The sequence below is a fragment of the Rhinoderma darwinii genome, chromosome 2, assembly GCF_050947455.1.
Source record: "Rhinoderma darwinii isolate aRhiDar2 chromosome 2, aRhiDar2.hap1, whole genome shotgun sequence".
Lineage (NCBI taxonomy): Eukaryota > Metazoa > Chordata > Amphibia > Anura > Rhinodermatidae > Rhinoderma > Rhinoderma darwinii.
In genome coordinates, this window is record NC_134688.1 from 293,613,002 (window position 1) to 293,757,180 (window position 144,179).

At 45.0% G+C, this 144,179-nt stretch overlaps 2 protein-coding genes across 3 annotated transcripts; both read left to right on the forward strand.

Moving 5' to 3' along the window:
- Window positions 1-12,550: 12,550 nt before the first annotated feature.
- TRIM63 (tripartite motif containing 63) lies at window positions 12,551-60,665 on the forward strand. 2 transcript variants are annotated; one of them, XM_075853465.1, is made up of 9 exons: window positions 12,551-12,702; window positions 47,241-47,404; window positions 47,575-47,746; window positions 54,339-54,434; window positions 55,361-55,594; window positions 56,574-56,596; window positions 59,361-59,485; window positions 59,564-59,632; window positions 59,898-60,665. In XM_075853465.1, the coding sequence occupies exons 1-9, from the start codon at window positions 12,622-12,624 to the stop codon at window positions 59,912-59,914; spliced, it is 981 nt and encodes a 326-aa protein (XP_075709580.1). In that variant the 5' UTR covers window positions 12,551-12,621; the 3' UTR covers window positions 59,915-60,665. The 2 variants fall into 2 exon arrangements, with proteins under 2 accessions (XP_075709580.1, XP_075709579.1); XM_075853464.1 differs by lacking the exon at window positions 12,551-12,702 and adding an exon at window positions 44,610-46,831.
- Window positions 60,666-82,860: 22,195 nt separating this feature from the next.
- Window positions 82,861-106,550, forward strand: SLC30A2 (solute carrier family 30 member 2). The gene is made up of 8 exons (XM_075853466.1): window positions 82,861-83,323; window positions 88,237-88,451; window positions 89,247-89,393; window positions 91,597-91,750; window positions 93,238-93,421; window positions 93,549-93,654; window positions 93,779-93,913; window positions 105,837-106,550. Exons 1-8 carry the CDS (start codon window positions 83,280-83,282, stop codon window positions 105,980-105,982), a joined length of 1,131 nt encoding a protein of 376 aa, XP_075709581.1. The 5' UTR covers window positions 82,861-83,279; the 3' UTR covers window positions 105,983-106,550.
- Window positions 106,551-144,179: the final 37,629 nt, after the last annotated feature.

Genomic DNA, 144,179 nt, shown 5'->3' on the forward strand with positions numbered 1-144,179 from the left:
GCGATTTGGGGAACCCCCTCCCACTATCTAATTGCTTAGATGCCTTGGTCGGTATTGACCTCGCGGGTGTCAGCTTTTTCCAACAGCCGGCGCCTGACGCATATGGTGCGGGCTCAGCTCCTGAGCCCATGCTATCTTGGAATAGTGCACTTTACCGTGCAATGGCATCTGTCAAGGGGAGGGATATATTAGGGCACATTCACACGTGGCGGAATAGCTGTGGAATTCCAATGTGGACAGTCCGCAGTGGAATTCTCCAGCGGACGTTTTTTACATTTGTTTCTATACATTTTTTGGAAAGTTAGCTCAGGCGTTGCGGAAAACTCCGCTGCGGACCATAGGCTGCAGTGCGGAATTTTCAGTCCGCAGCATGCACTGTCTGTTGCGGAGAAGAAGCGGAATTTTACTGCGTATTTCATCCTTTGCAATGCAAAAACTGAAATCTGTGGCAAGTCCGCTGTGTTTTCTGCAACGTCTGAATTACATGTCAAATATGCAAATGTTGGTGCAGATTCGTTGCGTAATTGCCCAAAATCTGCACCAACATTTGCAGCGGAAAAACTCTGCCACGTCTAAACGCGCCCTTAGGCAGCAAGTAAACAATCAGTTCTGGAAGTTGATGTGTTGAATGCAGGAAACATGGGCAAACATAAGGATCTTGATGACTTTGACAATGGCAACATTGTGATGGCTAGATACCTGGGTCAGAGCATCTCCAAAGGCTAGGTTAGTGGGTGTTCCTGATATGCAATGGCTAGTACCTACCTAACAGACCAAAAGTGATCCAAGGAAGGACAAGGTCATAAGCACTCAAGCCTCATTACTGCGAGTGGGGAGTGAAGGTTCACTCGTCTGGTCCAATCTCACAGAAGAGCTACTGTAGCACAAATTGCTGAAAAAGTTACGGCTGGCTGTGATAGAAAGGTGTCAGAAAACACAGTGTATCGCAGCTTGTTGCATTTGGGGCGGTGTAGACACAGACTAGTCAGAGTGCCCATGTGCAAACCCTTTTTAGCTATTATTTAGAGATATTGTAATAAAGAAGATTAATAGAATAATACACTGGAGAGAAAGAGGAAGTTATGTATAAAATAAATTAGGAAAGAAGAATGCCGCCTTTCTGAAATGAAAAAAAAAAAATGGTTATAAAAAAGAAGACAGAGAGCAGTACTAAGATTACTTACATGTGTCCAAGGAGTGATGAACTGGTTGTTTAGATAAAGATATATATTTATTTCCTGTTCATCCTACGGCAGCACATACATAGGGGTTAAAGTCAATTGACTGCCGGATAGAAGAGACAGGGTTATTTAGCAGTACATGCAAACAATTAAAATTACTAGCAGCCCATATTAAGGCTCCAGCATGAGTATCAAGTTGAATTTTTTTGCCTATAAAACCTCTATACTTGCCTTTTATACAGAGAGAGGTCTCTGTCCCTATGGCAAAACTTTGTCAGGGTGGATTGAGGTATCTCTCCCACTAGTGCTGTATACGGGTTGTACCTGTTCCTCAGCCACCGGATGGTCAGCCTCCATTATTTTATCGGTTCTGTCCATTATTGGAATCACTGCCTACCCCCGTGAACGTCATCTTGTTGTGGTATGTATTATAACATTTTACATAAAGTATTAGCCAGTGTGACCACAAGCTCTAGCCTAATTAGAGCGCCATAATCGCTGCCGCCTTTCCCTAGCTTATGTTACTATGGCCTCCGGATGTTCGGCACATGTACATTGCTTACATAGTTCTTTCAGATATGGCCACCGTTGTGTCCGCACAGTAACATAGGGAGGTGTGATCTGGCGTGACTGCACATGCATACAATTGTTATCGCGGGTGTTTGGGGGTTTAAAGGTTCAGTGTGTACAGAGGGTTCCAGCGCTCAACCGGGCAACGGTACCCTCTGCAGGTAAAGGTACTTTTCCATGGGCTGCACGCTCTGTTTTTCTGTACATGGCGATATTCTAAAGTAATATTTGCTATCTTTCAGGTGGCCTCTCCTGCACCTTCCCATGGGAAAAAAGTCCAGGAAAACTAAACACAACTGTTGCGTTAATTGCCAGCAGCCAGTTCCTGAGAATTGGCAGCACACTATGTGTTCTCTCTGTTTGTCTGAATCTCCTCACTGTCAGGCTGAAACATCCAGCTTTATCTCATGGTTTAAAGATCAACTTACTGAAACCTTTAATGATATGAGGTCAGCCTTAGCTCCCTCTGCTGCTAAAAACAAAAGAGCAAGAGCCCCATCTCCTGAAGTGCAAGTGTCATCTGACGAGAATGATTTATCTGATGGAGTGTTGTTATCTGTGGATTCAGACAGTGATGTCCCTGAAGATCTGTATTTATTAAATAAAGTTCCAGATTAGATAAAAGCAGTCAAAAAGATTGTGGAATCTAAAAGGGATGGCAAGGAGAAATCCAAAAGAAAGCAACCCTTTTATTTTCCCATTCTCAAGTAGAAATTATTACCTTCTCACCCAGTTGTTTCTGAATGGCTTCAAAAAGACTGGGATAAACCTGATAAAAAGTCTGACTCTGGTGCCAGATTTAAGTTGACGTACAGGTTGAAACCTAAGGCCTCAGAGAGTTGGGATGGCCCCGAAAGTTGATTTGCCAGTGGCCCTATTATCAAAAAATAAATCTGTTTTCCCATCGGAAGAGTCCTAATTACTCAGGGATCCGATGGATCGCAAGGCAGACTCTCTGTTGAAGAAAGCCCACTCCTCTTCTGCGGCAGCCTGCAAAGTGGCAACCTCTTCAGTCCCAGTAGCCAGAGCTCTCAGGGTATGGCTAAGTGACCTCTCACTTGACTTGGAAGATGGAGTGACCATGGAGCAAATCCTGCAGAGCATCCCTGTGTTAAAAAATGCAGCATAATTTCTCTTTGACCAACCTCTAGATGTACTAAAGTACTCGTCTAGATCCATGGCCGTATGTAATACAGCCATAAGACTATTGTGGCTAAAATTGTGGTCATAGGTGATGTACCAGTGACGCCATTCCGCCAGTTCCTCCTGTTGGAGGCAGATTGAAGACCTTTGCCTCTCAGTGGTTAAAAACATCATCAGACGCCTGGGTCTGCACAACTATTCAACACGGCTATGCACTGGAGTTAAGAACCTTTCCTCCAGACTGCTTCTTAATCAAGAGAGGCAAGAATCCAGTGATTCTACAACTACTGGAAGAGTTTATCCAGAAAAAAGCTCTGGAAGAAGTGCCCTTGAAAGAAATAGGCTCAGGGGGTCTACTCCCCTATATTTGCAGTGCCCAAACCAGGGGGAAACTGGCGACTGGTGATAAACATCACTTACCTCAACACATTTTTTTGTAGAAAGAAAGTTCAAGATGGAGAACATTCAATCTGTGATAAATATGGTTCAACAAGGCGACTTCCTTGCAACCATAGATTTGAAGGACGCCTATCTCGACATACCAATCCTCAAGTCCCACAGGAAGTATCTTCGTCTAGCCTGTCCAGTCCTGGGGGGAGTGCTTCACCTCCAATTTACATGCCTACCCTTCGGGATAACATCTGCTCCCCGCGTCTTTACCAAGGTAGCGGTAATTCGAACAGCGGCTCTGAGGTTGAAGGGCATATTTGTAACACCTTATCTGGAAGACTAGCTAATTCGGGCTCCATCCAAGAAACTTCTCCTAGACCATCTCAGCACTACACTTCGAGTTCTGAGAGATCATGGCTTCATTGTGAAGCAAGCCGGAGAGATCTAATCTCCTCCCCTCAACCAGAATAAAATATCTGGGTTCCATTATAGATACCAAACAGATGAAGCTATTCCTTTACAGAAGACAGAATTCTGAATATGCTTCAAGCTATCAGAAATATTCTACACCTTCAATACTGCTCCATACACTTCTCAATGAAGATCTTGGGGTTCCTCACTTCCTGGATAGAAGCAGTGCCTTGGGCGAAAGCCCATATTCAGGTCCTCCAGGAGAGTATTCCCAGATCATGTAACAAAAATCCCTGGGCCTTAGATTTGCAAATGCCAGAATTTACAGGATTAAAACGGCAGCTGACGCCCTGTCGCCTTCAACAAGGTTGGTCCCTCATGGCACCCCACCCAAGAGTCCTCACTACGGATGCATCCACCTTGGGTTGGGGTGCTCATGTAGGGACACATTGGATGCAGAAGAAGTGGTCATCAAGAGTAGATAATCTCTCATCGAATATGAAAGAAATCAGAGCTATAAAACTAGCTTTATTGCATTTTCATTATCTCCTACAACTTCAAGATGTACAAATACAGTCAGACAATCTTCCATCTGTCATTTACCTCACCAAACAGGGCAGCACCAAGAGTTCTCAGTTAGCCAAGGAGTGCAAGCAGGTCATGACATGAGCAGAAAACAACCTAACATCTATTTCAGCTTTCCACATCAGAGGCAGTCTCAATACCAATAGCGGATTGGTTCAGCCGGAATTTCCTACACCCGGGCGATTGGAGTCTCAAACAGGAAATATTTCTCCAGATTGCAAACAAGATGGGCATGCCACAGCTAGATGTCATGGCTACAAAGTACAACTCTAAGACGCAGGAATTTTGCTCCCTTTACAGAAAGGACCATCCTGTAGCTATAGACGGTCTGTCCATATCATGATAGAAGGTCTTCATATATGTCTTCCCTCCAATCCCTCTCATTTCCCGGGTACTGAGGAAAATCCACGATGAGAGAGCAGAAGCCATTGCCATCCTTCCACATTGGCCCAGGAGGGCCTGGTTTCCACTCACATTAGAATTATCGAGAGGCAGATTGTGGGAACTTCCTCTGAGAGAGGACTTGCTACTTCAGAAGGGATTCTATCACCCAGATCCAGCGTACATACATCTGGCGACATGCAGAATGAGCGGGTTTCCCTAAAAGCTAAGGGTCTCTCTGATGAGGTTGTAGATACCGTTCTGGCATCCAGGAAACCCAGCACCTCCAGAGTCTACTTCAGAATTTTTTTCTATATTCTCCTCCTGGTGTATCACAAATTCAAAATCTCCAAAGGAGGTGTCTTCACTTCTACAGTTCCTTCAAGAAGGTCATGAAAGGGGACTGAAGCCAAATACTCTGAAAGTACACATAACCGCGATTGATGCCCTTTCAGAAGGTATCTTCTCTCATCAACCTTTAGTAACTAGGTTCAATTAATAAGTTAAGACCAAATTTTAACAATACTTTGCCATCTTGGGACTTGCCTATAGTATAGTTCTGAAACATTTGTGCTCAGCCCCTTTTGAGCCTCTACAAGAAGCTTCTCTGAGAAATATGTCTTAAAAAACCTTCTTCCTGGTAGCAATCACTTCTGCCCGAAGAATAAGTGAACTACAAGCTCTTTCCTCTAAAGAACCATACTTGAGATTTTTTACCTGAGGCCATCGTTCTTAGGACCATGCCAGGGTTCCTACCCAATGTACCCTTAGCTTCCTATATAAATCAGGAGATCGTCCTTCCAGTCCTTTCTCAACAAGAAACATTCTAGATGTAAAGAGGGCCATTCTGATCAGGGCCGGCCTTAGGGGTGTGCGACCTGTGCCTTTGATACAGGGCGCATCTCTCCAGCAGGTGGAAGGGGAGCGCTGCGCTGGCTCCCTTCCCCTGCTTGTTTCAGAAGCGCCCGGCGACTCAGCAGTCGCCTTTCCACCTGGGCTGCTTCTTCACTCAGTGGCGTCTCTACCGCTGTAGCAGCCATAGCGGTTTCTAGTGGCGACACCGGGCATGAGGGCTCCCATGCCGGGCCCCCCCATGGGCGGCGGCACCGCTAGCAGCCGCTGCGGCTGCTACAGCAGTAGCGACGGCACTATAGCAGAGAGGGAGGTATCACCCTGCTCTGCTATCTACTAGCGCCACAGTAGCTCCCTGAAGGAGCCCGGGGATAACGGTTCTGGAACGCTCCGCTTGATGTGCTTGTCCATATATGGACAGTGACATCAGGGAAAACTCCTGAAGCGGAATCCCCGTCCACAGCGTTGCAGACGCTGCGACCAGGGATTCCACGCCAGGAGAAGCCAATGACGTCACTCTCCATAAATGAACACATACCACAGGAGCTTCTCCTGGAGTAGTATCCCCGGTCACAGCGTCTGCAATGCTGTGGACGGGGATTCCACTTCAGGAGTTTCCCCTTATGTCAATGTCCATATATGGACAGAGACATCAAGCGGAACGCTCCAGAACCAGAATCCCTGGCCACACGGGGATTCCGTTCCTTCAGAGAGCTACAGTGGCGCTATCTACAGGAAGGGGGGAGGTTGCTATCTACAAGGGGGCTGTGAGGCACTACCTACAAGGGGGCTGTGTGGCACTACCAACACGGGGGCTGTGGGGCACTGCCTACAAGGGGGCTGTGTGGCACTACCTACAAGTGGGCTGTGTTGCACTACCTAACAGGAGACTGTGTGGCACTACCTACAAGGGGGCTGTGTGGCACTCCCTACCAGGTGTAATGTCCGTGGCTGCGGGCTGTCAGCTCCAATCTCCTCCTTACAGCCGCAGCCACGAGTCGGCAAGCGCTGGCCCCAGCCTCCTCCTCAGGAGACGCCAGCGCCTGCTTCCACTCACCTCAGCCGGATACAGTAGGGTGCGCGCGCACGCTCATGTCCGCTCTTAAAGGGGCAGCATGCGTACCAGACTTTTTTATGAACTTTGACCCGTGAGTACCCTGGACTATAAGAGGGGTCCAGCCCCCTGCTTCTATGCCTGAGCGTTGTTGATGTTTCCTATTTTGTCTATGTGATGGCCTCCTAGTGTGTTTCCTGTTTCCTGTATCTGTTCCTTGCATTCCATACCAATCCTGGTTGAGCACTTTGCTGTGCCAAAGTCGTGTCATGCTGTATTCCACATCTGACCTGCTTCACCTTGCCTGACGTCAACCTGCTGCCTAGTCCTAGCAGAGCCTGCCCTGCTGCTGTCTGAGCTGCCACAGGTAACTATACGAACTATAGACATTCACCTGCGCCCTGTTGGCCAGCTGCCTTACTGCCAAGGCGGTACGGCCCAGTGGGTCCACAGACTCTTCGTGACAGTACGCTCAGGCCATGGACCCCGCTGGTCGATTCAAGACTATGACAACATCTCAAGAGATGAGAGCGGATATGCTCCCAACAGGACCAACTCCTCCAGGCCTTGAACATTCTTGCACGGCGGCAGGAGGCACAAGCTGTTGTTCCTCCTACTACACCTCCTGGCAATGTTGATCCCCAGACTACACCTCTTGGTAGTGTTGAGCCGCGTGTTTCTTTGCCACTTCCTGACCGCTATGATGGAAAAGCAAGTACCTGTTGTGGATTTCTGAATCAGTGCCAGATCCACTTCAGCCTGTATGCTAGGACATTTTCATCTAATGGCGCAAGGGTCGCTTTTATCATCTCTCTCCTCACCGGCAAGGCTCTTGCATGGGCGAACCCTATCTGGTAGAGACAAGGACCAGAGACCCGTGACTTCCCAGCATTCCTCTGGACTTTTCGCATGGTGTTTGAGGATACTGGACGGGTCTCATCTGCAGCGGCCTCTTTGATTAAAGTACGCCAAGGAGATACCTCCGTGAGTGAGTATGCCATCCACTTCCGCACCCTGGCGGGAGAGCTGTTATGGAACAATGAGACTCTGGTGGCTGCATTCTGGCATGGACTGTCTCTTAAAATTAAGGACGAACTTGCTGCTCTGGGTCTGCCATCTACCCTGGATGACCTCATCCTTCTGTCTGCCCGGATTGATATACGGATCCGAGCATGCCTCCAAGAAGTTAGACGGGAGGGAGTCTGTCCCAGTCTGGCTCCTAGTTTGCAGCAACCCCTGCTGTCCTCAGATGTCGATCCTCCTAAGGAGTCGGTAACAATGGACCAGTGTAAGTTATCCACCCAGGAGAGACAACGCAGACGTCTGTGTTTATTGCGGTCTCGGTGGCCATCTCGTGCGCCTATGTCCCCAAAGATCCCAAAACCTAGGGTTGCTAGGAGTGACAACCTTGGGTAAGAATCAGGGGCATAGCTAAAGGCTCATGGGCCCGGGTGCAAAAATTCAGCTTGGGCCCCCCTACCACTCCCCAACACCACCATCATCAAACCCCTGTGTGCGCCTATGCCCAGACGCCTTGCCCAACAGCCCCCATAGTATAATGCCCCCACACAGTATAATTCCCCATAATGTATAATGCCCCCCCATATCAGCCCCCATGCAGTATAATGCCCCCCATCTTATCAGCCCCCATGCAGTATAATGCCCCCCCCCCCGCAATATCAGCCCCCATATATGCATAATAGAAAAATAACATAATTACTTACCTATCGCCGTTCCCACGTCGGGTGTAGGATCCTTCGCCTCCTCCATTGTGTGTTATGAGTGACTCAGCTCAGACAGGCGCGATGATGTCGCTGCATCCCGCATGCCTGCGTCGAGCCGCTCAGGGCACAGTAAATGCAGGATCAAGGAGATGCTCCAGCATTGAATGGAACCGGGACCTCGGTGAGTGACTCGCGACCCCCCCCCCGGAGGTCTTCACACGAACCCCCAAGGGCGACGCGACCCACAGTGTAGGGATGTCACGATAACAAAATTTGCACTACGATACCGATACTTCGTTTACTTTGCCAGCAGTAATAATAAAAAAAAGGTTCTTTCGTTTTCTGACGTGAGGCGCGAGGTGTGATGATGAATTTTGAATGTACCTCACATTAATAGTAATTAACCCCATCATGTTTCTCAGTCATAATGGGTTAATGTGTATGGTACATCATGGGGTTAATTACTGTTAGGGCTCGTTTACACAAGCGTGATATACGTGCGTGCGACACGCGTGCTTTTCACGAGTGTCGTACGCAGCTATATTAGTCTATGGGGCAGTGCAGACAGTCCGTGAGCTTTGCTCAGCGTGAGTCCGCTGAAAAAAACTCACGACATGTCCTATCTTTGTGCGCTGTTCACGCATCACGCACCCATTGAAGTCAATAGCTGCGTGAAAATCACGCGCACCACACGGAAGCACTTCTGTGGGACGTGCGTGATTCGCGCAACAGCAATCAAAATTATGTTTGCAAACAGAAAAGCACCACGTGCTTTTCTGTTGACAAACATTCAAACGGAGTGTCATAAATCACGCAGCCACGCATCATACAGGGCTGACACACGGAGCTGTTAAGTGCCTTTTGCGCACGCAAAACCCCGCGGTTTTTGCGTGCGCAAAACGCACACGCTTTGTGTAAATGAGCCCTTAATGTGAGGCACATGGAGGTTAAATTCATAATCACACCTCGTACCCCACAATAAGTGATAGAAAGCAGTTTTTATTTTATTTTTTACAGCGTACACATCATAAATGATGCAAAAAAATTGTTGTGAAGGTTATTACGGCCGCACCAATACCGATTATATGTATATTTTATGTATTGAGACTTATTTTAATGTTTATTGTAAAAAAGGCGTATGTGTATTTTTTTTAAATTTAACATTACTTTGTTTTTACTTTCTTTTTTAAACTTTAATGTACTGGCATAGATCTATATCCTAGTACATTAGCCTGTGTACTGATAGTACATAGGCTGTTGTTAGGACATACCTCAGTATGCCCTAACAATAGGAAATATGGTCAGACAGCACTGATTTAAGCACTATGGTCAGGCAGTGATTTAACGCCCCCCTCTCCACCGCAAACAGCACAATACAACACAATACATTACAAGGCATCACAACACATTACATTACAACACATTACATTACATTACAACACCACACAATACATTAGACTGCAGCTTACCTGGAGTCCTCCGAACCGACTCTTCCACTCCACTGTCTGGAACACGTGTCACGTGAGAACACGGTCACATGGTACACTAAGTGTACCATGTGACCGTAGTAACCAGGAAGTGCGGGCTTTACGGCACAGAAGATTTATTTAAGATGCTTGCTGTATGGCAACGGGTGCCCGTGGGCCCCCCAGGCTTAGGGGCCCGGTCGCAACTGCGACCGATGCGACCCCTATAGCTACGCCACTGGTAAGAATGCACTTCCGCCTAGATGTCCATACCAGTGACCATATTGTCCGGTGAAAGAATGCATCAGTTCTCTGCGTATCTGGACTCTAGATCCGCTGCTAATTTCATCCATAGGGACCTGGTGGACTTTCTGCAATTACTCACCACCCCTCTGGAAAACCCGTTGACAGTTCCTTCAGTAAATGGACTACCTCTGCCAGACCCAGTTATAGCAGTGACCAAGCCGCTGAGGCTCCAAGTGGGAGCCCTTCACACCGAACTTCTGCCTTTCTATGTGCTATCCAAAGCTCTTAACCCTGTTTTGCTGGGCCTGCCTTTTGCTCCGACTGCATGCCCCAGTCCTGTACTGGAATTCTGGAGAGGTTCTCCAGTGGGGACTTGAGTGTCAAGGCCGTTGCCTGGTGCAGATTCGTTCGGCTCAGCCTTCACTGCCTCGGTCATTGGCAGGATTGCCGACTCATTATGCTGCATTTTCGGACATCTTCAGCAAGAGGGAGGCGCAGACCTTGCCTCCACATCAGTGCGTATGACTGCCCTATCGAGCTGATTCCTGGTGCATCCCTTCCCCGTGGTAATGTATATTCTCTCTCATTGCCAGAGACTATGTCCATGTCTGCCTATGTGAAAGAGAACTTGGAGAGGGGCTTCATACGAAAGTCTTCCTCCCTGGCAGGAGCCGGGTTCTTCTTTGTCAAAAAGAAAGATGGCTCTCTTTGTCCTTATATCGACTACCGAGGTCTCAACCAGATCACGTTGAAGAATAACTATCCGTTGCCACTGATCTCTGAATTGTTTAATCGTATACGTGGTGCCAAGATTTTTTCTAAACTACACCGTGTTCCAAATTAGAATGCACATTGGATTTAAGTGTCATAAACATTTAATTATTCGTTTTTCAATTAAACTCATGGAAGGTATTGTGTCTTAAGGCTCTTTGGATCATTGTAATCAATCTCAGACACCTGTGATAATTAGTTTTCCAGGTGTGCCCAATCAAAGGAAAACTACTTAAGAAGGACGTTCCACATTATTAAGCAGTCCACAGGTTTCAAGCAATATGGGAAAGAAAAAGGATCTCTCTGCTGCCGAAAAGCGTGAAATAGTGCAATACCTTGGACAAGGTATGAAAACATTGGATATTTCAAGAAAACTTAGGCGTGATCATCGTACTGTGAAAAGATTTGTGGCTGATTCAGTGCACAGATGGGTTCGTTCAGATAAAGGCATAATGCGGAAGGTTTCTGCCAGACAAATTAATAGGATTAGGAGAGCAGCTGCTAAAATGCCATTGCAAAGCAGCAAACAGGTATTTGAAGCCGCTGGTGCCTCTGGAGTCCCACGAACCTCAAGGTGTGGGATCCTCCAGAGGTTTGCAAGTGTGCATAAAGCTATTATTCGGCCACCCCTAAACAATGCTCACAGTGTTGCTTACTGATGAGTGCTGTGCAACCCCGGATGGTCTAGATGGATGGAGTAGTGGATGGTTGGTGAATGGCCACCATGTCCCAACAAGGCTGCGACGTCAGCAAGGAGGTGGCGGAGTCATGTTTTGGGCTGGAATCATGGGGCGAGAGCTGGTAGGCCCCTTTAGGGTCCCTGACGGTGTGAAAATGACCTCTACAAAGTACATAGAGTTTGACTGACCACTTTCTTCCGTGGTACAAAAAGAAGAACCGTGCCTTCCATAGCAAAATTATCTTCGTGCATGACAATGCACCATCTCATGCTGCAAAGAATACCTATGTGTCACTGGCTGCTATGGGCATAAAAGGAGAGAAACTCATGGTGTGGCCCCCATGTTCCCCTGACCTCAACCCTATTGAGAACCTTTGGAGCATCCTCAAGCAAAATATCTATGAGGGTGGGAGGCAGTTCACATCAAAACAGAAGCTCTGAGAGGCTATTCTGACATCCTGCAAAGATATTCAAGCAGAAACAGTCCAAATACTCACAAATTCAATGGATGCAAGAATTGTGAAGGTGATATCAAAGAAGGGGTCCTATGTTAACATGTAACTTGGCCTGTTAAGTTTTTTTTGCTTGAAAGAGCTTTTGATTTCTGTAAATATGACCTCCTGATGCTGCAAATTCAACAAATTACTATTTTAGTTCTCTTTACAACCTTTAAAATATTTTGATCTCTGTTGTGCATAATAATTTGAAACAGTGCATTTTGAGTTTTTTACTTCTAAGAAAAATCTGTTATCATTAGGAGATTTGTTCAATAAAATTTGCATTATACTCCAACGGTTGATGGCTTGAAGATTATACTGACTGTCATTTGCATCGACTATTTAGGAAAATCAGCGAAAAATAACATTTGCATAATAATTTGGAACGCGGTGTAGACCTGCATGGGGCTTACAACCTAGTCCGGATTCGCCAGGGTGATGAATGGAAGACTGCATTTAACACCCGTGATGGACACTATGAGTATCTAGTAATGCCCTTCGGCCTGTGTAATGGAGTTTGTTAATGACATTTTCCGTGACCTCCTCTATGTTTGTGTAATAGTCTACCTTGATGACATCTTGATTTTTTTCTCCAGATCCTATGACGCACCAGACATATCCGTCAAGTTCTGCTACAGTTAAAGGAGAATCGTCTGTATGCCAAGTTGGAGATGTGCGTGTTTGACAGAGATGCTCTACCCTTCCTTGGCTACATCGTCTCGAATCGAGGTCTCGAGATGGATCTTGAGAAGGTAAAGTCTGTTCTGGAATTGCCACATCCTCAAGGCTTGAGGGCAATACAGCGCTTTTTGGGATTCACTAATTTTTACAGGCAGTTTATTCCAAACTTCTCCTTACTGACTTCTCCCATCTATAACCTCACTAAGAAGGGTATGAACGCCAAGGTGTGGACTCCCGAGGCAGAGTCCGCATTCAATAGCCTGAAGAGTGCCTTCACGTCAGCCTTTATCCTCCATCATCCGGATGTCTCTCTGCAGTTCTCGTTGGAGGTGGACACATCCTCTGTCGGTGCTGGTGCACTCCTGTTCCAGAGAGGTCCCAAGGGCAAGTCAAGGGTATGTGGATATTTCTCTAAGCTCTTCTCTTCCGCAGAACGCAACTACTCGATTGGGGATCGGGAGTTACTAGAGGGTGCAGCTCATCCGATCCTAATTCTTACAGAACACAAGAATCTGACCTACCTCCAGACGGCCCAACGGCTGAACCCTCGTCAGGCCAGGTGGTCACTGTTCTTTACAAGGTTCCAGTTTGAGCTCCATTATCGCCCGGCCGACAAGAATGTGAGGGCCGATGCCTTGTCCAGGTCTTTCGAGACGGAAGACACCTTGGAGAGTCCACAGAATATTATTGATCCGTCTTGCATTATCTCTGTCAATCTCCTGTAAGTTGGCGACATTCCTCCAGGGAGGACTTTTCTGCGCCTGGCTGATCGTGGAAGAATCCTCCTCTGGGGACACTCCTCTAGACTGGCAGGTCACACGGGGGTCCGTAAGACCCGGGATCTGATTGCTCATCATTTCTGGTGGCCCACGCTGCCCAAGGACATTATGGACTTAGTTTCTTCCTGTTCTGTATGTGCAGCCAACAAGGCCACTCACTCCAGACCTGCTGGTCTGCTCCAGCCATTGCCAGTGCCCAATGCTCTCTGGCAGCATATAGCTATGGACTTTATTACGGACCCGCCTCTCTCTGCTGGATGCAGTGCTGTCTGTGTGGTTGTGGATCGATTTTCGAAGATGGCCCACTTTGTTCCTCTGACCGGTCTTCCTTCCGCTCCTCAGCTGGCCAAGCTGTTGATCCAATACACCTTTCGCCTGCACGGCTTGCCGAAGCATATTGTGACTGATCGAGGGGTTCAGTTTACCTCAAAGTTCTGGAGAGCCCTCTGCGGACTCCTCGGTGTGAAGTTGGGCTTTTCATCAGGCTACCATCCTCAGTCCAATGGTCAGGTCGAGAGGATCAATCAGATCTTGGAGAACTACCTACGCCACTTTACTTCCAAGCAGCATGATGACTGGGTGCAGTTGCTCTAATGGGCTGAATTCTCCTACAATAATCACACCAGCGAGTCCACAAGGAATACACCGTTCTTCATTGTTTACGGCCAACACCCACGTATTCCTCTCTCTGTGCCCGATACTTCCAAGGTTCCAGTAGATGACTCTGGTTTTAGAGACTTCCTACAGATCTGGCAGCAGACTCGATCCTCCATCCTAATGGCAGTCGACCGCATGAAACGGAAGGCTGACACAAGGAGAAGAGAACCACCTCCGTTTCTTCCTGGCACAAGGGTCTGGCTGTCTTCCAGGAATATCCGACTAAGGGTGCCATCATGCAAATTTGCTCCCAGGTTCCTCGGACCCTTCGAGATCCTACAGCAGATCAACCCTGTCGCCTATAAGCTTCGGCTACCTCTTACCCTCAAGATCCCCAACTCCTTCTAAGTCTCCCTCCTGAAGCCGGGGGTTCTGAACCGCTACACTAAGACTCCTAGCCCTGTGGTTGCCTCCAGCGGCCCTTCAGACACCTTTGAGGTTCAGGAGATCCTGGACACCAAAAGAGTGAGAGGAAGGACCTTTTATTTGGTGGATTGGAGGGGTTTTGATCCTGAAGAAAGGTCTTGGGAGCCAGGGGAGAACCTCAATGCTCCTACTCTTCTGAAGAAGTTTCTCTCTCGCTCTGGTCCCAAGAAGAGGGTGCGTAAGAGGGGGGATACTGTAATATCCGTAGCTGCAGGCTGTCTGCTCCAATCCCCTCCTGACATGAGTCGGCAAGCGATGGCCCCAGCCTCTACCTCAGGAGAAGCCAGCGCCTGCTTCCACTCACCTTAGCCGGATCCCGTCCGGGAGTTTGATAAACTTTGACCCGTGAGTACCCTGGACTATAAGAGGGGTCCAGCCCCCTGCTTCTATGTCTGAGCGTTGTTGATGTTTCCTATTTTGTCTATGTGATGGCCTCCTAGTGTGTTTCCTGTTCTTGTACCTGTTTCAGTTCCTGTTCCTTGCATTCCATACCATCCTGGTCGACCACTGTGCTGTGCCAAAGTCGTGTCGTGCTGTATTCCACGTCTGACCTGCTTCACCTCGCCTGACGTCTACCTGCTGCCTAGTCCTAGCCGAGCCTGTCCTGCTGTTGTCTGAGCTGCCACAGGTACCTATACGAACTATAGACATTCACCTGCGCCCTCTTGGCCAGCTGCCTTACCGCCAAGGCGGTACAGCCCAGTGGGTCCACAGACCCTTCGTGACACCAGGGGGCTGTGTGGCACTCCCTTCCAGGGGGCTGTGTGGCACTCCTACCAGGTAGCTGTTTGGCACTCCCTACCTGGGGGCTTTGTGGCATTCCCTACCAGGGTGCTGTGTGGCACTATCTACAAGAGGGCTGTGTGGCACTATCTACAAGGAGACTGTGTGGCACTATCGACAAGGGGCTGTGTGGCACTATCTACAGTGGGAATCTGTGAGTGGTGGTCTGATGATCATTTTACTGTGAGTGGTGGGCTGATGGACATTTTACTGTGAGTGGGGTGCTGATGGTTATTTTACTGTGAGTGGGGGGGGCTAATGGTTATTTTACTGTGAGTGGGGGGGCTTATGTTTATTTTACTGTGAGTGGGGGCTGATGGTTATTTTACTGTGAGTGGGGAGCTGATGGTTATTTTACTTTGAGTGGGGGGCTGATGTTTATTTTACTGTGAGTGGGGGGCTAATGGTTATTTTACTGTGAGTGGGGGGCAGAAGGTTATTTTACTGTGAGTGGGGGGCAGAAGGTTATTTTACTGTGAGTGGGGGGCTGATGGTTATTTTACTGTGAGTGGGGGGCAGAAGGTTATTTTACTGTGAGTGGGGGCTGATGGTTATTTTACTGTGAGTGGGGGCTGATGGTTATTTTACTGTGAGTGGGGCCTGATCGTTATTTTACTGTGAGTGGGGGGGCTGATGGTCATTACTGAGTGGGCGGCTGATAGTCTTCAAGTGGTTTCCACCTCTGAGCTCCAATTGAAATTAATAGGAGCCAGAAAATGCAGGCGTCGCTCGTTTGGTGCTTTTTTCCCTGCGTCTTTTGCATTAGCTTCAATGGCTTAAGAAAGGACACAAAATAAAAAAGGTCAAACAACGCTGTCAATTCCTGAAGGAATTTTGAGGTAGATTTTTTTTGCCTTACAAAAAACGCTGTGTGACCATAGTGCTGGTCTTTAGCCGTTTTCTGTATTTCTCGAAACAATTTTGGTAGGGGTGCCCTGTGAAAATTTTTCCAGTGCTGCCTAGGGTCCAAAAAGGTTGGGAAACTCTGTACTAGGATAAAGGATCATGCCGGCCTAAGCAAGGATCCCTTCGTGGGAACGGGGCCTAGGTGTTAAGGATCTGCCAGGCACAGCTTCTGTATCCACGCCCTTAGGTAATCAGTCTGCACCTGCTTCTATGTCTGTGGGACTGACTCCATCTTCCACCACTCAGGATGGTAGGAGTGGGAGAGCCTATCACAGCCTGGCCAGACGGAGCTAGCTCCCGCCCTCTGTCTATTTATACCTGCCTTTCCTGTTCCTCCTTGCTTGTGATTCTTCTCTCTTGGTTTCCTGGCCCTTCTGCAGCTTCTTGAACCATTTGACCCTGCTTCGTATTGACCCTGGCTTACTGACTACTCTTCTGCTCTGCGTTTGGTACCTCGTACACTCCTGGTTTGACTCGGCTTGTTCACTACTCTCCTTCTCTACGTTTGGCACCTCGTACTCTCCAGGTTTGACCCGGCTCGTTTACTACTCTTGTTGCTCACGGTGTTGCCGTGGGCAACTGCCCCGTTTCCCTTTGTTCTGTGTTTCCTTGTCTGTTGTCTGTCGTGCACTTCTTGAGTGTAGGGACCGTCGCCCAGTTGCACCCCGTCGCCTAGGGCGGGTCGTTGCAAGTAGGCAGGGACTGAGTGGCGGGTAGATTAGGGCTCACTTGTCTGTTTCCCAATCCCTGTCATTACATAATCACAAGCCCATATACCTACTCTACCCTGGTCCCTCACACCACTATGGACCCCCTTGAGATCCTGGTTCAGCAAATGCAGGGTCTCTCCCTACAGGTCCAGTCCCTGGCTCAGAGGGTCAACCAGCCTGATGCTACCATGGTAGTACCCCTCACCTCACCTCTTGAACCCCACCTCAAGTTGCCTGACCGGTTCTCAGGGGACCGAAAGACTTTTCTCTCCTTTCGGGAGAGTTTTAGGCTCTATTTTCGTTTAAAGCCCCACTCCTCAGGTTCTGAGAGCCAGCGGGTGGGTATAATTATGTCCCGGCTCCAGGAAGGGCCCCAAGAATGGGCCTTCTCCTTGGCTCCTGACGCCCCTGAACTTTCCTCCGTTGATCTTTTCTTTTCTGCTCTCGGACTCATTTATGACGAGACTGACAGGACTGCCTTTGCCGAGAGTCAGCTGGTGACCTTACGTCAGGGTAAGAGACCTGTTGAGGAGTATTGGTCCGACTTTAGGAAGTGGTGCGTAGCTTCTCGGTGGAATGACCCTGCCTTAAGGTGCCAGTTTAGGTTGGGTCTGTCGAACGCCCTGAAAGACCTGCTAGTTAGCTATCCCTCTTCTGACTCCCTAGACCAAGTTATGGCTTTAGCGGTACGACTTGACCGACGTCTCAGGGAACGACAACGTGATCGTTTATGTGTTTTCTACTCTGACTCCCCCATGATGCCTCCCTAGGTTCCGTTGCTTCGTTCTTCCACGGAAGACTCGGAGGTACCTATGCAACTCGGGGCCTCCGTGTCCCCCCAACAACGTAGAGAGTTCCGCAGGAAGAATGGTCTCTGCTTCTATTGTGGGGATGACAAGCATCAAGTGAACACCTGTCCTAGGCGTAAGAATAAGCAGCCGGAAAACTTCTGCGCCTAAGTGATCATCGGGGAGGTCACTTGGGCGCACAGGTATTTCCCGTAAATATGAAACGTAATAAAATCTTGCTTCCCTTTCAGGTCTCTTTTGGTGGTAGGTCTGCTACCGGCAGTGCCTTCGTGGATTCAGGGTCGTCTGCTAATATCATGTCTGTGGAATTTGCTATGTCTCTAGCTATGCCTTTGATTGATTTGCCTAAACCTGTCCCGGTAGTGGGTATCGACTCCACTCCTCTTGCTAATGGTTATTTTACACAGCATACCCCTGTTTTTGAACTTCTTTTTGGCTCCATGCATTTGGAGCAGTGCTCTGTACTGTTGATGCAGGGATTATCGTCCGATTTGGTTTTAGGCCTTCCCTGGTTGCAGTTGCATAATCCCACGTTTGACTGGAATACTGGGGATCTTACCAAATGGGGTAATGAATGCTTGACGTCATGTTTTTCTGTTAATTCTATTTCTCCCCCGGAGGAGGTGAACACGCTACCTGAGTTTGTTGAGGACTTCGCTGATGTTTTCTCTAAGGAGGCCTCCGAAGTGTTACCTCCTCATAGAGAATACGATTGCGCTATTGATTTGGTACCAGGAGCTAAGCTCCCTAAGGGTAGGATATTTAATCTCTCTTGTCCCGAACGTGAAGCCATGAGAGAGTATATCCAGGAATGCCTGGCCAAGGGTTACATTCGCCCCTCTACTTCTCCGGTAGGTGCTGGCTTCTACTTCGTAGGGAAGAAGGATGGTGGTCTTAGGCCATGCATTGACTACCGTAACTTGAATAAGGTCACTGTAAGGAACCAGGTTCCCCTTCCTTTGATTCCTGATCTCTTTAATCAGGTTCAGGGGGCCCAATGGTTCTCTAAGTTTGATCTATGGGGGGCGTATAACATTATCCGCATCAAAGAGGGGGATGAGTGGAAGACTGCGTTTAACACGCCCGAAGGTCATTTCGAATACCTCGTCATGCCCTTTGGGTTGTGTAATGCTCCCGCGGTCTTCCAGAATTTCATGAATTAGATTTTAAGTGGTTACCTCGGGGTATTTCTTGTAGTGTACCTTGATGACATACTTGTGTTTTCCAAGGACTGGTCCTCCCACATTGAGCATGTCAGGAAGGTGCTCCAGGTCCTTCGGGAAAACAAACTGTTTGCGAAGACCGAAAAATGTGTGTTTGGGGTGCAGGAGATACCATTTTTGGGTCAAATCCTCACTCCTCATGAATTCCACATGGACCCCGCCAAGGTCCAGGCTGTGGCGGAATGGGTCCAACCTGCCTCCCTGAAGGCGTTACAGTGTTTCTTGGGGTTCGCTAATTATTACAGGAGATTTATTGCTAACTTCTCGGTCATCGCTAAGCCTCTTACGGACCTCACTCGCAAGGGTACTGATCTCCTCCGCTGGTCTCCTGAGGCTGTCCAGGCTTTTGAGGTCCTTGAGAAGTGCTTTATCTCGGCCCCGGTGTTGGTTCAGCCCAACCAAATGGAGCCATTTATCGTGGAGGTTGACGCGTCCGAGGTGGGAGTGGGGGCTGTCTTGTCCCAGGGTACCAGGTCCCTCACCCATCTCCGTCCCTGTGCCTACTACTCCAGGAAGTTTTCGCCCACTGAGAGTAACTATGATATTGGCAACCGCAAACTCTTAGCCATTAAATGGGCATTTGAAGAGTGGCGCCACTTCCTGGAGGGGGCTAGGCACCAGGTAACGGTCCTTACCGACCACAAGAATCTACTTTTCCTAGAATCGGCCCGGAAGCTAAACCCGAGACAAGCTCGATGGGCGTTATTTTTTACCAGATTGAATTTTTTGGTTACCTATAGGGCTGGGTCTAAAAATATTAAGGCTGATGCACTGTCGCGTAGCTTCATGGCCAGCCCTCCTTCGGAGGAAGATCCTGCTTGTATTTTGCCTCCAGGTATAATCATTTCCTCTATTGCGTCTGATTTAGTCTCTGAAATTGCTGCTGATCAAGGTTCAGCTCCCGGGAACCTTCCTGAGAAGAAGCTGTTTGTTCCCCTGCAATTCCGGCTAAGGGTACTTAGGGAAAATCATGACTCCGCACTATCTGGTCATCCAGGCATCCTGGGTACCAAGCACCTCATTGCCAGAAACTATTGGTGGCCTGGGTTGCCTAAAGACGTTAAAGAGGCTCTGTCACCAGATTTTGCAACCCCTATCTGCTTTTGCAGCAGATAGGCGCTGCAATGTAGATTACAGTAACGTTTTTATTTTTAAAAAACGAGCATTTTTGGCCAAGTTATGACCATTTTTGTATTTATGCAAATGAGGCGTACAAAAGTCCAAGTGGGCGCGTTTAAAGTAAAAGTCCAACTGGGCGTGTATTATGTGCGTACATCGGGGCGTTTTTACTACTTTTACTAGCTGGGCGTTCTGACGAGAAGTATCATCCACTTCTCTTCAGAACGCCCAGCTTCTGGCAGTGCAGATCTGTGACGTCACTCACTTCCTGCCCCAGGTCCTGCATCGCATCGGCCACATCGGCACCAGAGGCTACAGTTGATTCTGCAGCAGAATCAGCGCTTGCAGGTAAGTAGCTACATCGACTTACCTGCAAACGCTGATGCTGCTGCAGAATCAACTGTAGCCTCTGGTGCCGATGTGTCCTCGCTCGTCCGACACGATGCAGGACCTGTGAGTGACGTCACAGCGTGATCTCTCGAGAACACGCTGTGTGTCTGCACTGCCAGAAGCTGGGCGTTCTGAAGAGAAGTGGATGATACTTCTCGTCAGAACGCCCAGCTAGTAAAAGTAGTAAAAACGCCCCGATCTGCGCACATAATACACGCCCAGTTGGACTTTTACTTTAAACACGCCCACTTGGACTTTTGCAAGCCTCATTTGCATAAATACAAAAATGGTCATAACTTGGCCAAAAATGCTCGTTTTTTAAAAATAAAAACGTTACTGTAATCTACATTGCAGCGCCTATCTGCTGCAATAGCAGATAGGGGTTGCAAAATCTGGTGACAGAGCCTCTTTAAGGCCTACGTGGCTGCTTGTGAGGTTTGTGCTAGGTCCAAGACTCCCAGGTCCCGACCAGCGGGCTTACTACGTTCTTTGCCCATTCCCCAGAGACCTTGGACCCATATCTCCATGGATTTTATCACCGATTTTCCTCCATCTCAAGGCAAGTCGGTGGTGTGGGTTGTAGTAGACCGCTTCAGTAAGATGTGCCACTTTGTGCCCCTCAAAAAACTACCCAATGCTAAGACGTTAGCTACCTTGTTTGTCAAACACATCCTGCGTCTCCATGGGGTCCCTGTCAATATTGTTTCTGACAGAGGGGTACAATTTGTTTCTTTGTTTTGGAGAGCCTTCTGTAAAAAGTTGGAGATTGATCTGTCCTTCTCCTCTGCCTTCCATCCTGAAACTAATGGCCAAACTGAGAGGACTAATCAGTCTCTAGAACAATATTTAAGGTGTTTTATCTCTGACTGTCAATATGATTGGGTCTCATTCATTCCCCTCGCCGAATTTCCCCTTAATAACCGGGTCAGTAACTCATCAGGGGTCTCCCCCTTTTTCTGTAATTTTGGGTTTAATCCACGGTTCTCCTCCGTTTCACCTGGTAGTTCCAACAATCCCGAGGTAGAGGTCGTTCATCGGGAACTGTGCACAGTCTGGGCCCAGGTTCAGAAGAACCTAGAGTCGTCCCAGAGCATACAAAAAACTCAGGCAGATAGAAGACGTTCTGCTAACCCCTTGTTTATGGTCGGGGATCTGGTGTGGCTATCGTCAAAGAACTTGCGCCTTAAAGTCCCGTCCAAGAAGTTTGCTCCCCGGTTTATAGGGCCGTATAAGGTCATTGAAGTCCTCAATCCTGTCTCCTTCCGACTGGAGTTGCCCCCATCTTTTCGAGTACACGACGTGTTTCATGCCTCCCTCCTTAAACGCTGCTCCCCGTCCTTGGCTCCCTCGAGGAAACCTCCTGTCCCCGTTCTCACCCCTGAGGGGGTAGAATTCGAGGTGGCCAAGATTGTGGACAGCAAGATGGTCCAAGGCTCCCTCCAGTACCTGGTCCATTGGAGAGTATACGGGCCTGAGGAGAGGACTTGGGTACCCGCCCGGGATGTTCACGCTGGGGTATTGGTCAGAGGTTCCACCTTCGTTTCCCCAGTAGACCAGGTCCATCTAGAAGGGGTCCGGTGGCCCCTCATAAAAGGGGGGGGTACTGTTAAGGATCTGCCAGGCACAGCTTCTGTATCCACGCCCATAGGTAATCAGTCTGCACCTGCTTCTATGTCTGTGAGACTGACTCCATCTTCCACCACTCAGGATGGCAGGCTTAGGAGTGGGAGAGCCTATCACAGCCTGGCCAGACGGAGCTAGCTCCCACCCTCTGTCTATTTATACCTGCGTTTCCTGTTCCTCCTTGCTTGTGATTCTTCTCTCTTGGTTTCCTGGCCCTTCTGCAGCTTCTTGAACCATTTGACCCTGCTTCGTATTGACCCTGGCTTACTGACTACTCTTCTGCTCTGCGTTTGGTACCTCGTACACTCCTGGTTTGACTCGGCTTGTTCACTACTCTCCTGCTCTACGTTTGGCACCTCGTACTCTCCTGGTTTGACTCGGCTCGTTTACTACACTTGTTGCTCACGGTGTTGCCGTGGGCAACTGCCCCGTTTCCCTTTGTTCTGTGTTTCCTTGTCTGTTGTCTGTCGTGCACTTATTGAGTGTAGGGACCGTCTCCCAGTTGTACCCCGTCGCCTAGGGCGGGTCGTTGCAAGTAGGGACTGAGTTTCGGGTAGATTAGGGCTCACTTGTCTGTTTCCCTATCCCTGTCATTACACTAGGTGAGTATAATTTTTGTTTTTGTTTGTGGGCACGGTCTACAAGGGGGAGGTGGGTGGGCTGTATTTCACGATTTACGAGGAGGTGGGAGATTATGGCACTGTCTACAGGGAGGCTCTATGGCAAAATTTATAGGGGGAACTATCTACAGGGGGGCACTATATTGTGTGGAGGCCACTAAGCGGACATTATACTGTGTAGGGTTACTACAGGGGGCATAATACTGTGGGCACAATTAGAGGACAAACTACTGTGTCCTTGAAGGGGTTGTAATATATTATATTATTAAATATTATTATTATACCGTATGGGGGCACTAAAGGGGGATTATAATTTTTTATAGCACTTTTTTAATGATGGGGGTGGGGCTCCGAAAGATCATTTCGCACAGTGGCGCCATCTATCCTAAGGCTGACCCTGATTCTGATTTACCTTCAGATGCCTCAAACCTTCGGACAGTCAGAAGGCTTATTTTTGCAATTTCAAGGTCAAAATAAGGGGAAAAGGGAAAGTAAGTCCACTCTAGCAAGGTGGCTTAAAACTATTATTAAAGAATGCTATTTCCTAGAAGGCCAAGATTCGCCATTAAATGTGAAAGCCCATTCTAAAACATCGACAGCAGCCTCATGGGCAGAAAGATCCTACATGTCTCTGGATCAAATATGCAAAGCTGCAATGTGACACTCACCCTCAACCTTTGTGAAACATTACCGTCTAGATTTACTATCTGCAGAGTGTTCAGCCATTGGCGAGTCAGTTCTGAAAATGGCAACTACATCTTCCCACCCCTGAAAATTGCTTTGTAAGTCCCCTATGTATGTGCTGCCGTAGGACGAACAGGAAGTAGGCAGCACAATATTCCCTCCCAAAAGTGTTTGAAGAAACTCGGCAGGGAGGTTGTTCCAAACATCTTGCAGAACAAACCACAGACCTTCTGTGGATGTAGACTTCCCCAAATCCTTCTGTCCCTTCATGTAATCCCAGACAGACTCGATTATGTTGAGCTTCGTGGGGGCCATATCATCACTTCCAGGGCTCCTGGTTCTTCTTTACGCTGAAGATAGTTCTTAATGACATAAGAAATTAGTGTAGAGGCTTTCCATGGTAAAAAAAATTGTGAATCACTAAAAAACCTTTACATCTATTTTGAAAAATGTAAACAACTGTATACATTTTTTTTTTCAATGAATGCATTTGACAAACTATACAGTTTTTTCCCGCAGTATACATTAAATGGCGGGCTCAAACGTGGTACTGTATGAACATAGCCTATGAGCTTTCTGTTAAATATAAATAAAACAATGGTTGAGACAATAGGAAAGGAGGTGAATGTTAGTTAGCAGAAAGAAGCAGTAGACAGTGTTTTGCTACTGGGATCAATTATTAACAATCATAAGTCTGGTATTCAAGAAATTTAGCACAGTTTGACTGGTGCCAGAGCAAGGATGAAAGTCCTAGGAAAGAACTAAAGATATGTTTCTATATGTCTATAAAAACAAAGTTCAAAATTGTCCAGTTAATGTTATTTTCTGCAGACCTATGGCTGTGCAAGCTGGACAATGTGTGGTATAATAAAAGTATTGACATCTTTGTCAAAGGTGTTTGAGAATATTTGTTTATTTGCCATAATTTATATACCATCAACATATACTTAAGTGCTGTATGGAGAATGCATTTACAACGGCCCCTGACCTACTAGGGCTCAAAATATAGTTTCCATATTTGATACATTGGTATACTGCTTACCAGTAAGCTAAGCAGCAGCTTCAAAAATAATTCAAATTTTAGGCTGTATTCATACGACCGTGTGACGATCGTTTTTTGAACAATGATGGTCTATGGGTTTATTCACACTGCCATTTTTTTAAAGGCCCATGAACATTGGCCGTCAAAAAATAGGACATGTCCAATTTTTGGCTGTTTTCACGGCCAGATGGCCCCGATAGAAGTCAATGGATACAATTTTAACGGCCGTCAATACATGTAACAACTGTTAAAAATGGATCGGTGACATGGGGATTCAAGAAGATTGCTGGCTATCAGCAACGCAATGACGCTGAATGTCCTACACACTTACCAATGCAGCGATGTCTTCTTCAGATGTAGCCTCTAGTTTTTACGGGTTCTGCGAAGGTGACGCGATGACGTCATCACGCCACCTTCGCAGAACACGTGAAGACTAGAGACAACACGACGACGGCGCTGCATCGTTGAGTGTGTAGGGCATTCAGCCAGAAGTTTATTAATAAATGTCGGGTATTGTTCCGCTCACTACAAGGGTAGTGTGGCGCTAGTACAGGGGGCATTGTACATAGTTATCAACTGTAGCCAATTTTCCGGGACTGTCCAGAATTTACAGAGACAGTCCAAGAAAAGTACTACAGGGAGGGGGGGTGCTTACTCTGGAGAGGTGTGTGTGGCATCATCTACATGGAGGCTGTTTGGCATCATATACAGGGGGGCTGTGTGGCATCATCTACAGGGAGGCTGTGTGGCATCATCTACAGGGGGCTGTAAATAGTGTCTAGGTGAACATGTGACCTTCCTTTGGGTGTTTTTAGGGTTTGGGACAAAAAAAGCCTGACAAATGAAATTCATCAGTTTTTTTAATGGCCATGAAAAACTGATGCAAAATGGATGACAAACGGCCATTAAAAACGGACAGACGGACTGGAAATGGATGAAAATTTGGAGACACAATGATGCAAAATTGCCATGAAAAACTGAGAGTTGATCAGTTTTTAATGGCCATTTTTTTTCACTGTCGTGTGAATGTAAAAGTCTCTTGTAAGAGCCTCATCTTGAATATGGGGTACCGATTTGGGCTCCACACTGTAAAAAGGATAAAGAGAGGGTTCAAATGCATGCAACTAAATTAATTAATGGGATGCAAACAGGGGCGTAACTAGGAAAGACTGGGCCCCATAGCAAACTTTTGACTGGGGCCCCCCCTCCCCTGGGTGTCACACAACCCCCCCCTTGTAGATAGTGCCTTTTTTACAAACCCCCCCTTTTGATAACGCAATACAGCCCACCTGTAGATAACGCCATACAGCCACCTTTGTAGATATCTACAGAGGGGGCTTTATGGCGCTATCTACAGAGGGGGCTGTATGGCGTTATCTACGGGGGGGCTGTATGGCGTTATCTACGGGGGGCTGTATGGCGTTATCTACGGGGGGCTGTATGGCGTTATCTACGGGGGGACTGTAGGGCGTTCCCTACAGGGGGGGTATATGGCGTTCCCTACAGGGGGGGTATATGGCGTTCCCTACAGGGGGGGTATATGTTGTTCCCTACATAGGGGGACTGTATGGCGTTCCCTACAGGGGGGCTGTATGGCACTATCTACAGGGGGCTGTATGGCGCTATCTACAGGAGGACTGTATGGCGCTATCTACAGGGGGAACTGTATGGCGCTATCTACAGGGGGGGCTGTATGGCGTTATCTAGAGGGGGGACTGTATGGCGTTATCTACGGGGAGTCTGTATGGCGTTCCCTACAGAGGGGTCTGGCGTTATCTACAGGGGGGACTGTATGGCGTTACCTACAGGTATCATACAGCCCCCCCTGTAGGGAACGCCATACAGCGTCCCCCCCTGTAGGGAACGCCATACAGCGTCCCCCCCTGTAGGGAACGCCATACAGCGTCCCCCCCCTGTAGGGCACGCCATACAGCGTCCCCCCCTGTAGGGCACGCCATACAGCGTCCCCCCCTGTAGGGAACGCCATACAGCGTCCCCCCCCTGTAGGGAACGCCATACAGAGTCCCCCCCTGTAGGGAACGCCATACAGCATCCGTCCCCCTGTAGGGAACGCCATACAGCGTGTCCCCCCCTGTAGGGAACGCCATACAGCATGTCCCCCCCTGTAGGGAATGCCATACAGCGTCGTCCCCCTGTAGGGAACGCCATACAGCGTCCCCCCCCTTAGGGAACGCCATACAGCGTTCCCCACCCTGTAGGGAATGCCATACAGCGTCCCCCCTCCCAAAAAAATGTGACCTACAGTGTGTCCTAATAAAAGACATGTATCCCCTATCCACAGGATAGGGGAGACATGTGTGATCGCTGGCAGCGATAGGGAGAACGGGGGACTGAAAGTCCCCCCAAGTTCTGCATGACTAACCTCTGACTTCCGGCGTCTGCGCAGCTCTGTAGAAATGAATGGAGCGCTGGTCACGCATGCGCACAAGCGGGACCGGCGCTCCATTCATTTCTACGGAGCTGCCGACACAGACCCCGGAAGTCCGAGGTTTGTGATGGAGAACTTCAGGGGACTTTCAGTCCCCCGTTCTCCCTATCGCTGCCAGCGATCACACATGTATCCCCTGTCCTGTGGATAGGGGATACATGTCTTTTGCTTAATGGCAGAGCGGGGAGATACCTCCCCGCTCTGCCGTACTGTTCAGTGGCGTCGCGCTGTAGCAGCCATAGCGGCTGCTAGCGGAGCCTCCGGCCATGGTGGGGGCCCGTGCCGGCGGGCGACACGGGCCCCCTCATGCCGCGGGCCCAATAGCAGCCGCTACTGCTGCTACGGCGGTAGTTACGCCACTGGATGCAAAGTATAATGACAGGCTGGAAAAATTGGGTAGGTAAAATATTGAAAAAAATAAGACCAAGATTTTGAGGTGAGAGTATTAACATGTGTAGATATATACAAGGTCAATATCAAGAATTGGCACATGAATAATTCATTAAAGCCTACCTAACTTTTCAGGTGACTTTTCAGAATAAGCTGTCATATGTGAGTACTTGGGGAATAGCACTATTTCTGGCCATTATATGACTTGTATTCTGCATTTTTTAGCAGTTTCCCCCTCTGCATGATCTATCTCAGATTCTCTGTTGTCCCTGAGCTAGTGGATGTAGCCTAACTGCTATCATGTCTTCTATACACTGCACAGATAGAAGAGGAGAATCCTGCTCTTCTATCTCTATCTATCACATATACATAATCTGCAGCAGCATGGAGGACATTAGAAAGCAGTAATAAGCAGTGTAGCTGAGAATCCAGCTCTGGGGTGACATAGAAATCTTACCAGCAGCCTGTGTCTTTCTCACTCAGCTCCTGCTCCCCCTACCCTCTGCGTACACTTTGTATGCAGTGTGTCTGTTGCTGACTCGCTCTCTCTGCTCCCTCTCCATAGACTAGGATTGACAGGCAGTAAAGTGAGACACCCCCACTTTCTGCAGCCCGTCAATTCTGTTCTGTAACCAGGAACAGACTTTGCTGGACAACAGGTGGTGGACAGCAGATCACAGGAAAAGAGACACCTACAATTAACTGAAAAATAACCATATATATATATATATATAATTTAAAATCACTGAACAGGCCGATACTTACTCATGAAGGCAGATACACACACAACCTCCAGCAGGACGCAGACAGACCAAAATGCTATATAGAGGGAGATAGCCCAGGTGCAATATATACTAATGAACAGACGCCAACACACTTCATTCATGAGGGGGTGGCTGCTTAGAATCAATACCGCACACAAATAAAGCTTTTACAAGTGTGCCAGTCACATGGTACATGTAGTGCACCACGCTGTAATACAGCCTACTATTTAAGGGAGACACCTAGTGGCAGTAATTTTGTACAGAATTTGCATGGATAAAACTAAATTATAACAGTAAGCAAACAACATAGTTGATCTATATAAGGTATACTATTAGATTAGCATAAGTTGTTTGAAAAATTATTGTTCATTTAAAAAAACTGAACATAGGATTTGGGGATATATTATTTTTACATGCGGACTAAAGGAGGTTAAATCATCAACATACCAACCCACTCTTGCTCTTTGCTAAGCCAATAGTCTACAACTCTCATCCTCCCACTCCCGTTTTCAGGACTTTTCCTGTGCTACACCCATTTTGAGAAACTCACTGCCCTGGACCATTAGACTTGCTAGCGTTCCCAGTCTTAAGATTGCCTTGAAAACTCATTTTTAAGAGGCCTATGTCCACAACCACAGTTAATGGCTTATACTGAACCTGGTCTTAGATATCTTCACTCTGCTATGTCCTTAACTAGCTACCCTTGTCGCATCACTCTGCACTTTATATCTGGCTCAGATACTGGCTTGGCTGAGTGATTGGCTCACGCAGCTTTATTTATATTCCTGTTACCAACACAAGGGACTGACCCACTGGACAAAAATAGCACAATGTACCTATTGTTTCACCCCTTGGGACCTTTCTCATTTTTGGCTCATTATTTGTTCATATGTTTTTATTACAATTTTACTTGTTTGTTGCCTCCCCAGTTGTAAACACTGCAGAATATTTTGGCGTTATATAAATATTATTAATAGTATAAGAAAGGGTTCTTTACTGTTAGTAGTCAAACTTTGAAATGCTTCACTACAAGAGGTCATCATGGTAAATACAGTGACAGCATTTTAAACATGGCTAGACATTTATCTACTAATGGCATTGAGTTCTTGTCAATAAGACCGTTTCCTTATCTTACTATCCTGTGGGGTAAGGAAAGATGTTGTAATGGCTGCAGACACGGACCGCCGTCATTCCTCACCTTAGACGGCCGCGACCATATAAACCTGGCCTCTTGCCAGCGTTCCCCTCCTCAGAGACGCCAGCCCGTGTGGCCGTCCTGCTCTGGACTGTTTCTTAAGGTGCGTGCTCATCTCCGACCTTGAAGGTCCAGCGTGCGTGCATACTAAAAGTTCCCTATCCAATCCCTAGATCATCCTGGACTATAAAAAAGGGCTCCACCTTTCCACTCCCGTCCTGAGCATTGTTGTTGTCTACACATGTTTATATTGCAAACTGTCCCTTAGTTGTTTCCTGCTCCCAGTGTTCCCGTATTCCGCTTCCTGTATCCTGTTGCCGTGCTTTTTTTCCTGAGCCTATGCCTTTAGTTGTAGTCGAGTGTGTCATCTGTCATGTCTGGTATCATCCACCATGTCTGGTGTCATCTGCCACGTCTGCCAAAGCCTCTGCTACACCTCATGTCTGTCTGGACTCTCACAGGTTCCCTTGACCTTGCATAGACTTTATATAGACTGTTGTTTGGCCAGCTGCCACTATGTTACGGCGGAGCAGCCTAGTGGGTCCACATACCTTAGCATCGTGACAGTCCGCTCAGGCCCTGGAACCCGCTGGCCAACCTAAGACGGCATTTCAGGTGATGAAAACGGACATGCATGATCTGCGTGCATGCTAGGATCAGCTCCTACTGCCAGTTTACCACAAACTGCTCATCCCTGGGTGAACACCAAGGTTTGGTCAGCATTTACCAACCTCAAGAGCACTTTTACCTCAGCCTCAGTTCTTCATCATCCTGATGCATCTTAGCAGTTCTATCTGGAGGTGGATGCGTCTTCTGTTGGTGCTGGAGCACTGCGGTGTCAAATAATCTCCAAAAGGCAAGACGGTGGCTTGTGGCTTCTTTTCAAAATTATTCTCTCCTGCAGAGCGCAACTATTCCATCGGAGATCGGGTGTTGCTGGCTGTCAAGTTGGCCTTGGAGGAGTGGACAAACTTGCTGGACGGCGCTATTCATCGTATCATCATTTATACGGATCACAAGAACCTCACGTACATACTGTCTGCACGACGACTAAATGCTCGCCAAACCAGATGGTCGCTGTTTTCCGCCCGATTCCAATTCTAGCTTCACTTCCATCCTGCAGACAAGATTGTGAGGGCTGATGCCCTGTCTCGATCATTTGAAACCAATGACTCTGAGCAAATTCCTCAATATATCATAGATACTTCTAGGATTATTGCAGCTAATTTGCCTCTTCAAATTAAAAACATTCCTCCCGGAAATACTTTTTTCGTCTTGCAGACAGGAGGAGAATTCTCCACTGGGGATACTACTCCAAATTGGCTGGGCATTCTGGTGTCCGTAAGACACAGGTCTTGATATGTCGTCATTACTGGTGGCCCACGCTGCCTAGAGATGTGGTGGACTATGTTTTCTCATGAACAAACAGTGCCTTGAACAAGTCTTCCCATTCCAAACCTGCTGGTCTGCTCCTACCCTTGCCTGTCCCTGATGCCCCTTGGCAACATATTTCTGTGGACATTATTACAGACCTTCCTCCTTCAGCTGGATATGCTACGGTCTGAGTAGTGGTGGACCATTTCTCTAAAATGGCAGATTTTATACCTTTCACTGCTCTTCCGTCTGCTCCTCGCCAGGCAAATCTATTCATATTGCACATCTTTCATCTGCATGGACTGCCTCTGCATATTTTCTCGGATCGGGGTGTACAGTTTACGTGCAAATTCTGGAGAGCCCTGTGCAACCTGCTAGATGTGAAGCTGTATTTCTCTTCTGCATATCATCCACAGTCTAATGGTTAAGTGGAGAGGACCAATCAAATTTTAGAGAATTACCTTTATCATTTTGTTTCCGCCCAACATGACAATTGGGTACAACTTCTGCCTTGGGCGGGATTCTCTTACAATAATCATACAAGTGAGTCTACTGCCTCTTCTCCTTTCTACATTGTGTAAAGCCAACATTCACAAGTTCCTCTTCCTGTGCCTGCCAGCAATGACTCAAGTACCGGCAGCTAATACTTCATTTTCGACTTTCATTCACATCTGGCAACAAACCAAGTCCACGATCCTTCCGGCAGTGGACTGCATGAAAAAGCATGCCGATAGAAAAAGAAAGATTCCTCCTCAATTCTCTCTTGGAGTCAAGGTCTGGCTATCCTCCAGAGACGTCAGTATCAAGGTGCCCACTCACAAATTCGCTCCCAGATTCCTCGGTCCTTCGAAGTTTTGCAACAAATAAATCCTGTGTCCTATAAACTTCGGCTGCGTCCTACTCTCAGGATACCAAACTCGTTCCACGGGTCCCTCCTTAAGAATGTGGTTCTGAACCGCTACAGTAAATCTGCTAGTTCTGCAGTTGCTCCCAGCGGTTCTTCTGATGTCTTCGAGGTGAACGAGATTCTGGACTACAAGAGAGTAGGAGGAAGGACTTTTTATTTAGTGGACTGGAAAGGGTTCGGTCCTCAGGAGAGGTGTTGGGAGCCAGAAGAGAACCTGAATGCCCCTACCCTCATTAAAAATTTCCTCTTATGCTCTGGACCCAAGAAAAGGAGGCGTAAGGGGGGTTACTGTAATGGCTGCAGTCGCGGACTGCCACTGTTCCTCACCTTTGGACAGCCGCGACTGCAGACCCCTGGCTTCTTGCCAGCATCTCCCTCCTCTGAGACGCCAGCTCGCGCAGCTGTCCTGCTCTGGACTGTTTCCTAAGGTCCGCACGCGCTCGACCCTGGCCTTAAAGGGCCAGCGCGTGCATAATAAAAGTTTCCTATCCAATCCACAGATCATCTTGGACAATAAAAAGGGCTCCGCCCTTCCACTCCTTGCCTGAGCATTGTTGTTGTTTGGAAAAAGGAGAAAAAGTAACAAAAAAAGCCACAGTGTGTTTACCCAATATGTTCGTTCTGGGATCTGTAGTTCCTCAATGGAGTGCAGCGAGGAGGGGGCTTGCAGGCTGGCAAAAGATTCATACAACGTAGGAAAGAAGGAAGTTCCTCAGCACATCCATATAATATAAAAAGAGCTTTATTTGTTAATTTAAAAAATCCAAGGAGGGCACAGGTTAACACGCTTGACCTGTGCCCTCCTTGGATTTTTAAGATGAACAAATAAAGCTCTTTTTATATTATATGGATGTGCTGAGGAATTTCCTTCTTTCCTACGTTGTTGTTGTTGTTGTCTACCCATGTTTGTATTACAAACGGTCCGTTAGTTGTTCTCGGGTCCCAGTGTTCCCGTATCCTTCTTCCTGTATCCTGTTGCCGTGTTTGTTTCCTGAGCCTAAGCCTTTAGTTGGAGTAGAGTGTGTCATCTGCCACGTCTGTTTTCATCTACCACGTCTGGTGTCACCCGCCACGTCTGGTATCATCCGCCACGTCTGGTGTCATCTGCCACGTCAAGCTACATCCGTGCCAAAGCCTCTGCTACACCTCGTGTCTGTCTGGACTCTTACAGGTACTCTTGTGCTAAAGACTTTTGCATAGACTTTATATAGCCTGTTGTTTGGCAAGCTGCCACTCCGCTATGGCGGAGCGGCCTCATGGGCATAAACCCCAGGATGGTGACAGTTGGCATTTCCCCTGTAAAACAAAATTGGCTACAATTTCCCAGAGGGCTTTTTAAAAAAAAACAAAAAAAAAACAGGGACATCATTTGCGATCACTTGTCTGAAGATTCAATATTGGATATGAAGTCTTGAAGAAGATACACTATACGTACAAAAGTATTGGGCCACACCTTTAATCATTGAATTCAGGTGTTTAATTTAGTCCCATTGCCACAGGTGTATAAAATCAAGCACCTAGCAATGCAGTCTGCCTTTACAAATATTTGTGGAAGAATGGGTCTTTCTAAAGAACTCACTAAACTCACTGTAATAACTGTAATAATATGCCACCGTTGCAGCAAGTCAGTTTATGAAATGTCTTCCCTCCTAGATATTCCATGACCAACTGTGAGTGGTATCATTGCAAAGTGGAAGCATTTAGGAACCACAGCAAATCAGCCATATAGTGGCAGACCATGTAAAGTTACAGAGCGGGCTCGCTAATTGCTGCGGCGCATAGTGCATAAAAGTCACCAATGCTCTGCTGAGTCAAAACCTCCTCTGGCATTAACATCCACACAAAAACTGTGCGCCGGGGGCTTCATATTATGGGTTTCCATGACCGAGCACCTTACATCACCAAGCACAATGGCTAGATATATTGCAAGAATTGAAGTATCACAAGCCATCCATATTATGGATCAAACTAATAACAATAGCATGCTAGCCCATCAATTTAAAGGGAATCAGGGTGATAGGTCTGATTTATAGTCAAAAACATTTGAGATTTGTTAGGGCCTGTTCACATCTGTGTTGGAGGCTCTGTTAGGAGCCTCTGTCGCAGATCCGGCAGATACTACCGGAAAAAATAGAACAGCATGCTGCGCTATTGTTTCAATAAAACCACGGACACCTCTACGGAGAGCCGACGGAAACCCATTAAAGTAAATGAATTCTGTCAGCCGCCGGTGGTGTCTGTGTTGCAATGGAACCGTTGCATCCATCATTCCCTTGTTCTGCTCCTCTGACGGAGCAGAACAACGAAAATGCCCAGACCCAGATGTGAACAGGGCCTTACTTAGCAGCCATTTTGTAATGATGGGGGTAGGGAAACAGACAAGTGAGCCCTAATCTACCCGCCACTCAGTCCCTGCCTACTTGCAACGACCCGCCCTAGACGACGGGGTACAACTGGGCGACGGTCCCTACGCTCAATAAGTGCACGACAGACAAACAGACAAGGGTACACAGAAGCAAGGGAAAAGGGGCAGTTGCCCACGGCAACACCATGAGAAACAAGAGTGGTGAACGAGCCGAGTCAAACCAGGAGTGTACGAGGTACCAAACGCAGAGCAGGAGAGTAGTCAGTAAGCCTGGGTCAATATGAAGCAGGGTCAAATAGTTCAAGAAGCTGCAGCAGGGCCAGGAAACCAAACGAGAAGAATCACAAGCAAGGAGGAACAGGAAAGGCAGGTATAAATAGACAGAGGGCGGGAGCTAGCTCCGTCTGGCCAGGCTGTGATAGGCTCTCCCACTCCTAAGCCTGCCATCCTGAGTGGTGGAAGATGTAGTCAGTCTCACAGACATGGAAGCAGGTGCAGACTGATTACCTATGGGCGTTGACACAGAAGCTGTGCCTGGCAGATCCTTTACACATTTATTTATTTTTTCTTTTGTTTATACGGTATGTGTAGGCAGTGCAGAAAATACGAGGAGAATTCCAGGTCTCCAAATTTATCCATTTGCCGATATTATATGACATTTTCCGTGACTGAAAATCAGTTCTATTTATCTGAATATAACTTTCAGAAATCCATACACATGCAGAAATAACCTCATTCAGATAAAAGTTCTGCAACAAAATCTGCCGCATGACTATACCCTTATAAAAATGCATTTTTAATATATATATATATATATATATATATATATATATATACATATACATGCATTAAATGAAAAATGTATTTCTTGTTCCATAAGAGAAAGAAATTCATAGGTGCTATAAATCAGGCCTCAGTACTCTGTAGAGCCTGCTCTGTGGCTTGAAACAACAAGTGGTTTGTAGATCAAGTGGAGTTCCAAAAACCGGAGTTGAAAAGAGGAGTTAAAGTCCCAGTAAGTACTCTTCTACTTCTTTTTCTTTTTGATTAACACCTGTTCGCTGTTTTTTTTGTAACTTGGATAATGGATAGCAAGATTGGAGGTTTTCTTCAGTGCACAGTTTGCCATATGTATGCACGACTGGAGCCGGAGTTCCAGGGTGAATATCTCTGTGGCAGATGTGAGCATGTTGTTCACCTGGAAGCTCGTATTAGAGATCTGGAGGAGCAGAATGCAACACTGAGGAGGATAGACAATCTTGAGCTGAGCTTGCTGCTCACGGAGCATGCAGTTAGTGGGTTACAACTGGAGGGTGAAGACATGGGTGAGCAGGATCAGGTAAGTAGCTGGGTTAATGTAGTTAGGGGCAGTAGAAAGGGGTCAAAGAAAAGGAAGGCCGATCCGGTTTCTGACATTCCAGGCAAAATTGCCAAGTTGGGTGATGATGCGAGGGTGTCAGTCTCAGAAATGGCAGCTCTAGTGGATACTGATCTCCCTAACAGCCGGGAGAACAGCCCAGCTAGTAGTCGGCGGGATGGTAATGCAGGTAAGCCAAGACAATTGATAGTCGTAGGGGATTCTATAATCAGGAAGACGGATAGAATAATTTGTCGCCAAGACCACCTCAACCGAATGGTTTGCTGTCTCCCTGGTGCCAGGGTTCGGCATGTGGTGGAACGGGTGGACAAATTGCTGGGAGGGGCTGGTGATGATCCAGCTGTCGTGGTCCATGTCGGTACCAACGACAGAATAAATGGTAGGTGGAGGAGCCTTAAGAATAATTTTAAAGAACTAGGCTACAAGCTGAAGGGAAGGACCTCCAAAGTAGTATTCTCAGGAATACTGCCTGTGCCATGCGCATCACAGGAAAGACAGCGGGAGCTCAGGGAGTTAAATGCATGGCTGAAGTCTTGGTGTAGAGGAGAAGGATTTGGGTTCCTAGAGCACTGGGCTGACTTTTCATTGGGGTACAAACTGTATTCTGCAGATGATTTGCACCTAAATGGAAGGGGGTCCGCTGTGCTGGGGGAGAGAATTCTAGCTGGGGTGGCGGAGTATTTAAACTAGGGCTGAGGAGGGAGGTCAATGTAGAAAAAAAAGAGATATTCCAAGGAGTAACAGTGAAAAGGTATACGTTTAAATTACTAAGGTGTGAAATTACTGCCTGTATAAACGTTTAAAATGATTCTTTATTATCAAATTGATTAAAATTGGTAGGGCACAAAGTGCCAAAAGATCCAGGTACAGGCGTTGGCAACCAGATCAAAAGCGCAGACTGAATTGTATGTGAAACAAAGGAGACAGTCAGCACGCACCCATTCATGGATGCCTGATTGTATCAAGGTGAATTATCACAAAAACCAATTCAGAGTGCTTAGCAAATATTGATGAAATCTGATTGCCACAGATTAGTTAGCAGGCACACTCCCAACGCGTTTCTGCACCATGTAGGGGAGCGTCCTCAGGGGTACGAGTTGCCTGATTTATTAACGTAGAGTTAAGAAAGAGCCTGTCAGCTGATATTCAGCTGTTCGTTAGGTGTAACGGCGCATATGAGACATCTGATGGTGGTCTAATGCGCGCCGAGGAAACTAGGAAGTTTTATCAACACAAGCCCCACCCATAGAGGCGTAGCGTAGTGTCGGGCTGTCCAATGAGGGAGTACGGCGTGTAGAAACCCACGCCCCCACACACAGGGCAGCCCATGGTAACCACGCAGCCAATGAGAGAGATGCATTAAGCATCGCTGGTAACAAGGGGGAGCTCAAGGTGGCCAAAACATACAGCGCCGATATCACGGCTGGAGTAGGCGCCATGTATGCGACACAGGAAATCTAGTGAGCACATCACTGCACACAAATCAGCACAAAAGCGTATCAACGGCAGAAGCCAAACAAGAAAAGGATCATCAGATCCATTATTAGAAAAACCGTACAAGGATGAAATCAGGAAACAGATCTCATGGCACACAGATGTCAAAGAGAAGTCAGCGCCAGTATATTACTAGATGGGCAGAGCATATTATAGGAAAGGAAGATAGGATATAGACTCGTTGAGGCCCAGTGGCTTGATGGTTTGCATCCTGAAGATCCACTGTGCCTCCTTCTGTAAGATACGTCTATCCCAATTGCCTCCTCTAGCAGGAGCATTGACATGTTCCATACCTTGGAACCTAATAGAGGATGGATCTCCCTTGTGATTGTCCCATATATGTCGAGAAACAGGAGTATCAGCTTTCTTCTGAATGTCACAGATATGGTCCCGAATTCTGCGTCTGAACTCCCTTATTGTTTTGCCAACATATTGCATACCACATTGGCACGTAATCAAGTACACCACCCCCCTAGTAAGGCAGTTAATAAATGACCTGTTGGAAAACATGACTCCTGTTACAGTGCTCTTGAATGTTTTGCTTTTCCAAACAGAGCTACATGCTTTGCATCTACCACACTGGAAGGACCCAGTAGCTGTGGTAGAAAGCCAAGTGGTGGCAGCAGGCATCTTCAGATGACTGTGCACCAATCTATCCTTAAGATTGCGGCCCCTCCGAAAAGTGATCAGAGGACGGTCCCCAACTAAGCCACCAACATCCATGAGATCTGTTTCCTGATTTCATCCTTGTACGGTTTTTCTAATAATGGATCTGATGATCCTTTTCTTGTTTGGCTTCTGCCGTTGATACGCTTTTGTGCTGATTTGTGTGCAGTGATGTGCTCACTAGATTTCCTGTGTCGCATACATGGCGCCTACTCCAGCCGTGATATCGGCGCTGTATGTTTTGGCCACCTTGAGCTCCCCCTTGTTACCAGCGATGCTTAATGCATCTCTCTCATTGGCTGCGTGGTTACCATGGGCTGCCCTGTGTGTGGGGGCGTGGGTTTCTACACGCCGTACTCCCTCATTGGACAGCCCGACACTACGCTACGCCTCTATGGGTGGGGCTTGTGTTGATAAAACTTCCTAGTTTCCTCGGCGCGCATTAGACCACCATCAGATGTCTCATATGCGCCGTTACACCTAACGAACAGCTGAATATCAGCTGACAGGCTCTTTCTTAACTCTACGTTAATAAATCAGGCAACTCGTACCCCTGAGGACGCTCCCCTACATGGTGCAGAAACGCGTTGGGAGTGTGCCTGCTAACTAATCTGTGGCAATCAGATTTCATCAATATTTGCTAAGCACTCTGAATTGGTTTTTGTGATAATTCACCTTGATACAATCAGGCATCCATGAATGGGTGCGTGCTGACTGTCTCCTTTGTTTCACATACAATTCAGTCTGCGCTTTTGATCTGGTTGCCAACGCCTGTACCTGGATCTTTTGGCACTTTGTGCCCTACCAATTTTAATCAATTTGATAATAAAGAATCATTTTAAACGTTTATACAGGCAGTAATTTCACACCTTAGTAATTTAAACGTATACCTTTTCACTGTTACTCCTTGGAATATCTCTTTAATCCTTATCTGTTTGGGGGATGGCAGGCTTTCTCACAGCCGATATTAATGTGGAGAGATGGATGTGTGATGCGAGGGAGGTATTCTCTGAGAGTGAATTATTGCCACAGTCACACAATTTAAGTATCAATAGTGCATTCAAACATCTAACGAAATCATACAAGGATCACATTAGGTCATGGTGGGAGGTCCAGACCATTGAGACATATCTGAAGAATAACATCGTCCCTAGAGGGCTTAGAATTTCACTTACTCCTGCGGTTAGGTTACGTTCAGTGGATCTACTCAAGAGATGGGAGAAAGAATCGATTGATTCATCTCTCAGATTCATGGGTATACTACTGGATGAGGAAAAGAGCTTGCTGCTACGTAGCTCTAAGGATCTTAGGGACGGTATTGAGCTGGCCCAGAAGTTCTCTGGTACTGCAGAATTTGAAAGAAGAGAAACCACTCTTCAGCAAACTATAGAAAAATTTACTGCACATATCAAGGAACGCAAGCATTTCCAATACGTTCGTGATACGAATGACTTTAAGGAGGGTAGAATTTTTGAGTTTGGCCTGAAACAACCGGGGCATCAGGAGTTAGAGACTGAGTTATCTTCTTCTGAACTAGATCTATCAGATACGGATACTCAGAGGTATCCTCTTAGGACAGCCCGTAACAACAGAACCCAGGGTAAAACCTTCTCACGTGGTACCCCAAGAGCGAGAACTAGGGGAAGAGCCCCCACTAGGGACGGTTTTTTAGGCAAGAGCCATCCCATTCTCGACTACCTCCACAGGGACCCCAGGGACATCTAATGATGGGTTTCCCAGGTTTGGATGACGAAATGCAAATTATTAATGTATCTGGGAGAACCCTATCGCACTGGGAGACTGTTGTTCTCAAAAAGGGTCTATCGTTTATTCCCACCAATCGATTTGATCTCTTCTCTTGGGTTAAGGATCTCAATTTATTTATTAGAAAATTGAAGTGGAGGAAGTTCTTCTGTACCCATGATAGGAGACAATGTGCTGAACTGGGCATTCAGGAGGAAGATCTTGCAAATGTCAGGGTACTGCAGGAACTCTTGGATGAGGGGCAGCGAGGAGTGGGTGAGGGCCCCTTCACTGATCTGAGGGCTCCCTCAACCACTAATCCTCCAATCAATGACAATACTCTGCTGGATGTTTTTCTCACGGTTGTCACAAATCAACTACAGAAACTAGAGGCAGATAAACATTTACATTACAATCTATCACGGGATGAAACATTGGCACTCAAGGCACTGGAGAATGACACGGAGATCATAATTAAACCCTCTGACAAGGGGGGTAATGTTGTTGTGATGGACCGTGTGCAGTATGTTACCATGTGTCATAACATCTTGAAGGACAGATTGTGCTACAGTATCCTGACTGCTAATCCTACAGTTAAATATATGGCGGAACTCAAAGAGATTGTGGGGGAGGCCAAACAGGCTAAGATCATTGATGCGCGAGAGTTGTCATTCATTGTGGGGCAATGTCCACAGATAGCCACCTTCTATAGTCTTCCCAAGATTCACAAGGGTCTCAATCCAATAAAAGGAAGACCTATTGTCTCTGGGATCGATAGTGTATCTCAGAACGCCAGTATTTATGTGGATAGGATTTTGAGGCCCTTTGTGACGGCACTCCCGTCCTATGTGCGTGACACAATGGAGGTCCTTAGGAAGCTTGAGGGGATTAAAGTTGAATCCAATGTTCGTTTGGCCAGTTTGGATGTAGAGGCCCTTTACAGCTCCATCCCCCATTCTTTGGGTTGTGGTGCTGTTGAATACTTCCTCAATGAAAGAGGGGCTCAGTTTGGTGCGCATAATCAATTTGTGCTTATCTTGTTGCGTTTTGTACTGGAGCACAACTTCTTCATCTTTGAACAAAAGTTCTTTCACCAGCTCAGGGGAGTGGCCATGGGTAGCCCTTGTGCTCCCACCTATGCCAATCTCTATCTGGGCTGGTGGGAGAGAGAATTTGTGTTTTGCGATAAAATGGAGAAATATGTCTCTTCCATTTTACTATGGTTAAGATTCATTGATGACATTTTCATTCTGTGGTCGGGTACTACAGCAGAATTTGGTGAATTTGTCTCAATTCTTAACATCAATGACCTGGGTCTTTACTTTACCTCTGAAATTAAGGATAATCATATTACATTCCTTGACATCCAAATAGAGAAGACTGACCAGGGACATATCCAGACACAAATCTTTAGGAAAAGTACTGCCACCAATAGCCTTCTTAGATGGGATAGTTGTCACCCTAGACCCCTGAAAATGGGCATCCCAAAGGGTCAGTACATTAGAGCTAGGCGTAATTGTACCACATTGTCAGACTTTCAAAGGTCGGCCAATAGTCTTAGAAAGAGATTTGAGCATAAAGGGTATCCCAGTGGCGTTTTAAAAACGGCATATCAACACGCCATTACATCGAATAGGGAATCCCTATTGAACCCTAAAATATCTCCAGAAAAGGATAATGCCATGAGGATAATTGGTACCTACGACGTTGCACACTTTGAGGTTAGAAAGATACTTACCTCATATTGGGATATCCTTAAAGCAGACCCGGATGTTGGTGGCTTAGTTGGGGACCGTCCTCTGATCACTTTTCGGAGGGGCCGCAATCTTAAGGATAGATTGGTGCACAGTCATCTGAAGATGCCTGCTGCCACCACTTGGCTTTCTACCACAGCTACTGGGTCCTTCCAGTGTGGTAGATGCAAAGCATGTAGCTCTGTTTGGAAAAGCAAAACATTCAAGAGCACTGTAACAGGAGTCATGTTTTCCAACAGGTCATTTATTAACTGCCTTACTAGGGGGGTGGTGTACTTGATTACGTGCCAATGTGGTATGCAATATGTTGGCAAAACAATAAGGGAGTTCAGACGCAGAATTCGGGACCATATCTGTGACATTCAGAAGAAAGCTGATACTCCTGTTTCTCGACATATATGGGACAATCACAAGGGAGATCCATCCTCTATTAGGTTCCAAGGTATGGAACATGTCAATGCTCCTGCTAGAGGAGGCAATTGGGATAGACGTATCTTACAGAAGGAGGCACAGTGGATCTTCAGGATGCAAACCATCAAGCCACTGGGCCTCAACGAGTCTATATCCTATCTTCCTTTCCTATAATATGCTCTGCCCATCTAGTAATATACTGGCGCTGACTTCTCTTTGACATCTGTGTGCCATGAGATCTGTTTCCTGATTTCATCCTTGTACGGTTTTTCTAATAATGGATCTGATGATCCTTTTCTTGTTTGGCTTCTGCCGTTGATACGCTTTTGTGCTGATTTGTGTGCAGTGATGTGCTCACTAGATTTCCTGTGTCGCATACATGGCGCCTACTCCAGCCGTGATATCGGCGCTGTATGTTTTGGCCACCTTGAGCTCCCCCTTGTTACCAGCGATGCTTAATGCATCTCTCTCATTGGCTGCGTGGTTACCATGGGCTGCCCTGTGTGTGGGGGCGTGGGTTTCTACACGCCGTACTCCCTCATTGGACAGCCCGACACTACGCTACGCCTCTATGGGTGGGGCTTGTGTTGATAAAACTTCCTAGTTTCCTCGGCGCGCATTAGACCACCATCAGATGTCTCATATGCGCCGTTACACCTAACGAACAGCTGAATATCAGCTGTCAGGCTCTTTCTTAACTCTACGTTAATAAATCAGGCAACTCGTACCCCTGAGGACGCTCCCCTACATGGTGCAGAAACGCGTTGGGAGTGTGCCTGCTAACTAATCTGTGGCAATCAGATTTCATCAATATTTGCTAAGCACTCTGAATTGGTTTTTGTGATAATTCACCTTGATACAATCAGGCATCCATGAATGGGTGCGTGCTGACTGTCTCCTTTGTTTCACATACAATTCAGTCTGCGCTTTTGATCTGGTTGCCAACGCCTGTACCTGGATCTTTTGGCACTTTGTGCCCTACCAATTTTAATCAATTTGATAATAAAGAATCATTTTAAACGTTTATACAGGCAGTAGAAAAAAAAGAGGTAGCCAGGTTAGAGAGGGGTCAGACTATATTGGTGGGGGGAGAAACAGAATGTGGGGAGAGGACTAGACAACAAGATAAGGAGATCCTTTCGTTACAAAACATCAGTGTAAATAAAAAGGCCCGATTAATGTCAAATCACATTTCTGATAATAAAAGTGAAAAACTGACAGGCAAGTTAAAGTGTATGTTCACAAATGCCAGAAGTCTAGCAAGCAAAATGGGGGAGCTGGAGGCCTTGATACTGGAAGAAAATATAGATATAGTTGGTGTTGCTGAAACATGGCTGGACTTTTCACATGACTGGGCTGTAAATCTACAGGGTTTTACACTTTTTCGGAAAGACAGGACAAATAGGAAAGGTGGTGGTGTATGTCTGTATGTGAGAAATGATATGAAGGCGAGTGTGAAAGAGACAATAGTGGGTGAAGACTGTGAGGAGGTTGAAACCTTGTGGGTGGAACTAGAAAGGGAGGTAAACACTGAAAAAATTACTTTTGGTGTAATCTATAGACCCCCCAATATAACTGAGGAGATGGATGTTCAGCTATATAAACAGATGGAGCGGGCTGCACAGGCGGGTACTGTAGTGATAATGGGAGATTTTAATTTCCGGGATATTAATTGGTGTCATGGTTCGGCTTCAACTGCAAAGGGGAGACATTTCCTCAACCTGTTGCAGGAAAATTTTATGGGCCAGTTTGTGGAAGACCCGACTAGAGGTGAAGCTCTGTTGGATCTGGTCATTTCTAATAATGCAGATCTTGTTGGGAATGTCAATGTTCGTGAAAACCTCGGTAACAGTGATCACAATATAGTTACATTTTACCTATACTGTAAAAAACAAACGCAGGCTGGGAGGGCAAAAACATTTAATTTTAAGAAAGCCAATTTCCCCAGGATGAGGGCTGCAATTCAGGATATGGACTGGGAAGAACTAATGTCAAATAATGGAACAAATGATAAATGGGAGATTTTCAAATCTACTTTGAGTTATTATAGTGCAAAATTTATTCCTATAGGTAACAAGTATAAACGACTCAAATTAAACCCCACATGGCTTACACCTTCTGTGAAGGGGGCAATACATGACAAAAAAAGGGCATTTAAAAAATGCAAATCTGAGGGTACAGCTGTAGCCTTTGTAAAATATAAAGAGCTTAATAAAATCTGTAAAAATGTAATAAAATTAGCAAAAATACAAAATGAAAGGCAGGTGGCCAAGGATAGTAAAACAAATCCCAAAAAATTCTTCAAGTATATAAATGCTAAAAAGCCAAGGTCTGAACATGTAGGACCCCTAGATAATGGTAATGGGGAGTTGATCACAGGGGATCAAGAGAAGGCAGAGTTACTAAATGGGTTCTTTAGCTCTGTATATACAACTGAAGAAAGAGCAGCTGATGTAGCCGCTGCCAGTGCTGTTAATATATCAGTTGATATTCTGAATTGGATGAATGTAGAGATGGTCCAAGCTAAATTAAATAAAATAAATGTGCACAAGGCCCCGGGACCAGATGGGTTACACCCTAGAATTCTTAAAGAGCTTAGTTCAGTTATTTCTGTCCCCCTTTTCATAATATTCAGAGAATCTCTAGTGACTGGTATAGTGCCAAGGGACTGGCGCAGCGCAAATGTGGTGCCTATTTTCAAAAAGGGCTCTAGGTCTTCCCCGGGTAATTATAGACCAGTAAGCTTAACATCCATCGTGGGGAAAATGTTTGAGGGGCTATTGAGGGACTATATACAGGATTATGTGACAATAAATAGCATTATAAGTGACAGCCAGCACGGTTTTACTAAGGACAGAAGTTGTCAAACTAACCTAATCTGTTTTTATGAAGAGGTGAGCAGAAGTCTAGACAGAGGGGCCGCTGTGGATTTAGTGTTTTTGGACTTTGCAAAGGCATTTGATACTGTCCCCCATAGACGCCTAATGGGTAAATTAAGGACTATAGGTTTAGAAAATATAGTTTGTAATTGGATTGAGAATTGGCTCAAGGACCGTATCCAGAGAGTTGTGGTCAATGATTCCTTCTCTGAATGGTCACCGGTTATAAGTGGTGTACCCCAGGGTTCAGTGCTGGGACCACTATTATTCAACTTATTTATTAATGATATAGAGGATGGGATTAATAGCACTATTTCTATTTTTGCAGATGACACCAAGCTATGTAATATAGTTCAGTCTATGGAAGATGTTCATGAATTGCAGGCAGATTTAAACAAACTAAGTGTTTGGGCGTCCACTTGGCAGATGAAGTTTAATGTAGATAAATGTAAAGTTATGCATCTGGGTACCAACAACCTGCATGCATCATATGTCCTAGGGGGAGCTACACTGGCGGATTCACTTGTTGAGAAGGATCTTGGTGTACTTGTAAATCATAAACTCAATAACAGCATGCAGTGTCAATCAGCTGCTTCAAAGGCCAGCAGGATATTGTCGTGTATTAAAAGAGGCATGGACTCGCGGGACAGGGATGTAATATTACCACTTTACAAAGTATTAGAATATGCAGTTCAGTTCTGGGCTCCAGTTCATAGAAAGGATGCCCTGGAGTTGGAAAAAATACAAAGAAGAGCAACGAAGCTAATTAGAGGCATGGAGAATTTAAGTTATGAGGAAAGATTGAAAGAATTAAACCTATTTAGCCTTGAAAAAAGACGACTAAGGGGGGACATGATTAACTTATATAAATATATTAATGGCACATACAAAAAATATGGTGAAATCCTGTTCCTTGTAAAACCCCCTCAAAAAACAAGGGGGCACTCCCTCCGTCTGGAGAAAAAAAGGTTCAAACTGCAGAGGCGACAAGGCTTCTTTACAGTGAGAACTGTGAATCTATGGAATAGCCTACCGCAGGAGCTGGTCACAGCAGGGACAGTAGATGGCTTTAAAAAAGGGTTAGATAATTTCCTAGAACAAAAAAATATTAGCTCCTATGTGTAGAAATTTTTCCTTCCCTTTTCCCTTCCCTTGTTTGAACTTGATGGACATGTGTCTTTTTTCAGCCGTACTAACTATGTAACTATGTAACTATATTAGCAGCTTGTAATAACCAGCGGATGGTGGACCCACTGGGCTACTCAATCGGTTTGACTTGGGCCCACCTCTAAGGGCGTTATCTAAGAAGCCTCCCCGGTATTTACCCTTTATCCCCATACGGGTATCTGGAATTCTCTGCAGGGAAACTACCAGGTCGCTACATCCTGAGGTGGTCCAGGTGTGAGTAGCAACTGGCCCAACGGACCAGGAGACACCAGTGAAGTACACCGTAGGGTTCAGGAACACGCAGAAAATACTGTAAGAGGCTGGTACAGGTCAGAGGTCACTAGTTTGTAGCAGGTAGCGGGTCACAGGCTCGCAGCCAAGACACGGGTTGGCAACAGGTAGTAGACCACAGACTGATAGCAAGTAGCTGAATACGGACTGGTAGAAGGTAGCTGGATACGGACTGGAGGCAGGTAGCTGGATGTGGACTGGTAGCAGGTAACAGGTTACAGACTGATACCAGGATACGGATAGGAACCTTTGCAGGAACAAACTAAGTTGCACCAAAGTTGCTCAGGCATCAGGTGGCCAGTGAGGTTGCTTTAAGTAGGCACTAGACATCTGGGATCGGTTGGGGAAGATTGTGAAGGCGTTCGCGCTGACCCTTTAAGAACCGACAAAAACCGGCCCTATGGGTCCTTGTATAGAACATGGAGGAGTAGAGTGGCAGTGAGCAGAGGCACAAAGGCGTCTGAGCTCGCCGGGGGAGGAAGCATGCCGGCGGGCACGGAACACCGACATTCTCACTGAACCAGGATGGCATTACACAGTTACAGCAAGAACTGGAAAGATAATAATGGTGGATACAGTTGCCATGAATCTGGACCTTTCCCAAACTGTGTTTGTTTGCATGTCTGGCGAGGAAAAACACAAGTTTATATAATGCGGAGCTACCCTGTTTACAGAGAGTGCTCCCACAGATCAGTCATTGCTTCATGTGACAGCTCTGAGAACTGTCAGGGACCACAAGAAACCTGAACCTACAGGACAGACAAAGGAATGTGTGACATGTCCGTCCCCGCCATATGCATGTGACCAGCACACAAGTTATATATAGGATGGTCAGAGGGGGAACAGAGAAAACTCAAGCTAATCTTGGAGTAAGAGACTCGGACAAAAGAGACATTCGTAGGTTGGACTTCTGGGACAAAAGTCACATACGAAGAAAGGCAAAGAACGTCTTCACTGGTGTGGAAAGACTTAAATCAGAGTGGGCAAAAGTGGGAGAAAAGTCTTAAGCTCATAGGCCTTAGCAAAAGGGACTGTAAAGGACTATGGATTACAATGCAGATATTATCCGGGACAATAGTCCTATGGATAGCTTGGAGAAGCAGCTAATTTGTCCTATTTGCCTTGAAATGTTCAACAAACCTGTGGTGATCCTGCCATGCCAACACAACCTGTGTCGGAAATGTGCTAATGATGTATTTCAGGTAAGGATATTTATGGTCTGATAACATTAAAATACACATTGACCTGCTACAGAATCTTTACAAGATGCTTTACATTTTTCTAGTTTTATTAGTTTGCATTACATACTATTTGAATTATGGGCTTGGTTGTATGGAAAAATATATATTCTATAAATCATGTCGACCATGTTTTTATTTATTTTTTCCCTTTGGAAGTTGTGTGTGGCTTCAAGACACACTCTGTACATCAGAGGCACATATTGTCACCTTCCTTCAGAATGGTATCTAAAACATACCAAGAGGATTTTATACTGAAGTTCCAGTTAGTATACATATTCCTTGGTATACATATTCCTCTACAATTACATAACTTACGTCATGACATATACAGACTTTAATTTTTAATACTGATTTTGTTCCATCATTGTAGGCTGGAAACCCATATTGGCCCACACGAACTTCTGTGTCTGGTGGGAAATTTCGATGCCCAACATGTCGTCATGAGGTCATTTTAGACCGTCATGGAGTTTATGGGCTTCAAAGGAACCTACTTGTAGAGAACATAATAGACATTTACAAACAGGACTTCAACAGGTGAGCAGCACAAGAATATGATTTCAGTTTCTCCATTGAAGGAAAGAACTGCAGTAAACGAAAAAGGCTAAAGAGTGCCTTCTGTAAGCCCTTAAAACGTTTTCAAAGTTTTCATTATGCTATAAACAGTACCTGCTTTCAATGGCATTTTTTTTTTTACATATGGCTAGCCGACCTGAGAAAAAACCTGAAAATCATCCAATGTGTGAAAAGCATGAAGATGAGAGGATAAACATTTATTGCATAAGCTGCCAAGTACCAACTTGCTCCATGTGTAAAGTGTTTGGAGCTCATAAAGACTGTGAAGTTTCTCCCCTCCAGAACGTATACCAGACTCAGAAGGTGAGTGACATACAATGGCCTAGTAATATCCAACGCAGAATAATGTGACATGCAAATACAAATAAATATGCTGTAAATATAGCTCTCTCAGTGTATCAATAGTGGCCTCTTACAAGTAGAATCCACCCAAGTCACCTGTTATATTTAGAAAGAGTTGAGACTGCAGGCAGGTCTCACAGGGGGCACAGCTGTGTGGGGGTGGGGGGGGGGCTGAACAGGTTGGAGATGGACATTTCAGATTAAATCTATTAATGGTTGTACAGAAATAACATTAATTTAAAGATCTTTTTTTAGTCATGGATGATTTTAAAACAAATACAAATATATACTCTATGACTAGGAGTCATTTACAGACGCATTGAAACTGATGACCTTTGTATTGGTTTGTCTATTTTAAAAAACTTAGAACATGTAGTCCTATTTGCAGAGCAGCATGTCATAGAGTAGGAGGAGCTGAGCAGATTAATATATCGTTTTGTGGGAAAAGATTAATTTAATTTACAGATCTAAATATCTTTTCATTCTAAGCTTAGGAGTCCAGTGGGCGGTCTACTCAGTGATTGACAGTCATCTATGATTTCACACTCATACAGGGAAGGTTGTTAATCATTGAGTAAGACCGCTCCGGGGACTCCTAAGCTTAGAATGAGCCGACATCTAGAACAATAAATTACGTGTTACACTGATTCTTTTCCCACAAAACTGTATATCAATCTGCTTTGCTCCACCTTTTCTGTATCACCCTGCCAGCAGATAGAACACAATGTTCTACGTGACAAACTTGCTTTATTAAAATAAAAAACAAACAGATGCAGTTAAACAAAATACACAATGTGACAAATGATAAATATCAGATAAATACCAATGGCATTCACTGAGAATTTTATGTGAATTGGGCACATGTATGGGGCTGTCCCGCAATATGATTTGAGCATGTAAGTTTATGGGGGAGTCAGAGAAGACAGCTGGTGGCAAGCATTGAACCAACGTTAGTGGCAAGCTGGGCTCTGTCACCAGATTTTGCAACCCCTATCTGCTATTGCAGCAGATAGGCGCTGCAATGTAGATTACAGTAACGTTTTTATTTTTAAAAAACAAGCATTTTTGGCCAAGTTATGACCATTTTTGTATTTATGCAAATGAGGCTTGCAAAAGTACAACTGGTCATGTTTACAGTAAAAGTACAACTGGGCGTGTATTGTGTATGTACATCGGGGCGTTTTTACCTCTTTTACTAGCTGGGCGTTAGGAATGGGAGTGTATGATGCTGATGAATCAGCATCATCCACTTCTGTTCGTTAACACCCAGCTTCTGGCAGTGCAGACACACAGCGGTGTTCTCGAGAGATCACGCTGTGACGTCACTCACTTCCTGCCCCAGGTCCTGCATCGTGTCAGACAAGCGAGGACACATCGGCACCAGAGGCTACAGTTGATTCTGCAGCAGCATCAGCGTTTGCAGGTAAGTAGCTACATCGACTTACCTGCAAACGCCGATGCTGCTGCAGAATCAACTGTAGCCTCTGGTGCCGATGTGTCCTCGCTCGTCTGACACGATGCAGGACCTGGGGCAGGAAGTGACGTCACAGCGTGATCTCTCGAGAACACGCTGTGTCTGCACTGCCAGAAGCTGGGCGTTCTGAAGAGAAGTGGATGATACTTCTCGTCAGAACGCCCAGCTAGTAAAAGAAGTAAACACGCCCAGATGTAACACACACAATACACGCCCAGTTGTACTTTTACTTTAAACACGCCCAGTTGGACTTTAGCAAGCCTCATTTACATAACTATAAAAATGGTCATAACTTGGCCAAAAATGCTCGTTTTTAAAAAATAAAAACTTTGCTCTTATCTACATTGCAGCGCCGATCTGCTGCAATAGGAGATAGGGGTTGCAAAATCTGGTGACAGAGCCTCTTTAAGCTCCTTTTAGGGTATGTTCACATGCACTGTTTTCAGACGTAATTCGGGCGTTTTATGCCTCGAATTACGCCTGAAAAAATGGCTCCTTTACGCCTAAAAACATCTGCCCATTGCTTTCAATGGGTTTTACGATGTTCTGTTCCCACGAGGTGTAATTTTACGCTTCACTGTCAAAAGACAATGCGTAAAAAGACGCCCGCGTCAAAGAAGTGTATGTCACTTCTTGGGACGTTTTTGGAGCCGTTTTTCATTGACTCCATTGAAAAACAGCTCCAATAACGTCCGTAAAATACGCAGCGAAAAACGCGAGTTGTTAAAAAACGTCTGAAAATCAGGAACTGTTTTCGCCTGAAAACAGCTCCGTATTTTCAGACGTATTTTGCTAAGCCGTGTGAACATACACTTACACTGCCGGATTTCCTGGCTAGTCATGAGCGACGATCATGGTCATTAGCCCCGTTACCCGTGAAGATGCCGATACAGCGGTGAAACATATCGGGGGAGGGGGGGGGGGGTTGTAAGGGATCATTTTTAAAATGGTGAATAAATCTTGTATGCACTACTGAATAGTTTGAAATGCAGTCACACTAACATCCCCACCATTCAGTGGCGTAACTACCGCTACAGCAGCCATAGCGGCTGCTACGGGGCCCGCAGCATGAGGGGGCCCATGCTACCCACCAGCACGGGCCCCCCATGGCCGGAGGCTCCGCTAGTAGTTGCTGTGGCTGCTACAGCGCGACGCCACTGAAGGGGTTGTTCCTACAAAAGACATGCATCCCCTATCCACAGGATAGGGGATACATGTGGGATCGCTGGGACGCACAGCGATAAGGAGAACGGGGGACCAAAAGTCCCTTGAAGTTCTCCATGACAGACCTCGGAATTCCGGGGTCTGTCTGCAGCTCCATAGAAATGACTTGCGCACCAGTCGCGCTTGTGCGCATGCGTGACCAGCGCTCTTTTCATTTTTATTGAACTACGCAGACGCCGGAAGTCCGAGGTTTGTCATGGAGAACTTCGGGGGACTTTCGGTCCCCTGTTCTCCTTATCGCTGCCAGTGATCACACATGTATCCCCTATCTTGTGGATATATCTCTTTTGTAGGACAAACTATAGGCCGTTTTTTTTTTTTGGGGGGGGCTATATGGCGTTATCTACAGGGGGATCTGTATGGCGTTATCTACAGGGGGGGGTCTGTATGCCGTTTTCTACAGGGGCGTCTGTATGGCATTATCTACAGGGGGCGTCTGTGTGGCATTATCTACGGGGGGACTCTGTATGGCGTTATCTACAGGGGGGTCTGTATGGCGTTATCTACAGGGGGGTCTGTATGGCGTTATCTACAGGAGGGTCTGTATGGCGTTATCTACAGGAGGGTCTGTATGGCGTTATCTACAGGGGGGTCTGTATGGCGTTATCTACAGGGGGGCTGTATGGCGTTATCTACAGGGGGATTTGGGGCTGTAAGACGTTATCTACAGGGGGGCTGTATGGCGTTATCCACGGGGGGGGGGGTGTATGGCGTTATTTACAGGGGAGGCTGTATGGCGTTATCTACAGGGGGGCTGTATGGCGTTATCTACAGGGGGGATTTGGGGCTGTAAGACGTTATCTACAGGGGGGCTGTAAGGCGTTATCTACAGGGGGCTGTGTATGGCGATATCTACAGGGAGCTGTGTATGGCAATATCTACAGGGGGCTGTGTATGGTGCTATCTATAGGGGGGCGCTGTGTGGTGGAATCTATAGGGAGGCACTATCTACAAGGGGGTGGGGTTGTGTGATACCCAGCGGAGGGGGGCCCCAGTCAAAGGTTTGCTATGGGGCCCAGTCTTTCCTAGTTACGTCCCTGCCACCATTGTATAGCTGACTTGAACTGCTGAGTCTTGGCTGAGATGCCGATCAATATTGTTATAGCATATGTGGATAAATGAATGGCAAAGGATAGATGGTCGCATTTTTAATATTAGGATTTATCTACAATTAATAAAAGTTAGATTTTAAATAGGGTGGATAGCAGTTTTTGATGGCAAATAGTATGTGATGATCGATGAATTCAGCTCGTTAATTTCCATACATTTTGCATCTTGTCGGCAGCACATTCCCTGTTTACCTCCGGCTGACGAGCAACAATTTTTTTAGCCCCTTAAAAGAGGCGATCAGCTGACGATTGAACATTTGTTCGTTGGTCAGTTGTTCATTGTACTGTTTTCACAGGGCATAGATCAGGAATGAGCATTCGTGGGTACGCTCGTTCACCTGATCGTTGGCTTGTGTAAATGTGCCTTTAGATTTGTTTTATACATCAGTACTGAGCTGTTTTTTGTCTTCTTCTTAAACACATGAACTTTTGAAACACTCATTAAACTATCTCTTCCTACCCTCCACTAGTGTTGTTCCGTTTAACTTTGTTGTAAACAAACATGGGGCAACATGGGAAAAAGATTGCAACACACTCCAAAGTTGCCCTTAGGCCTCATGCACATGAACATATTTTTTCCCACCCATAAATACTGGCGTAAATACGGGTCCTTGGTCACACGTATGCGACCCGTATTGCACCAGTATTTATGGACCCGTGCCCGTAAATACGGGTCCTGTGTCACCAGTATTCCACCCGTATTTATGGGCACGTTTTCTCTGCAAAATTGCACTGCACTAATCGGCAGCCCCTTTTCTCTATCAGTGCAGGATAGAGAGAAGGGGCAGCCCTTTCCGAGGTAAAAGTAAAAGAAATTCATACTTACCCGGCCGTTGTCTTGGTGACGCGTCCCTCTTTCGACATCCAGCCTGATCTCCCTGGATGACGCGGCAGTCCATGTGACCGCTGCAGCCTGTGATTGGCCTGTGATTGGCTGCAGCGGTCACATGGGCTGAAACGTCATCCCAGGAGGCTAGACTGGAGGAAGAAGCAGGGAATTCTGGGTAAGTATGAACTTCTATATTTTTTTTACACGTTTATTTATATTGTGATCGGTATTCACTGTCCAGGGTGCTGAAACAGTTACTGCCGATCGTTTAACTCTTTCAGCACCCTGGACAGTGACTATCCACTGACGTCGCCTAGCAACGCTCCCGTAATTACGGGTGCACACACGTAGTCACCCGTAATTACGGGAGCCCCATAGACTTCTATGGGCCTGCCCGTGCCGTAATTACGGCCTAAAATAGGACATGTTCTATATTTTTCAACGGCCAAGGCACCTTCCCGTAAGCATACGGGGAGGTACTCGTGGCCAATAGAAGCCTATGGGCCCGTAATTACGGGCCGTAATTACGGCCCGTGATTACGGGCGTTTTTACATTCGTGTGCATGGGGCCTACACATTATCTTAAAGTCACCTGAAATGATTACACAAACGATCATTCACAGTGGTTGACACCTGACTAATGTCTGCTGAAAAGGTAATTGATCATTTTGGATCTTTGATTTTGATAAAAATGACAAGTGCACAGTATACCATTATCAGACAATCATGATAGATCATTCTCTACATTGCTTATGACCCCATGCACATGACTGTATTATTTTCCTCTATCCCGAAATACTGTCCGTATATACGGATCCCAAAAAAAAGAGGGAGGATGCAAATGATGTCATCAGCATGTTGCATAGCCACGCTTCAGTAAATACGGACGTATACGGATGCACATAGGAGTCCTTGCTGTAATTACTGACAAGAATAGGGCAGGTTCTATAATTTTTTCAGCATGGACACCCATCAGTAAAAATACTGAAAGGTGTCTGTGACCAATAGAAATGAGTGGGTCCATAATTACTGATAATAAATACGGTCGTGTGCATGGAGCCTATGTGCATGATATTTTTCCCCCCTATATTTGTGTAAAAAAAAGGTAGCTACTGATTGGTCAGTTCAGTCTGCCATGCTTTTGAAAGAATTGTTTGCATAAATATTCAGGCACATGAAAACATCCCGAATGAACACATAAAACAAGAAAAAAAATAGCAAAAAAGCCATTGAGGCTTGGTTTACTGGACAAAAATGAAAGGGAAATATTCTGCCATGTCATAAGGGTCCATGATCAGACCCTTTGCTGATTCCAAAATTCAAATGGCTATGGTGCTCTGTGGAACATTAAAAAAAATCTTTGGAAAGTCTTTGACTGCAGGGGCCGAAACAGACAACTAAGAACACAATCAGTTACATCATCTCAAATGTAAAATAAATGTCTGTAAATAAATATTTTTGTCCGATAGTCTTAATTTTCCCTGCACTGATAAGTAACAACCCTGGTGGCCTAGGGAAGTAAAGTGAAAGGTTTACTCCCTGTACTAATGGCTGCAAGACTCCTTCTTGTTGCTCCTCCATCTGTGACAACTCAGACACACAAATACTACATCATCAGCCAATCGCAGAGGAGCACAGTCAATCATAGAGTCTTTGTGTTTGGCTGACTGGGACAATACAGTGTTTATGTAATCTATGAAAGACCTGTAGATTGTGAGCAGGAAGGGGTAAGACAAGCAGGATACTTGTTTAAAACCCCCTGAGGCCAGGATGGGCCCTTACCCCATTTCAACTGGGCAGCAGTGCAAGAATTGTGGCTATTAGTTTTCTCACCATTGCCCTTTTCTTTTTAGCACACATATATGATGACTCTCTCGCATGTAAATTAACTTCGGTCTTACTTTTTTTGGTTTACAGACAGAGCTCAATGGCTGTATATCCATGCTGGTCGCTGGTAACGACAGAATTCAGACTATAATTAGCCAACTGGAGGAGTCCTCTAAAACAATAAAGGTAGAAACAACAAAATATTTGCATGGATTATTAATAGAAAAAATGGACACACAAGCATATACTAGAGAAAAAAACAAAACCCAATGATAATCCTCTTTTATAAGCTTCCAAGATATTCCATCTATACAGCAGATTTATGAGGGAATTACGCCAGTTTTCTAGCATACTTACATTAAGAAGAATTTCCCCATTTATGATGGCCTGCCTGACAATTTCACAACCACAAATGTCAGTTGTCGTATGTGTCAGTAGCAAGGGGTGTGGGTTTCCAGTGTGAACAAGGTGTGCGCCATGCTAGGGAATATACAGTAGTGCCTGCTATATTACACTGCAGTTACAGACAGGCGTACATGATAGATTTGTAAATAGGGCTAGATTCCCTTCTGCCATTGAAAAAAAAAAATATAAATAAATATATATATATATATATATATATGTGTATATATATATATATATATATATATATATGTTCCTTACTGCATACAGCTGTAAACAGTCGGCTATGTTTTTAATATAGTTGAAGCAATAGTATGCCAAAGTATGCCAGCCAAACATATGCTAAAAAGACACTCTTTGGGCATACGAATCAGTAATGATTGTCTATAGGCATGTTACATGTATGTGTCGGGAGATTTTCCCAACGTATATTCCATCCAAAGGGCAGTGCCAACCTACCCTAAGCTTCAAAAAAAAAAAAAAAAAATATATATATATATATATATATATATATATATATATATATATCGTATAGTCCCTTGTGATGGGCATTAAAAGCAAAACTAAGAACTTGATGGTTGTAGCATTTGTAATTTTCCACATGGCAATGGGGGTAAAGGAGTTTTCCTAGGCTGGACAGAAGATCTGCTCAGCGTAGAACTAGTTTGAACTTTCCGGATCTAAAACATTTTTCTTCAACTAATATACAGGAGAGCAGTCAAAGGAAGAGGGAGGCCATCAATGAATTATTTGTGGAACTGAACAGTGTGATTGAGGAGAAAAGGGGAGATCTTGTGGAGAGGATATCTCAAGCAGAGATAGAAAAGCTAAATTTTGCACGTTCCCTCATTGTTAAATACCAGGAACAACTTCAATCCTCTTCTGACCTATTGCAAAGTGCTTTTCAATCAGTGGAACAGACCGGTCATGCTACTTTTCTTCTGGTAAGTCATTACAGACCATGTGGTCATCTGATATGATGGTGATAAAAGTACTAGAACCTAACAGACTAGAAAGGTTTGGACCAAGGTACCATCAAAATCACTAAAACAAAAGGTCACTGTTATATTAACCCCTTAAGGACACGGCCAATTTTGGCCTTGAGGACAGAACAATTTTTTTTATATTTCCCTCTTTGCATCCCGACGCTCATAAGTTTTTATTTCACGTCGTAGTTGTAGGAGACTTTGTTTTTTGCGGGACGAGTTGTACACAGGTTGTTACGTTCGTGGCGATACCAAATATGTCTATATTATTTCATGCTTTTGGGACTTATTTTTTAAAATATTTATTGTAAACTATTTGTATTTTTGTGTATTTTTTTTATTTAACATTATTTTATTTTTTTACATTTATTTAACTTTTTTTCTTTAATCCCATAGTATGATTTTTCATTTTGATTTTTTAACTGTAATGTACTGGCATAAATCAATATCCCAGTAGATTAGCTTGTGTACTGATTCTACACAGGCAGTTGTTAGGGCATACCTCAGTATGGCCTAACAGGAAATATGGTCAGACAGCCCTGGGGTCCTTCAATGGACCCTAGGCTGTCTGGCCATACAAGTTATGGGCTTTGATCGCGTCACAGGGATTTCTGTGATGCGATCAAAGGGCAGTCCCCCTCCTCTTATTTACTTTGAATGCCACAATCTGCTTTGATTGCGGCATTCAAGGGGTTAAAGGCGGAGAGAAGAGGTTTTTCTTCTCTCCGAAATTAAAGCGAGGCCGCGGCTGTGTATTACAGCCGTTGCCCCAATCCTGATCTCGCGCGGACACAGCTGTCACACAGGACGAGAATACTCGTCCTAATCCGCACAGGACGAGCATTCTCGTCCTGTGTCAGCAAGTAGTTAATGTACAGCAAGTCAGTTCCTTTAGCTCGAATTCTAAACTTATCCTAATGTTTTGGTTTTTTTACAGAAATCCAAGCAGCTTATAAAAAGGTGAGTGTCATTTCTAAATTTCATACACAACAATCCCATGATCTTACTAATATTTCTGAATATATTAATATATATGTATTCATGAAAACCTTAAAAGGGTTTTCCACCTTCTGACAACTGATGACCTATCCACCGGTCACGGAATAGCTGCCGAGCTGCAGCTCTGCTCCTATTCAAGTGAATAGGAGCGGACCCGCAGTACTGCAGCACGGCCGCTATGCTGTTTATGGAGCCAACTGCTTCCGGCTCCGTACATAGCATTATATGACATAACATCTGGTGCCTGCAGGCCAGGTGATCATATATACACCGATGCTATACTGATGACCTATCTGATGGATAGGTCATCAGTTGTCAGAAGGTGGACAACCCCTTTAAACATGATTGAGATACCAATTATACATTGCAGTTTTTTTATTTACCGGCTTAAAGAAGCACTCCGGCGAGATATTATTTCCCCTCCCCCAGTTTGAAAACGTGATAAAGTGGAAGGTAGTGAAGTGTATTGCTTAATGGACACTTTATTTTACTGTTAGCCGCTTCATTCTGGGCCGCTGTTTGATCACATGATCCCCACTCTGACTCCCTGAATTGTACAGTGTCTGCTGTAGTGACTGATATTTAGCCTCTCAATTGAAGTCTATTAGACTCACATCGAGGCTCTCATAGACTTGCATTGAGATACTGACCTCCGGTCCCTACAGCAGACGCTGTAGGATTCAGGGAGACTTCTTACTCTCTGTTCACATCTGCATCAGCTGCAGATTCACGTCAAATTTAATGGAAAGAACAGCTCTGCATGCAGCGCTATATTTTAAGTTAAAATAACAGACACTATGCTTGAACAACATTAAGTTGTGGTTTATGTTATGAGTGGAAGTGTGAACTTATAGATGAGTGCTGACACTTCTTGTCTTATTTGTGTATCTTCTAGTGATTTCATTTTTACAATAGTCTTTAATAGTAAATACGTATGACACTATTAGCAAATAACTACCCAACAGCTGAGGTTGAACTTCTATTGCTCTGTCATGTAAAGGGTGTTACTGGCAGGACACCGGCTGTCAGAAGGCGTGGAGTCTTCACAGGTGGCAAGTCTTCACCTTGAACTGGCTTGGCTGTGGGCCACCGATAGATTGCAGTCCGCAGGTTCATCCTATGAGTGAATTCACATGCGGCAGATATTGTTTCTGTGACTGAAAATTCATCTGAGTGGGTTTATTTCTGCAGCAAGCACATGGATTTTTGCAAGTTCCAGTCAGTTGAAATTCAGTACAATTCAGTTGCAGAAATTTCTGCAACAAAATCTGAACTTACCTTATCAGTGAGCATTATTAGACAAGCCAAGGCTGGAATGGATAACTGGACAATAAGTGGTGCAGAACTGGGATAGACTATGCAAAAGATTGGATAAAAATCTATGTTGAAAATAAACGTAGGCATCATGGAAAACAGAATGTAGGATTAATATTTTATTGTGCAAAAGTGTTAAACACGTTAACATGTTATTTGTACTGCACGGTGAAATCTCGCGAGATTACGGTGTAACCTGTCATTTTAAACGAGATTACGTTTGCCTTGCTGGAATCTCACAGAAAAGATTCAGACGTGTCAGGATTCTGAATAAACATCACATCCTGGCTGGAGGTAATGTATATTCATTATCAGGACACTGCAGTAATGTTAGTCTTTGTGTATGTGGCTGCACATAGCGATATAACTATATCGCTAGTGCAGTGTAAATGAATGGAGAGAAGTGTATGACGCTGATTGGTCAGCGTCATGCACTCCTCTGTACAACGCCCACTTGGTCTAAAGTAAAACACGCCCACTTGGGCATTAAGAAATTAATTAGCATAAAGCTAAAAATCACAAATAAAGTGGTTTAAAATAGATTGTTTTTCTAAATAAAAAGCATTACTGTCACCTACATTACAGCGCCCATCTCCTTATGTAGGAGATAGGGCACTTATAATGTGGTGACAGAGTCTCTTTAAAGCGACCCTCCAAGCTCCCCCTTACTAGGGTTCATTTTACGAGACAATTACCTGCTGGTCATCTTTTTTCTCACTGGGGGTTTAGGGTGTATTTAGACGTTTCATTTTTTAGTGCAACCTCGAAAAACGCATGAAAATCATAAGTATTTTAGAATCACGCTGCTCTTGGAGTACAAGAATGCAGCTCTCCAAACACTGACTTCTTTGTAAGACTGTCAGGCTGTGTTCAGACATGTCGGATTTCTGCTGCAAATTTGCAGTTTGATTTAAATAAATGGGAGGCAAATTCAACACATATTCCATGTGAAATCTGAAACGTGTGAATGGGACCTCATAAACTTGTTGTTTATACACAGCAGCCAATCTGAAGAGGCAGAGCTGCAATGGGGAGGGAAAGAGCACCAGAATTAACCAATCAATGATAAGACAGGAGGTGGATTTCAGACTACCTCAGACTCCCTGTAGGCACTGTAGCTAAGCCATAGTTATAGATCACAGCTCTGTCCTAATGGACTGGCGTTAAAAAGCAGCAAGACCTGAGGTAAAAATAGTGGGTAAGCATCACCTGTAGGTACTGACTTATATATCATGTTTATGCTCACTACTGGACAGTCACTTTAAGTTAATTTTGGTGTACATTGTATTATCTTGCACCTTGAGATTGCATAATAACATTTATTATTGAACTAGTTGAATCTAAATTCTATAAGTAACGTATGTTGCAGCTAGACAAACATAATACTGATCATTCATCTTTCCTCTTGTAGAATCATGGAAGCCTCTAAAGGTTCCCAGCTTGAGAAGACAGAACCTGGTTTTGAGACTATGGACCAATTTACTTTGGACATTGAGCATGTTATCGAATGTTTGAGAAGCCTCGATTTTAGTACATGTAAGTATAGCACAAGAGGTAGGGTGGTGCGTATACTGTTGCGTGGTTCTTACTGGTTCATTCATATATCTCATGCAGGCTGTGAATATGAGGAGGAAGAGGAGGATATAGAGGAATATGAGGAGCCAGAAGAAGGGAAACCTGAAGGTAACAAATTGAACGAGTAATAGACATTAGTATAATGCAGAATAGAATGCAACAATTGAGCGGTGTCCTATTTGGTTCTAAACATATTGTATGTATATTTCTAGTAAACCTATAAAAAAAACTTCATGGACTAAATTTATTATTAATGCTTCAAAATAATAGTAGAATTAACAGTAGTTTGTTTTTACTGATCCTACAAACTTTATGCTGGGAGTAGATTTTGTGATTCAAACATTTGTAAAATTCTTTCTATTCTACCGTCTAGTTACAGGGCAGCAATAATTCCAAAGCATGTAATAAAAATCATCAAGAGGACGACGTAAAGAGCATGGCACAATCTTCATGATGAAAATAGGAAATCACGAGTGAGGAGGATGGTGATCCTGCGGGCTACATATCTCAGGACTGCTGCTAGTCATCAGAGGACCTTCTTGTTGGTCAGCTGATCAGGGTGTATATAATTGTTCTGCTGTCATTTTTAAGGATGTTGGGTGCTGTGACTCTGCATGTGGGTTGATCTGCACACGGTCAGGAATCCTGCTATGGGATTTGGGTCACACAATAAATTCTTACAAGTGCGTTTTAAATGTAGTGACTGTTAAACTTGAATAAAAAATTTCTCTTGTTGTGATACATTCCTGAGATGTGGAGTGTAATGCCATGCTATATGTCGGTCACCAGCCTTTATAATAACATGAATGGATTAAACAATATGGAATGAGTCGCAGCACTTCAGTTGAAGAAAACATATCCCTTTATTCACATGAATACAAACAGCAATGTTTCGACACTGTCCTGGGTCTTTTTCAAGCTTCAATACTCAGGATAGGGACGAAACGTGAATAAAGGATTACGTTTTCTTGAACAGAAGTGCTGCAACTTATTCCATATTGTGTATCTGTGGTCTGCTGAACCAGGACATTTTGCTGCTTGGCACTTGACCATCTATATTGAACTATTTGAGGAGAGGCGTGTTGCTGTTTTTGTTGTTTTTGACAACTAGATTAAATAAAATTCAATGTTTTTACAATCATTTATTCTCTACAAAAATAGTAAAGATTTCTAAAAAAAAAAAAAGAATTTTATAGCATGCTTCAGATTATTCACTAAGAAAAGACCAATGTGATTTTGTGCTTACTACAGAAACAACCCCATTTAGATAACTAGGGTAGGGTATACACCTGAAAAATTTACTGCAACATGTGCTTTTATAACTCAGTGTACCCACACAAATAGTGGATTTGTTGTAGAATTTCCGCAGCAAAACCCGCAGTTGTTACGTGTGGATTTTGCCCTTTCTACATTGAAAAGAGTGGCATCCGCAGTGAAAATACAGAACAGAATAAGCCTGCTGTGGATTTGAATATCTGCAGGCATATTGATATTTTATAATAGTCTGATTAGTGTGGGGTTCAAGTGCTAGGAAGCCCACCAATTCCAATAAAGGAGGTGCCCAGTCACAGTTCTGAAACATGCGAGGTAACTCTCCATCCCATTTTGTGGGAGACAAGGAAACAGCTGGTTGAGCATGCTTGACTGTTTCCCCTGCACAAATTAGATCTATCATCTATATGAGGGTTATGCTGTTTTGAAGTCTAAAAAGTACATCAGGGCAGGACTAAAGTCTGCCCAGGAACAACTAGTGAAACACCAGGGCATCTGGAACAATGTTCTACAGACAAGGCAAAGATGGACTTATTTGGCCACAGTACCAATAGGCGACATTTCACTAGAAGAACTTGATACGTAAAGCATGGTGGTGGACATTTTATGGTTTTGGGCTTCTTTGCTGCTTCAGGTTCTGGACGCTTACCATCGTAAAGACCACTAGAAATTCATCCCTGTACCAAATGATAATTGAGGATAATGTGGGACTACAGACGCTTAAAGCTCAGCTCAAAGTAGAGCTTGCAACATGATAATGACCGTAAACATGTCAGCAATCCACCAAAAAATTACTAAAAAAAGAAAGAAATGGAGGGTCAAAGCCTGGATTTAAACGCCATTGAGATGCTATAGGGTAATTTAAAATGGACTGCGCATGCAAGAAACCATCAAATATTGTACAGCTTTAAAGATTACCTTTGAAGGAGTAGGGAAAAAACTCTCCCAATTGATGTAAGAAACTGGTAGAAAGTTATAATAAAACGCCTGTTGCTGCCAAAGGGAATAACACCAGGTATTAGAGCAGGGGTCTCAAACTCAGCCGGGTAAGTGGGCCACATATAGAAAAAATGGGAAGTTGACGGGCCGCATTACTTTCAAATTTGATACAATACAAAATTATTGTTAATCAATTAGTTATTTGAACTACTATAAAACTATATTACTATAATAATAATAATAATAATAATACATTACTATAATAATACCGCTAGGTTTAAAATTTGAGGGAATTCTCCACGTGCTTATTTCAACAACCCAGTTTTCCAGTTTGCGTCGCTAAATGCAGTCCGGCAGCTCAGTTGGCAGCGTTTGGCAGACACACATGTCAAGATTGGGCAGCCCCTTTTTAGATAGTGCCACAGAGTCCTCTGTAAATAGGGCCAGAGTCCTCTGTAGATAATGCCACAGTGCCCTCTGTAGATAATGCCACAGTGCCCTCTGTACAGAATGCCACACACCCACTTGTATATAATGCCACCGTGCCCTCTGTAGATGCTGCCACCGTGCCCTCTGTAGATGCTGCCGCAGTGCCCTCTGTAGATGCTGCCGCAGTGCCCTCTGTAGATGCTGCCGCAGTGCCCTCGGTAGATTCTGCCGCAGTGCCCTCGGTAGATTCTGCCGCAGTGCCCTCGGTAGATGCTGCCGCAGTGCCCTCGGCAGATGCTGCCGCAGTGCCCTCCGCAGATGCTGCCGCAGTGCCCTCCGCAGATGCTGCCGCAGTGCCCTCCGCAGATGCTGCCGCAGTTCCCTCCGCAGATGCTGCCGCAGTGCACTCCGCAGATGCTGCCGCAGTGCCCTCCGCAGATGCTGCCGCAGTGCCCTCCGCAGATGCTGCCGCATTGCCCTCCGCAGATGCTGCCGCATTGCCCTCCGCAGATGCTGCCGCATTGCCCTCCGCAGATGCTGCCGCATTGCCCTCCGCAGATGCTGCCGCATTGCCCTCCGCAGATGCTGCCGCATTGCCCTCCGCAGATGCTGCCGCATTGCCCTCCGCAGATCCTGCCGCATTGCCCTCCGCAGATGCTGCCGCAATGCCCTCTGCAGATGCTGCCACAGTGCCCTTTGCAGATAATGCCACACACACCCCAAGTAGATAGCTCCATTGGGGCTCCCTCTAGGAGTGGAATCCCCAGCCAGAGCATTGCCGACGCTTGGGCTGGGGATTCCTCTGCTGTTGGAGCCCCTGACGTCACTGTCCATACACAGTGATGTCAGGGGATCCTCCTTGACCGGAATGTGATATCAGGGGCAACCCCCGGTGTCCCGGAGCAGAGCACTAGTATAGGCTCTGTGCCGGAACTCTGGGGCAGCCACTGACATCAATGTCCATATATGGACAGTGATGTCAGGGGCTTGCCCAGAGCTGGAGTCCCGGGCAGAGCGCTAGTAGGCTCTTCCTGGGATTCCAGCTGTGCTCCTGACATCACTGGGACTCCTGCTCTGGGGAAGCCCCAGACATCACTGTCGATGTATAGACAGCGATGTCAGAGGCTTCCCCAGAGTCCATGAGCAGAGCCTATACTAGCGCTCTGCCCGGGACTCCAGCTCTGGGGAAGCCCCAGACATAGATGTCCATATGTGTCCCAGAGCAGAGCCTGTTCTAGAGCGGCTCTGTGTCCCGCGGGCCGCAGATGACAGCCCCGCGGGCCGCGTGCTTGAGACCCCTGTATTAGAGACACAAAGGTATGTGAATTTTTTTTTTTTAAAGGACTATTCCCATCTTAGTCATTTAGGGAACCTGACCCCCTTTTCACTTGGAGCGGTGGCCGCAAGCTGCCAATTCCAGACAGGGACTAGTGGAGAGGGGGCATTCTCGACTATTTTCGTAACTCCTTTTGAACGGAATGGAGAGAGCTGCACGAATGCGCAGCCCTCTCTACACTAGTCCCCACCTGTAATCTGGTGCCAGCGAGACCCGTATCTATCAGACATTTATGGAATTATCCAAGCGATCCAGGTCTGACGCTCTGGTGGTCCACCTGAGCCAATCAGAGGGCTCAGCGGTGAAGTGTCATATTCCTGGCATCATGGCGCCCAACGCTAAGTGTTCATTCCAGCAATACATCATAGAGTATATCCATATAATTACCCTCTTCGCTCCTGAGTTGGGTCCTCTTCAGCTCCAGGCACAAAACTTTGTCCTGACACCACCATGTTAGGTGCGCCGTGCATGCAGCATCCTGACAATAAACGGCATCAGTACCAAGGCTAAGTATATGTAGTTGTTACTGTAGTAACAGGGGCTCATGTAGTTTCACCTATTGGTGCAACAATAACTATTGACAAACAAAGTGCGTGGGGCCATGGGTATAGGAGACTTAGCAGCTAGTCTCCTGCTTCTCCCCCCTCCCCTCTCCACAGACTTCTATGGGCAGCTGTAACCTGATCTCTCAGTAAAGCAGTGAATCTGTCTCCTCTCTACTTCACAGATTCTATGGCCCTGTTTACACAGTACATATTTGCTACAGATTTTACATGTATTTTTTAGGCCAAAACCAGAAACAGAACAAACAGAAGGAATATATAAAATAAGGTCTTATTGATCTGCTCTCCTGGTTCCAATTCTGGTTTTGGCTTACACAATAGATGCAAAATCTGGAGCAGATCTTCACTGTGTGAGCAAGGCCTATAAGTGAATTCTGAATGAGTAAATGTTTAGGTATATGCAGACGTTGGTGTTGTGGTGTGGTTAAAACTGCATTAAAAAAAAGGCATCCAAAAACCGCATTTATTTTAAAAATGTGGTTTTTTTTTTTACACGGTTTTAACCGCACCTTAACTGCAACGTCTGAATACAGCCTTAGGGTACGTCCACACACAGCGTAAACCACTACAGATTTTTCAGTCCTTATGTTCAATGCACAACGTCGACAACGTTTACAATAGCAGCAAAGTGAAGCTGGAGGCCTCTCGGACGCCTTCTCTGCTTCTTGCTTTGGATGCGGAGAAGGCGTTTGACAGGGTCCACTGGGGCTATTTGTCACAAATATTAGATAAATTTGGTTTTAGTGGTGGTATTAAATCGGCTATATTGGCTCTTTACTCCTCACCATCGGCTAGGGTTCTGTCCTCAGGCTTTCTTTCTGATACCTTTAACATCACCAACGGGACTCGTAAGGGGTGTCCTTTATCCCCGATAATTTTTGCTATGGTCATGGAGCCTCTGGCCGAATTGTTTAATACAGCCCCCTCTGTAGATAACGCCATACAGAGTCCCCCCTGTAGATGACATGACGCCATACAGCCCCCCTGTAGGTAACGCTATACAGCTCCCCTGTAGGTAACGCTATACAGCACCCCCTGTAGGTAACACTATACAGCCCCCCCTGTGGGTAACGCTATACAGCCCCCCCCCCTGTGGGTAATGCTATACAGCCCCCCTGTAGATAACGCCATACACCCCCCCGTAGAGAATGCCATACAGCCCCCTCTGTAGAGAACTCCATACAGCCCCCTCTGTAGAGAACTCCATACAGCCCCCCTTGTAGGGAACGCCATACAGCCCCCCTTGTAGAGAACGCCATACAGCCCCCTCTGTAGAGAACGCCATACAGCCCCCTCTGTAGAGAACTCCATACAGCCCCCTCTGTAGAGAACTCCATACAGCCCCCTCTGTAGAGAACTCCATACAGCCCCCCTTGTAGAGAACGCCATACAGCCCCCACTGTAGAGAACGCCATACAGCCCTCCTTGTAGAGAACGCCATACAGCCCCCCTTGTAGAGAACGCCATACAGCCCCACTGTAGAGAACGCCATACAGCCCTCCTTGTAGAGAACGCCATACAGACCCCCTGTAGATAACGCCATACAGCCCCCTCTGTAGATATCTACAAAGGGGGCTGTATGGCGTTCTCTACAAGGGGTCTGTATGGCGTTCTCTACAAGGAGGGCTGTATGGCGTTCTCTACAGTGGGGGCTGTATGGAGTTCTCTACAGAGGGGGCTGTATGGAGTTCTCTACAGTGGGGGCTGTATGGCGTTAAAGTTGTATATAAGAAAGTTTGTTACAAGGTATCAGTCAATCATCTGTGAGCTAAACGCAGCAACAGCACAAACCCCTCTCCTGTGCTGGACTCCAGGCAGATGGCTCTTATCTACACTGATACATTGTAACAAGACCATCAGCTGTGAAAGTAATAAGCCAGGACTGGTTTTAATGCTCTCATTCACAGACAGCAGGCAGAGATCTTGAAAATCATGAGGAACTGAAGCAGGAAGACAGAGAGCTGCAGAATGTCATTATACAGTAGGCTGGGGTGCTGCACCACTCGCAGGGAATTTATACGTGTAAGGCTATGTTCACACGGAGTATTTTGCTACGTTTTTTTTACGCGGAAACCGCGTCGCAAAACTCGTCAAAATCGGCCCGAAAATGCCTCCCATTGATTTCAATGGGAGGCGTCGGTGTCTTTTTCCCGCGAGCAGTAAAAGGGGGGCCCAGTAAATTTTGCTGTATGGGGCCCTGAAATTCCTGATGGCGGCCCTGTGCAGCGTATCTGACTAGTGCAAACCCAGCCTAATGCCTCATGCACACGACCGTTGTGCCACTCGGGCCATTTTGGATGGCATCCGAGTGGCACCCGATAGTCTTCACAGACCTATTCACTTTAGCAGATGAATCGGGTCCGTGAAAAATGATCCGAGTCCAGGATCCGACGAAAGATAGGACATGTTCTGTCTTTCCTCGGATCACTGACGGGACTCGGCGGTCGTGTGCATGAGGCGTAACAGTTCATGCTGCCGTACATAAACGCACGCACAAATATGCACACAGGCGTGACCACTTACTACATACATGAATTACACATCATACACATGTTCTCTACATACAGGAATGCACACTGAGGATATGTTCACACGGCTTATTTTCAGACTTATTTTGGAGAGTAAGGGTATGTTCACACGGTTAACAAAATAAGGCTGAAAATACGGAGCTGTTTTCAAGGGAAAACAGTTCCTGATTTTCAGCCGTTTTTTAATCAAACTAGCATTTTTGGAGCTGTTTTTCTATTGAGTCAATGAAAAACGGCTCCAAAAACGGCTCAAGAAGTGACATGCACTTTTTTTTTACGAGGCGATTTTTTACGCGCCCGTTTCTAAAAACAGCCACTTAAAAAACGCCCCGTGGGAATGGAACGCCGTTTTTTCCATTGAAATCAATGGACAAATGTTTGGACACGTTCAGACCCGCATTTTTAGCTGAAAATAGCCCGTGTGAACATACCCTAAAAGGATTGTATTGTGCTCTAAAATACACTTGAAATACACCAACAAACAGTTTTCCATTTATTTCAATACACGAGGCGTATATTTACGCTGAATTCAAAATACGCCTCATAAAATGACGCCTCGTAAAAAGAAGTAGCATGTCATATCTTGAGGTGTTTCTGGAGCTGATTTTCAATTACAAAAAACGCCACAAAATACGCCTGAAATTATGCTTCAAAATACGCTTGCAAACACCAAAATGCTTTGCAAATCAGCTCAAAGAACGCCTGAATTCAGAGGCTGTTTTCCCTTAAAATCAGCCTTGTATTTTTCTGCCTCAAACCTATGCCATGTAAACATACCCTACAACACAGAGGAAGGGCCCATGCACACAACCATTGCTTTCTGCAGTGTCCTATCCATTTTTTTTGCGGATAGCATACTAAACCATTTATTAGTATGGGGACAGTGACGTAACTACCACTGTAGCAGCCATAGCGGCTGCTACGGAGCCCACGGCATGAGGGGGCCAATGCCGCCAGGCCCCCCCCCATTCCCGGAGGCTCCGCTAGCAGCCGCTATGGCTGCTACAGCGGTAGCGAAGCCACATTCAATAGTGGACGCAGATGCTATTGAACACTATTAGGATATGTTCACACGCTAGCTGTCATTTACGGCTGAAATGACAGCCTGTTTTCAGAAGAAAACAGCTGCGTCGTTTCAGCCGTAAATGCTCCTCCTCGTAATATACGAGGCGTCTGTGACGCTCGTATATCTTGAGCTGCTCTTCATAGAGTTCAATGAAGAACGGCTCAAATTACATTGCAAAGAAGTGCCCTGCACTTCTTTGCCGAGGCAGTCAATTTACGCGTCGTCGTTTGACAGCTGTCAAACGACGACGCGTAAATTACAGGTCGTCTGCACAGTACGTCGGCAAACCCATTCAAATGAATGGGCAGATGTTTGCCGACGTATTGTAGCCTTATTTTCAGACGTAAAACGAGGCATAATACGCCTCGTTTATGTCTGAAAATAGGTCGTGTGAACCCAGCCTCACTGTAAGGGTATGTGCACACGCTAGCTGTCATTTACGTGTGAAAAGGCAGACTGTTTTCAGGAGAAAACAGCTTCCTCGTTTCACACGTAAATGCTCCTCCTCGCATTTTGCGAGCCATCTGAGACGCTCGTAAATCTTGAGCTGTGCTTCATTGAGTTCAATGAAGAACAGCTCAAATTACGTGGCAAAGAAGTGTCCTGCACTTCTTTGCCGAGGCAGTCCATTTACGCGTCGTCGTTTGACAGCTGTCAAACGACGACGCGTAAATTACAGGTCGTCTGCACAATACGTCGGCAAACCCATTCAAATGAATGGGCAGATGTTTGCCGACGTATTGGAACCCTATTTTCACACGTAAAACGAGGCATAATACGCCTCGTTTACATCTGAAAATAGGTCGTGTGAACCCAGCCTAAAGGATCTGTCAGACACAGTTTCTGTGTCGACGCCCGTGGGTAATCAGTCTGCACCTGCTCCTATGTCTGTGAGACTGACTCCATCTTCCACCACTCAGGATGGCAGGCTTAGGAGTGGGAGAGACTATCACAGCCTGGCAAGACAAAGCTAGCTCCCGCCCACTGTCTATTTATACCTGCCTTTCCTGTTCCTCCTTTGCCTGTGATTCTGCTCTGCTTGTTTCCTGGCTCTGCTGCTTGAACTACTTATCCTCTGCTTGTTATTGACCTTGGCTTACTGACCACTCTCCTGCTCAGCGTTTTGTACCTCGTGCACTCCTGGTTTGACTCGGCTCGTTCACTACTCTCGTTGCTCACGGTGTCTCCGTGGGCAGCTGCCCCGTTTCCCTAGCTTCTGTGTACCCTTGTCTGTTTGTCTGTCGTGCACTTACTGAGCGTAGGGACCGTCGCCCAGTTGTACCCCGTCGCCTAGGACGGGTCGTTGCAAGTAGGCAGGGACTGAGTGGCGGGTAGATTAGGGCCATGGGGTTCCTGTCAATATGGTTTCTGACAGAGGGGTACAATTTGTTTCATTGTTTTGGAGAGCCTTCTGTAAAAAGTTGGAGATTGATCTGTCCTTCTCCTCGGCTTTCCATCCTGAAACTAATGGCCAAACGGTTCTCTAGAACAATATTTAAGGTGTTTTATCTCTGACTGTCAACATGATTGGGTCTCATTCATTCCCCTCGCCGAATTTTCCCTTAATAACCGGGTCAGCAACTCGTCAGGGGTCTCCCCCTTTTTCTGTAATTTTGGGTTTAATCCACGGTTTTCCTCCGTTTCACCTGGTAGTTCCAACAATCCCGAGGTAGATGTCGTTCATCAGGAACTGTGCACAGTCTGGGCCCAGGTTCAGAAGAACCTAGAGGCGTCCCAGAGCATACAAAAGACTCAGGCAGATAGAAGACGTTCTGCTAACCCCTTGTTTGTGGTCGGGGATCTGGTGTGGCTATCTTCAAAAAATTTGCGCCTTAAAGTCCCGTCCAAGAAGTTTGCTCCCCGGTTTATAGGGCCGTACAAGGTAATTGAAGTCCTTAACCCTGTCTCCTTCCGACTGGAGTTGCCCCCGTCTTTTGGAGTACACAACGTGTTTCATGCCTCCCTCCTTAAACGCTGCTCCCCGTCCTTGGCTCCCTCGAGGAAACCTCCGGTCCCTGTTCTCACCCCTGAGGGGGTAGAATTCGAGGTGGCCAAGATTGTGGACAGCAGGATGGTCCAAGGCTCCCTCCAGTACCTGGTCCATTGGAGAGGATACGGGCCTGAGGAGAGGACTTGGGTACCCGCCCGGGATGTTCACGCTGGGGTATTGCTCAGGAGGTTCCACCTTCGTTTCCCCAATAAACCAGGTCCACCTAGAAAGGGTCCGGTGGCCCCTCAAAGCGGGGGGTACTGTAAAGGATCTGCCAGACACAGTTTCTGTGTCGACGCCCGTGGGTAATCAGTCTGCACCTGCTCCTATGTCTGTGAGACTGACTCCATCTTCCACCACTCAGGATGGCAGGCTTAGGAGTGGGAGAGCCTATCACAGCCTGGCCAGACGGAGCTAGCTCCCGCCCACTGTCTATTTATACCTGCCTTCCCTGTTCCTCCTTTGCCTGTGATGCTGCTCTGCTTGTTTACTGGCTCTGCTGCTTGAACTACTTATCCTCTGCTTGTTATTGACCTTGGCTTACTGACCACTCTCCTGCTCAGCGTTTTGTACCTCGTGCACTCCTGGTTTGACTTGGCTCGTTCACTACTCTCGTTGCTCACGGTGTCTCCGTGGGCAGCTGCTCTGTTTCCCTAGCTTCTGTGTACCCTTGTCTGTCGTGCACTGAGCGTAGGGACCGTCGCCCAGTTGTACCCCGTCGCCTAGGACGGGTCGTTGCAAGTAGGCAGGGACTGAGTGGCGGGTAGATTAGGGTATATTAGGGCTCACCTGTCTGTCTCCCTACTCCGTCATTACAATTACAGAGCAGGGAGGTATCTCCCTGCTCTGCCAGAGGCTACTGTACACAGAGGCGTAGCTCTAGGGGTCGCAACAGTCGCAATTGCAACCGGGCCACTAAGACTGGGGGGCCCATAGGGCCCCCGTAGCCACAAAGCGCTGACAGCACTGGTCCCGCTTCCTCTGCATTCACTCTGCCGTGAGTGGCTTGGCGCATGCAGGCGCGATGTTGTGACGTCATTGCCTGTCTGCGCCGAGTCACTCACAGCACAGACAGGAGGAGAAGGATCCGTCACCCGTCATGGGAACGGGAGGTAAGTAATTATGTTAGAATTTTTCTATTAGGCACTATGGGGCATTATACTGGGTAGGGAAGGGGGGCTGATATGGTGGCTGCTATAGGAGCATTACACTGTATAAGGGCATTATACTGTGGGGACAGCTATGGGGGGCATTATACTGTGGGGGCAGCTATGGGGGGCATTATATTGTGGGGGCAGCTATGGGGGGCATTATACTATGTGGGGTATTATACTGTGGGGATAGCTATGGGTGGCATTATACTGTTGGGGCAGCTATGGGGGGCATTATACTGCGTGGGGCATTATACTATGAGGTCTGCTATGGGGGGCAATATACTGTGGGGGCAGCTATGGGGGGCATTATAAGGTATGGGGCAGCTATGAGGGGGCATTATACTGTGTGGGGTGCAGCTATGGGGAGCATTATACTGTAAGGGGCAACTATGGGGGCATTATACTGCATGGGGCATTATACTGTGGGGGCTGCTATGGGGGGCAATATACTGTTGGGGCAGCTATGGGAAGCATTATACTGTGTGGGGGCAACTATGTAGAGCATTATACTGTGGGGCAGCTATGGGGAGCATTACACTGTGGTGGTCAGCAATGGGTGGCATTATACTGTGGGGGCAGCTATGGGGGCATTATACTGTATGGGGCAGCTATGGGGAAATATGCTGCATGGGGGCAGCTATGGGGCATTATGCTGTATAGGGGAATTTGTTTGGGCATTGTACAGCATGGGGGCATCTGTGTGGGCATTATACTGTATGGGGGCATCTATGGGTCAGTATACTGTATGGGGGAAGCTATGGGGGCATTATACTGTGTGGGGGGCACTATGGGAGCATGATACTGTGTGGGCTGAACCGGGTGTGTATGGGCAGGGATTGGGTGTGATTAGGTGCGTGGCTTAAATGAAAAAAAATTGCTGCTGTGCGCCGCATCAATTGTCCCTCTATGTGATACTTGAAAGTATAGCACTGTCTACAGGGGGGGGCTGTATAGCACTGTGTACGGGCGGGCTGTATAGCGCTGTCTACAGGGGGGGGGCAATATCTACAAGGGCGAGCTGTGTGTGGCACCGAGGGGAGGTGGGCCCAGTCAAAGGTTTGCTATGGGACCCAATGTTTCCTAGTTACGCCCCTGTATGGGGCGATGCACACATAAATTATTATTTTTAGCGACCTGTGTGTCCGTTACGCGAATTATAGCACATGTCCTATTCTTGTCTGGATTTCCGGTCGGTCTCACCTATTCTGGTGTATGGACCTGCAAAAAAAAAAGCAACGGAAGCATCTAGGAACTAGGCAGCATCCGTGTTTTGGGGCTTCATTTTTCCATAAAAAATGGCATTATTTTGTCAATGTGTAAAAAAAATACACATACATAGTATCGCCCTAATCTTAACGACCCGAACAATAAAGTTAACACGTTATTTAAACCACATGGTAAATGGCATCAGTAAAAATGCAAAGAAAACCTGCAAAATTGCTTTTTTTTTCCCTCCCACTTCCGTAAAAAATTTGATAAAAGTTAATTAATAAGTCTCATGTACCCCAAAATGATACCAATCATAACTACATCCCATCCCCCAAACATATCAAGCCTGCATATGGTTACATCGACAGAAAAATTAAAACGTTATGGCTCTTGGAGCACAACGATGCAAAAACAAATTATTTTCTATTAAGGCTCTGTTCACATCTGCGTTGGGTTCCCGTTCTAACGTTCCGTCGGAGCTTTCCGTGAGAACGGGACCCTAAACAGACACAAACTGACATGTTTCCATCACCATTGATTTCAATGGTGACGGATTCGGTGCCCATGGTTTCAGTTTGTCTCTGTTGTGCACCGGACCCGTAGTTTTGCCGGAAGCAATAGCAATAGCCGGAATGCCCAAACAAATTCCCCCATACAGTATAATGCCCCATACAGTATAATGCCCCAAACAGCATAATACCCCAAACAGTATAATGCCCCCATATAGTATAATACCCACACAGATGCTCCCACACAGAATAATGCCCTCTAGCTGCCACCATACAGTATAATGCCCCCATAGCTGCCACCATACCGTATAATGCCCCAATGGATGCACCCATACAGTATAAAGCCAGCGCAGATGCCTCCATACAGTGTAATGTCCACACAGATGCTCCCATGCAGTATAAAGCCCACACAGATGCCCCCATGCATTAAAATGCCCTAACAAATTCCCCCATGCAGCATACTGCCCCCAAACAGTATAATACCCACAGATGCCCCATACGGTATAATGCACCATAGCTGCCCCCATACAGCATAATGCCCCATAGTTGCCCTCATACAGCATAATGCCCCCATAGCTGTCCCACACAGCATAATTCCCCCATAGTGTAATGATAGGGGTAGGGAAACGGACAAGTGAGCCCTAATCTACCCGCCACTCTGTCCCTGCCTACTTACAACGACCCGCCCTAAGCGACGGGCTACAACTGGGCGGCGGTCCCTACGCTCAGTAAGTGCACGAGACAAAACATACAAGGGAATATAAAGCAAAGGGAAAGGGGCAGTTGCCCACGACAACACCGTGAGCAACAGAGTGGTGAACGAGCCAAGTCAAACCAGGAGAGCACGAGGTACCAAACGCAGAGCAGAAGAGTAGTCAGAAAGCCAGGGTCAGAATGGAGCAGGATCAAATTGTTAGGAGCTGTAGCTGGGCCAGTAAACCACACGGAAAGAATCACAAGCAAGGAGGAAAAGGAAAGGCAGGTATAAATAGACAGAGGGCGGGAGCTAGCTGAGTCCGGCCAGGCTGCGATAGGCTCTCCCACTCCTAAGCCTGCCAGCCTGAGTGGTGGAAGCTGGAGTCAGTCTCAGAGAGATAGACTCAGGTGAAGACTGATTACCTAAGGAAGTTAACCCTGAAGCTGTGCCTGGCAGATCCTTTACAGTACCCCCCCTTTTATGAGGGGCCACCGGACCCTTTCTAAGCGGGACTGCTTTACTGGGGAAACGAAGGTGGAACTTCCTGACCAATACCCCAGCGTGAACATCCCGGGCGGGTACCCAAGTCCTCTCCTCAGGCCCGTATCCTCTCCAATGGACCAGGTACTGGAGGGAGCCTTGGACCATCTTGCTGTCCACAATCTTGGCCACCTCGAATTCCACCCCCTCAGGGGTGAGAACGGGAACAGGAGGTTTCCTCAAGGGAGCCAAGGACGGGGAGCAGCGTTTAAGGAGGGAGGCATGAAACACGTCGTGTATACGAAAAGATGGGGGTAACTCCAGCCGGAAGGAGACAGGATTGAGGACTTCAATGACCTTATACGGCCCAATAAACCGGGGAGCAAACTTCTTGGACGGGACCTTAAGACGCAAGTTCCTAGATGATAACCACACCAGATCCCCGACCATAAACAAGGGGTTAGCAGAACGTTTTCTATCAGCCTGAGTTTTTTGTACGCTCTGGGACGCCTCTAGGTTCTTCTGAACCTGGGCCCAGACTGTGCACAGTTCCCGATGAACGACCTCTACCTCGGGATTGTTGGAACTACCAGGTGAAACGGAGGAGAACCGTGGATTAAACCCAAAATTACAGAAAAAGGGGGAGACCCCTGACGAGTTACTGACCCAGTTATTAAGGGAAAATTCAGCGAGGGGAATGAATGAGACCCAATCATATTGACAGTCAGAGATAAAACACCTTAAATATTGTTCTAGAGATTGATTAGTCCTCTCAGTTTGGCCATTGGTTTCAGGATGGAAAGCAGAGGAGAAGGACAGATCAATCTCCAAATTCTTACAGAAGGCTCTCCAAAATAAAGAAACAAATTGTACCCCTCTGTCCGAAACTATATTGACAAGGACCCCATGGAGACGCAGGATGTGTTTGACAAACAAGGTAGCTAACGTCTTGGCGTTGGGTAGTTTCTTGAGGGGCACAAAGTGGCACATCTTACTGAAGCGGTCTACTACCACCCACACCACCGACTTGCCTTGGGATGGAGGCAAATCGGTGATAAAATCCATGGAGATATGTGTCCAAGGTCTGTGGGGAATGGGCAACGAACGTAGTAAGCCCGCTGGTCGGGACCTGGGAGTCTTGGACCTAGCACAAACCTCACAAGCGGCGACGTAGGCCTTAACGTCTTTAGGCAAGCCAGGCCACCAATAGTTTCTGGCAATGAGGTGTTTGGTACCCAGGATGCCTGGATGACCAGATAGTGCGGAGTCATGATTTTCCCTAAGTACCCTTAGCCGGTATTGCAGGGGAACAAACAGCTTGTCCTCAGGAAGGTTCCCGGGGGCTGAACCTTGATCAGCTGCAATTTCAGAGACTAAATCAGAATCAATAGAAGAAATGATTATACCGGGAGGCAAAATACAAGCAGGATCTTCCTCCGAAGGAGGGCTGGCCATGAAGCTACGCGACAGTGCATAGGCCTTAATATTTTTAGACCCAGCCCTATAGGTAACCAAAAAGTTGAATCTGGTAAAAAATGGCGCCCATCGAACTTGTCTCGGGTTTAGCCTCCGGGCAGATTCTAGGAAAACCAGATTCTTGTTGTCGGTAAGGACCGTTACCTGGTGCCTAGCCCCCTCCAGGAAGTGGCGCCACTCTTCAAATGCCCATTTAATGGCTAAGAGTTCGCGGTTGCCAATATCATAGTTACTCTCAGTGGGCGCAAACTTCCTGGAGAAGTAGGCACAGGGGCGGAGATGGGTGAGGGACCTGGTACCCTGGGACAAGACAGCCCCCACTCCCACCTCGGATGCGTCAACTTCCACGATAAATGGCTCCATTTGGTTGGGCTGAACCAGCACCGGGGCCGAGATAAAGCACTTCTTAAGGACCTCAAAAGCCTGGACAGCCTCTGGAGACCAGTGGAGGAGATCAGCACCTTTGCGAGTGAGGTCCGTAAGAGGCTTAGCGATGACCGAGAAGTTAGCAATGAATCTCCTGTAATAATTAGCGAACCCCAAAAAACACTGTAATGCCTTCAGGGAGGCAGGTTGGACCCATTCTGCCACAGCCTGAACCTTGGCAGGGTCCATGCGGAATTCATGAGGAGTGAGGATTTGACCCAAAAATTGTATCTCCTGTACCCCAAACACACATTTTTCGGTTTTTGCAAACAGTTTGTTTTCCCGAAGGACTTGGAGCACCTTCCTGACATGCTCAATGTGGGAGGGCCAGTCCTTGGAAAACACCAGTATGTCATCAAGGTACACTACAAGAAATATCCCCAGGTAATCTCTCAAAATCTCATTTATGAAATTCTGGAAGACCGCCGGCGCATTACACAACCCAAAGGGCATGACGAGGTATTCGAAATGACCTTCGGGCGTGTTAAACGCAGTCTTCCACTCATCCCCCTCTTTGATGCGGATAAGGTTATACGCCCCCCGTAGATCAAACTTAGAGAACCATTGGGACCCCTGAACCTGATTAAAGAGATCAGGAATCAAAGGAAGGGGATACTGGTTCCTTACAGTGACCTTATTCAGGTTACGGTAGTCAATGCATGGCCTAAGACCACCATCCTTCTTCCCTACGAAGAAGAAGCCAGCACCTACCGGAGAAGTAGAGGGGCGAATGTAACCCTTGGCCAGGCATTCCTGGATATACTCTCTCATGGCTTCACGTTCGGGACAAGAAAGATTAAATATCCTACCCTTAGGAAGCTTAGCTCCTGGTACCAATTCGATAGCGCAATCATATTCTCTATGAGGAGGTAACACTTCGGAGGCCTCCTTAGAGAAAACATCAGCGAAGTCCTGCACAAACTCAGGTAGCGTGTTCACCTCCTCAGGGGGAGAAATAGAATTAACAGAAAAACATGACGTCAAACATTCATTACCCCATTTGGTAAGCTCCCCAGTATTCCAGTCAAACGTGGGATTATGCAACTGCAACCAGGGAAGGCCTAAAACCAAATCGGACGATAATCCCTGCATCAACAGTACAGAGCACTGCTCCAAATGCATGGAGCCAACAAGGAGTTCAAAAACAGGGGTATGCTGTGTAAAATAACCATTAGCAAGAGGAGTGGAGTCGATACCCACTACCGGGACAGGTTTAGGCAAATCAATCAAAGGCATAGCAAGAGACACAGCAAATTCCACAGACATGATATTAGCAGAGGACCCTGAATCCACGAAGGCGCTGCCGGTAGCAGACCTACCACCAAAAGAGACCTGAAAGGGAAGCAAGATCTTATTACGTTTCATATTTACGGGAAATACCTGTGCGCCCAAGTGACCTCCCCGATGATCACTTAGGCGCGGAAGTTCTCCGGCTGCATTCTTACGCTTAGGACAGTTGTTCACTTGATGCTTGTCATCCCCACAGTAGAAGCAGAGACCATTCTTCCTGCGGAAATCTATACGTTGTTGGGGGGACACGAAGGCCCCGTGTTGCATAGGTACCTCTGAGTCTTCCGGGGAAGAACGAAGCAACGGAACCTCGGGAGGCATCATGGGGGAGTCGGAGGAGAAAACACATAAACGTTCGCGTTGTCGTTCCCTGAGACGTCGGTCAAGTCGTACCGCTAAAGCCATAACCTGGTCTAGGGAGTCAGAAGAGGGATAGCTAACTAGCAGGTCTTTCAGGGCATTCGACAGACCCAACCTAAACTGGCACCTTAAGGCAGGGTCATTCCACCGAGAAGCTACGCACCACTTCCTAAAGTCAGAACAATACTCCTCAACAGGTCTCTTACCCTGACGTAAGGTCACCAGCTGACTCAAGGCAAAGGCAGTCTTGTCAGTCTCGTCATAAATGAGTCCGAGAGCAGAAAAGAAAAGATCAACGGAGGAAAGTTCAGGGGCGTCAGGAGCCAAGGAGAAGGCCCATTCTTGGGGCCCGTCCTGGAGCCGGGACATAATTATACCCACTCGCTGGCTCTCAGAACCTGAGGAGTGGGGCTTTAAGCGAAAGTAAAGCCTGCAACTCTCCCGAAAGGAGAGAAAAGCCCTCCGGTCCCCTGAGAACCGGTCGGGCAACTTGAGGTGGGGTTCAGGAGTTGAGGTGAGGGGAACCACCAAGGTAGCCTCAGGCTGGTTGACCTTCTGAGCCAGGGCCTGGACCTGTAGGGAGAGACCCTGCATTTGCTGAGCCAGGGTCTCAAGGGGGTCCATAGTAGTGTCAGGGACCAGGGTAGACTAGGTATATGGGCTTGTGATTATGTAATGATAGGGGTAGGGAAACGGACAAGTGAGCCCTAATCTACCCGCCACTCTGTCCCTGCCTACTTGCAACGACCCGCCCTAGGCGACGGGGTACAACTGGGCGGCGGTCCCTACGCTCAGTAAGTGCACGAGACAAAACATACAAGGGAATATAAAGCAAAGGGAAAGGGGCAGTTGCCCACGGCAACACTGTGAGCAACAGAGTGGTGAACGAGCCAAGTCAAACCAGGAGAGCACGAGGTACCAAACGCAGAGCAGAAGAGTAGTCAGAAAGCCAGGGTCAGAATGGAGCAGGATCAAATTGTTAGGAGCTGTAGCTGGGCCAGGAAACCACACGGAAAGAATCACAAGCAAGGAGGAAAAGGAAAGGCAGGTATAAATAGACAGAGGGCGGGAGCTAGCTGAGTCTGGCCAGGCTGCGATAGGCTCTCCCACTCCTAAGCCTGCCAGCCTAAATGGTGGAAGCTGGAGTCAGTCTCAGAGAGATAGACTCAGGTGAAGACTGATTACCTAAGGAAGTTAACCCTGAAGCTGTGCCTGGCAGATCCTTTACACATAGCTGCCCTTATACAGTATAATGCCCCATAGCTGCCCCCCATACAGTATAATGCCCCCACAGCTGCCCAATACAATATAATGCCCTTAACTGTCCCCATACAGTATAAAGCCACCTTAGCTGCCCCCATACAGTATTATGCCTTAGCTACCCCTAGTGCAAGTGCCCACATAAATAGTGCCACAGTGCCCATGTAGATCGCACCACCCCCGTGTAGATAGAGCTACCCTCCCCTCCATGTAGATAGGTCCATTGGGACTCCCTCTAGGAGCAGAATCTCCAGCCAGAGCATAGGTCGGGGATTCTGCTCCTAGAGCGATCCCCTGACGTCACTGTCCATATATGGACAGTGACATCAGGGGCTACTCCTGGAGCGGAATCCCCTGCCAGAGCGTTGCCGACGCTCTGCTCCTTTGCTCCTCCGCTCTGAACTAATGCTGAAGCAGGGAGCTGATGGTTCCCGGCTTCAGCACTTGCTTCAACTGTATCTGGGTCCTGAGGACATAACCCCAGATGTCCGGGACAGCGCCTGGAATCCGGGACTGTACCGCTGACTCCGGGACATTTGGGAGGTGTGATTAAGGGGTTAAAGTCTTTTACTCAATAACTAACAAAGCATGTTCTTTTCTTACTTTTTGTAGCCCCCAAGTAGAGGTACAGAGGGCAATAAGAGGGCGGAACCTCTTCTCAGGGACAGAATACAAATGTGCAGAAACATATATGTTTTAAAATAACTATGATGACCTCACCGTAGACTATCCTAGTCTTTGTTAAAAGTAGACAAAGCAATGGGATCTATTTTGTTTCATGCAACAGCAAGGAATTCCCTGACCCAATTACCCCTACCATGTTAGCGCGGGGAACTTTCTGTTACTGGATTAATCTGTTAGGGCCTGTTCACATCACATCACCGTTCCGGGGTTCCGTCGTAGGTTTCCGTCGGGTGAACCCCGCAATGGAAATTGAAAGTGACGGCACAGCTTCCGTTTCAGTCACCATTGACCTCGCTAATTCTTTCCGTTCGTCACCATTCCGGCTGGTTTCCGGTTTTCCGACGGAATCAATAGCGTAGTCGACTCCGTTATTGATTCCGTCGGAAAACCGGAAACCAGCCGGAATGGTGACAAACGGAAAGCATTAGCGATGTTTCCATCACCATTGAGATCAATGGTGACTGAATCGGAAGCTGTGCTTTCAGTTTCACTTTCCGTTGCGCGGTTCACCCGACGGAAACCTCCGACGGAACCCCCGGAATGGAAATGAACGGTGATGTGAACAGGCCCTTACTCACAAAACTGATGTGTGTGCTCCACCCACTGGGGTGCTGTGTCAGTTACTTGTTAATACCATGGAAGAGAAGAAAACCTGGTCCGCACATCCACTATGCTATACTTGATCTATTGCGGATCGGCAAAATTAAAAAATGTATGAACATGAGGTTCTTAGTTTACAGTCTAATCTATCTTGGCTCTGGACCACGTCCCCCCACAGACACAGCACCACTGACCACCAGGAGACTGCATAAGGGTTTCTACCTATTTTGTTCTCAGTTTGGCCACAGGGAATACAAGGAAAGGTGAGCTTCTGCCATCTGTTCGCTTTTTTGTGGTGTTGTGTGGTGGTCAGTGTTGCAGTAGTGTTGTGTCTGTGGGGGGACGTGGCCCAGAGCCAAGGTGGCTTAGACTGGCCACATGGGTGCCGTTGGTCTCCTGGTTTGCTCCCTCTGCAGGTGCTGTGTTGCAGTGGCACTGGTTGCTATGCGATACCGCACTTGATAGAGTAGGGACCGACTTTAAAGTGGTCACCGTAAAGTGACAAGTGGCTTATACAGTTCAATCAAAATGTAAACTAAGAGCCTCATGTTTATACATTTTTTAATTTTGCCGGTTCGCAATAGATCAAGTATAGCATAGTGGATGGGCGGTCCAGGTTTTCTTCTTTCCCATGGTATCAGCTACTTGTAAGGGTATGTTCACACGAGGTCATTACGTCCGTAATTGACAGACGTATTTCGGCCACAAGTACCGGACCGAACACAGTGCAGGGAGCCGGGCTCCTAGCATCATAGTTATGTACGACGCTAGGAGTCCCTGCCTCGCTGCCGGACAACTGTCCCGTACTGTAGTCATGTTTTCAGTCAATACGGACGTAATGACCTCGTGTGAACATACCCTTAGTCTGCTCTGCCTACTGCTCTGTTGCATTAGCCCTGTCTACCAGTGCAATGCCTCGCTTACTTGTGAATTAACATCGCCAACAGGCTCCGCCTACCAATGTATTTTTGCATTGGCCCAACCAATGTGGATATGGCTAAAAATTTTCTGACCCCGACTACTTGAGTTAGCCCCGCCTGCTGCCAATTTGGACCCCCCCCACAACATGAGACCACTTAAAAAAAATTTGCAGGGCCTCTTTAAGTTCCCAATCCGCCCCTGGCTTTACATTTACACAATATAGTTTGTTTTTGTTAGGCCTTATTCAAACGGCTGCTTTCCCCGCGGGAATACTGTCCTGTACTGAAAATATGATTACTGTACGGGACATTATTCCCGAAGGGAGGCAGGTACTCCCAGCATCATAGATAACTTTGATGCTAGGAACCAGTCTCCCTGAACGGTGATCGATCCTGGAAAAACCTGCTGTATATTTATACAATATACAGAGCGCAGGGAAGCTGCGACTGCTAGGCAGTAGCTTATACACAGCGCCTCATTAGCTGTGACGTATAAGGCTTCGTTCACATTTTCATTAGGTGTTCCTGTTGCTCTGTTCTGTTGTGTTTCCATCATGATGTCCGTCGTTTTACTGGACAAAATATTGCAGAATGCTGTGCTATTTTGTCCAGCGTTTTTGACCGGATCTGCAACAGATACTCCTAACGGAGCCTCCAGTGTAGATGTCAATAAAGCCTTAGGGTATGTGCACACACAAAATTAAAAATGTCTGAAAATACCGAACTGTTTTCAATGGAAAACAGCTCCTGATTTTCAGCAATTTTTTAAGCCACTCGTGATTTTCACAGCGTTTTTTACGCCCGTTTTTGGAGCTGTTTTTCTATAGATTCAATGAAAAACGCCTCCAAAAACGGCTCAAGAAGTGACATGCGCTTCTTTGTCGTTTTTTTCCGCGGACGTTTTTCAAAACGGCTGCGTAAAAAAACGCCCCGTCGGAACAGAAAGCTGTTTTTCCCATTGAAATCAATGGCCAGATGTTTGGAGGCATTCTGCTTCCGATTTCTCGGCCCGAAAAACGGCCGAAAATAAGCCGTGTGAACATACCCTTATACTGCTGCCCAATGCCTTCCCTCTATATACAGTGTAAGCATAGGTCTGCAAATACCGCACACCTGCTGCCTCTCCTTACCCTTGGTAGCCGATAGTGACACCCATAAGGAGCGGCGGCTGATCCATTCAATGTCTGAGACTGACAGAAACTGCCGAGCGCGGTTTCGGTCATTCCCCATAGACTTTAAATGGAGCGGCAGCAGGCATGCTCGAGCCCCGCTTTATCCAATGTTCTGTGAGGAACAGGCCCACATAGCCCAGACCAGACCCTGCAGATACTCACCTGTCCTCTTTCCTGCAGCTTGTAGACCTGTTCACTTCCGGGTGCTGCCGCAGACAACATTCTGGCACCCGTTATCAGGATGTTGTCTGTGGTGGCACCCGGGAGTGAAGAGCACTGCGGGAATGTGGTGAATAATTATTTAGGAAGTAGTGTCCGGGAGACTTTACAGCTCTCGCAGGTCTGCCCTTTTCCCAGAAGGCTCACAGACTTTTCCATTGATTGTCCCATCAGGGTAACCAGTTCTTACAAATCCCCTTCACATATAGTGTAAAAAAATCTGCAGCGGATTCTAGTCATACAGAGGATTATCAAATCTGTTGCAGTCTTTGACCGGGAGGGGGTAAATGGTAACAACCAGTTAGTTTATTCATAAATTTCTAGGAGGAATAACAGAGGAATGGCACAATGCAGAGTTCTAAGAAAAGATGCACCAGAATTGTGATTTTATGGGGAATACAAGTATTTACTGAAACAAACAAGTTAGAAGAACGGAGAGGTCCTCTTTAGGGCTGCTTTTTTGCAGTTCCCATTAGCGGTATACGTAGATTGCATTTCCCGGCAGATGCCAAAAACGGAGCACCTAAGAAATAACTGCCCTTTTACATCGCTTCAAGGCAATATATCGCACAGGCGCATTCATATTAGAACGCAGAGTGATACCACCTAGTTAAATATTATGAGTCTCGCAAATAGTCCCTATCATTTTTACAATTGCAATGAACATATCATAGGCGTTTGAATCTCATATGAGACCACATCACACACCATCGCAAGCAATATATCGCCATCGAACCCTAACCTAAAATGAGGCTTTTTTTAATTTTATTTTTGCATAATTTTCGACCATGTGAACCCAGCTCCAACAAAACAGAAAAAAAAAATACAATAAACTGAGGTGAAGGCGCGTCCTCCATACATATAACCACATGTACTCCCCACAGCTGACTGATGCAGGTCACCTATGGATCCCGCCGCACGTCCTGGAATGCGCGGCCCGTGTGCACTGATGCTGGGGATGAATGGAGGGGACGGCTCTTTCAGCAGACATGAGCGCAGCACAGGGGGCTCCGGCTGCTACACACGGGAGGCGCTGTTTGGGATTTTGGAAACTTTTGCAGCCGGCTCTTTGCACCCGGCGCTTCATTCACACGGACTGAGTAGATAAAGGACAGACAAGCCGACGTTGGTGGAACCAGTTATAGCTGTGGTGCGGGACACACGGCTCCATAAACCATGGACGGCGAAGAGAAGCTGCAACTACTCAATGGAGAGAAACGGTGAGGAGCTCGCTTTATCCCCTCGGATCAACCACACACCTGCATGTCTATGTGGGTTAACTAGGGCTGAGGTGCACGCGTAAGGATCCTCGCTGACTAACCATGTCTGTGTAGACAATTACTATAGAGTTTTCATGAATTTGCGATGTGATTCTATAGTGTATGTTTCTCCTCACTGGAGCCTGGGAATAGTAGTGTAGTGTAGTGTTGTGTTGTGTTGTAGTGTGCCAGTGGCCAGCTCAGACCATCGCTAGTGATGATTTTTTTAAGCCAAAGTCAGGAATGGAACTGAAACAGAAGACCTATATAAAGCAAGGTCTTAAAGTGTCCCCTCTATTGGATCCAATTCTGGTTTTGGCTTAAAAAAAAATTCATGCAAAATCTGCATCAAATCTGCACTGTGTGAACCAGACCTTCTATGCTGAGACCAGTTTCACACAAGCGTAATACGGTATGTGTTCAGAAACGCACCCATATTAGGGCTTCAAATCCCGACGTGACGGTTGCGACTCTGAACCCTACCGCCCTTAGGCTTAATTCACACGTGCGTATTTCACGTCCGTGTTACGCGCGTGAATATAACGATCGCCAATGGGGCCATTCAGACATTCCGTGTTTTTCACGCAGCGTGAAACTTACTGCATGTCCTATACTTGTGCGTTTTTTTTTGTGCATCACGCACCCATTGAAGTCAATGGGTGTGTGAAAATCACGGACAGCACACGGACGCACATCCGTGTGCTGTGCGTGATTCACGCAACGGTTGCTAAAGGAATGATTTTGCTGACGTGAAGCGCATGACATACGCGCATAAAAACCGCTGACACGCACCATACACTGATGTCACACGGAACTGCAACGCAGGAAAAACCCTGCGTTTTTTACTCACGCAAAACGGACACGTTCGTGTGAATAAGGCCTTATTCTAACATATTTGGACTTCTCAGGAAAACAGCCGCAGGGGGCTTCATTTCTTTTTATGGCGGAAAACTGGCATTAATACATAAATAAATTTGCCCTAGTGTCTCATAAATGTAGTGATCAATTGCATAGATGTGAACGGTCTTCTATAATGCACACGACCGTATTTTTTCCCTCCCGTAAATACGGGTCCTTTGTCACACGTTTTGACCCGTATTTACGGACCTGTAAATAAAGGGAGGTTAGAAATGATTCCACAATCATGTCCAAACCCCTTAAAAGGGTCACATGTTCGTTCAGACGCCATTTTCTCTGCTTCTCTTTGTTCAAAAATTGAAATCCCCTGAAGTCGCCTAGCAACGCTCCCGTAATTACGGGTGCACACACGTAGCCACCCGTAATTACGGGATCCCCATAGACTTCTATGGGCCTGCCCGTGCTGCAATTACGGCCTGAAATAGGACGTGTTCGATATTTTTCAACGGCCCGGGCACCTTCACGTACGCAAACGGGAATGCACCCATGGCCAATATATGTCTATGGGCCCGTAATTACGGGCGTTTTTACGGTTGTGGGCATGGGGCCTTAGCTTGTTTATCTGCTGCAAACCACGACTATAAGGCTATGTTCACACGGGGTATTTTGCCGAGTTTTTTGACGCGGAAACCGCGTCGCAAAAACGGCCAGAGAACGCCTCCCATTGATTTCAATGGGAGGCGTCGGCGTCTTTTTCCCGCGAGCAGTAAAACTGCCTCGCGGGAAAAAGCGACATGCCCTATCTTCGGGCGCTTCCGCCTCTGACCTCCCATTGACTTCAATGGGAGGCAGAGAAAGCGTATTTCGCGCTGTTTTATGCCCGCGGCTCTCAATGGCCACGGGCGAAAAACGGCGCGAAAATTGGCGTGCAGGGAGAGGAAAATCTGCCTCAAAGTTCCAAACGGAATTTTGAGGCAGATATTCCTCCCCCAAAATACTCCATGTGAACATAGCCTTAGAATCCTCCTTGTGCCTCACACTTGGTTAGAGTCACAGATATAATCAGTAATCTATCAATGTTTTACAACGGGTCAAAGATTTAGAAAAATGGTTAAAAAAAACACCAAAGTCTAGTGTTATGGAAGAGCCCTTTGTGTATTTCTATGGAAAATAAATATTACATAGGCTAATAATGAAACCTAGTGAAGTTGTGGGGGATTGCAACTGCCAGAATTCAAGTAACCCATAGCAACCGGTTAACATTTGGCTTCAGTGCAAGTAAACAATGGGATTTTGCATCTTGTTGGTTACTTATTTAACCTATCATTTTAACTACTTAAAGAGACTCTGTCACCACATTATAAGTGCCCTATCTCTTATATAAGGAGATGGGCGCTATAATGTAGGTGACAGTGATGCTTTGTATTAAAAAAAACGATCTGTTTTCACCACTTTATTAGCGATTTTAGATTTATGCTAATGAGTTCCTTAATGCCCAAGTGGGCGTGTTTTTACTTTAGACCAAGTGGGCGTTGTACAGGGGAGTGTATGACGCTGACCAATCGGCGTCATGCACTCCTCTCCATTCATTTACTCAGCGCATAGGGATCCTGTTAGATCCTTATGTGCTGTCTTATACTAACACATTAACAATACTGAAGTGTTTAGACAGTGAATAGACATTCCACGGGATGTCTATTTACAATCTCTGCACTTCGTTACTCTGTCTGTGGTAGTTACAGCAGAGGAAGCGTGATCTCGCGACATTACGCAGTAAATGACAGGTTACAACGAGATTACGCAGTAAATGACAGGTTACAACGAGATCACGCTTCCTCTGCTGTAACTACCATAGAAAGAGTAACGAAGTGCAGGGATTGTGAATAGACATCCCGTGGAATGTCTATTCACTGTCTAAACACTTCAGTATTGTTAATGTGTTAGTATAAGACAGCACATACTGATCTAACAGGATTCCTATGCGCTGCCTAAATGAATGGAGAGAAGTGTATGATGCTGATTGTTCACTGATTGGTCAGCATCATACACTCCTCTGTACAACGCCCACTTGGTCTAAAGTAAAAATACACCCACTTGGGCATTAAAGAGAACCTGTCACCAGCATTTTACCTATTAAACCAGCAATACCAGGTGGTGGTGGGTGAAAAATCATTTCTATATAACCTATATTTGTCTTCTTAGTCGGCCCTGTAGCTTTAGTATTCAGATTTTTGGGTTCCCACATCGTATGCTAATGAGCAGAAAAGAGTCAAATCTTCGTTTGAAAAGAGTCAAATCTTCAATCCTCAAGTCTGTCCGAGTTTACCCCGCCTCTGTACTTTTGATTGACAGCTCCTCGTCTTCTCCCAACACACAAAATCCCACGCTTGTGTATTGATGTTCTCTTCTGGTGTGTGTGCACAAAGGGCAACGCATTATTACGGTAAAAAGCGCAAAATGTTTGCAGACCGTTATTTACAGTCGGGGGAGGAATTTAGGAGCGGGGATAAAGCCAATTAACTTTTACTAGCAGTGGCCAGTGAGGGATAAGCAAAGTTCAACACGTGAAATGCTGGTGACCGGTTAGCAGAAATCTAAAATTGCTAATAAAGTGGTGAAAATAGATAGCTTCAACTCTTTCTCTAAGTTACTATCATTAGGCTATGTTCACATGTGCTGCAGATTTTCCGTCCGTGGGAAATTTCTGCACCAAAAATTACTCAGATTTTGGTTCAGATTTTTAAATCTGCAGAATGTCAATATATCTTGCGGATTTCACTCCTTTCAATGAGAGGAGTGAAAACCGCAACAAAATCCACAGCAAAACTGTCTAAAATGTGAATTTTGCTGCAGAAACACAGTGGATTTACGACAAAATCCGCACGTGGATTTCCGGTGGAATTTTCTGTCCTGCGTGGACTTGCTAATAATAATTAATAATTTCAAGTATTATTAACACTATGTGTTGGGGCTTTTAGGCCTAGCTCAGACTGAGTTTGACTGGGAAACCGCATTAGAATCATCGTAGTTTTTTTTTTTTTTTTATCTGGGTGGTATTTGACTGCTTGTTGGGGAAAAAGCGACATGCCCTATCTTGGGCCCAGATTTTTGGAGCTGATTTTGATGCAAAAACCACATCCATACTTGGTGCGGTTTCCACCTTTGAACATCCGTTGAAATCAATTGTAAATAATAAAAAACACAAAGAACTTGTGCGTGGTTTTTGCATATAATGCGTTAAAAAAAAAAAAAAAAAAGCCATTTCAAAATTTGCCTCAAAAATCCTGAAGGAGTTGTCATTTGCCGGCTGTCTTCAGATGAGCATTGGAAAACCAGTGTTACTTCAGGGAAGATTTTGCATCGGATTGCGTTCCGTGTGTCCGTTTTTAACGTTAGTGTAGCATCAGAGATGATAGACTGCTTTTTTTTTTCCCTGCATATCCCAGCAACCCATCAGGGAAAAACGTAATGCACTCGAATAGTGTCCGTGTGCTGTCCGATTTTATTTATTTTTTCGCTGACCCATTGACTTTAATTGACAAATCTAGTGCAGGAATTGGCCCAAACTAGTGCATGCAGCGGATATGTGAATGAGTGCATTGACTTTAATGTGTCAGTGTCCAGTCCGTTATGTACCCGGATGTGAACATCGCTCGTCTGAATAGACCCTATAAGTTCTCCCCGACTCCCTAATGCCTGTGTGGCTTGACTGAGCATTCATATGTGGAGGGCGAGATAAGTGGCTGCAAGTTACCTTGCTCTGCGTGTCTCATGGGAAAAATATGATCTTATAGGTTGCAATCCATCTGGCCCAATCACTGTTCACATTACTGGAGATATAGATGGGGCACTCTCGCTGTTGCTATTAATAGTAATGTTGTGGTCCCTTTAGGACTGCTTACAACTTTGTTCGCTGATCTGTGTTAGAATGTATCTGAATGGATGTGCAGAAAATCTATTTCCATCCACTCGCATGTAATAATACATTTTTTTTAACAACTTTTTGTATTTGCCAGTACGTACTCTGGAGTCTCGGGCAAAGACTTCCATGACCAAATGTTTGCCTATGTGTCAGATTTAAATGGCATTGAATTGGGTCACCAGGGGAACAAGCACTGCCACTCCAATAGAGCACAGGATGATTGGCACAGCGCAGAAAAAGAGCGTGCTCGAAAGAAACTTTATGTGGCATCTGTAGTCTGTCTACTGTTCATGATTGGAGAGGTTATAGGTAAGAGATATGTGACTTGTATGACACGTTAGACTGTCAATTGCATTTAAAGGCTATGTACACTTTTGAAGGCAATTTTCTTTCTATAAATCCATGTTTTATTTGATTTTGAATTGGTCTGTGTTAGAAAATGTTTTAAATCTTTGAGATACAGCTTCAATGCATCATGTATACAAAGATGTATCTTGCCGTCAGGTCTGTGATCAATAACCGATGCATTCACCAAAGCCGTAAGTCCTGCAGAGGGCTCATGCACACGGACCCATAGACTCTTCGTGTGCTGCCGTATGGCTATAGGTGCAGTGTTCAGGATCCGTGCGATACGGATCTTGCATGAGGCCTAATAGGGAAATCAGAAAAGGGGGATTGTCCATACCGGTTTAGCCAACAGGTATCCTTTGCCTGTGTTGGCTCTGCTTTCCTCTAAAGTGAGGCATACGGCCACCTTGGTTATCTGATGCCCTATCCTGCATGTGAAATGCAAGCTTCCACAGTTGAATTGTACCGCGACCGTTGGGGATCACTTATCATTGCAATCGTTAATGATGACAGCACTTTTAACACTATATAACTATACAACTGTTGCCATCTAGTGTGATACTTTCAATTAAGTTACAGTTAAAGATTTGCAACTTATAGTTTACCTATTAAGCATCATGTGGCCTATAGTGAAATAGCAGGTGGAGAGACACATTAAAGTTGTATGTATGCTGTACATACTGGATGTTTATCGCCTTTTACAGTTTTTGAATATTTAAAAAAGTGTATTTTTGCCACCTTGTGCTCTATTGACAGGTGGGTACATTGCACACAGTTTGGCCATCATGACAGATGCTGCCCACCTTCTGACAGATTTTGCAAGCATGATGATCAGTTTATTTGCCCTCTGGATGTCTTCTCGTCCAGCCACAAAAACAATGAATTTTGGCTGGCATCGAGCAGGTGAGCAATAATTTTGCAATTATTGATACTTGGGTGTAAGGGTAGGTGGTAAACTTGCACAAATATTCTACCTCATTGTGTGTTTTTAAGTTATTAAATTTGCACAGATAGGATATAACCTCAGAGTTCTCAGGCAGAATAACCAGTGTACGTTTGCCTGCACTACACTTTGCTATTGGGGGAGGGGAGAATTATAAAGGGAGCAGTTTCAACGAGTTCCCTTATTCCTTGGGGCCATAGACCCTGATCTTACATAAGAGGACAGCCACACTGCATACAGGAGGTGTTGAAGTTCAATGAGTAAAGACCCTTTTACATGGGCCGATCGGAGGAATGGAATGTTTGTTCTTTTCCATCGGCCCCTGTAAAAGGGCCCAGCGATCAGCCGACAAACGAGCAAATACTCGCCACTAAAAGTCATCGTTGTAGGCAGCATATCTCCCCGTGTAATGATGGAAACTACGGGGACAAACTATCTTTTGTCCCCATACAGTACAATAATTGTTGCATGTACATGGTGCGCCGGTCAATGGGCTAAATCGTCGATCAGCACTCATTTACCCTCTGAAATCTGACAGTGTAAAACCACCCTTAAAGGGGTTTTCCCCTCAGAGACCATTATGAAATATCTATGGGATAGGCCATAAATGTCAGATAGATGTGGGTCCCACCTATCTCTAAAACGGGGTCCCCTAAACCCCGATCTACCTCTGTGTTGCAGCTAAAGCGTGTGATTTCCGACCACGAAGAAAAAAACCGTGTAGTTTGTGTGCTACGCTGCTTCTGCAACTGCTATTCACTACTATGGGAGTTACTTATATAACGTAGCTCAGCGAGCTACGCTGTTGTCTTCTTCATGGTCGGAAATCACACGCTCCAGCCGCAAAGAAAAGAGGTAGAACCCAGGTTTTGGGTCCCGTTCTAGAGATAGGAAGGGGCCCAGAGGTGGTACCCCCACCTAACTGACGTTTATGGCATATCCTGTGGATATGCCATAAATGTTGCTGATGGGAAAACCCATTTAAGGCCCTTTTACACGGGCAAACAAGTGTTCATATGAACGCTCGTTCCTGATCAATGCCCAATGTAACCGGGGCAAAGATCAGCCGATGACGAGCAAATGATCATTCTCATTTATGCGGCCAATAAAATGGTCGCTAGTCGGCAGCACATCTCCCTGTGTAAACAGGGTGATGTGCTACCAACATGCTGGAAATGTATGAGGACAAATGGTCGTAGTAACGATCGCTCATCCCCATACGTAACTGAGCTTTGCTCCTTGTGAAAGGAGATCTCATCGATCGGCTCTCGTTTTCACAGCCCAATCCCGACCTTTATGCTAATTACACAAAGCTGTAATCTTGTTGTACGGAGCTATCGCACTGTAAAAGTACTACTATTGTTATAATGTATATAGATGATGATACATCTTACCTTTTTAGGGCCTGTATATAGTTTTGCACAGGGGTAAAAGGACTCAGATCTACATCTGACAGTGCTGACCACTGCTGTATTAGATGTACTGTGTTGAATTATTCTCTATCCGATCCCAGCCTTTTGTCTTTATTACACCCCCAAACATTGCCTTTATTCCACCAACCGACGTGGGAAGTATAACTGATTTGGCACACAACCGAGATCGGGCCGTGAAAACCAGTCCGTATGTCGGCCGGATTTCCCAGCCAGATCACAAGAGGTGAACGGGACTCCCGGCATCAGACATTTTATGATGCTAGGAGTCTCTACCTCCCCATGGAACTGCTGTTCCGTACTGCAAAAAAAATGATAAAGTACAGAACAGCAGTTCCACGAGAAGGCAGAGTCTCCTAGCATTAGAAATGTCTATGATGCCAGGAGTCCCATTCACCTGTACCGTGGTCGGGCTGGGAAATCCGGCCGACGCACCAACCGTTTTTAATGGCCCGATCTCGGTCGTGTGCCAGAGCTGTTAACCTCTACTGTCTTTAACATTTCTTGTAAGCCTCTTGACTCTTATGACAGTCAACACTACATGGATTATGGCATATAGTTTTCAGAGCTATTCGTTTGTGCCAATTTGGTACCAACCTGTTTCCTACACTTAAAACCAGCTTACTTTGCCAAACTGGTATAAAGTAGTCAACTGTTGCTGTTATCTGTATATATGTAACATTTGATTTCTTAAATGTAGCTTTGAGCTTAAATAGTTTTCTCCTATTTTCAGAAATCCTAGGAGCCCTCCTATCTGTCTTGTCCATCTGGGTAGTGACTGGAGTCTTGGTGTATTTGGCTGTAGAACGGATAATTTCAGGAAACTATGAAATTGAAGGAGACGCTATGTTAATTACATCTGGCTGTGCCGTAGCCGTGAATATTATGTATGTAATGGATTATTTGATGCTCTCAGTTACAAATGCATGTATTACCTATAGCTCAAGGTGTAGAGTTATTTATAATGGTCCACCAGTTCAGTAAAAAAAAATAAAAAAAATGACCAGATCCTTTGTGTCAAAGGGAATCTGTCAGCGGTTTTGAGGCCTCAAAACTTCTGACAGAGCGATATAAAGGAGGGGGCGGGCAATGTAAATATACCTTTTTGTCTTGGTCATGCCTGACCGAGAAACTGACATTTGATTTGTCAGTTGCATGACGGATAAACTGACGTTTGATCTCCTGCAGTGGTCGCAAGTGGCACTGTCTGCTCTGAGTGATAGCTCTAGTGGCCAAACAGGAGAGAGCTGGAGCTGTCACTCAGAGCAGAGGTGCGAGACTGGCAGCATGCAGTAACACTTGCACATCAAGTGCCTGCCTTAGTGGCACTTCCGATCGTGGCGTCGGGGGAATGAAACACCTTTTGTCTCGGTCATGCAAGTTGCATGACAGAGAAAACAATATGTTTACAATGCCCCCCTCCTAGTCTTTTCTTTATACGTTTCCTTCCTCATGGATTCACTTCCTGCCTTGGCTAAAAAAAAATTTGCCAAAAACTGCATGTGTGTGATCCGGTTCTCAAGGTTTGCCTAGCAAAAACTGCAATTCATTTATATAATAATATTATCAGAAGTATTCCTAGTTCAAAGGGAAGCATTCCGATAATAAGCTGCAGTAAATTTGTATTTATAAAATGCCAAAGTTAAAAATCACCTTTTCGATTAAAAAAAAAAAGGCTATCACAACTGATTTTCATTGGAGGTTTCTTCCACTGCTATTTGTATGTAAAGTTCAGACTGCACAGCTGTTGCTGTGAGCAAATGTGTTTAGAGTGGTTGTTACTATTCCTTTATAAATCAGAAACAAGGCTTTGAGTTCTCCTAGCAGATAAAAGATCCACTCAGCCTAGGGGAACTTTGAATGCAGGCAACTGGTCTCAAGTTTTCTCCATGAGAGAGGCCTTTTGTTTCAACTCCCTATGACCTATTAGATGTACAGTGTTAAATTATTCTCTAACCCATCCCACTACCGGACAACTGATGACCTATCCACCGGATAGGTCATCAATCTATGATCTGTGGGGGTCGGACACCCTGACCCCGCACCGATCAGCTGCTCCGGTGGCCTCTGGGGCATCGGACGTCCATGCCGGAAGCAGTTGGCTCCGGTCACGGAATAGCGGCCGAGCTGCATGGCGGCTGCTATGCAATGTATGGAGCCGACCGCTTCCGGCTCCGTACATTGCATACTGTCTAACGTCATCCGGTTCCCGCAGGCCACCGGAGCAGCTGATCGGTGTGGGGTCCGAGTGTCTGACCCACACAGATCATATACAGATATAAGTTTGTGTATGTCTTCTATTTAAATAAAATCTGAATTTATGTAACCTGATTTATATTTGTGTAAATTCATTCTTTTATCCTCTGTTCTATAGAATGGGTATAACACTTCATCAGACTGGACATGGACACAGTCACGGAGCTGGAAATACTCACTCTCATTCACACAGTAATGGAGAGCTACATAACCCTAGTGTTCGTGCTGCCTTTATTCATGTGGTTGGGGATTTGCTGCAAAGCTTAGGTGTCCTAGTTGCTGCCTATGTCATCTATTTCAAGGTAATTCAGCGGTGACAGATTTTTTATATCTTTGCCACCTTTGTGTGAAAATTAGACAGTCGATTAAAATGTGGATTTTATGCAAGAAACTGACTGTAATCCCTTATGACCATCTTTCTTCTACCAGCCAGAATACAAAATTATCGACCCCATCTGCACATTCATGTTTTCTGTCCTTGTTCTGGGTACCACGTTGACCATTCTTAGAGATGTTCTGCTTGTACTAATGGAGGGTAAGTGTAAAGGCTCAGTAATTTTAGTGATTGACTAGAGTTGAGGGTAATTGTACTGGGTCCCTAATTGTCGCTGATTGACTTTAGATAATTTTTATTTTTATTTTTTTTTATCTCTCTACAGGTACACCTAAAGGTGTTGACTTTAACATGGTAAGGGATACCCTACTCTCTATAATTGGAGTGAAAGCTCTTCACAGCCTCCATATCTGGGCCCTGACAGTGTCCCAACCTGTTCTTTCTGTTCATATAGCAATAAGTAAGTTTTTTTTTCCCTTCCCCCGTTTTTGTAAATTTTTTATTTTTGTGTGATGCAATGGGCAGTAGAGCTGATTCGACCTGGCATGATCATGGCTTCTACACTGCCTGGCCCTGTCAATCAGAGAAGGTAGGGATTAACTGGGGAGACCAGGTAAACCTATTTGGAGCAATGGTGACTCCCTCGTTACTCCAAACAGCTCATTTGTATATTTTAAGAATAAACTTCTATTTCTGCAATGGAGCCATGCATCTGAAAAAGGAAAACCGCATTCTACTCTGGTGAGACTACACTATCTTACTGTGCTGCTGCTTTTTATCCGCCAATTTCTGGTGACAGAATCCCTTTACACCCTTAGTGGCCAGCCCATTTTATTTTAGGCCTTATAATGACCAAGCAATTTTTTCATTTTATTTCCATCGTCTCATTTAACCACTTGCGGACCGCCAATAGTCTATACACGTCCAGGCAGTCCGCAATTCACTCTGCAGGGCGTTTCTAGTACGTCCTGCAGAGATATACTTTTTTTTTTTTTTTAGCTCCATGATACAGCTGACATCGTGAAGCTCTGGCCAGAGACCAATCAGTGTAGTCTCTGGCCATGTGATCGTTGTGACAAACTGTCACAAACTGTCACAATGATCACAATATTTTCCCCGTTGACGGCGCTTCCCCATACTCTCCATACTTCCCCATATTATTGTCCCTCCTGTGAGGAAGGGAGAATAATAGTAGTAATAAAACACACACACTTTTTTTTTCCTCCAATAAATAGTTCTATCGATCTCATATCTATCGCTCCATGTCTCTTTATGTGTATCTCATATATATATATTGATATATAGTATAGTTTTAGGCTGGGGCTACACGGCGACTTTGGACACGACAGTCGCGCGGCCAAAGATCACTATGTTCCGTAGTGTACAAGTAACGACAGTTAATGTGATCGCGGTAATTTTACCGGACAAAACTATTTTTGGCCATGGAACTTGTGTCATGGCCAAAGTCGTCGTGTAGCCCAAGCCTAGAACTATGTTATATATCAATATATATGAGACCGATAGATAAGAGATGGCTGATTATAATATATATATCTAAATTGCGGAAAAAAATTAGTTCTACAAATAAAGATTATTATTATTTCGATCTACCGATCTCTTTATCTTAAGCAAAACAAGAGAACAATGAGTCACAAAGCCATAAATAAATAGAAAGTTGTCTTTTTATTATAATAACATTTATACTAACATTATAAAAATGCAAAGCAGGATCTAAAGAACATTGTCTGTACATGGACCAAAACAGACAGTGGTAGTACAATCATGGGTAGATATTCATTGATACACATGGAACAGCGTTAAATACCATGCGGCTACAAAAAGGCACCTATTTCAGTTGTGAATACTATTATGGTATCATATTGTTAAAATCTAGTATATAGTTTACACATATGTTCCTATATATAATCTGTACCTCTTGTTTAAATGGTGAAAAATGCCCGGATTGCCACAAATGCATCAAGTCAGGGTATCCTGAAATAGGCCAAAGTGTAAATCTATACCCACCTGGTAAAACCAGGGGGGGGCGTCCGTGTGAGAAAACGTACCCATAGAAATGAAGGGAATGAAGTGGTCCGCAGAGTGGTTGCAACGCCCCTATCTCTTTATCTTTCATATCATATATATATATACTGTATATGGATGTATATCATATAGAGATGTACGGTTTTAGGCCCCATGAACACGGCCGTAATTTTGATCCGCAATTACGTAACGTAACTGCGGAACAAAGTACGGACCCATTGTTTTCTATTGCCCATGGACGCCTTTCCGTATATTTACAGGAAGGTGTCCAGGCTGTAGAAATGTCCTTTTTTTGCGGGTCATGTCCTGTTTTTTATTTTACGGTCTGCAAATACGAGTGTCTGTCCATGGCCGGCCATGCCTGTAATCACTGGCCGTGATTACGGGCACGGCCGTGTGCAGGCGGCTTTAGGCTATGGCTACACGGCGACTTAGGCCCCATGCACACGACCGTAAAAAAACCTCAGTTTTTGCGGACCGCAATTGCGGTCCACAAAAACGGAGCCATTCACTTTCATTGAACACTGACACCTTTCTGTAGCACTACGGAAGGGTGTCCGTGCTGTGGAAATGTTTCGGGAATTATGGAACATGTCCGTTATTTTGCGGGCCGTGATTGCGGGCACGGTCGTGTGCATGGGGCTTTAGGCCCCGACACTGGTCGCATACACAAAGATCGCTTTGAAAAATGTGCTCTCCAAAAGCCAGTTCACGCACCATTCATTGTAAACTCAGCGTGTATGAAATGGCCACATATGTTGTATCACTGAAGTCGGCAGAAGTTGACAAATATGTATTCTGGTGTGTTTGCCCAGTGGCATGCACCAGATGTCCGAAAAGGTCACCTGAATTCTCCTATTTGGAAAATAAATGGCAGTTTTAATTTTTCCCATCAAAGTCAATTAATTGTCTGGAAAAAAAATACAGGGCTAGAATCATTTATATGTCACTAATCGAATAGCTGGGGGGTGTAATTCTCTAGAGTTATTTTTGGGGGTGTTTTAGCACTTCACAACATCTGTAATGGTTGTGTAGTGTCAGCAAACTGGCTTTTGGAAAGCAAATTTTCCAAAGCTGGTTTGCGCAACACTGAGGGTATGTTCACACGGGCTATTTTTGGCTGTTTTTCGGGCCGTAAGCTCCCGGAAAAACGGCGTTCCGTTCCGATGTGCCGGTATTTTTTACGTGGCCGTTTTAAAAAAAACGGCCGCGAAAACAAACAGCCTCGAAAAAGAAGTGCAGGTCACTTCTTGGGACATTTTTGGAGCCGTTTTTCATAGATTCTATTGAAAACAACTCAAAAAACGTCTGAAAATCTGAGTTTGCGTGTGAACATACCCTCATTGTAACCGCCGACTTGCACACCGTGTGTAAGAAATGCGCACATATTTGATATAACTGAAGTCTGCAGAAGTTGTTAAATATGTATTCAGGTGTATTTACCCAGTGACAGACACCAGATGTAAAAAAAAAAACATGATCCAAAGTCACATTCACACTTTTTTTTAACATTTATTTCCCTTCTTTCCTTATTACATTTTTTAAAAAGTAAAATATATCACTTATTTTTTTTACAAAATAAGGAAGCCCAACATGTTCTGAAAAAAACAAGACCAAATACATGTAGGTTGGAACAGTAATAGAAGAAGAATTTGCTTTTAAATTGGCAAATGGCTAAAACGCGAAAACGGGCCTGGTCAGGAAGTGGTTAACCCCTTAATGACCGGCGTCTAGTGTTTTTACGTCGGCCGTTCAGGGTAGTTCTTCTGAAGTGTCGGCTTTTCACGTCTGCACTTCAGAAGAACTTTCCCCGCATCGTGCGGGGTGCTGCTGAAAACGGGGCTGCTGGTAACAGCCTCGGGCTTCAGGGCAACGATCGGAGACCACTAGCAGTGGTCTCCGATCGTATTTAACCCCTCAGATGCGGTGCTGAATAGCAAGTGCCGCATCTGAGTGGTTTGCGAGGGATGGGTCCGCATCGGAGTGGTTTCCGCGGGGATCTCCTGAAGACCGGACTGTTACTAACAGCCTCGGGCTTCAGGGCAACGATCGGAGACCACTAGCAGTGGTCTCCGATCAGTTTTAACCCCTCAGATGTGGCACTCAATAGCAAGTGCCGGCCACATCTGAGTGGTTTGGGAGGGAGGGGGCCGCATCGGAGCGGTTTTCCCGGTCATCGGGTAATCTGCCTCTGAAGCCAAGGCTGTTACCAACAGCCAAGGCTTCAGAGTGATGATCGGAGTCCAATAACCGTGGTCTCCGTTCATGTGATCACTGTGAGAACCATTCACAGTGATCACAAAATGAAAAACAAAGTGTTTCTCCTACCTGTCTCTGTCTCTCCTCACACTTGTTACTCTGTATGAGAAGAGACAGAGGGAGAATTTTACTGTGACACCAAACTCGCAAAAAATCTAATCTATAAACTTTATATAAACGTCAATTGTATACCTAGGCTAGGGTTATCCTTCGGGCACGTTCACACGTGGCAGAGTTTTTCCGCTGCAAATGTTGGTGCAGATTTACGCAACGAATCTGCACCAACATTTGCATATTTGACCGGTAATTCAGATGTTTCAGAAAACACAGTGGACTTGCCACAGATTTCATTTTTTGCATTGCAAAGGCTGAAATACGCAGTGAAATTCCGCTTCTTCTCCGCAACAGACAGTGCATTCTGCGGAGGGAAAATTACGCACCGCAGCCTATGGTCCGCAGCGGAGTTTTCCGCAACGTCTGCACTAACTCTCCTAAAAATGTATAGAAACAAATGTAAAAAACGTCCGCTGGAGGAATTCCACTGCGGACTGTCCATAGCGGAATTCCACAGCAATTCTGCCACGTGTGAACGTGCCCTTAATGTTATTCTAGGTTCTATTCTAGAGTTAGTCTAGGTTTAGCCTAGGGTTTTTGTGTAGCGTACGTGTGTGACGTCTGTATATTTTTTTTTTTTTGCGCAAAAAAAAAATTCTAAAAAATATATGTAAAAAAAAAAGTTTTATAGTCTACGTGTTTGTTCGACATCAGTTTTTTGTGAAGTGTTCTTTTGTGACGTCCGTGTATTTTTGTCTGTGGGAAAAAAAAAAGTAAAGAAAAAATAATAAAATTTGTCTGCGTGTGCGTCTGGTTACAGTCTTTGTTGTACGTGTGTGTAATTACAATGGCCCATAAAAGGTTCACGGTGAAACTGGCATACGCCATGTTAATTTCTGACTGATGAAAGCGATACAGAAACCGCGTCCATGCAAGTGTCGCTGCAGAGTCCACAAGCACAGGGCATGCCGCAGAAGTACCACAAAACACGGGCCACTCTATTCCCCCAGAATATATTGAGTGGGCACCCAGAGTCCTTTTCCCCTAATATCCCAGAATTTATTGCCACAGCAGGGATGAATATTAATGTGGCAAATTTTACAGCCCTCGATTTTTTTTCTTTTTTCTTTTTTTAAATATTCATTGTAGATAAACTATTGGAGCTGGTTGTCAACCAAACCAATCTGTATGCTCGCCAATTCTTTGCTGAAAAGCCAACATCATCCTATGCAGTGGCACCCCACAAATACTGGCGAACTTAAAAAAAAAAAATTGGGGCTTATCCTCAACATGGGGTTAGTGAAAAAGCCCTCAATCCGGCCATATTGGGCAACAAGCCCTACACATGCTGCGCCTGTTTTTCCAGCCGGTATGACCAGATGCAGATGTGAAGTGCTAATGCGCTTCCTTCATTTTAACGACATGTAGTAGTGATCCAGGCCGTGACTGCCTGTATAAAATAAGGCCCCTGATAAAAACTTTGGAGGAGTCATTTATGCCGGTGTACAACCCCGAAAAAAACCTAGCGGTGGATGAGTTACAAAGGCAGGCTCTCATTCCGCCAGTACATCCCCTCAAAGAGAGCAAAAAAGAGAGTGGTACAGGCTACACATCTGCCTTTAGAACCTATGAAGGCAAAGACCGTGATATTACCCACATTATTAACTCATTTACTTTCACACTGTTTTTGTAGGGAGAACCAAAACGGAGGGTTGCTTATTGGATAATGTTTCACTGTAAAAATGCTGCAATACTGTATTTTCTGGAAAAACATATTTTTTTATTTCTTTCCACCTAATAAAAATACTCACTATACCCCTAGATGAATATTAGCAGGACATTTATACTTGTCAAAATGACCTGCAGTACCACGGCAAAAATCCGCTCTGGCGTAAAAAGGCCTCCAAAAGCCAAAATGGACTCCTATGATATGCCCTATAACGGGTCCGTATAACAGATTAGACACACATATTTGGTATCGCCGTACACGGGAGAAATAGCAGAATGTGGAAAGGTGTCACTTTTACCATTATGTCATATGGTGTTTCGAAATGGCCTAAGAAAAGTGACACTTTTGTAAAAAAAAAAAATGCAATTTACAGAATTTGTCCAAGCTTGGGCAAAAAAAAGATGTGAAGGGTTAAAACAGAAATTGAACCACTAGAAATAGACTTTAGAGTGTCTAGTTTGTAGAACATAATGTTTTTTACCATTATTTATTGGACTTCAAGTCCATTCCCCATACATTACTACAATGGTGTAAAAAACGAAATTTAAGACATTTTAGTGCGCAATTGAAAAAAGGGGCACTTGTGTTTTATACTATATTTCTGGTCAAAAAAAAATAAACTACACCTCCAAGTCAGGTGTCCTTATGATCAGGATAAATGAAAAAATATATTTCAATACATTTGTATGATACAATTACTTTTATTTTCAAACTGTTACATTTTAAATGATGAAAAATCAACATTTTTCCTTTTTTTTTCTGTCTTTCCATGGCTATAAAAAAAGTAACAAAAATGTTACCTATACATATATACCACAAAAAGGAAGCACTACATGTCTCAAGTAAACAGTGCAAAATTCACATCGATACATAAAACACATATAGAGTTATACTGCGTTACATCTGCGAAAATTGCTCTGGTCACTAAGGTTTAAAACCCCTTCGGTGTTGAGGGGTTAATAGGTCAGTAACAGAAATGTAGGGTTCGAGTGCTATACAGCCTTCACATCAGTGAGTTTCTCACTTAAAGAGGCTCTGTCACCACATTTATAAGTGCCCTATCTCCTACATAAGGAGATGGGCGCTATAATGTAGGTGACAGTAATGCTTTTTATTTAATAAAACAATCTATTTTTACCACGTTAGGAGCGATTTTAGCATTATTCTAATGACTTTCTTAATGCTTAAGTGGACGTGTTTTTACTTTAGACCAAGTGGGCGTTGTACAGAGGAGTGTATGACGCTGACCAATCCGCGTCATGCACTTCTCTCCATTCATTTAGTCTGCGCATAGGGATCACTATGTGCTGTCTTATACTGACATACTAACGTTACTGAAGTGTTTAGACCGTGAATAGACATTCCTTCCAGCCAGGACGGGATGTCTATTCACAATCTCGGCACCTCGTTAACGTTTCTGTGGTAGTTAGAGCAGAGCAAGCGTAATCTCGCGAGATCACGCTGTAAATGACAGGTTACAGCGAGATTACGCTTGCTCTGCTGTAAGTACCACAGAAACGTTAACGAAGTGCCGGGATTGTGAATAGACATCCTGTCCTGGCTGGAAGGAATGTCTAAACACTTCAGTAACATTAATATATCAGTATATGACCGCACATAGTGATCAACGCAGTGTCACTAAGCGCTGACTAAATGAATGGGGCGAAGTGTATGACGCTGTTTGGTCAGCGTCGTACACTCCACTGTACAACGCCCACTTGGTCTAAAGTAAAAACACGACCACTTGGGTATTAAGAAAGTCATTAGCATAAAACTAAAATCGCTCCTAACGTGGTAAAAATAGATAGTTTTTCTAAATAAAAAGCACTGCTGTCACCTACATTATTGCGCCCATCTCCTTATGTAGGAGATAGGGCACTTATAATGTGGTGACAGAGTCTCTTTAAGATAAAGACGCTGTATAACCTGTCAAAGGGTGAAATCACACATGCAGTTTTTGTAATCAAACATAGGAGTTCATCCTAAAGGAAGTACCGTATTTTTCGGACTAGAAGACTCACCGGACTATAAGACGCACCCAGGTTTTAGACAACAGAAATTAGGGAAAAAAGGATTTCATAATATTACTACTTTTACAACGAAACAAATATTTGCAAAATCAAATTTTTTTCTATTTCGCCACATTCTGACAGCCCTAATTTTTTATATATATATATATATATATATATATATATATATATATACTTTAATCGATTGAGCGGTGTGAGGGCTTTTTTTTTTTTTTTGTACATACGATTTTTTTGATCGCATTTTAGTTATTTTTTCTTTTTTTAGCGCTAAGGTGACCAAAAAACAACGATTCTGGTGTTTTTTAAAGGAACAGTGTTACCACAATTTTTTTTTAAAATATGTTAAAGATGTTAGTGCTTTGTTAAAAACGTTTGGCTTAATTTGTGTGTTACTTTTTCTTATTTTTACACTTTTTCTTCCCTATGGGGGCTGCCATTTTTTTTTCCATTTCTTTATGTGTCGATTAACGACACATACAGACATGGAATACGGCAGCTCCAGTCCCATAGGGACTGCGAACGGGGCCCGTTCCATCCACTAACATGTACGCCGTCTGTGTGGGAACTGCGCATGCGCCGCTCCCACACAGTCCAATTTGAAATGCGCGCCGTCCGGCACCATTTTCCTGTGGACCGGAAGTCGCGGCCGGACAGTAAGATTACTACTTCCGGTCGCGGCTTCCGGACTTGTGCACTTGGACCAGCGGCAGCAGACGGAGCGGACGGGCCGGAGGGAGCCGCGGCGGCAGGAGCAGGTAAGAGATTTCTATGTATGCTCGTGTTTGTGTGTGTTTACTACTGTATGTAAACCTACTACACTGTGTGTTAGCTCAAAAAATGGCGACACACAGTGTAGGAGGTTAGACCGTTCAATCCCCTCGTTTATCCCGGCACTAGCCAGGATAAAGGAGGGGGGGGATGCTGAGAGCTCACTAGAGCGAGGGCTTTTTACCCAATTTTGCAGCATAAAGCAATGTGGTTGCTTTACCACATGCAATGCTGCAATTTTGGGAATGGCTCCATTTAGTGACCAGCAATGGGAAATATTATAAATTAGAATCCAATTTATAATATTTCCTGACTCGTGAAAAAAATAAAAAAATTAGAACAATGTTTAATCACCTATACACTAATTGTTTAACTAAAAAAAAAAAAACATGTTTTGCTGGCAACACATTCCCTTTAAATCTAGTTTTTTTACGCCGTTCACGGTGTGCGTTAAATAACGGTATATTGTAGTAATTGTGTTTTTTTTGTTTTTTTACTTTTTTTTTTTAATATTTTTTCTATTTTGCCACTTTTTTTTAAAAAAATAAATGAAAAAAAAATAATTTTATTCGTTCCCCTAGGGGACTTGAACCAGCAATCGTTAGATTGCTGGTACAATACACTGCAATACAAATGTATTGTAGTATATAGTCATTTTTACAGGCTCCTGCTAAATCCTGCCGGGGGCATGGCTTAGTAGAGACAGACCGAAAGCAGACCTGGGGGCCTTCATTCAGCCCCTGGGCTACCATGACAACCATAGGCACCCACCCATATCGCATTATTACGGGGCATGTTGGTCTGTTGTAGGGGGCCCGTCCCCCATCTAACGGTTTAATGAGGCTCTGTCACCACGTTATAAATGCCCTATCTTGTACATAATGTGATCGGCGCTGTAATGTAGATTACAGCAGTGTTTTTTATTTAGAAAAACGATCATTTTGTGAGTTGTGACCTATATTAGCTTTATGCTAATGACTTTCTTAATGGACAACTGGGCATGTTTTACTTTTTGGCCAAGTGGGTGTTTTACAGAGGAGTGTATGACGCTGACCAATCAGCGTCATACACTTCTCTCCATAAAAATGATAGTTTTTCTAAATAAAAAAACACTGCTGTAATCTACATTACAGCGCCGATCACATTATGTACAAGATAGGCCACTTATAATGTGGTGACAGAGCCTCTTTAAAGAGGCTCTGTCACCAGATTTTGCAACCCCTATCTGCTATTGCAGCAGATAGGCGCTGCAATGTAGATTACAGTAACGTTTTTATTTTTAAAAAAACGAGCATTTTTGGCCAAGTTATGACCATTTTTGTAGTTATGCAAATGAGGCTTGCAAAAGTCCAAGTGGGTGTGTTTAAAAGTAAAAGTCGAAGTGGGCGTGTATTATGTGCGTACATCGGGCGTTTTTACTACTTTTACTAGCTGGGCGTTCTGATGAGAAGTATCATCCACTTCTCTTCAGAACGCCCAGCTTCTGCCAGATCATGCTGTGACGTCACTCACAGGTCCTGCATCGTGTCAGACGAGCGAGGACACATCGGCACCAGAGGCTACAGTTGATTCTGCAGCAGCATCAGCGTTTGCAGGTAAGTAGCTACATCGACTTACCTTCTAACGCCGATGCTGCTGCAGAATCAACTGAAGCCTCTGGTGCCGATGTGTCCTCGCTCGTCTGACACGATGCAGGACCTGTGAGTGACGTCACAGCGTGATCTGGCAGAAGCTGGGCGTTCTGAAGAGAAGTGGATGATACTTCTCGTCAGAGCGCCCAGCTAGTAAAAGTATTAAAAATGCCCCGATGTACGCACATAATACACGCCCACTTGGACTTTTACTTTTAAACACACCCACTTGGACTTTTGCAAGCCTCATTTGCATAACTACAAAAATGGTCATAACTTGGCCAAAAATTCTCGTTTTTTAAAAATAAAAACGTTACTGTAATCTACATTGCAGCGCCTATCTGCTGCAATAGCAGATAGGGGTTGCAAAATCTGGTGACAGAGCCTCTTTGAATGCCGTGGTCACTATTGACCACGGCATGGGGTTTTCCCATGAGGGACATTTAGGACATATCCACAGGATTTGTCCTAAATGTCAGATAGATGTGGGTCCCACCTCTGGCACCCGCACCTATCTCTAGAACGTATCTCAGCGAGTTACGCTGTTTCTGTAACTCGACAATGTAATCAGTAAGTGGCTGTAGTCAGCGTGAGCACAAAAAGCTAGAACAGTGTTTAGGGGCCCCGTTCTAGAGATAGATGCGGGTCCCAGAGGTGGGACCCGCATCTACCTGATATTTGACATATCCTGTGGATATCCAAAAAATAAAGTGTTTGAAGTAGCACATATTCCGATATCAGGAGCGGTGTCACGCTGTAAAATCAGACCAACCCAGTCTAACGTAATGTAATCCTCAGAAAAAGAATGGCTGAACATCAGCAGACGTCTCCCAAATTTTAATCACTATATTCTTTTATTGGTCAAACATCCATTAAAAAATGGCTACGCTTCCTGTGGATATGTCATAAATGTCTCTCATGGCAAAACCCCTTTAACTAGTTAAACAACCAGGAACAGCGCAATCACTGTTCCTGGCCTTTAGAGCAGCGTGTCAGCTGTAAATGACAGCTGAAACCTGTAATGTATCGAGCAGGCTCTTTGCGTGAGCCCGCTCCAAATATCACCGCCCTCCCCCGCTCCATAAGGATCGGGAAGGGATTAAGTAAGCAGTCAGAGGGGGTCTGGCGCAACCCGGCATCTTGACTGCCGACTATAAGGAGGGACCTTTTTAGCAAGATTTATTCTTTCTATAAAGTGCGTCTTATAGTTGGAAAAATACGGTATAACAGAAAGACCTGATGACGTCTCCTCTTTTGTATCCACTCCTGTCTTTAGCTAAAAAAAAAAAAAAAGACTGGTTGCAATGAAAATGACCGCTACTGTATTAAAACTAGTTTGGAAAAATGAGATTGTGGCAAACCCACATAAGCTGTGTAAGCTCTAGAAACTTTTTTTTGTTTGATAAAATTATAAGTACAATTCTATATTGTAAAAATTCTACATGTCGTTTCTAGGTAAGCTTGATGACTAAATCTCTGCTATATTGGCTTCCAGTGAGATTGTCACGCATTTTATCCAGACTTCTGAGTGGCAAACTTGCCTATTTATGCAGTAATATATGCATCTAGTTCCTGTATTGACATGTAACTGGGCAGAATTGCTGTTCAGAACCCAGGAAAGCTGCTGAGAAATGTAACGGCCATATTGCGTGTCAGATTTTTTTTTCTTTAGAAAGAATGCCTTTTTGGACATAATTGTATGCGTTATTTTACATTATGTTTGTGTTTCTATCTTTGTTTAGTCTTGACTCCTCTCCGGAGAATGCACTTAGACTTGCTCTGTATGTTTCCTTTTTCTTATTATTTATTTGACTTGTGTTTTTTTGTATAACTGATGGGTAACCTCTCTCCTATTCTCTTTTGCCATAGATGAGGGAGCAGACTCTCAGATGGTGCTAAAGGAGGCCAGCTCTCGACTACGGAGTAAATTCCACTTTCACACAACTACTATCCAAATAGAAAATTACTCAGATGATATGAGAGATTGTCAAGAATGTCAGGACCCCACTGACTAGTAATGCATCTTGTATTTGGAAACCATTGTTGACTGGGATTGCCTCCAGTTCTGTGAGAGGGGTGTTTTTGCTTGGCTGTGAACATTCTAAAAGACCTTAGCACTGACCTCTAGCCAAGGATGACATCCAGCCTGAGAGCTGCATTTTGGGACCCCCCTACTTGTTATCTGTGCTGTCTTCCTTGCATATTCTTCAAGATGAGTAGTGAGGCGGGTCTTTTCTCCACCATGGGGTGGTTAGACTGCTTTTATCTCTTGCAGACATTTGCACATTATTAAAGCAAGAGGGAAAGACTTTGGCAACTAGATAACAAATAAAACATTGACGTGATGTTCTTCTGTAATTTAGTTATTTCTTGTTAGATTTTAGCAATCTGTTAACAATTGCAAATATGACAAGTTATGACACTCCTCTGATAACATGCTATTATTGTACCCATTTGGTAACCCTAGGTTAAATGAAGTTTTATATAAATGGTGATAATATAAATATTAATAAAACAATGTGCTATGTGTGTGTGTATTCCTATGTATACACACCTCCTAGCTATCATAAAATATTCCTTTAATCCTGTATCCGGGTTTTTATGGTGTATGTGCAATAAGACTTTAAACCTTCAGTATGCAAAACAGAAAATGAGCAGCTGCAAGAGAAAAGAGCTTTATGTCAGAGATCCTCTGCCCCCTCTATGGAGAGTCCGATTAACGTCCATTTACATGGCCCAATTCCTGGCTGGTAAAACGAGTGCAGATCGACAATATAGCACATCGGGGCTCATTAGATCCATTTACAAGGAGCAATAGTCGTAATGTATCTGGATGAACGATACTTAAAGGCAATGTGTTACCAGAAAAAACATGTTTGTTTTTTTTTAATTAAACATTTAGTGTGTGGGTGATTAAACATTGTTCAAATTTTTTTTATTTTTTTCACGAGTCAGGAAATATTATAAATTAATTCTAATTTATAGTATTTCCCATTTCTGGTCACTAGATGGAGCTATTCCCAAAATTGCAGCATTGCAAAATTGGGTAAAAAGCCCTCGCTCTAGTGAGCTCTCAGCATCCCCCCCTCCTTTATCCTGGCTAGTGCCGGGATAAACGAGGGGTTTGAACGGTCTAACCTCCTACACTGTGTGTCGCCATTTTTTGAGCTAACACACAGTGTAGTAGGTTTACATACAGTAGTAAACACACACAAACACGAACATACATTGAAATCTCTTAACTGCTCCTGCCGCCGCGGCTCCCTCCGGCCGCTGCCGCTGGTCCAAGTGCACAAGTCCGGAAGCCGCGACTGGAAGTAGTAATATTACTGTCCGGCCGCGACTTCTGGTCCACAGGAAAATGGCGCCGGACGGCGCCAATTTCAAGTTGGACTGTGTGGGAGCGGCGCATGCGCAGTTCCCACACAGACGCCGTACACACAAGTGAATGGGACGGGAGCCGTTCGTCATCTTTATGGGACTGTGGCTGCCGTATTCCATGTCTGTATGTGTCGTTAATCGACACACACAGAAATGGAACAAAAAATGGCAGCCCCCATAGGGAAGAAAAAGTGTAAAAATAAGAAAGTAAAACACAAACACACAAATAAATATAAACGTTTTTAATAAAGCGCTAACATCTTGAACATATGAAAACATTTTCTGTGATGACACTGTTCCTTTAATACAATCGCTCGTCCCCCATGAATTTGCATCATGTAGGCAGCACGTCTCCCTCTTTACACAGGGAGATGTGGTGCTGACTAGCGAGCATTTTTCTGACTGTAAAAGATGAGATCAGCTGATCAATGTATGGATTCTCGTTCATCGGCCAGTGTAAAAGGGCCTTTACCCCTTCCCAACGTATACTTACGTAGTAGCCATGTAGGGGGGAAGTATAGACCGGGCTCGCGGGCTGAACCCGCTCCATACAATGCGGGTGTCGACTGTTACAGCACTTCACAATAACGAGTTAGCGACCGTGGCATTTAAATCGTCAGGAAGAAAGGTGGCAATTGCTCACTACCCCCCCCCTCCTCCTGTGATGCGATCACGGGGTGCTGATGGTTGCTATGGCCGTCTTTGTGCTTCTATTAAGCCCTGCCTCTGGTAGGGCTTAATAGAAGCCTGTCAGACTATATACTGCAATGCATTAGTTTTGCAGTATATAATGCTAGCGAGCCAACGATCGCTGGTTCAAGAGGGACCAATCAAAAAAAACAGATTTTTACTGGGTTTTTTTTGGGGTTATTTTATTTTTTTAACTACAAAAAAAAATCTGAAAAACCTAAAGCAATGTAAAAAATGAATAAATATACATAATTGGTATGGCCACGTCTGTAAAAGTCTGGACTATTACAATATGTAATTATTTAAACCAAACGGAATACGCCATAAAAAAATTTAAGTTAAAACTCCAGAATGGCTGTTTTTTGGTCGCCTCATCTCCCACAAACAATGAAATAAAAAGTGATCAAAACTTGCATGTACCCCAAAATGGTACGGTTAAAAAAACTACAGCTTATCCCACAAAAATGCCGCCCTGCCACTGAATCGACTCCAAGAATTTGGCGACACAAAATAAAATGTATATTTCAGGTTTTTTTCCTGTAGTAAAATATAGAAAAAAAACCTATATAAATTTGGTATCGCCGTAATCGTATGGGCCCGCAGAATAAAGTTAACATGCCGTTTTAATTGCACAGTGAATTTAGTAAAAACAAAGCGCAAAAAACAGGTGTCTCTGTTTTATTTATTTTCTTCCCCACTAATCATTTTTTCCCATTTCCTAGTACAATAAATGGAGCCATAAAGAACTACAATTCATCCTGCAAAAATCAACGAAATACTAAATTGAAAAATAGCTGTGGCAGGAAGGTGTTAAATCACTGTGCTTCCCTGATCACTAAATACACAGCACTGCGTAAACAATACAGTAAGTGGTAGTGCCAGCTATCATGACAATTCATGTGATTACAGAATAAAGGGTAGAGCTGCTTGGTCCTAGATCGGCTATAAAATGTGAGTAGAGTGGTTAAATTTTCCACTGTACTGAGGCTGATCTGTTAGCCAGAGATACAGGAAAGCACAATAGAAAAAAAAAAACAGTAATGTGTGACTCAATGGAGGCATTTTCAAGCAAATTGTGATAACAGCACACGAGCATATATAGAGCATAGCCCAAATAACAAGTGCTATGAATATTGGCAATAGGGATCCTTTTAGATCAGTATGTGTTGTCTTATACAAACACATTAACGATACTGAAGTGTTTAGACCGTGAATAGACATTACACGGGATGTCTATTCACAATCTCTGCACTTCGTTAATGGTTGTTTGGTACTTACAGCAGAGCAAGTTTTATTTCGTTGTAACCTGTCATTTACAGTGTGATCTCGCGAGATTACGCTTGATCTGCTGTAACTACCACTGAAACATTAACGAAGTGTCGGAATTGTGAATAGACATCCCGTGGAATGTCTATTCACTGTCTAAACACTTCAGTATCGTTAATGTGTTAGTATAAGACAACACATAGTGATCTAAAAGGATCCCTATGCGCTGACTAAATGAATGGAGAGAAGTGTATGACGCTGATTGGTCAGCGTCATACACTCCTCTGTACAACGCCCACTTGGTGAATAGTAAAACACGCCCAGTTGTCCATTGAGAAACTAATTAGCATAAAGCTAAAATCGCTAATAACGTGGTGAAAATAGATCGTTTTTTTCCAGTACATCCCTCATGACAGCACCACAGGAGGTTGCCCTATTGACCTCTATAGGGACAGGAAGACAGAGAGGTTAAAAGGCCCCTCCCACCACCCACTTGCCAGTGTTCTTCCTGTCCCTACAGGGTTCAGGAGCAGAGAGATGTCGCTCCTGTGATGCTACAGGAGAAATCTCGGGAAAGGGGCAAGATCGGGGAGTCCGTGCACTCCCCCTTCTATTCCCCCTAAAGCCTAGGCTAATACCCCTCTAACGAGAGGTCCCTTAGCTCCGAACCTGAAACACCTACCTTAGGAAAACTAGGCAGGATTCCGGTAGTGTGTGGTGTTCGGGATTCCCAAGCAGGCTTCGGCCTGGCCGTGTGACCAGGCGGGGACCGGCAGCTCCATAAGGTTGGAAGCATCGGCAAAAAACATCCTCGCTTCGCCGCGTAGCAGGTCTCAGTCGGTGGCTATGACGCGGCCGCACCTCAACGAATAGCCGCGACCGGAAATGACGTCGGGCTACTTCCGGTCTGTGGCCATCTTGGAAGGCGGGAAATTCAAAATGCCCGCATTTAAAGGGACACGCACAGGTATGAAGTTAGAGCGGATACCTCTAACTTGGATTTATATCTTGTGGATTGCATATTGCATTGGTTATTACCTGTTGCGGAATGGAACTACCTCGTTCTGACGGAATTCCGGATATGTCCCAGGGTCACGTGAGTCTCACCCTTGGGGTAAGGGTTATGACTCCTTATGTAAGTACACCATACTTTACCTGCCTTCTGTTTTATCTAGGATAAAGATTTCTCTCAGAGACAAACTGATAAAAAGGTTAAAAAATGTGCGACTTGTGCGAAAAAATTGGAGTCACATAGGAAACAATTGTGTCAGGATTGTATTGCAAAAGTACTAAAAGAGGAACAACCGACATTCATGTCTAAACTTAGGGCTATGATTCATGAAGAAGTGAGTCAGTCAGTAGCCTCCCTCGCCCCTCCTCAAGAAACTGAGTGTGGGGGGAAGACTCCTACTATTTTATTCCAAATGGACCGGAATAACCCAGAACCCCTGGGTTCTAAAGATTATAGAAGAAGTGTACAAAATAGAATTTTCCTCCAGAGAAATTTCTAATAACCCAGTACCAAGCAAAAGACCTTCATAAAATCCTTATCCGGGACGTCCAGAAACGACTCAAATTGAGAGCAATTACTCCAGTTCCCCAAAACGAAAAATTCAAGGGCCACTATTCAAAGATCTTCTTAGTCAAGAAACCAAATGTTTCTTACATGACAATAATCAACCTGAAGGTCCTGAACAAATGGGTAAAATATCGAAAATTCAAGATGGAGTCTATCGGATCGACTATTCCTCTAATAAGAAAAGAGGCATCAATGTGTACGATCGATTTAAGGGATGCGTACTATCTCGTTCCTATCCACCCCGCTTATCAGAGATTCCTCAGATTTGCGATTCAGAACGGTCCTTCCATTCTCCACTTCCAGTTTGTCTGCCTCCTTTCCGGCATTTCCTCCGCCCCCAGAATTTTTACAAAAATTATGGCAGAGATTATGACATTCGTAAGGAGTCAGGGCATAGTAATTATCCCATATCTAGACGACTTCCTGTTGACAGCAGATACTCCGTCTATCTTAAACAGTCGGAAAGGAAAAATTTGGATCCAGCTCCGGTGTAGATAAAACGAAAACTTTTTCCAAGTTTTATTCGGTCATATTAAAACAGGATCAAAGGAATGAAGTCCTGAGGTGCAGGGAGAGGTTTCAAAGGTATGGGGAGCCTACGCGTTTCAGACGCCTCCTGCGTCCTTAAAGGAACAGTGTCATCACAATTTTTTTTTTAATATGTTAAAGATGTTAGTGCTTTATTAAAAACGTTTGGATTAATTTGTGTGTTACTTTTTCTTATTTTTACACTTTTTCTTCCCTATGGGGGCTGCCATTTTTTTTTCCATTTCTGTATGTGTCGATTAACGACACATACAGACATGGAATACGGCAGCTCCAGTCCCATAGGGACTGCGAACGGGTCCCGTCCCATCCACTTCTGTGTACGCCGTCTGTGTGGGAACGGCGCATGCGCCGCTCCCACACAGTCCAATTTAAAATGCGCGCCGTCCGGCGCCATTTTCCTGTGGACCGGAAGTCGCGGCCGGACAGTAAGATTACTACTTCCGGTCGCGGCTTCCGGACTTGTGCACTTGGACCAGCGGCAGCAGACGGAGCGGACGGGCCGGAGGGAGCCGCGGCGGCAGGAGCAGGTAAGAGATTTCTATGTATGTTCGTGTTTTACTGTGTTTACCACTGTATGTAAACCTACTACACTGTGTGTTAGCTCAAAAAATGGCGACACACAGTGTAGGAGGTTAGACCGTTCAATCCCCTCGTTTATCCCGGCACTAGCCAGGATAAAGGAGGGGGGGATTCTCAGAGCTCACTAGAGCGAGTGCTTTTTTCCAAATTTTGCAGCAAAAAGCAATGTGGTTGCTTTACCACAAGCAACCACATGCAATGCTGCAATTTTGGGAATAGCTCCATCTAGCGACCAGTGCTGGGAAATATTATAAATTAGAATCTAATTTATAATATTTCCTGACTCGTGAAAAAAATAAAAAAAATTTGAACAATGTTTAATCACCTACACACTAAATGTTTAACTAAAAAAAAAAATACATGTTTTGCTGGCAACACATTCCCTTTAATCATGGCTTGTATTGGCGTCTGAAACGCGTAGGCACCCTATACCTTTGAAACCTCTCCCTGCACCTCAGGACTGGAAAAAAGTTTCTGTTTTATCTACACCAGCGCTGGATCCAAATTTTTCCTTTCCTGCTATCCTTCCATCGTGTGCCGACACGAGGATCCGTGCGAGGTAAACAGTACAAGCCCACATACAAGGTGAGCTGGAGGCCTCTTCTCTCTTTTTTTCCACTATCTTAAACATTCATCGGTCACAGGTTCTTTCCCTACTACAGGAATTGGGATGGATAATCAACTTCCAAAAGTCAAGTCTTCCTCCCCAAAAACAGAAGGTCTTCTTAGGAGAGCTGCTAGACTCCTCCCTTCAACATTCCTTCCTCTCAAGAGAGAAACAAATACTTCTACTGACAGAAGTGAGGAGATTTTGGAGGAAAAGCGCCTGTTCCATAAGGGAAGGAATGCGGATGTTGGGAATGATGACGTCTTGCATCCAATCTATTCCATGGAGTCAATTTTACTCCAGACCCTTACAGAATCTGATCCTGTCCCATTGGGATCGAAAACAGGACTCCTTGAATTCAAGGATTCAAATTTTCGAAACACTGAGATCTTCTCTCCTTTGGTGGCTCTGCACAGACAACATAAGGAGGGGGTCCCCTGGAGAATTTCTCCTTATGTGGTAATTACCACAGATGCCAGCAAACACGGCTGGGGGTCGGTAATCCAAGACAAGCACTTTCAAGGCACATGGCCTGTTCAGATGAAGATGATGTTCTCAGACTTCAGAGAACTAAAAGCCGTACGGGAGACATTTATAAAAGCTTCACCCATCATAAAAGGGACGCATGTAAGAGTGTTATCGGACTACACAACAGCGGTGTCCTTTCGCCATTAAGGGGGAACAAGACACACTCTTCTTCAGGCCCTCTCTACACAAATTTTCAGTTGGGCAGAAGAAAATGTCCTATCAGTCTCTGCAGTCCACCTAAAAGGCTCAGAGAACCTATCAGCAGATTTCCTGAGTCGGGAAAAAGTAAACCCTGGAGAATGGTCCTTAAACAGGGAAGTCTTTCTGCCCTTAACCCGAAGATGGGGTTATCCACAAATAGACCTGTTCGCCACAAGGTAAAACTCCCAAGTAGAGACTGTAATGTCCGTGGCTGCGGGCTGTCAGCTCCAGCCTCCTGCTGACAGCCGCATCCACTCACCCCCGCCGCAGCCCGCAGGGTGCGCGCGCACTCTCGTCCCCGCTCTTAAAGGGGCTGCGCGCGCACCGGACATCTTGAACGACCTTTGACCCGTGAGTACCCTGGGCTATAAGAGGGGTCCAGCCCCCTAGTTCGATGCCTGAGCGTTGTTAGTTTTCCCAGTCTGTCTTGCAAATGGTCCCTTAGTGTTTCCTGTTCCTGTTGTTACCCGTACCTTGTTCCCCGTTCCTGTTTCCCGTGCTTTGCCCTAGTATCAAGTCGTGCCACGTCCAGAGGAATCTGCCACGTCCTGTGTCATCTGCCACGTCCAGAGGAATCTGCCACGTCTGGAGGAATCCGCCACGTTTTGTGTCGTCTGCCACGTCTGGAGGAATCCGCCACGTCCTGTGTCATCTGCCACGTCCGGAGGAATCCGCCACGTCTGGCGCAACTGGCGGCTCCTGTGTCATCCGCCACGTTTGGCGCCATCTGCTGCACCCATCTCATCTGTGCCAGAGCTGCGGCCACCATCTGGACTATTCAGGTACCCTTGTGTGGGACATTGTATTTCTGGTGTGTCCTGTTGTTTGGCCAGCTGCCTCCCCGCTGCGGCGGTACGGCCTAGTGGATCCACTAACCCGCTCCGTGACAGAGACATTCTTCTCCCTAAGTCTCAAAAACAAACCAATGGGAGTAGATGCATTGTCCCAGACCTGGGACATGGATCTGGCCTATGCCTTTCCTCCGTTTCCTCTAATACCAATGGTATTAAGAAAAATCCAGGAAGATTTGACAAAGCTCATCATTATTATTCCCTATTGGCCAAAAAGAAGCTGGTTTACAATCGTAAAGTATCTAGCATTGGAAAACCCTATCATGCTCCCAGTCAAGAAGAATCTTCTCTCCCAGGGTCCCTTATTCTTTCAGGGAATAGAAACTCTGAAGTTGTCAGCCTGGTTCCTGAAAGGCAGATCTTGAGAAACCACGGTCTGTCAGACAAGGTGATTTCAACTATCTTATCAAGTCATAAAGAAGTTACCTCAAATATCTATCAAAAAATTTGGAAGAAATTCTGTTCCTGGTATGGAGACCCAGAACCAGACCCCTTTTCTCCCAACATCGCGAAAAGCCTAGATTTTCTACAATTGGGATTCAAAAAATGGCTTAGCCCTAGTACCTTAAAAGTGCACATTTCAGCCTTAAGTAATTTTTTCAATACTCCTTTAGCTGAACATCGGTGGATAAGAAGATTCACTCAAGCAGTCTCTAAACTGAAACCTTCCCTAAAGAAATCCGTTCGTACTTGGGATTTGAATGTAGTGTTGACGGCTCTGTGCGATTCCCCCCTTTGAGCCGCTCGAAACGATTAGTATGCATTTTTTAACTCTAAAAGCTGCATTCTTAGTTGCTATTACTTCAGCAAGAAGGATTGGAGAAATCCAATCTCTGTCCGTCATAGAACCCTACCTAAAAGTGCAAGAAAACAAGATCATTCTAAAGCTAGATCCTTCCTTTATTCCGAAGGTACAAAGGTATCTGCTGCATTTCATAGGGAACAAGAAATAATTCTACCTTCCTTTTGTCCAGATCCTAGAAACCAACAAGAAGGAGCTGCCACTTGGTCAAGCCATCATACGTTTTGCAAACATTATAGGCTAGATGTTCTGTCAGATACGGATTTAAGCTTTGGACGGAAAGTCCTCCAATCCGTAGTCCCGCCCTGAGCATTACAATTTGGTATTGCTCCTGTGGTGCTGTCATGAGGGATGTACTGGAAAGTAGGAATTAGACCTACCGGTAATTGTATTTCCAGGAATCCATCATGACAGCACCCTTACATTTCCTCCCCTTGTTGAAATTCTGATTTGTGCAAGTAACATGTCCGTTATTATCCCTAGAAATAAAATAGGGTTCAATCCATCCTGGTGTAGTAATTGAAAAACACTGGCAAGGGGGTGGTGGGAGGGGCCTTTTAACCTCTCTGTCTTCCTGTCCCTATAGAGGTCAATAGGGCAAACTCCTGTCGTGCTGTCATGATGGATTCCTGGAAATACAATTACCGGTAGGTCTAATTCCTACTTTTTAAATAAAGAGCACTGCTGTCACCTACATTATAGCGCCCATCTCCTTATGTAGGAGATAGGGCACTTATAATGTGGTGACAGAGCCTCTTTACGTTAGGTATGCTCTGTGGCACCATCTTTGACTAGGGAATAGACTATTCATACAATACGACCATATTTTCGATCAAAACTAGTATATATTAATTTAATTATATCAGTATTATAACCAAGTCACAGATAGTATATCCTGTACTAGTAACAGAGTATATAATGGCTGTTTAATTCACAATTTGAACATCGGCTTGAACATATTTATGACCAGTGATCGTCCCTAGAGACAAGATATTCCCCACATCTTCGTATGCGAGAACTTAGAGTCTGAGATATCCAATCCACCAATGTGTGGATCTATAATCCACACCGAGGTATATGGTGAAGACCAATCTGGGATCCATGGCTATGAAAAACAAGCCCTACAGTATTCCAACCAAAGCTCCGTTATACAGGAAATATATTAATGAATCCGAAAAAAAGGGTCATAAATAATCCCATCTTTTTGTAAATATTTATTACAGTGCATACATGCAACAAAGTAGTACTGTGTTGACAAAGCATCCCATAGAGTTTATGAGAAAACCAAAAATGTAAATAATTTTTTATTAAATAATAAACTTAAGGACAGAAAAACAGATCATATGTGTCCAATGTTCTTTAGTTCAAATGGTGAGTGTCCAGTAGTAATATCAGAAAAAGGGCATCATTATATCTAAAAAAAGAAAAGTCAATAAACAAAAATAGACCAAATTAATCTGTTACCGTATAATTATTACTCTCAAATACCTTAAACCACGGCCTAAAAATAGGAGATGGATGGATAATGAACAGATGTCACAGTTCAAGAGAGCATCCCCCCCATGGACCGACATTAGCCACATCAAACGCTGCATAAACAGAACAGTATAAATGGGTCAAAAGTTCCTATAATGGGAACAAAACTATGATCATCATTTGATATATATATATACATTCAAGGGATAATCCACATTAGGACGTAGTGAATTCAATCTCGTTGGTTTAGGATCAGTTCCCTGTTGCCACCACGCTTTAATGGAGGAACCCTATCAATAATTGTGAACCTGAGTTGTTGGACAGTGTGTCCCACCTCCATAAAATGTTGTGACACAGGGAGTTCACTTTTCTTAGTACATATGCTAGATTTATGGTTATTCAACCTTAATCGACACTCAGTTGTGGTTTCACCCACGTAAATCAAATTGCATGGGCACTGCAGGACATATATAACAAAATCACTTTTACATGTATAGTGTGAATTAATATTATAAGTTTTTACAGTGGCAGGGTGTACAAAAACATTGCCTTTGAGCATTATGGCACAACTCTCACATGACAGACAGGGAAACAACCCCTGCGTGTCAAATCAGACTGTCCACCTCTATTGAGACCTTTACTTTTGCTGACGTCCATCATGACAAGCCTGTCCCTAAGGTTACGGGGTTTTCTATAAGAAAATAGTGGAGGAGACTGAAATTCCACTATCTTGTCATAGTAGTTGCCAAGAATCCTCCAGTGTTTCTTAATAATCCCTGCTGTGTTTGGGCTACATACATTATAGGTGGAAACCATAGGAAGTCTATTACTTTTATGTTTGTTCTTATTTTTATTGTTGCCCTGACAAAGTTGATCTCTATCTGTTAACTTCACTATTTCTAGATTATTATGTAAAAGCTTCCCTGGATATCCTCTCTCCAGGAACTTTTTTGCCATTAAGTTTAGTTTATCATCCAAACTTTTAGGAATCTCCACTATCCTCTTAACCCTTAATAGCTGGCTATACGGTAAGGACTTAATCATCCCATTAGGATGATGACTGTCATAACTAAGCAAATTATTGCAGTCCGTCTGTTTGACATGTAAATCAGTCCTAAGTCTTTGGTCCTGTACATAAACCATAGTATCCAAAAATTGGATATTAGTGCCAGAGACCACCATAGTGAACTTAATAGGGTAGGTCACCCGTCCAAATGAGGAAGACATCGTCTATGTATCACCACCATCCAAGGACTGAAGTAAAGTGATGGGACACATAGATTGACGTCTCCTCGATGTCTGCCATAACAATGTTGGCATATGTGGGGGCCACATTTGACCCCATGGCTGTCCCTCTAAGTTGTATAAAGTATTCGTCATTAAATAAAAAGTAATTGCAGGTCAATACGATCTCCAAAACAGTCATTGGAAAATTCAGTACGGTCCAATACCTTACCCACACTGCACTGCTCATACCTCTGTCATGATTTATAGATGTGTATAAGCTAGTCACATCGAAAGAGACTAGCAAGGCCCCCATAGGAATAGAAATATCCCTGAGTCAATGCAGTCATCTAGCAGGAAATTTTCTAGCACTTAATGCTTCCCTCTGCTGACAAGCTTTATGGAGATGCTGATTTCATTTTCCAGCAGGACTTGGCACCCGCCCACACTGCCAAAAGTACCAATACCTGGTTTAATAACTACAGTATCAATGTGCTTGATTGGCCAGCAAACTCGCCTGACCTAAACCTAATAGAGAATCTATGGGGTATTGTCAAGAGGAAGATGAGGGACACCAGACCTAACAATGCAGACGAGCTGAAGGCCGCTATCAATAGGAAGTACAGTCACCAATTAGTGAATACATGGTTAGTGTACATATCGTAAAAAACAATCATAAATATAGATAATATTCCCCATCAAGGGATAGTTGTATAAAGTGCATAATAATTCTCATGGATATGTATACAAAATACACAAAATACCAATACATATCATATCAAGAGACAAACAGTGACTTAAATAGCAATTAGGCTAAATTAGAAGCAGGCAGAGACCAATCTAAAAATGAAATATGTATATACATACAGATCTTGAAAAAGCATGGTACAGTTACTGGTCTCACGTGTTCAAAGCACAGCGTTCGCGCACATCCACTGCGCATGATCAAAGATGGCGTCCAAACTAGAAGTTCGGCCGAGTGGAACGCACATAGCAGGGGAATCATTATCGCGCACACGCAGAACATGCGTTCCAAGCGTACTGAGCATTCGCGGACTATGGAACAAATCCAGTTAGAACAAATTTTTTTGTTCAGAAAATGAAAAAAACATATAGTAGGAAAAGTCCATGTGCAGGCAAGGATCAAGTGGGCAGAGCCCCTTTTATAGTCCAGCAGCATTCTGGCCTAATTACTGATTAAATGACAGCTGGACACGTACTGGCCCTTCAAGGCCGAGCGCGCGCCCTGCGGGAAACAGTCCCAGAACTCGGAAATGAGGAACCTGGGAGAAAATTTGCAAGACTGCACCCTCAGCCGGATATTCCTGGAAGACAGCCAGACCTTTGTCCCTGGAAGAAACTGGGGAGGTTCTCAGCAGAATAGAAGATCGTGTCTGTTTCCATATCTGCAGAAAATCACTGAAGGTAGAGTCAGCTGCAGGGACCTGGGACATAGTAGAGACAGGAAGAGGTATACGAGGATGTTGGCCGTAGATGATGAAGAACGGACTGGAGGTGGTGGACTCACTAGTATGGTTATTATAGGAGAACTCAGCCCACGGGAGCAGCTGCACCCAGTTATCATGCCGTTTGAAACAAAGTGCCGCAGATAGTTCTCCATAATCTGGTTAACCCTTTCGACTTGTCCATTGGACTGAGGATGAGAAGCCAAGGAGAAGTCCAATTTTACACCGAGGAGGCCGCAGAGTGCTCTCCAGAACTTCAAGGTGAACTGGACCCCTCGATCCGAGACAATATGCAGAGATAAGCCGTGCAGACGGAAGATGTGTTGAACGAAGTGGTCGGCCAGTCGAGCAGCAGAAGGCAGATCAGTCATGGGAACAAAATGAGCCATTTTAGAAAATTGACCACCACCACCCAGATCACACTGCATCCCGTAGAGAGAGGCAGATCTGTGACAAAGTCCATAGCAACATGCTGCCAGGGGGCATCGGGCACAGGCAGTGGTTGGAGCAGAACGGCTGGTCTGGAGTGGGCAACTATGTTTGCTGCGCACACCGTACAGTTGGAGACAAAGTCCATAACATCCTTGGGCAGCGTGGGCTACCAGAACTGATGGGTAATTAGGTCTCGGGTCTTACGGGCACCCGCGTGACCTGCCAGCTTGGAACTGTGACCCCAGCGAAGGATTCTTCCTCTGTCTGCCAGACGTACAAAAGTCCTTCCCGGAGGAATGTCTCTAACTTGCAGAGTGTTAACAGAATATATGAAGGAAGGGTCTATAATATTCTGTGGGGAGTCCACAGTGTCCTCTGTTTCAAACGACCTAGACAAGGCATCGTCCCTCACATTCTTGTCGGCAGGTCGGTAGTGGAGTTCGAACCGGAACCGAGCAAAGAAAAACGCCACCTGGCTAGATGAGGATTCAGCCGTTGAGCTGTCTGTAGATAGGTCAGGTTATTGTGGTCCGTGAAGACCAGGATAGGATGAACTGCACCTTCCAGTAGGTGTCTCCACTCCTGCAGGGACAGCTTGATGACAAGTAACTCCCGATCCCCAATCGAGTAGTTGCGCTCTGCAGGAGAAAACAGCTTAGAATTGTAGCCACATACCACAGTCTTGCCTTTCGAACCTCTCTGAAACAAAAGAGCAACGGCATCAACAGAGGAAGCGTCCACCTCTAATGAAAACTGTAGGGATACATCAGGGTGATGAAGAATAGAGGCTGACGTGAAGGCCTTTTTTAAGGTTTTAAACGCGACTTCTGCTTCTGGAGTCCACACCATGGCATTAATGTCCTTTTTAGTGAGGGTGGAGAAGGGAGCTGTTAATGAAGAGAAGTTGGGAATGAACAGCCGGTAGAAGTTGGCGAATCCCAGGAAGCGTTGTATGGCCCTTAAGCCTTGGGGCGTGGCCATTCCAGGACAGCCTTTACCGTATCAGGGTCCATTTTGAGGCCCTGATCGGAGATGATATAGCCCAGGAAGTGTAGAGACTTATTTTCAAACACGTACTTCTCCAGCTTGGCATAAAGATGATTCTCCCTTAATCGAAGCAACACCTGGCAGACATGACCCTAATGAGTAACAAGATCTGGGAAAAAAATAAATATGTCATCGAGATACACCACAATACAGACATAGAGGAGATCACGAAAAATGTCATTGACAAATTCTTGAAACACCGCGGGGGCGTTACACAGGCCGAAGGGCATGACCAGATATTCGTAGTGTCCATCACGTGTATTAAGTGCAGTCTTCCACTCGTCACCCTGACGAATCCGGATTAGATTTTAAGCCCCCCGTAGGTCTAGCTTAGAAAAAAATGTTGCCCCTCGTATGCGATCAAACCGTTCCGAAATCAAAGGCAATGGGTACCTGTTCTTCACCGTGATCTGGTTGAGGCCTCGGTAGTCAATGCAGGGTCGGAGGGATCCATCCGTCTTCTTGACAAAGAAAAACCCGGCTCGGGCCGGGGATGAAGATTTACGTATGAAGCCCCTCTCCAGATTCTTCTTGATGTAGGCTGACATAGACTGGGTCTCAGGCAAGGAGAGGAGGGGACGAATCAGGAACCAAGTCGATAGGGCAATCATACGCTCAATGTGGTGGCAATGTCTCTGCTTCCTTCTTGTTGAAGACATCTGAAAACAGAGAGTAACAAGGAGGCAACCCTGCCAGTGACTGATGCGGAGGAGACTGAGGCGGATGGACCTGCACCAGACAGCGGTCGAGACACTTGGGACCCCACTGGAGAACCTCTCCAGAGTTCCAAACTGGGGTGTGTAGACGGAGCCAAGGCAAACCCAGCAGCACGGGGTTGACGGACTTGGGCAGGACAAACAGGGACATGAGTTCAGAGTGGAGTCTTAACGGCTTGGTCACAGACAAAACTGGGTCAGGCAAAGGTAGTCCATCTACCGAGGCAACGTGTTTCAGAAACCCCCTGCACGTACTTGTATCTCCATGGAACCGAGGTGGCAATGGCAGCGAGAACCGGGGATCCGAACTGGAGCTGCCAGGAGGTGTAGCAGGAGGGTCGATCGGAGGAGCTTGAATAGGAGCGGAGAAGGAAGTAGCTAGCACCCCTAACTGCTGTGCCATGGAGTCTACTGCCACAAGAAGATGATCCTGTTGTGCTCGCAGATCCTGCAGGTCCGCCCTCATGGCTTGGAGGGGTGACAGGCCCTTGAATTGACCAGCGGGGTCCATGGCCTGAGCTTACTGTCACGGCGCGGGGTGTGAACCCACTGGGTCAACAGTTGGCCACAGCTGGCCAACTAGGTACAAAACAATGTCTATCATCCAGAAAGGGTACCTGAGGCAATGTAGACAGTAGCGGTGACACAACTTGACTCTCACTGTAGATGGCACAGTAAATGCAGCGGAAGACATGACTTGACTTTCACTGTAGATGGCACGGAGGCACGGTAGCACGGGATACAGGGTACCATCAGCAGGAACGGGTAACACTGGGAACTGGAAAACACTAGGAGACCATTTGCAAGACAAACTTTAGGTATACAACAACGCTCAGGCAAGGATCATGTGTGCAGAGCCCCTTTTATAGTCCAGCAGTATTCTGGGCTAATTACTGATTAAATGACAGCTGGACGCATACTGGCCCTTTAAGGCCATGCACGCGCGGGAAACAGTCCCAGAACCCGGAAGTGACTTGGTGATCAAACCTGCAGAAAAGGGGGCTGCCATGGTTATTATGGATACCTCCCTTCATCTGCAGGAAATGGAAAGTCAGCTTATTGATACTAATGTTTATACATTACTGTCAGGTGATCCCAAATTCACATTTCTTCGTGAGCTTAACACTTTGATTACCATTGTATTTACTAACAAAATTATTGATAAAAATTTGTGTGAATTTTTACAAGTAAAGTTTCCTGTTATCCCTGCATTGTATCTTTTGCCAAAAATTCATAAGGACCTTGTAAGACCTCCAGGGCGGTCCATTGTGTCAGGGAGTGATTCCCTATTTGTCCCCGCAGCGATGTTTAGAGACAAAATTTTAAGGCAATTTGCTATTGATGCGGACTCTCACATCAGGTACACCTCGGACTTCCTGGTCAGGATCCAGGAACTCGTGATACCTTACCGGTCGGTCCTGGTCACCCTTGATGTAGGGAGTCTTTACACCTCCATCGATCATCAGCAGGGCATTGATGCTTCACTTTTTTATTTGGATAAGTCAGGTTTTTCTGATGATAAAATTCAATTCGTCAGATCACTCCTTGAGTTTATCCTTATGAAACATTAATTTTTTGGTAGGAGATAGATTCTATTTACAGAAGAGAGGTACGGCAATGGGGTCCAACATGGCCCCCACATATGCAAATATTTTTATGCGGTGGATTGAGGAGGACCTCGTATATGTATCCCACCACTTTAGTCATGTTATGCGGTGGGGGCGTTCAATATGTCAATTACAAGAATTTCTTATCTTCCTTAATGGGATCAATTCTACAATTAGGGTATGTGCACACGATAACCCGCTTTTACGTCTGAAAAGACAGACTGTTTTCAGGAGAAAACAGCTGCATCGTTTCAGACGTAAAAGCTCCTCACATTATGCGAGGCGTCTTTGACGCTCGTAATCTTGAGCTGCTCTTCATTGACTTCAATGAAGAACAGCTCAAATTACGTTGCAAAGAAGTGGCCTGCACTTCTTTGCCGAGGCAGTCAATTTCCGCGTCGTCGTTTGACAGCTGTCAAACGACGACGCGTAAATGACAGGTCGTCGGCACAGTACGTCGGCAAACCCATTTAAATGAATGGGCAGATGTTTGCCGACGTATTGTAGCCGTATTTTCAGACGTAAAACGAGGCATAATACGCCTCGTTTACGTCTGAAAATAGGTCGTGTGAACCCAGCCTTAAGTTCACTATGTCATTTTCAACTTCGTCTATTGAATTTCTAGATACAAAATTCTCGATTTCTGGGAATAGTCTTTCTTCTGATCTCTTTTAAAAAAAAAACAGATAGAAAAAAAGGGCATTTAAAAAATACAAATCTGAGGGTACAGCTGTAGCCTTTGTAAAATATAAAGAGCTTAATAAAATCTGTAAAAAGATAATAAAATCAGCAAAAATACAAAATGAAAGGCAGATGGCCAAGGATAGTAAAAAAAATCCTAAAAAATTCTTCCAGCATATAAATGCAAAAAAGCCAAGGTCTGAACATGTAGGACCCTTAGATAGTGGTAATGGAGAGTTGGTCACAGGGGATCAAGAGAAGGCAGAGTTACTAAATGGGTTCTTCCGCTCTGTATATACAACAGAAGAAAGAGCAGCTGATGTAGCCACTGCCAGTGCTGTTAATATATCAGTTGATATACTGAATTGGATGAATGTAGATATGGTGCAAGTTAAATTAAATTAAATTAAATAAACGTACACAAGGCCCCGGGACCAGATGGGTTACACCCTAGAGTTCTTAAGGAGCTTAGTTCAGTTATTTCTGTCCCCCTCTTCATAATATTTAGAGAGTCTCTCATGACTGGTATAGTGCCAAGGGACTGGCGCAGGGCAAATGTGGTGCCTATTTTCAAAAAGGGCTCTAGGTTTTCGCCGGGTAATTACAGACCAGTAAGCTTAACATCAATTGTGGGGAAAATGTTTGAGGGGCTATTGAGGGACTATATACAGAATTATGTGACAATAAATAGTATTATAAGTGACAGCCAGCACGGTTTTACAAAGGACAGAAGCTGTCAAACCAATCTGATTTGTTTTTATGAAGAGGTAAGCAGAAGCCTAGACAGAGGGGCCGTTGTGGATATAGTGTTTTTGGACTTTGCAAAGGAATTTGACACTGTCCCCCATAAACTTCTAATGGATAAATTAAAGACTATAGGTTTAGAAAGTATAGTTTGTAATTGGATTGAGAATTGGCTCAAGGACCGTATCCAGAGAGTTGTGGTCAATGATTCCTACTCTGAATGGTCCCCGGTTATAAGTGGTGTACTCCAGGGTTCAGTGCTGGGACCACTATTATTCAACTTATTTATTAATGATATAGAGGATGGGATTAATAGCACTATTTCTATTTTTGCAGATGACACCAAGCTATGTAATATAGTTCAGTCTATGGAAGATGTTTGTGAATTGCAAGCTGATTTAAACAAACTGAGTGTTTGGGCGTCCACTTGGCAAATTAAGTTTAATGCAGATAAATGTAAAGTTATGCACCTGGGTACGAACAACCTACATGCATCATATGTCCTAGGGGGAGCTACACTGGGGGAGTCACTTGTTGAGAAGGATCTGGGTGTACTTGTAAATCATAAACTAAATAACAGCATGCAGTGTCAATCAGCTGCTTCAAAGGCCAGCAAAATATTGTCGTGTATCAAAAGAGGCATGGACTCGCGGGACAGGGATGTAATATTACCACTTTACAAAGCATTAGTGAGGCCTCATCTAGAATATGCAGTCCAGTTCTGGGCTCCAGTTCATAGAAAGGATGCCCTGGAGTTGGAAAAAATACAAAGAAGAGCAACGAAGCTAATAAGTGGCATGAAGAATCTAAGTTATGAGGAAAGATTAAAAGAACTAAACCTATTTAGCCTTGAGAAAAGACGGAGGGACATGATTAACTTATATAAATATATATATGGCACATACAAAAAATATGGTGAAATCCTGTTCCATGTAAAACCCCTCAAAAAACAAGGGGGCACTCCCTCTGTCTGGAAAAAGCCTTCTTTACTGTGAGAACGGTGAATTTCTGGAATAGACTACCGCAGGAGCTGGTCACAGCAAGGACAGTAGATGGCTTTAAAAAAGGCTTAGATAATTTCCTAGAACAAAAAAATATTAGCTCTTATGTGTAGAAATTTTTTACTTCCCCTTTCCCATCCCTTCGTTGAACTTGATGGACATGTGTCTTTTTTCAACCGTACTAACTATGTAACTATGTAACTATGAATAATCTTTTACATTATACAAGTGGTCATCCCAGGACCATGTTGAAATCATTGCCTTTTAGTCAGATGATCAGGGGGAAGAGGGTTGTTAGTCAAAAAGACAGGCTATCCGCTCTGCTTGACCAAATGTGCACAAAATTTGCCAAGACAGGTTATCCAAAAAACATCCTGGAAACGAACATAAGAAAGGTGCAGATGTTGGATAGACAGATCCTGTTACATGGGAATTTAACTAAGATAAAAAAGACACGTTTACCCTTTGTTTCAACTTTCTCAGAAATTAGTTCACAAATTAGTAAGATTTTGAGGAAGAATTGGAATGTACTAGGTAGGGCATTCCCTAAAATGGTTGAATTCCAAGAGATCCCTATGATGGTCTATAGAAGGGGCAAAACAATTAAAAATAGTGTGGATAAGGCTGAAATTGGGTCCAATCGTAAAAAACAAACTTTTCTGGCTCCTCCGAAACGAGGTTGCTACCCATGTTTAGGTTGCAATATTTGCAACAATATGATAAAAGGTAGTACCTTTAATCATCCTTAACCCCTTAAGGACGCAGCCTAGTTTGGGCCTTAAGGCTCAGAGCTCATTTTTCAAATCTGACATATTTCACTTTATGTGGTAATAACGTCAGAATGCTTAAACCTATCCAAGTGATTCTGAGATTGTTTTCTCGTGACACATTGGGCTTCATGTTAGTGGTAAAATTTGGTCGATATATTCAGTGTTTATTTGTGAAAAATTGCAAAATTTGGAAAAAATAGCATTTTTCTGAATTTAAATGCATCTGCTTGTAAAACAGATGATTATACCACCAAAAATAGTTACTAGCTCACATTTCCCATATGTCTACTTTAGATTGGCATCATTTTTTGAATATTCTTTTATTTTTCTTGGACGTTACAAGGTTTAGAACATAAACAGCAATTTCTCATATTTTTAAGAAAATTTCAAAAGCCTTTTTTTTTAAGGTACCTGTTCAGTTCTGAAGTGGCTTTTAGGGGCCTACATATTATGCATTTCACAGGAATTAAATCAAAGTGGATGTGAAATTTGCAAATTTCATTTTTCTTGCTGAATTTCAATTGTATTCCATTTTTTTCTGTATCACAGAAGGTTTTACCAGAGAAATACTACTAAATATGTGTTGCCCAGATTCTGCAGTTTTTAGAAATGTCCCACATGTGGCTCTAGTGCGCTCGTGGACTAAAACACAAGCGTCAGAAGCAAAGAAGCACCTAGTGCATTTTGAGGCCTCTTTTTTATTAGAATATATTTTAGGCAGCATGCCAGGTTTGAAGAGGTGTTGAGGTGCCAAAACAGTGGGAATCCCCCAAAAGTGACCCCATTTTGGAAACTTCACACCTCAAGGAATTCATTTATGGTTGTTGTTACCATTTTGACCCTACGGTTTTTACTCAGCACGTATTTGAATTGGGCTGTGAAATTAAAAAAATGAATTTTTTCCAATAAAATGTATTTTTTCAGGGGCGTGGCCAGATGTCGATGGAGTAGGACGCACGGTTCAGAGTTCCTCCACTAACCACCCTATTAACTGCAGTTGATCTTGGATTTAGCCACCCAATACACCCGCAAGATGGGGAAACGTATGCCCAAGAAGCCAGAGAATAAAATGGTACCTTCCGGCGGGCCGAATCCCGGGACTCTGGATGCATTCCTTCGTGCAGACCCACAGGCGGAACAAACGCCATCAATGGCGCCTTCCTTAGACACAGCATCACAAGCTTCCTGGTGCCCATCAGAGTCCCTGGAGGGAGATCCGCTTGCCGATCAGGTACAGTCCCTGACACCGGAGCTACCTGGCTCTGTATCAGCTGACCACCGCCATGACCTGGGGCGGGAAGGCGGCCACGTGAACGTAGGCCCGCCATCTTTGGATACCTCCTTACCGCAACCAGAGCAAGCTTTCCTGACGAGTGCCTCTCCACAGCATAACGGCTCACAGGTTGGTGACTTACCTTTTACCCTAGAGAACTTCCCGCTCTTGCCCAAGGCTCCGAGGCCTCTGAGGGATGAGACCCCCTCCCCCTCCTCGAAACGTTCTAGAGACCGGAGAAGAGAGACATGTGACGCGGAGCTGGAAGCTCCCTCCATTTTGACACGGCCACCCTCGTGTGACCGAGGCTTGGGTTCCCAGGCAGAGCTCTCATCCTCTGACTCCGAGTGCCCCACACCTAAAAGAGCAGACTGGCATTCCATCCTCTGCCAGCTTCCTACTAGAGAGGACTTTAAGGTTCTTATAGCGGAGGTAAAAGATACCTGTAATGCCGCCATTGCAGCTGTACGGCAGGATATACAATATGTAGCAAATAGAGTGGAGACGTTGGAGGATGATCACGATTCCACCCGCCAATATATTTCCCAACTACAGTCCACGGTAGTGGCCCAAAACACGGCTCTCAGCGATTACCATAACCATCTAGAAGATTTGGATAATAGGGGTCGACGCCACAACATTAGAATCAGGGGTGTGCCTGAACCTAAACAAGACGAAAATGTGAAACAGATACTGACGACCATTTTTAACAAAGTTATAGGCGCAGCCATGGACCATCCTATTAAATTAGACCGAGCTCACAGAGCTCTGCGACCAAAAGGGGCCACCACCCTGCCAAGAGATATCATCTGCTGTGTTACGGACTTTGAGCTGAAGGAAACCATAATGACCAAGGCCAGAACCCAACGGTCCATTGAATATGGAAATGCTACGATTCAACTACTACCAGACCTATCCTGGATTACCCTACATAAGCGGCGACAACTGCGCCCGCTGCACTCCATCCTGAGAGATGCTAACATCCTGTACCGCTGGGGATTCCCTTTCAGTCTTACAGCCAGAAGAGATGGACGCTCCGCAGTCCTCAGGTCGCCTATGGATGTACAAGCATTTTGTGCCATACTGGATATTCCTTTACCGAAATTGCCTAGTTGGGATCTCGTTCTACCCCCTCTACCTCCTCCACCCGTCTGGCACAAAGTCCTGCAAAAAAAGAAATCCACCACACCGGGGAACCCTATTATCGACAGAGGTCGCAAGTCTCCAATCCGGAGATAAAAGAGTTTGTTGCGGGAGGCTACTACTCGTATATGCACTGTTTAGTGCACAGGCCGCATTGAATTTGTTCTTTATTTTTATGTTATGTGTTATTTTCTTTTAAACTGTATTACACCCATATAGGTGGTGGTGGAGGGCTATCAGACCAAGTCACCAGATTTGGCTGACCCTGGAGCAGAAGTTGCTAAGGTGGGCTCCAGCTGCGTCGACTTCTAGGGACACTTATTCCCTACGGAGACGACTCATTTTCCTAGTGCATTTTATGCACCTAGTGTTTTCACTATTAGTTACGCAAAAGAATCGATTGAATTATTATGTCTCCATATGGAAGGTACTTTCCATTCATTGTCAATCGTGTGACTTGATAGTGCACTGTTACTGTATATGTTTATCGCTTTTACTTTACGTGTTTTTATGTCTACGTCTCCCCTATCCTTCCCCCTCTTTCCTTGGATTCTGGTCTTCTGATAGGAGATATATTCGGGAACATGGCTCTGGAGAGATGGAGAGGATCTATCGTCTCTTACCGCCCCGCTATAGATGCAGGTTGGGCCCTTCTTGGGGGTTTATATTCATGTTTGATTTGCTGACTTTAGATCTGTCATGGCACGCATAGTTTCTTTAAATGTTAAGGGCCTAAACTCTAATGTCAAACGGAGATTAGCGCTCAAAGAACTAAAATACTTGAAAGCGGATATTGCATTTCTCCAGGAAACGCACCATGACAGATCGGGCTCCTTTAAATTTGCCTTGCCCCACTTTCCTATAGTATACACGGCGACACAAAATAAGAAAAAAGCTGGAGTTGCGATTCTGATCTCTAGAGACTGTCCGCTGCAAGTTAGTAAGTCCATTATAGACCCAATGGGTCGATATGTTATCCTGGTGGGGACAATGAGAGGTGTCCCTCTCACGCTATGTAATATATATGCCCCGAATACCTTGCAGATCCCTTTTCTGGAGAAAGTGTTTGCCAAACTCTCACGCCTCCCGTCTAACACTCTCATCATAGGTGGGGATTTTAATCTCCCCGTGTCAGACATAAGGGACAGACAATCCCTCACTACGCCCACGCCATCATCAGACCTACGCAGACATACCCTAGCCTTTCGTCGCCTGATCCGTAAATATAATCTATCGGACCTATGGAGGGTTACTAATCCTTCGGCTAAACAGTACACTTTCTATTCCCACCCGCACAATACTCATACACGGATAGACCTCTTTCTGGGTAACATACCGAGCCTACGCTCTACATCCTCGGCGGACATTGGCCCTATCACATGGTCAGACCATGCACCGATTATGCTTGACCTCCGTTCAGATTTACGGACTACAAGGCAATGCCACTGGAGACTAAACGAAAGGCTGCTTAAATACCCGATACATAGGGAGGCTCTTAAGAACCACATTGAGTCATATTTTACCCTTAACAAGAACTCAGTCCCTACGTTATCTACAATATGGGAAGCCCATAAAGCAGTTATTCGGGGGCATTGTATCTCCATTTCTTCTCGCCTCAAGCGAGACATGAAACAACAGCAGGTAGACTTGACAGCGACCCTTACCGCCCTAGAACGTAGAATGGCCATGTTTCCCTCTATATCCACTCTCCGTCGCATTATTGAAGCGCGGAGTAAATTGAAGGATCTCTCCATAGCCAAGGTGGAACTATTATTATTATATACTAAACAGAAATACTACGAGCGGGGAAATAAGGCACACTCACTACTGGCAGCGCAATTACGTAACAACCAACTACACTCAACCCCATCGGCGCTTAAAGACTCACAAGGTCAGTTCCTCTTTGACCCTAAGCAACAGGCCGATCTATTCCACCAATATTATACAAAGCTATATTCCCTCCCATCTCAACTCCCTACTGACCCCACTGCCCGAACCCAGTGCCTCTCGGAATATCTAAAATCTTGCTCTCTCCCCACTCTTACAACATCGGACATTGATATGCTCAATGCACCCATCTTGTTAGATGAAATACAGGACACGATCAAAGAACTCCCTAATGGTAAATCACCGGGTCCTGACGGCTTCTCTTATCTCTACTACAAAGTCTTTCAGGATTCTCTAACTCCACATATGATAGACCTCTTTAATTCCTTCCTGTCGGGGGAGCAGATACCGCCCTCAATGCTTCATTCTTTTATCACGGTTATTCCTAAACCGGGGAAGGACCACTCTGATTGTTCTAACTACAGACCGATATCGCTGCTGAATGCAGATTTAAAAATATTCACCAAGATATTGGCCAATAGGTTGGCTTCCCTTCTGCCGGGTTGATCCAAAAAGATCAAGTGGTATTTGTCATGCATAGACAGGCGGGGGATAATACTAGAAGAACTATAGATCTGATAGATGTTATCAATAAAACAGAAACATCGGGCCTACTCTTGAGTCTGGACGCTGAGAAGGCATTTGATCGATTAGACTGGTCCTTCCTCTTCGCCACCCTAGCGACGATTGGCATTTCTGGTCCTTTTCTTCACGCGATACGCGCACTATACTCCTCCCCGAACGCAACGGTAAAATTGCCACATGCTACATCTCAAAGCCTTTCTATCTTCAATGGTACCCGTCAAGGGTGCCCGCTCTCTCCCCTCCTTTTTGTGCTTTGCGTAGAGCCATTGGCTTCATATATCAGGAGAAATCCGGATATTCAAGGTATCATGGTAAGAGATAGGGAATTTAAAATATCCCTTTTCGCCGATGAGGTCCTCCTGACTCTGCGCAATCCACAGATTTCCTTGCCCAACCTACATTCGGTCCTAAAAGAATATAGTCGACATTCGGGTTATAAAATCAACAACTCTAAGACAGAAGCCTTACCGATTAATCTGGCCCCGTCACTTATAGCGACCCTGCAGTCTTCCTTTAAATATACTTGGAAGACGGACACAATAAAATACTTAGGCACTCAGATATCTAGTTCATATGCATCCCTGTACAAACATAATTATGCCCCTTTCTTTCAAGACATAAATAAACTCATATCTAGATGGTCTGCCCTGCCCTTGTCTTTTTAAGGAAGAATATCGGCGGTTAAAATGATTATCCTACCAAAGTATTTATACCTTTTGGAAACCCTTCCGGTTCCTATACCACGAAAAGACCTGTGCAAATTTCAAACGACTCTTCTGAAATACATTTGGGCTGGTAGACGACATAGAATCCCAAGCTCAGTCATGCTCTCGTCTGTTACGGCGGGTGGCTTAGCTGTCCCAGACGTTTACCGGTACTACCTGGCGGTTCATTTGAGAAGGATCCTATGCTGGACCTCACTAAGGGCATATAATAAATGGACTGAGATTGAGAAATTATGGATCGCACCTACACACCCGAATGTTTTGTTGTGGTCTGGAACGGCGGACACCCTGTCGACCCCCCTCCTGCACTCAATGACGTTCACTAGGAATATTTGGAGGATATCTAAAGCGAAGTACGCTTTGTCCTCCTCAAAATCCCTAATGACACCCTTCCTATATAATCCCTCCTTACCTGTGAGCCTTACTACAAAAATGTCCCAGCCATGGTCGAGAGCCGGTTTATTTTACTTTGCTGACATAGTAGACCCCTGTCAACGAACGATTTTGCCGTTCTCGACGTTGCAAGCTAAATATGACTTACCAAAAAATTCCTACTTCAGTTATACGCAAATCACACATTTTGCTAACTCTATGCGAGGGGAACCGTGTTTTTCTAAACCCACAGCCTTTGAAACGCTCTGTAAAACGACTGTCTCAACTAGGGGGTTAATATCAGGGATATATGCTATTCTTGCTGACTCGCCTCTTCAGGAGACGGCCAGACATGGCTATATGGCCAGATGGGAGGCATACCTGGGCAGGGAGCTCCCCATGTCGCTGTGGCAAATCATCTGGTCCCAGGCAGCGAAATCATCTCTTTTTTTTTTTTTTAACTCGTTTTATTGAAAGAATTGTACAATACAAATGTCCATAGTACATAACAGAAAATAAACACATTTATGTAGTCATACAAATCTTGAACACAGATGCATAGTGGCTATGGTGGTATTTAACATGTCATACCCTAATAGATCACATAGTTAACCCTCAGTAATAACATAATAACATCCCAGCGGGCAAAATACTTTCCCAGGCCAATTTGAGTTATTCCATACAAAATATAGAAATCCTATAAGTAACCAATCATGCAACATCCGTCCTCCTCAAGGTTGCAGCAACTGGTCCCTCAGGTCTGTGAATCTATGCGGAGTATACAGGGTACACGATGAATCACACCAAATCTGCCATATTTTATAAAATTTACCAATACACCCTCTTTTCTTATATAATACTCGCTCATATGGAATAATGGAATTGATCAACGATTTCCATTTCGTCACCCTAGGAGGTCTCTGATCCATCCACCGAAGTGCGATGGTTTTCCTTGCCATGAACAATACTTCTTGTAATAAAATACGTATGTGGAATGGCCACTGATCTTCAAGCAGCACCCCAAATAGACAAATCTTGGGTGAAAAGGGGATCGGCTGCTTCACCACTTCCTCAACCACTTTCAACACCTCCCCCCAAAAGGAGGCCACCACTGGACAATCCCAGATCATATGCCAGAAATCAGATCTGGGAAAACGGCACCTGTGGCATTCAGTGCTAGGATATCTGCCCATTCTATGCAGTCTCACCGGCGTGAGGTAACTCTGATGAACTATAGCTAATTGAATCATTTTGTTATTTGCCGCCGGTGATACAGACATAGGAGATGAAAGTACATCCTCCCATTCCTCCCCTGTCAGATCTGGTATCAGGCTCTCCCATTTATCTTTTACCGGTAATTTGACATTGGCCAATTTAGCATGTATAAGGGCCGTGTAGACAGCCGAGATCAGCCCCCGGGGGCCCTGTGATTTAAAAACTCCAATCAAAGGGAATCGTGAGAATTCGTGGTCTGACCTAGGGTATTGACTTGCGAGAGCATGTCGCAGCTGCAGATATCTCTAAAAGCTTTTCCTAGGAATTTGGAAGTCCTCTTGCATTTGCGCAAAGGATTTAATGGCATTATCCGTATACACATCCCCGACTCTACGTACCTCAAATCCATCCCAGAAAGAGGGGGCCTGCACCTCCATTAGATGTGAAAGAAGGGGATTATCCCATAGTGGCATGTCCACCTGTATATCTGCATATGCATAAATTTGTTTGGCCGCCGTCCATGCCTGCACTGCCACCTTGTGGATTGGGAGCATTCTTTTATAAGTTCCCGGGGAGCTTTCTAGCACTGTCCAAAGGTGCGTTAGATGCAAATATGTAGCGAGGTGCTGTTCCCTCATTGGTAACGGGTCCGACCCTGTCCATAGCTGTAGATATCTCAACTGCCCAGCTAGATAGTACATAAACAAATCCGGTAGTGTCATTCCCCCCTCCTGTTTAGGTCTCTGCAGAGTAGCCAAGCTAAGTTTGGATCTGTTGGATCCCCATATAAAAGCCGGGAATAATGCATGTAGGGATTTAAAAAAGGCCTTATATACTGGTATGGCTGCGTGCTCCAGAACATACAGACATTTTGGCAGAATAACCATTTTAATTAAATTTACGCGACCCGTCACTGCCAGTGGGAGTGCCCCCCACACCTTGAATTTGAGCTTGATATAGTCTAACAGAGGCAGTATATTGGTGATTTGATCCTGCCTATGGTCTCTGTTTATGATAATACCCAGATATTTAAAGGACGACACTACCTGCAGGCCGTGCTCCGCTTCCGCCCACCCCACTTCCTTCAAAGGCATGAAAAATGATTTGTTCCAATTAACATGTAGGCCAGAAAATCTACCGAATTGGTTCAGGATTTCAATAGCTAGCCCCAAGTTGTCTTTCGGGTATGACATATACAATATCACATCATCGGCGTACAAACTAATCCTCTCCTCTCGCCCTCCCACTACTATTCCCCTATATTCTGGGTGCGTTCTTACACGTATCGCCAAAGGCTCAATAGCTATTGCAAACAATAGCGGGGAGAGAGGGCACCCCTGCCTGGTACCTCTACGGAGTTGAAAATAAGGGGACATTATACCATTAATCAAAATTTGTGCCCTCGGATCCTTATACAAGATTTTTATCCATTTAATGAAAATCGGGCCAAAACCAAACCTCTGTAATGCTTCAAACAAATATGCCCACTCAACGGAATCGAAGGCCTTGGCCGCATCAAGAGATGCCATTGCCCAGTCCTCCTTCAGTGCCTCTCCTATTTGAGCCAAAATTTGAACCTTGCGTATTTTGTCAGATGTGGACCTCCCCGGCATAAAGCCTGCCTGATCCGGATGAATGAGTTGTAATATCACCTTATTCAGTCTATTTGCCAGTACCTTTGCAAGTATCTTGTAGTCTAGATTCAGTAATGAAATAGGGCGGTAAGAACTACAGTCCCTAGGGTCTTTGTCAGGTTTTAGTAACACTACAATTGTGGCATCATAGAAACTGTCCGGTAGTTTCCCCTCCCCCCGGGCATAAGAATACATAGAGCATAATGGGGGAATGAGCTGGTCAGAGTAACGAAGATATACCTCCAATGGAACCCCGTCTGGGCCCGATGCCTTACCCTTCGACATATCCCTCAATGCCTGCGTAACCTCGTCTTCCGTGATATTGAGTTCTAACATATCCCTGCCTGCCACATCTAACTGTGGAAATTTCAAGTCCTCCAAGTATGATACACACTCGGACCAATCATACGTAGACTGGGAGGAGTATAAGTCCCTATAGAATTGGGTGAATCGGGCCGCTATACTAGGGGTATCAGTCAACTCACGAGACTGACTGTCCTTAATCTTTAGTATTGCTGAGCTCTGAGAGCTGTGGTGAATTAAATGAGCCAGCAATTTACTTGATTGGTTTCCCAATTCAAAATAGGTTTGCCGAGCAAAAAACAGTTTCCTATCAGCTTTTTCTTGTAGTAATAATAAGTATTTACGGCCCATCGTCAGCCATGCATGTTTATTTGCTTCAGATGGGTTTTCTATATACTCGCCCTCCAATGTTTTACATTGCTGTGCCAACTGACCCTCTTCCTTTGCCGTTTCCCTTTTTATGTAGGAGATTGTAGATCGCAAGCAGCCTCTAAGGTAGGCCTTCAGGGTATCCCATAAAATATTAAGATTATCACACGAGTTATTGGTATCTTGAAAAACCTCCAGTTGATCTGGTATGCGATCTTGCGGCCCTATCAGGGTGAGCCAGAATGGATGAATTTTCCAGCTACCAATACTCACAGGCCCTGGGTGATTGAAACGCGCTACCATTGGAGAGTGATCTGACACTCCCCTTACTTCATAAGAAACATCCGTTACCATCGGAACCATTAGAGCATTCCCAAAGATATAATCTATACGGGACAGGGAATTCCTACCGATAGAATGACATGAGTATACCTTTACATTCGGATGTTTGCACCTAAATATATCTATCCACCCCATTTCTTGAAATAGCAAATTCAACTCTGTTGGAGCCACCGATGCAACCCCACAATCCACTTCCCCTCTAAATCTATCACATTTGGGATCCATGACCATGTTAAGGTCCCCCATGCCCAGTACCGTAGCTTGTGGGTAAGCGGCAGCAAATGCGGCAGCCTCATGTAAAATCTGTATATTCGCCGGAGGAGGAACATATAGGCCCAGTAATACAAATGGTATAGTGTCGATGTAAGCATGTATAAACACATATCTACCTTCCTTATCCACTTTAAGTTTGACCGCTTCCCACCTCAGAGATTTGTGGATTAATACCGATACCCCCCGGGAGTAGGACGTATGGAAAGAGTGTGAAGACCATTGGATCCAAGGTCTACGCAATAATCTCGCTTTGTCTGGGATTAAATGCGTCTCTTGCAGACATATTATAGAGGGATTAAATTTACGGATACATGCAAAAATGGCTGCCCTTTTCCTCGGGGTACCCAGCCCCCGTACATTCCAAGACACGATCGGTATAGACGCCATTAGTGGGGCCGGAAACTATGTCTGCCTCGGAGGGAAGATGGCTCCCGACTCCTGCATAATATCAATATACTTTCCCTAGTGACCTTTCCCCACCTTCTTTGCACTGTATGACTTTTTAGACATTTGCATTCATAAATGAGTATAATTTCGCCTAAATACGGCGTTAAAAACATAAACGACAGAACTAACATATAAACAGTAAATTGTATCGGCAATGCGAGATGACACATAGGACATTGCCGAATCATGCCCTCCTCGTGGTACCAAAGAGTAACGGGGAAGGCCCCGTGCTATTAGGCAGTGTTAACGTATCCTTCCCTATCTACATCTTCAAACACCATACTACATCTTAAGCCCTTTCCATAAATTCGTACAGGAGGACTATAAATCAATCAGCAGTGTAACCAATATATCAGTAATATTTAACCGTAATATGCTTTCTGCGCATATACCCGGATCCCTCCTGCAGTCTCTCAACTGGGACCCCTTCTTCACCTCGGCCGGATCACTCCTTCCCACTATAGGCCAAGCTCCATGAACAGAATGGTAACAGATTGATAGTTCCGACAGTCCATTCAAATGAAATGGGGAGGATAAGAATGACCCTTTTCAGGGCCTCCGGATCTACCCACCCGACGGGTAAGACTTCAAATTGGGTGTACCATAACATTGGAATCCCTCCTTAAACACAGGAGATCAACCAGCAAAAAGAAACCTTTCAGCCTGCATCAGGCGCATGAGAAACTCCAGCATCATCTTTAAATTCCAGCACTTTCCATCCTCACCCTCCAAAGGGATCACACGCGGCGGGGAGATCTCCTCCCTCTCACCCAATCGTCGGCCTCCAGCGGAGAGTTAAAAAAGATAGAACGGTCGTTATCCACTACCCGCAGCCTTGCAGGATACGCCATAGAATATGGGATATTGAGATCCCTCAGCCGTCTTTTCACCGCCATAAACGTAGCTCTGCGCTTTTGTAGATCAGCCGAGAAATCCGGGAATATGGAGATAGCAACGCCATTATACTTAATTCCTTGCAGTCGGCGGGCTTGACGTAGGATCATGTCCCTGTCGTTACAATTAAGCAACCGGGCCAGCATCGGCCTCGGAGGGGCCCCAGGTGGAGGTGGTCTTGCCGGCACTCTGTGTGCCCTTTCTACTGCGAAGGCCTGCGAAAAAGGTGCATCTGGCAGTATCTCTTTCAACCACTTAGATATGAATTCGCCCGGATCTTGGCCCTCCGATTTCTCAGGCATTCCTATTATCCGGATATTATTCCGGCGCAGCCTATTTTCCAGATCATCATTTTTTTGTTTTAATAACTCTGTCATGGATTCCAGATCCGTAATCGCACGTGGCATGGCTGTCTTCCTGTCTTCCACCCCAGACACTCTATCCTCCACATGTGTCACTCGTTCTCTCAAGGCCTGCATATCCTGCCTGATGAGGCCTATATCAATTTTCACCTCCTCCATCTTACCGGTCAGCGAGGTCTTGCATGCTGATATGGCTGCCAGGAGTTTGTTCATCACCTCTGTCGGGGTAGGTTCCGGCTCTGTCTCCTCCACCACCGCTGAGGAAGATGTCGTCCCGCCAGGCGTCTCACTGCCCTTTGAGCGCTGCTGCAGGGAAGCACGGCCGCCATCTTTGATATCTTCCCGGGCATAGCTCTGTAGCTTTTCCGTGGCCGTTTGACCTCTCGTGGGGCCCATAACTCCACTTTTACCACCCGACTGCTAACTGGATCTGCGGGACGTAATGATGAAGGTAAGGAACGATCAGGATATTCACAGGATCAATATAGCACGGAACCACAGCGGAGCTCTCAAGTCATGCGACTGCTCCCGTTGCGCGCCAAGCCACGCCCCCCGCAGCGAAATCATCTCTATGTGCCCATATTATAAAGAAAACCAATATAAAATTATGATGCACTGGTATCATACGCCGGAATTCCTCCATCTCATTTTCCCTTTGGTATCGGATAGGTGTTGGAGATGTCACAGCGACGTGGGGTCACTTCCTCATATCTTTTTGGACTGTCAACTAATAAAACCCTTCTGGAGGGAAGTTGGAGGCCTTATTCAGGGGGTTTTGGGGGTTAGACCCCCGAGGCAAGCTTTGACCTATCTTCTAAATGTGCCACCGAAGGGATGGGGGAAGGTCCAGTCCCGATTGCTTCTTCATATACTTACAGCTGCGAAGTGTCTTATTGCGGCCAATTGGAAACGCAATACTCCTCCTACGTTGAATACCCTTCATGACAGAATTAGGGAGGTCAAGAGAATGGAATCACTGACGGCCTCATTGAATAATTGCGTAGATCGCTTTACAAGTGTGTGGAAGTTCTGGGACATGTATGACTCCTCTAGACCACCATGATAGAGACCATTGCTCTCAAAGTACACTTAGGCCTAATGTATAGAATATGATAACTCCTGGGATCCATCTTTACCTTCCCTTCTTCCTACCCTAGTGTATCTGTCTATTGTCATGTTAGTATTGTTGGAATCTTTTCTTATCTCGTGTAGGCGGTGGATGCAGACGTGGAATAGCATTAAGTTAAGCTTCGTATATCTTACTGCTTAATCCGAGAGGACAATAGCTTCAGCAATGTTTTCATACTGTATAAATAGATCTTAGATAGTTCGCCCATTGAGTCCTAGCACTATATTGTGGTAATACTGTGTTGACCTAACTATAGACGATCAATGTAATGCACAAATTTTTCTTTTGTTCACCCACTTTGTACCTGCACGTCTGTATTTGCTATTGTTTTTTTTTATTCCCATGTTAATGCAAATGAAAATAAAAATATATAATTATAAAAAAAATAAAAATGTAATTTTTCATCAACATTTCCTATTTTCACAGGGAACAAAATACCTAATTTTGTTGCCCAATTTCTCCTGAATGCAGCAATACCCCATTTGTGGCGATAAACTGCTGTTTGGGCCCATGGGAGGCCTCAGAAGGGAAGGAGCGCTGTGTGTTCTTTGGAGTGCAGATTTTGCTGGATTGGTTTTCGGTGCCATGTCGCATTTGCAAAACCCCAGAGGTATCAAAGCAATGGAAACCCACCAGAAGTGACCCCATTTTGGAAACTACACCCCTCAAGGAATTCATTTATGGGTGTTGTGACCATTTAGACCCCACAGTTTCTACACAGAATTTATTTGAATTGGTCTGTGAATTAAATAAAATGTAATTTTTTCCAATAAGATGTAGTTTTGGCTCAAAATGTCTTATTTTCACAAGGAATAAAATACCCCATTTTGTTGCCCAATTTGTCCTGAGTGCGGCAATACCCCATTTGTGGTGAGAAACTGCCGTTTTGGCCCATGGGAGAGCTCAGAAGGAAAGGAGCGCTGTGTGTTCTTTGGAGTCCAGATTTGCTGGATTGGTTTTCGGGTGCCATGTGGTATTTGCAGAGCCCCAGAGGTATCAAAGCAATGGAAACCCACCAGAAGTGACCCAATTTTGGAAACTACACTCTTCAAGAAATTCATTTATGAGTGTTGTGACCATTTAGACCCCATAGTTGTTTCACAGAATTTATTTGAATTGGGCTGTGAATTGACAAAAATGTAATTTTTTCAAATGAGATGTCATTTTGGCTAAAAATTTCATATTTTCACAAGGAATAAAATACCCCATTTTGTTGCCCAATTTGTCCTGAGTGCGGCAATATCCCAGTTGTGGTGATAAACTGCCGTTTGGGCCCATGGGTGGGCTCAAAAGGAAAGGACCACCATTTTGCCTACTGGGGATTTCATGGTGCTAAGTCATGTATGCAGAAGCCCCTGAGGTACCAGTACAGTTGAAACCCCCAAGAAGTGACCCCATTTTAAAAACTACACCCTTGAGGCATTCATCTAGAGGTGTAGTGAGCATTTTGACCGGAGACATACACCCCATAAACTGTAATGTGGGTTCTCCCGGGTACGGCAACACCTTCAATGTGGCTGTTATCAGCTGCCTGGGCACACGGCAGGGCTCAGAAGGGAAAGATGAGGGGGATAAGATGTGCGGAGTACATCAGGGTAAGTAAAACTGGGGTAGATTAAAAATAAAGGGATGTATGATACATTTTAAAACACTCTTTCATACAGAGCCTTAGTTTTTTGGGACACGTGTCACATTGATATATTGTGTCCTTCCTTATCCCCCTCCTATAGAAGAATTTGCACCTCTTGACTTTTTCCCTTCTTGCCAGTTTGGGGAACTTCTCGGTATGATGTGCACGACAAGCTTCTTATACCACACCGCATGACGCTGTAGGGCTTGATCTGACAATATCCACCCCTCCCATGTACCTATTGTAGTCCAGGATGCAGTCTGGTTTGGGGGTCTCTGTACTGGTACATGGGTACTGGTGTGGCATCTCTCCTGTCCTTGTACTTGATGCACAATATGTTGCTACTAGATTGTGCCCTGGTTTCACCCCTTCTGAGTGTTTGCCCTGCAGAGGCTTAGGGAGGCCTCTCAGATTTCTTCTAGCCGTGCCGCATGCCGCAGGACTTCTGGAAGCAAGGCAGTTGCAGAGTGGGACACTGGTATAAAAATTATCCAGGTAGAGGTGGTGCTGGGGGCTGAATACTGCTGTCCTTCCCTTCATATATCCTAAACCTGTAGGTATACCCTGATGCACTCTCGCACAGCTTATACATCTTCAAGCCATACCTTGCCCTCTTACTCGGCAGGTACTGGCGGAATTGAAGCCTCCGTTTAAAATGTACCAAGGACTCATCAATAGAAATACACTTCTCGGGGGTGTATGCTTGGGAAAACCGGGCACCGAAACGGTCTAATAGGGGTCTCAGTTTATACAAACGGTTAAAACTGGGGTCATCTCGGGGTGGGCACGGCTCATTATCAGTATAATGTAAGAAATGAAGTATTGCCTAATTTATTTATTTTTTTAGGTTACAGTTCAGTTCTGAAGTTGCTTTGAGGGGCCCATATATTAGAAACCCCTATCAAACACCCCATTTTAGAAACTAGACCCCTCAAAGTATTCACAACAGCATATAGAAAGTTTATGAACCCTTTAGGTGTTTCACAGGAATTTAGAGCAAAGTAGAGGTGAAATATACATATTTTTTTGTCAGAAAATCCTCTTTATATCATTTTTTTTATAACACAAAAGGTTTTACCAGAGAAACGCAACTCAATATTTATTGCCCAGATTCTGCAGTTTTGAGAAATATCCCACATGTGGCCCTCGGGCGGTAATGGACTGAAGCACCGGCCTCCAAAGCAAAGGAGCCCCTAGCGGATTATGAGACCTCCTTTTTATTAGGCACCATGTCCGGTTTGAAGAGGTCTTGTGGTGCCAAAACAGTGGAAACCCCCCAAAAGTGACCCCATTTTGGAAACTAGACCCCTTGAGGAATCCATTGTAGTTTTCATGGGGTGCATGCGGCTTTTTGATCAGTTTTTATTCTATTTTTAGGTGGCGTGGTGACTAAAAAATAGCAATTCTACTATTGTTTTTTATTCTATTTTTTTACAGCGTTTACCGTGCGCTATAAATGACATATTCACTTTAATCTGCGGGGCGATACGATTACGGCGATACCATATGTTTATAGTTTTTTTTATGTCTTATGGCGTTTGCACAATAAAATACGTTTTGTAATAAATCATTTACTTTTTGTGTTAGCTTATATAAGAGCCATAACGTTTTTATTTTTCCTTCAAGAAAGCCGTGCGAGGATTTGTTTTTTGCGTAACGAACTGTAGTTTCGATCAGTACCATTTTTTGGTACATGCGACTTTTTGATCTCTTTTTATTCCATTTTTTAGGAGGTGAAGTGACCAAAAAATAGTGATTCTGGTACGGTTTATAACTTTTTTTTTTACGGCGTTCACCGCGCGGGATAAATAGCGAAATAATTTTGTAGTTCAGGCCGTTACGGACGCGGCGATACCAATTATGTATAGTTTATTTGTTTATTTATTTATTTTAATAATAAAGACTGATAAGGGAAAAGGGGTGATTTTTACTTTTATCACTTTTAAAACTTTTATTTTCTTATTTTTACACTTTTTTTTTTTGACTTTTTTTTTACTGTATTACTTTGTCCCACTAGGGGACTTGAGGGCAGGAGGCCCTGATCGCTATTCTAATACACTGCACTACATGCGTAGTGCAGTGTATTAGAACTGTCAGCTACTCACTGACAGCAAGCATAGTGGGTCCTGACTCTGTGAGGACCCACTAGGCTTCCGTCGATGGCATAGCCGGACGCCATTTTTTGGTGTCCGGTTGCCATAGTCACCATCGCCGGCCGCTATTGTGTAGCAGGCCGGCGATGGCGGATTAACCCCTAAGAAGCCGCGATCGCTATTGAACGCGGCTTCTGAGGGGTTAATCTGCGGGGACCACCGCGATCGGTCCCTGCACATTGAGCTGTGATAGCCTGCTGTTGGAAACAGCAGCTATCACAGCTCATGAACGCGCCCCGCGCGAACGGCGCCGTGTTTTCTCCATGACATACTATTATGTCATGGAGCGCGAACGATGCACTAACCATGACATAATAGTATGTCCTGGAGCGTTAAGGGGTTAAACTGGTAGACTAATGAACATCAGAGGTTTCTTTATGTGTCAGACATCATTTGCCATTTATCTACTAAGCTGTCCGTGTGGTTTCTACTATGTGGGTGAGACGACAACAGTAACCCTGAGGATGAGAAATCATAGATCCAATATAAATACAAGGATAAGGGATTTACCGGTGTCAAGACATTTTTTGGAAACTAAACATGGGATCTCACAACTAAAATTTAGAATCATTGATTCTGTACCCCCAATGAGACGTGGCGGTGATAGAGAACTCGCCCTTAAAAGAAAGGAGTTGGAGTGGATCTTTAGACTAGAGACTATGACTCCCAAGTGGCTAAATATGGAATATCCATATGGCCCACACATCTAAATAACAGTGGGGGGTAACTTGCTTTGGTCCCTGGGGACTGTGGTTGGTGGTTTTATTCGAAGGTGTAGTTGGTTTATATACATGTACGATTTCGGGTCTAATCTGGACCCTACTCATACATTTTTTATCTATATTGTATTTCTTTGAAATGTTGTATACTAATTCTCTTTATTTCTGTATTCTTTTAGATACATATTGTTGTTATGAAGCAATTTGATGGCTGTTGGAAGGCAGCAGAGGCCTATCCCTTGTTTAGGTCATGATGTGTCAAAGCAAATATAGAGATATTTTTCTGATCTGATAGTGTGTGAATATATATATATATATATATATATATATATATATATGTCTGTGTATATTTATATATATATATATATATATATATATATATATATATATATATATATATATATATATAGCGTGTGTATGTATATACACTACCGTTCAAAAGTTTAGGGTCACTCAGAAATGTCCTTATTTTTGAAAGAAAAGCACAGTTTTTTTCAATGAGGATAACATTAAATTAAACAGAAATATACTCTATACATTGTTAATGTGCTAAATGACTA

Coding starts and splice junctions, on each gene's coding strand:
- TRIM63 (XM_075853464.1), top strand. CDS start 46,673: ATGGATTACAATGCAGATATTATCCGGGACAATAGTCCTATGGATAGC. Junction 46,832..47,240: donor GTGCTAATGATGTATTTCAG/GTAAGGATATTT, acceptor CCATCATTGTAG/GCTGGAAACCCATATTGGCC. Junction 59,486..59,563: donor AAGCCTCGATTTTAGTACAT/GTAAGTATAGCA, acceptor TATCTCATGCAG/GCTGTGAATATGAGGAGGAA.
- SLC30A2 (XM_075853466.1), top strand. CDS start 83,280: ATGGACGGCGAAGAGAAGCTGCAACTACTCAATGGAGAGAAACG. Junction 93,655..93,778: donor TCTGCTTGTACTAATGGAGG/GTAAGTGTAAAG, acceptor ATCTCTCTACAG/GTACACCTAAAGGTGTTGAC. Junction 93,914..105,836: donor TTCTGTTCATATAGCAATAA/GTAAGTTTTTTT, acceptor CTTTTGCCATAG/ATGAGGGAGCAGACTCTCAG.